The sequence below is a fragment of the Tenrec ecaudatus genome, chromosome 10, assembly GCF_050624435.1.
Source record: "Tenrec ecaudatus isolate mTenEca1 chromosome 10, mTenEca1.hap1, whole genome shotgun sequence".
NCBI classification, from domain to species: Eukaryota; Metazoa; Chordata; class Mammalia; order Afrosoricida; family Tenrecidae; genus Tenrec; species Tenrec ecaudatus.
Genome location: NC_134539.1, coordinates 158,175,205 through 158,307,724, shown reverse-complemented (window position 1 = coordinate 158,307,724; position 132,520 = coordinate 158,175,205). Strand labels below are relative to the sequence as shown.

The 132,520-nt window shown below is 59.9% G+C and overlaps 11 protein-coding genes across 31 annotated transcripts; 7 read left to right on the top strand and 4 right to left on the bottom strand.

The window, feature by feature from the left end:
* The first annotated feature begins 21,380 nt into the window (after positions 1-21,380).
* On the top strand, positions 21,381-36,096 carry FASN (fatty acid synthase). Of its 2 annotated transcripts, none has more exons than XM_075562411.1 (40): positions 21,381-21,622; positions 23,222-23,356; positions 23,779-23,931; positions 24,548-24,721; positions 24,795-24,995; positions 25,093-25,215; positions 25,291-25,406; positions 25,485-25,619; positions 25,870-26,329; positions 26,422-26,609; positions 26,690-26,879; positions 27,025-27,119; positions 27,229-27,363; positions 27,440-27,643; positions 27,732-27,847; positions 27,993-28,165; positions 28,249-28,440; positions 28,586-28,669; positions 28,753-28,932; positions 29,014-29,184; positions 29,265-29,465; positions 29,547-29,830; positions 29,931-30,302; positions 30,377-30,541; positions 30,614-30,732; positions 30,808-30,962; positions 31,043-31,243; positions 31,327-31,477; positions 31,555-31,853; positions 31,941-32,063; positions 32,154-32,564; positions 32,671-32,822; positions 33,162-33,253; positions 33,336-33,487; positions 33,565-33,807; positions 33,896-34,084; positions 34,231-34,458; positions 34,593-34,807; positions 34,893-34,991; positions 35,076-36,096. In XM_075562411.1, exons 2-40 carry the CDS (start codon positions 23,230-23,232, stop codon positions 35,463-35,465), a joined length of 7,458 nt encoding a protein of 2,485 aa, XP_075418526.1. In that variant the 5' UTR covers positions 21,381-21,622; positions 23,222-23,229; the 3' UTR covers positions 35,466-36,096. The 2 variants fall into 2 exon arrangements, with proteins under 2 accessions (XP_075418526.1, XP_075418525.1); XM_075562410.1 differs by having other exon boundaries at positions 29,262-29,465.
* Positions 36,097-57,095: 20,999 nt separating this feature from the next.
* Positions 57,096-61,954, top strand: DUS1L (dihydrouridine synthase 1 like). 5 transcript variants are annotated; one of them, XM_075562405.1, is made up of 15 exons: positions 57,096-57,231; positions 57,455-57,586; positions 58,026-58,239; positions 58,402-58,510; positions 59,003-59,053; positions 59,438-59,550; positions 59,667-59,749; positions 59,893-59,996; positions 60,102-60,246; positions 60,326-60,426; positions 60,502-60,583; positions 60,925-61,079; positions 61,299-61,336; positions 61,473-61,548; positions 61,641-61,954. In XM_075562405.1, exons 3-15 carry the CDS (start codon positions 58,036-58,038, stop codon positions 61,778-61,780), a joined length of 1,401 nt encoding a protein of 466 aa, XP_075418520.1. In that variant the 5' UTR covers positions 57,096-57,231; positions 57,455-57,586; positions 58,026-58,035; the 3' UTR covers positions 61,781-61,954. The 5 variants fall into 5 exon arrangements, with proteins under 5 accessions (XP_075418520.1, XP_075418519.1, XP_075418518.1 ...); XM_075562404.1 differs by having other exon boundaries at positions 58,026-58,272; positions 60,333-60,426; positions 60,498-60,583; XM_075562403.1 differs by having other exon boundaries at positions 58,026-58,272.
* An 88-nt stretch (positions 61,955-62,042) lies between these two features.
* GPS1 (G protein pathway suppressor 1) lies at positions 62,043-66,451 on the bottom strand. 5 transcript variants are annotated; one of them, XM_075562402.1, is made up of 14 exons: positions 66,269-66,451; positions 64,815-64,907; positions 64,427-64,608; positions 64,097-64,261; positions 63,881-64,016; positions 63,732-63,809; positions 63,579-63,639; positions 63,294-63,379; positions 63,098-63,192; positions 62,912-63,017; positions 62,752-62,832; positions 62,525-62,662; positions 62,312-62,446; positions 62,043-62,224 (listed from the first exon to the last, which is right to left on the bottom strand). In XM_075562402.1, exons 2-14 carry the CDS (start codon positions 64,890-64,892, stop codon positions 62,150-62,152), a joined length of 1,416 nt encoding a protein of 471 aa, XP_075418517.1. In that variant the 5' UTR covers positions 64,893-64,907; positions 66,269-66,451; the 3' UTR covers positions 62,043-62,149. The 5 variants fall into 5 exon arrangements, with proteins under 5 accessions (XP_075418517.1, XP_075418515.1, XP_075418516.1 ...); XM_075562400.1 differs by lacking the exon at positions 66,269-66,451 and adding an exon at positions 65,850-65,955; XM_075562401.1 differs by lacking the exon at positions 66,269-66,451 and adding an exon at positions 65,850-65,955 and having other exon boundaries at positions 63,579-63,636.
* On the top strand, positions 65,941-69,123 carry RFNG (RFNG O-fucosylpeptide 3-beta-N-acetylglucosaminyltransferase). The gene is made up of 8 exons (XM_075562408.1): positions 65,941-66,293; positions 66,655-66,703; positions 67,076-67,178; positions 67,424-67,577; positions 67,698-67,786; positions 67,860-68,025; positions 68,478-68,563; positions 68,646-69,123. The coding sequence occupies exons 1-8, from the start codon at positions 66,033-66,035 to the stop codon at positions 68,710-68,712; spliced, it is 975 nt and encodes a 324-aa protein (XP_075418523.1). The 5' UTR covers positions 65,941-66,032; the 3' UTR covers positions 68,713-69,123.
* A 3,903-nt stretch (positions 69,124-73,026) lies between these two features.
* LOC142460142 (carbonyl reductase [NADPH] 2) lies at positions 73,027-75,415 on the top strand. The gene is made up of 8 exons (XM_075562397.1): positions 73,027-73,078; positions 73,531-73,628; positions 73,747-73,901; positions 73,982-74,024; positions 74,093-74,192; positions 74,295-74,359; positions 74,482-74,599; positions 75,312-75,415. The coding sequence occupies exons 1-8, from the start codon at positions 73,027-73,029 to the stop codon at positions 75,413-75,415; spliced, it is 735 nt and encodes a 244-aa protein (XP_075418512.1).
* A 1,270-nt stretch (positions 75,416-76,685) lies between these two features.
* DCXR (dicarbonyl and L-xylulose reductase) lies at positions 76,686-78,881 on the top strand. 4 transcript variants are annotated; one of them, XM_075559486.1, is made up of 8 exons: positions 76,686-76,840; positions 76,924-77,021; positions 77,584-77,618; positions 77,703-77,745; positions 77,817-77,916; positions 78,367-78,431; positions 78,511-78,628; positions 78,736-78,881. In XM_075559486.1, exons 1-8 carry the CDS (start codon positions 76,789-76,791, stop codon positions 78,837-78,839), a joined length of 615 nt encoding a protein of 204 aa, XP_075415601.1. In that variant the 5' UTR covers positions 76,686-76,788; the 3' UTR covers positions 78,840-78,881. The 4 variants fall into 4 exon arrangements, with proteins under 4 accessions (XP_075415601.1, XP_075415598.1, XP_075415600.1 ...); XM_075559483.1 differs by having other exon boundaries at positions 77,464-77,618; XM_075559485.1 differs by having other exon boundaries at positions 77,584-77,745.
* Positions 78,882-80,383: 1,502 nt separating this feature from the next.
* RAC3 (Rac family small GTPase 3) lies at positions 80,384-82,428 on the bottom strand. Of its 3 annotated transcripts, XM_075562396.1 has the most exons (6): positions 82,263-82,428; positions 81,610-81,681; positions 81,401-81,518; positions 81,245-81,307; positions 80,682-80,841; positions 80,384-80,595 (listed from the first exon to the last, which is right to left on the bottom strand). In XM_075562396.1, exons 1-6 carry the CDS (start codon positions 82,295-82,297, stop codon positions 80,465-80,467), a joined length of 579 nt encoding a protein of 192 aa, XP_075418511.1. In that variant the 5' UTR covers positions 82,298-82,428; the 3' UTR covers positions 80,384-80,464. The 3 variants fall into 3 exon arrangements, with proteins under 3 accessions (XP_075418511.1, XP_075418509.1, XP_075418508.1); XM_075562394.1 differs by having other exon boundaries at positions 81,245-81,518; XM_075562393.1 differs by lacking the exon at positions 82,263-82,428 and having other exon boundaries at positions 81,610-82,068.
* A 540-nt stretch (positions 82,429-82,968) lies between these two features.
* Positions 82,969-89,053, bottom strand: LRRC45 (leucine rich repeat containing 45). 2 transcript variants are annotated; one of them, XM_075562391.1, is made up of 17 exons: positions 88,472-89,053; positions 88,194-88,255; positions 87,821-87,891; positions 87,481-87,659; positions 87,255-87,383; positions 86,829-86,941; positions 86,610-86,668; positions 86,294-86,371; positions 85,545-85,680; positions 85,361-85,438; positions 85,167-85,278; positions 85,016-85,086; positions 84,715-84,807; positions 84,393-84,485; positions 83,795-83,968; positions 83,553-83,700; positions 82,969-83,482 (listed from the first exon to the last, which is right to left on the bottom strand). In XM_075562391.1, the coding sequence occupies exons 1-17, from the start codon at positions 88,689-88,691 to the stop codon at positions 83,286-83,288; spliced, it is 2,013 nt and encodes a 670-aa protein (XP_075418506.1). In that variant the 5' UTR covers positions 88,692-89,053; the 3' UTR covers positions 82,969-83,285. The 2 variants fall into 2 exon arrangements, with proteins under 2 accessions (XP_075418506.1, XP_075418507.1); XM_075562392.1 differs by lacking the exon at positions 84,393-84,485.
* Positions 89,054-89,264: 211 nt separating this feature from the next.
* Positions 89,265-92,329, top strand: CENPX (centromere protein X). Of its 4 annotated transcripts, XM_075559481.1 has the most exons (5): positions 89,265-89,341; positions 91,496-91,547; positions 91,732-91,785; positions 91,891-91,979; positions 92,061-92,226. In XM_075559481.1, the coding sequence occupies exons 1-5, from the start codon at positions 89,312-89,314 to the stop codon at positions 92,073-92,075; spliced, it is 240 nt and encodes a 79-aa protein (XP_075415596.1). In that variant the 5' UTR covers positions 89,265-89,311; the 3' UTR covers positions 92,076-92,226. The 4 variants fall into 4 exon arrangements, with proteins under 4 accessions (XP_075415596.1, XP_075415594.1, XP_075415593.1 ...); XM_075559479.1 differs by lacking the exon at positions 91,891-91,979 and having other exon boundaries at positions 92,061-92,329; XM_075559478.1 differs by having other exon boundaries at positions 91,732-91,979.
* Positions 92,330-92,644: 315 nt separating this feature from the next.
* Positions 92,645-109,725, bottom strand: ASPSCR1 (ASPSCR1 tether for SLC2A4, UBX domain containing). Of its 3 annotated transcripts, none has more exons than XM_075562388.1 (16): positions 109,577-109,725; positions 108,639-108,694; positions 106,863-106,977; positions 106,298-106,398; positions 102,438-102,495; positions 101,402-101,475; positions 100,790-101,216; positions 96,114-96,253; positions 95,901-95,982; positions 95,610-95,676; positions 95,414-95,476; positions 95,269-95,321; positions 93,235-93,286; positions 93,066-93,135; positions 92,810-92,991; positions 92,645-92,744 (listed from the first exon to the last, which is right to left on the bottom strand). In XM_075562388.1, exons 1-16 carry the CDS (start codon positions 109,676-109,678, stop codon positions 92,731-92,733), a joined length of 1,656 nt encoding a protein of 551 aa, XP_075418503.1. In that variant the 5' UTR covers positions 109,679-109,725; the 3' UTR covers positions 92,645-92,730. The 3 variants fall into 3 exon arrangements, with proteins under 3 accessions (XP_075418503.1, XP_075418504.1, XP_075418505.1); XM_075562389.1 differs by lacking the exon at positions 109,577-109,725 and adding an exon at positions 109,164-109,301; XM_075562390.1 differs by lacking the exon at positions 108,639-108,694 and having other exon boundaries at positions 109,577-109,696.
* Positions 109,726-122,888: 13,163 nt separating this feature from the next.
* Positions 122,889-128,388, top strand: NOTUM (notum, palmitoleoyl-protein carboxylesterase). The gene is made up of 11 exons (XM_075559477.1): positions 122,889-123,227; positions 124,046-124,098; positions 124,182-124,277; positions 124,707-124,767; positions 125,051-125,109; positions 125,423-125,525; positions 126,051-126,242; positions 126,361-126,461; positions 127,235-127,382; positions 127,623-127,670; positions 127,808-128,388. Exons 1-11 carry the CDS (start codon positions 122,911-122,913, stop codon positions 128,112-128,114), a joined length of 1,485 nt encoding a protein of 494 aa, XP_075415592.1. The 5' UTR covers positions 122,889-122,910; the 3' UTR covers positions 128,115-128,388.
* The last annotated feature ends 4,132 nt before the right edge of the window (positions 128,389-132,520 follow it).

Sequence of the window (132,520 nt, the reverse complement as noted above, 5' to 3'; positions counted from 1 at the left end):
TTTCTGTACCAAGGTATGAGTTGTCTCACAATAGGTAGCTTTGCTTCAGTGGACTTCAAACATCACGGAGGCCCTCTTCTTGCTAACCGTTCCATAAAACTTAAACTACTAAAAGGAACTTGTACACCTTCTTTGTTAACTATTCTTATGCCATTTTCATTGTAAGTCCCTGTATAAGGTAAATCAGGACCAGGAACTCTGTTTCTCTTTGAGTTATTTCCTGGAGGGGGATGCCATATTCTGCCCCCTATGCGGTAACCAAGATAAGGAAAGGGAAAAACCATGGAAGAGGATGATAAATTTTTTTGGAATCTTGCCCCAAAACACTCCAAATAATTATGGCAAGGCCAATCAAACAAGTCCAAATACATGTCGAGAGCGGGTTTGGGGCAGCCAACTCCCACCGTCCAGCTTCTTTGAAGCCGGGCCAGGCATCGTTCGACTCTGTCTTCGGCGTTGCAGCAGGACTGGTCCCCTCACTGGCCCGTGAGAGTCTGAGTGCCTCCCACAGACCCATCAGGAGCAGAGAGAATGCCAGCTGGCAGCGTTGGAAGGGGTTGAGGATGAGGGTTTCCCAGAAGCGTTAGCAAAACATAATTCTAGGGATCCAAACAAACCCCACTATTGACTACTTAAGAGGACACACACACCTGGATGCACTTCAAGGAAACTGAGCAGCACCGAGGGGGTTGGGATGACCCTGAAGGCAGCTGCTCTCCCGGGGCTGGAGCACCCACAGGGACGGAAGCCAGAGACACTGACATGGCCCCTGACGTCTGCTGAGGGAACCCCATCAGGCAATGCAAAGGACCGTGCCGCCAGCTCGCCCTCTCCAAGGATGTCCTGGAGCTGCTGCGGTTGTCTGTGCCCTCGGTCAGGTCACTGCCCAGTCCTGCACCATCCTCTCCATCTGAGCCCTGTGAGGCAGCCAGGGGGTCCACTCAATTCAGTCGAGGGCCCTCTTCTTCCCACTGACCCTCCGCTTTCCAAGCACGGTGTCCTCCTCCAGGGGCAGGTCTCTGCTGACAACAAGTCCAAAGAATGTGGGACCCAAAACTTAGACACGCCAAATAAAACAGGGCACTTTTTAAAAGCAGGCTGGTCAAAAGTTGGGGTCAGACAGGAAGCGTGGCAGGTTCTTTGGGTCATCGCCCCTCCCGCACACCCCACACTCCGGTCCTAGTGTGCACTCGCAGCCACAGACACGGTGCGGATCCGGCGTGGCCGCGTGCTGGTTGTTGGACTAACGGGGACCGGCTTTATTTTTCTTCAAATCGTGCGGCCCCCTGAGGCGGAGCAGGGCTGCCCTGGGGTCCTCACGGTGCAGACCATGTGCACGTGGAGGTTGGACACGGAAGAGGGTGGGTTGGAGAAGTGTCGGTGCACTGGAATGAGGGTACGGAAAGTTCCGTGGGCGGCCAGCAGAAGGCTAGTCCGCCTTGGAGGAAGCAGGGTCAGAAGAGCGCCCCGAGAAGTGGGGGAGGGGTGTGGCGTGGCTCCGTCTCACCTTCAGGAGAGGCCAGTTCCCGGAAAGAGCCACAGTGTTTGGTGAAGTAGAGGGACAGCACCCCAAAGAGGAAGGCCCTCGGTGGGCTCAGACACCACAGAGGCCAGGATGGCACAGGCCCTGGCAGGATCTCGCCCCGCTGTGCACGACGGGGGTGGGTGATGGTGTGTGTCACTGGTCAGAGACGACAACATGGGGTGTTCTAGATACTGCACTCTAGAAGGGAGCCGGCCGAGTGCCTGTCCGGTGGGTGGCCTGCAGCCCCTCCAGTGAGCCCCGTGCGTCTGCACCTGTGTACGCGCTGTGCTTGTGCTTTGCTGGGTCTGATGCTTTCCTGCTCCGGCACTTCGAGGGAGGCAGTGAGGCCTCTGTCTCTGCCCCCGTGCTGGTGGGGAAGGGGGCACAGGGGCGCAGACCTGGGAGAGAGGCCCTGGAGAAGGTGGGGGTGCCACCCCCAGAGAGTGCGCACCTCTATGGCTGGTGACCATGGGACAGGGCAAGCTGGGTGGGTGGTCTTCCCCACCCGGGAGCTGGCAGATAGGAACAACTTGTTGACAGCCCCATGGGCAGCGTGAGCCACACACGGGTCCCCTGGGGTTGGAGTGGCACCTGGACCGTGTCATGTCCATGTGACACCCCAGCACAAGCCTCATACACACAGCTCAGCGGATGTGGCTGTCTCCAGCTGGGACCCCACAAAGCAGCAGTTCCAGCCTCTGGGAGCCCAGCAGTGACACCGAGCCTGGCCGCCCCTGAGCCAGAGAGCGGCCAGGCCAGTCGGGGCACCAGGCACGGCAGCACTGACCTCAGAGTAGGCGTCTGTCCACCCACGTGACAGGGACAGAGGTAACTGTGGCAAGAGTTGGCAGCTGGCTGCATTCCTTCCCCCAGGGGACACCCCTCTCTTCAGACCTCTGGTCTGTGCAGGTCCGTCTTCCCCCTCCCGGGGAGGACACGCACGGTGCTCCAGGGCCACAGCCACTCAGGACCTGTCCTCATGCCCCTGTGTGTGTGCCAGCCTCAGCCCCTGCCCCCCTGGTGCTGCCGGGCTGTGAATGAGACGCCAGGCTGGACCGGGGACATTGTGAGGAGACCAGCGCGTGCCCTTTCCCCACAGCCTCCTTTTGCAGCGGGCTGAGTTTCGGGCTGGAACAGCCAGTGTCCACGGAGCCACCACCTGAAGGAAAGTGCCAAGCACCCTCTTGACCACGTGAGCAGCAGGCAGTCCCCCTGTCACCGCCCTCTGGAGCCCCCCCCTGACGGTGTCACAGTGGGACAGCGGCTGGCACTGTGGGGAAATAACACAGCAAATACTTAAGAAATGCCCCAGCAGGCCACGGTCCTGTCAGGCGTTTGCTCCCAGATTGCCACAGTAAGGGATTGCGCAAGGAAGGGGTCACACAGCCTTCTTGGTGGGTGCCCAGTGCTGGTGGAGACTGAGCTCAGGGTCACAGATCGGCAGCCTGCAGTCACAGGGAGGGACTGTCCGGCAGGGCGGGCAGCCTCCCAGACAAAGGAGACGGAAATTGGTGTATGGGGAGGCAGAGACAGAAAGTTTGGGGGCAGAGTCCAGAAGGAGGAAGGCACGCAGGCGAGGAAAAGGAGTTGCTGAGTCCTGCCGTGGGGGTTCTGCGGCGGGGGGTGGGGGTGGGCGGCACAGCTGTGGAGTCCTCTTAGCTTAACTCCTGGGCTGCTAAGTGCAAGGTCAGCAGATGGACTACCAGCTCCTCTGCGGTAGGAAAATGGGGCTGTCTGCTCTCACAAAGAGCTACCTTCTAAAACCCCCATGGGGCAGCTCAGCGTGGTCCTGTAGGACAGCTCAGCGTGGTGCTGTAGTGCAGCTCAGCGTGGTGCTGTAGTACAGCTCAGCGTGGTCCTGTAGGACAGCTCAGCGTGATCCTGTAGGACAGCTCAGCGTGGTGCTGTAGTGCAGCTCAGCGTGGTCCTGTAGGGCAGCTCAGCGTGGTCCTGTAGGGCAGCTCAGCGTGGTCCTGTAGGGCAGCTCAGCGTGGTCCTATAGGACAGCTCAGCGTGGTCCTGTAGGACAGCTCAGTGTGGTGCTGTAGTGCAGCTCAGCGTGGTCCTGTAGGACAGCTCAGCGTGGTGCTGTAGTGCAGCTCAGCGTGGTCCTGTAGGGCAGCTCAGCGTGGTCCTGTAGGGCAGCTCAGCGTGGTCCTGTAGGACAGCTCAGCATGGTGCTGTAGTGCAGCTCAGCGTGGTCCTGTAGGGCAGCTCAGCGTGGTGCTGTAGTGCAGCTCAGCGTGGTCCTGTAGGGCAGCTCAGCGTGGTCCTGTAGGGCAGCTCAGCGTGGTGCTGTAGTGCAGCTCAGCGTGGTCCTGTAGGACAGCTCAGCGTGGTGCTGTAGTGCAGCTCAGCGTGGTCCTGTAGGGCAGCTCAGTGTGGTGCTGTAGGGCAGCTCAGCGTGGTCCTGTAGGACAGCTCAGCGTGGTGCTGTAGTGCAGCTCAGCGTGGTCCTATAGGACAGCTCAGCGTGGTCCTGTAGGACAGCTCAGCGTGGTCCTGTAGGACAGCTCAGTGTGGTCCGGTAGGACAGCTCAGCGTGGTCTTGTAGGGCAGCTCAGCGTGATCCTGTAAGGCAGCTCAGCGTGGTCCTGTAGGACAGCTCAGCGTGGTCCTATAGGACAGCTCAGCGTGATGCTGTAGGGCAGCTCAGCATGGTGCTGTAGTGCAGCTCAGTGTGGTCCTGTAGGGCAGCTCAGCGTGGTCCTGTAGGACAGCTCAGCGTGATCCTGTAGGGCAGCTCAGCGTGGTCCTGTAGGACAGCTCAGCGTGGTCCTATAGGACAGCTCAGCGTGGTGCTGTAGTGCAGCTCAGCGTGGTCCTGTAGGACAGCTCAGCGTGGTCCTGTAGGACAGTTCAGCGTGGTCCTGTAGGGCAGCTCAGCGTGGTCCTGTAGGGCCGCTCTGCATCGGAATGTACTGGGCGGCAGGGGGTGTTGTTTGCGTATGGTCATGGCCAATGTGAGTCTCAGTCAATTGCTTGAGCGGCAGGTGAGGGGTCAGCCAACCTTGGACACAGCGATAGCTCCAGAACCGGCCTAGGTAAGACAGGGCTGTGAGCTTCCTCCTCCGGAAGCCTACAGCCCTCAGGGGTCAGCAGTGGGGGCCCCAGGGAAGCCCAAGTTGTCCTTGCTGCCCTGTGCTGTTGAGTCCACCTGGACTTACGCGGCCCTGTGTGGATGATGACATGGTGGAGCCGCTTGCCCGTAGGGTTTCTAATTGTAACTTTACAAAAGCAGATTGCCAGCCCTTTCCTCTCGCAGAGCCGCTGGGCGGTTTGAACCGCCAACCTCAGGGCAGTGGTTCTCCACCTCCCTGACGCCGCAACCCTTTAAGAAGGTTCCTTATGTGGTGGTGACCCCAACCATCAAATTGTTTTTTAAAAAATATATATATATTTTTGTTGCTGCTTCATCACTGTAATGAATCGTCATGTCAATATCTGATATGCAGGATATGTTTTCATTGTCACAAATTGAACATAAAGCATAGTGATGAATCACAAAAGTAATACGTAATTATATATTGTGAAATATTTATTTCTAGTGAAATGTTGTCTTGAAGCATGGTGTGGCATGGGTCATAGTCTTCACGCCCGGACTGTGGGTGGCTCTGCATGTGGGCGGGGCCTGGAGACAGAACGGAGCAGTGTCTCCACTCCTAAGACCGTCAGAAATATGTGTTCTTTGATGGTCTGAGGCGACTCCTGTGAAAGGGTCGTTCAACCCCAGAGGGGTCAAGACCCACGGGTTGAGAACCACTGCTTTAAAGGATGACTCCCCACCAAAAATATTGTCACCATATCTCACATCCCATCAAAAAATTTTACCCACACAGACCACTCACCGCCCCCCACATAAAACATATTGTTGAAAACAAATGGGGTAGGAGCGAGGACCCAAAACCCACTCAGAGAAGGTCACAAGGAAGGGATGAGTCAACCAGGGCGCAGTATGGCACCGATGAAACACACAGTAGTCCTCTGGCTCCTTGAGGCTTCCTCACCCCCACCATCATGACCCCAGTCCTGCCTTTCACTGCGGGCTAGACCAGAGCATGTGCCCAGGTACAGATAAGAGCCCAGGACATAGGAATCCAAGTCAGATAATGCCTCTAGAAGAGAAATGGGAATAGCAATACCAGGAGGGTAGGGGGAAGTGGGGGTTGGAGGAAGGGGAAAACGAAATGATCGAAGCATTACATACACAGTGAAGTGTTCTGGAATTCCCAGGCTTCTCGAGGCCAATCAGAGTTTGTTATGACCCCCACACAGTCAAATGGCTGTGCATAGTCCATCAAAACAGAAGTAAGCATCTCTCCGTATGCTCTTTTCAGCCAACATCCATCTGACATCAGCAAACTTAGTCTTTAGTCTACATCCTCTTCCGAATCTGGCTTGAATTTTTGGCAACTGCCTGTCAATGCAGCCATTGTTGAACGACCTTCAGCAAAATTGAACTTGCCTGTGTTATTCAGGACATTACTTGAGTCCTTGGTATCAGCTCCTCTTTTTTCCCTCCCTCCCCCGCTCACACCCTTGTGACCCCTTGATAAATTATAAATTATTATTGTTTTCATATCTTACACCAAGCACTGTCTCCCTTCACCCACATTTCTGGTGTTAGTCCCCCTCAGTGTGGGTGGGTGGAGTGTTATACCTTGATCATTGTAATCAGTTCCCCCTTCCCCCCTAACTTCCCCCTATCCTCATGGTACCACTACTGCCTCTATTGTTCCTGAGAGCTTTATCTCTCCTGGATTCCATGTCTCGAGACCTCTTATCTGTACCAGTGTCTGTGCTCCATTCTAGGTGGATTTGTAAGTAGAACTGGGGTCATGATAGTGGGGGGGGCATTAAAGAACTCGAGGATTCATGCTGTTTCATCAGTGCTGTACTGCACCCTGGGCTGGCTTGTCCCTTCCTTGTGATGCTTCTGTGAGGGGATGTCCAATTGTCTACAGATGGGCTTTGGACCTCTACTTCAACACCCCTTATTCACATCAATATGATTGTTAGTTTGGGGTCTTCTGATGCCTGATATCTGTTCCCATCGACACCTCATGATCACACAGACAGGTGTCTTTATTCCATGAAGGCCTTGTTGTTGGCCTGCTAGATGGCTGCTTGTTTAACTTCGAGCCTTTAAGATCCCAGACGCTATTATTTTTTGATAGCCGGGCACCATCAGTTTTTTTCACCATATTTGCTTATGTACCCATTTGTCCTCAGCGATTGTGTCGGGAAGGTGAGCATCACAGAATGCCAGGTTATTAGAACAAAGTGTTCTTGTGTTGAGGGAGGACTTGAGTAGAGGCCAATGTCCGTCTGCTACCTTAATACTTAACCTATAAGTATATGTACACAGATTTATATCCCTATCGTGATATATTAATATACTTACATATATGCATGCCGGGGTAGTTCCATACTCTGTTGTCGCTGAAGAGTGAAAAGGTGGAGTTTAGCCTGTTAATCAGGTCGCAGCTTGATGACCTCATTTGGAGGCCCTTAAGGAGATAAATAGTTTGCTGGAGGGGGACACTAACTCACTCCCTGGGAGGCATTCCTGATGACAAACCTGATAGAGCTACCCTGATGCAGCCAGAGCCCTGGAGCTGGAGGAGCCACGTGGAGACCCCTGACAGTGCTGAGATGCTTCCACTGCCACTGGATCCACAAGACTTTCTACCCACTGGCCTGTGATCTTCCTGCATTTGGTGTCATTGCATGTTTATCTGAGTCTGAAGAGGACTTTATTGATTGGTACCAAACATATGGGTCAATATCAGTCTTATGAACTTGATCCAGACTGGGCTATTTAATAATGTACAATTGCTCTTGAATATAAAGCTCTTTCTTAGACATGAGTGTCTATGAACTGTTTTTCTAGTCCACCTGGACTAACACCCATGCCTGTATTTATAACTCTATAAATGTCTTTTGCCCTCCTAGCTCTTTCCTTTCTTTCCTCCTGTCCCACTAGCATGTTTGATCTTCATTCACTTCTCAGGAACTCCTCTTAGCTACATTGCACTTGATCCCGCCCCCCCCCCCCCCTGTGTTCCACACCCTCCTCACCATTGATTTTAGGTCTCTTGTTGCCCCTGGTCCCAGGGTTTGTTGGCTCCTCCTCTCCCCTGCCCCCGGGGACCATCAGTTCTGTTGTTTTCTCCTTGGGGTTGTTTGTCTTACCTATCTTAAATAGCTAGACATGGGGGGAAAGGAGGAAAATAAGGGCCTAAGAATAGTTCCAGGTGTGTCTGCTGGCCCTTGGAAATGTTTCCCAATGAGTCTGCCCTCGGAGCCTGTATGGTCAGGATTCCTGGGGGGGTGGGGGTGGGGGTGTGTGACTTGGCTCCAATTGCTGCTCTGCCTGCACCCTTTGTGCTCGCCCCGGGGTGGGGACTCCTCTCCATCTTCTTTTCACGCTTCCTGCGTCATTCAGTATTTTGTCCGTAGAATCTTTCAGTATTGCAGCTTGCAGCTTGAATATTTTTCTTTAGTTCTCTCTCCACAACACAGGCAGAGCATGCCCTTTATGGCGCCAAACTCCTGGTCTTCAACATATTTCATCATCATACCTGCCTTTGTCTTCTTAAGCTGCCCTCTGAAATGTTCTGCTCAGCTCTTTTACTTCATCATCTCTTCCACTTGCTTTAGCAAATTTCAGAGCCTCTTCCAACATCACCTCGATCTTTTCTTTCTGTCTTGTCTTCTTATTGACTTCTTCCTTTTGTTTCTTCACATCACCTCACAGCCCGTCGGGTCTCCTGTCAGGAATGTTCAACACATCAAATCTGTTCTTAAGATGTCCTTGAAATTCAGTGGGATGTGCTTCGAAATACAATTCAAGGTTGTGTTTTGGCTCTTGTGGACTTGTTTAAGGAGGAGCCAGGCGTGGTTTGTTCAGTCAGCCCCTGGACTCACTCCTGAACTTGGCCAGTATCTCTCCCCGTACCTGCAGTCAACTCGACTTCTGTGTATTAATTACCCCTGGCCAGTCTGTGTGTGTACAGTCGCCGTAGATGGTTGAAAGAAGCCATCCTTGGCCACCACCAGCCTTGTTTCTGTCCCCAACGCCTTGTTTTCCAACTACTGTCCCTTCTTTGTCTCCAACTTTCTCATTTCAATTGCCAGTAATTACCAATGCATCTTGATTGCGTGTCTAACTTCAGCCCAAAGAGGTTGGTAGAATTCTTCCATTTCTTCATCACTAGCTCTAGTAGTTGAAATAATAGTTGTATTAACTAGGATTCTTTGTATGTATATAGCTATTTGCCTATCACAGACAGCACTGTACTTCAAGACTTTTTTCTTAATCATTGTATCGGGGCTGTTACAGCTCCTATAACCTTCCACACATCAATTGTATCCAGCGTATTTGCACATAGGTTGCCAGCATCATTTTCTAAACATTTACTTTCTACTTGAGCCTTTGAAATCAGCTTCTCTTTTTCCCCTTCCTCCCCCTCCTCCCACCCTTGTAGCCCTTGATAAATTATTATTATTTTCATATGTTACACCGACTGCTGTCTCCCTTCACCCACATTTCTGTTGTTCATCCTCCTGGAGGCGGGGCGTGTGTGTGGTTATGTTGATTATTGCAATTTGTTCCCCTCCTCTCCCCACTTTGCCCCTACCCACCTGGTATCGCTACTCTCGTTCCTGTTCCTGGATTCCATGTGTTGTGTCGTGTGCCCGTGTACATGTTCTGGTCTAGCCCGCAGTGAAAGGGAGGACTGGGGTCATGATAGTGGGGGGTGAGGAAGCCTCAGGAACCAGAGGACTAGGGTGTGTTTCAACAATGCTACACTGCACCCTGGTTGACTCATCCCTTCCCTGCAACCCCTCCGTGAGGGGATGCCCCATTGTCTACAGATGGACTTTGGGTCTGCTCCAACCCTCCCTTATTCTCAACAATATGTTTTTTGTTTGTTTGTTTCTTCTGATGCCTGTTACCCAGTCCCGACAACATCCCATGATCGCACCGGCTGGTGTGCTTCTTCCGTGTGGGCTTCCTGCGTCTCTACTAGGTGGTGGCTTCTGTAACGTCAAGCCTTTAAGACTTCAGATGCTATGTCTTTTGATAGCCAGGCACCAGCAGCTTTCTTCACATGGACTTATGCACCTGTTTGTCTTCAGTGAGCATGCTGGGAGGGTGAGCATCACAGAATGCCAGGTTGTTAGGCCCCAAATCTGCCCACTTCCTCAATGTATTGCCATATAAATATATGTACATAGGCCAATAACCCCATTTTTCAATACTTCTATTTTAATAAATTAATCTATTGACATAAGTTCACACTTATGTTTATCCCTCTCTCCATAACTTTGCAAAGACCTCTTTCACTAATAAGCAATTTGATCGAGGCATCCACATTTCTTGTAACAAACAATCCATCCATCATTTGTGTCAAACACATTTGTACATGTGCTGCCAGCATCATTTTCAAATCATTTTCTTTCTGCTTGAGCCCTTGGTATCAGCTACACTTTTTCCCCTCCCTCCCTCACCCTCCCATGCTCGTGGACCCCTGATAAATTATTATTATTTTCATATCTTGCACCATCCACTGTCTTCCTTCACCCACATTTCTGTTGTCCGACCCTCAGGGTGTGTGTGTGTGTGTTGTGTATGTTTTATGTTGATCATTGCAGTCGGTTCCCATTTCTCCCTTTTCTCCCCCCACCTTCCCCCTACTTTCGTTACTGTACCTGAGGGGTTTACCTGTCTTGGATTCCATGTGCCAAGATCTCTTATCTATACCAGTATACCTGCTCCAGTCTAGCCGGATTTGTAAGGTAAAACTGGGGACACGATGGGGGGGGGGAGCATTAAAGAACTAGAGAAATGTGTTTCGTCAGTGCTATGTGGCCCCTTTGTGAGAAGATGTGCAAGTGTCTACAGATGGTCTCCACTCTGATACTCATCATTTGCATCGATACATTTGTTTGGTTTTGGTCTTTGATGCCTGATACCTGATCCCTTCAACACCTCGTGATCACTCAGCTGCTGTGCTTCTTCCATGTGGGCTTTGTTGCTTCTCAGCTACATGGCCGCTTGTTTATCTTCAAGCCTTTAAGACCCCAGATACTATCTCTTTTGATAGCCGGGCACCATCAGCCTTCTTCACCACATTTGCTTATGCACCTATTTTGACGTCAGTGATTGTGTCGGGAAGGTGAGCATCACAGAATGCCAGGTTATTAGAACAAAGTATTCTTGTGTTGAGGGAAGACTTGAGTAGAGGCCCAGTGTCCATCTGCTACTTTAATACTTAGCATCTGAATTCATGTGCACAGACGCATGTCCCTATCGTTACACGTCACACACATGTGCATGTCCATTTTCATACCTCTATAAATGTCTTTCCTCCGAGTTCTTCCATCGATTTCTTGCAAAGATGTTTTCTGAAGGGTTCTCGCTCTCTCTTTTAAGTGTTCTTTTTGACGATGCATGTGATGGTACCATCCCTCTTGAGTCTGTCCTTCTGGGATTGGCACCTCAGAATGGGCAATAACATTCCTTTTCAGCTGGCCCCTGTCTAGGACTGACCACAATCAGAGATGTCGGGTTATATGAAAACAAACTCCACATCAGGATTGGAAAAAGACTTTTTAACAACTTCAATAAGCAGGTAGTACAGCCTTGCTTGCTGACAGTGAGGAGGCTGGCAGCACCTGCTGATGGAGACCGTGGCCTGCCGCCTGCAGTGTGGACACAACTCTGTGTGAAGAGGGACACAGTCCTCACTACATGGCCAGCAGGTCACATCAGGATGAACGGAAAGGTGGACAGCGCTAAGGACTTCATCGTCACGCTCGTCCAGCCACGGCGGCAGTGGGCAGACCTGCTGCACAAGGTCTCTTTGGGATATGGGAAGAAAGCATCGATGTTGCTCTGAGGATGGAGGTGTGCCTGGCCACGGCCATCTCTATGGCCACTTCTGCCCATGAAGGCTGGACCATGAACAAGGAAGACAGGAGAAGGACAGGTGCGTTTGGATGCTGCTGCTGCTGCTGCTGCTGAGGACACCAAGAATGCCCCTGAGAGGCCAGAATGCTGACACTTTGTCCCATGTCCCTGGAGAAGGATGTGATGCTCGGTGAAGTGATGATGGACCATGGTGGCAGCCACTATGGCTCAAACACCAGGCTGGGCACGAGGACGGGGTGGACTGGGCCGTGCTCGCTCTCTGGTGCTCAGGTCGCCGTGAGCTAGAACCGACTGACGGCACCCAACAACTGCAGCAGCGGCTCGGGCAGGGACCTTTGTTAGTTCCAGGTCATTTCTGACAGCTTCCAGTGTTCCTAGGGCAGTACTCCGGACATCCCGGGTTTCAGGGGGACCGGTGCTTGCCGCAGCCGCTCTGCAGTTTGAGCTGTGCCCCATCAACCAGCGAGGGCCCAGCGGGTTGTGCTCCCAGTGTTCCGTCTGCTGCTCTGAGGGGTCGCTCCTGCTCCACCGCTCTTTTCTTCCAGTGCCTTCCCGCTGGAAGGACTCGTCTTCGGTGCTGGATCAGACAGGGCCTCTGCTCTACATAAGGTTCTCAGTGGCTAATCCCCCCTCCAAGACCGCCTGTCTGTCTTTGTCATCTCCTCTTGTCTGGAGGCACTCCTGAGACGGCTCACCTTGCACCAGCCGGCTGGAGTTTGAAATACCAGCACCACAGGAATGCTCAAGCCACTGCAGCGTGACAAAGTGGCCGATAAGGTGGATAATACAGAAATATAGGTGCGTTAGTAGATCAGAACAGAGTTCAAGTTCATGGTATTTCAACCAGGACTTTGAACCAGTTCATTCTTGCTTGACCCACTACGGAGAACTTGCCTTTCCACCCTCAGGTCTACTGGTCAGCACCTACATTTTAATAAGTGTCCCCAAGTGATTCTTATAGCCCCCCCCCGTGGTTTCTACACACACACACACACACACACACACACACACACAGGAATCTTGGTGAAATGGGGAGCCTGAGCCAGTACCTCATCAGTTTGAAGTCCTCTTGTAGAAAAGACTTCAGATAATCCCAAGGGAAAGGATAGTTTATCCACTAAATTATTCTGGAAGAATTAGCTATTGAGGAATAAGATGGTAAACATAAAAGCTATTATCAGCTAAGAAAGCTGAAAAACAAGCTTAAAAGTTAACCCCCTCCCCCCAAAAGTTACAACCACAAACCTGTAAGAAAATGCAGTAGGACGTCTTTGCTACCTTAGGGTAGGCAGTGCTCTCTTAGAATGCAAAAAGCTAAAACTGTTTTAAAAAGATGATAGATTGGCTCTTATCATAATTTACAGGGTCTGCTCTTCATTAGAAACATGAAGCCCTGAGCCAAGAGCGGAGTGAGATGACATCTGTCTGATCAAGGGCGTATCTGGAGGGTGGAGGGGATCTGAGTGACATCTTATGAAAGAAGATTCACAAATGGCCAATGAGCTCATAAGAAGGCCCTCGACATCACCCGACACTTGAGAAATGACCAGCGTGATGAGACACTATCACACACTCACTCAAATGACTGAATTGAAGAAAAAAAAAAGATACAGGATGCTGGTGAGGAGATGGAGCAACTGACCGCTCCCATGCGCTGGTGGGACAACACAGTGGCAGCACTGTTTTGGAAAATGGCCCGGCAGTTTCTTAGAAAGCACGCACATGTGGCTGGACCGTGTGATTCCCAAGGTGTTTGTACCAGGGACCGGAGCGGGCGGACGGACGTGCACAGCAGGATCAGTGTGCGCCGTGTCCTTGTTCATCACATCTCCTAGTTAGAAATGACACACAGCTCCCTCAGCACACACACGCACGCACGCCGTAAAATTAAAAGAACTGATAAAGATAATGACAAGGAATCCTAGGAACACACCTACTGTGCAACTCTGTCCCTGGGTCACGCAGGAGGTGAAGGCCGATTTCTCGGGGCTGGTCAGAGGCTGCTGGGTGAAGGGGCACCTCATCCTTGAAGCGTGCACTTTCAAGACTCATGGAAATGTCTGCTTACACAAGCCTCAGCAAAGCTGGCTTTGTCAGAGGAGGGTGGGTGGGAGGGCTCAGACCTGCCTTCGGTCTAAAAGGTCAACCTTCTGCCCAGGATTGGGGATTTCCTCCCCCACCCCCACCAGGGCTACTTCCTGTTGCTCGCCTGCCCCATCCTCGGCCTTCTCTGCCTGTGGCCAGGAGATCTAGGTCTGTGCCTGTGACACAGAAAACCCAGCACCGCCCACTGGGGGGCAGGGCTGCAGTCCCGCCGGAGATCCTAATTACCCGCACTGAGGGACTCTCCGGAAGGCTGTGAGCCCTCCCCAGGGCAAGCCCGGGACTTCTTGGAAGTGCGTGGAGAGGTCCCTGGAGGAGGGGAGGGCCCTCGGGTGTGTGTGTGTGTGGGGGGGCCACACACACACACACACACACACACATACACACACCATCTCGGAAGGCTCACCCATGGGAGGATGGGCAGTTGTTTGAATAAGACACACCTGGGCTCTAAAGCCCCTTCAGGAGCCTGAGCAGTACAGGACCACACCACTTCTGTGTCAGGGGAGGGGGGCATTCAGAGCGCCGCTCCCTCCCCGCCCCCCACCTCTTCTCTCACTCTCTCTCTCTGTGGCCTGGCAGCAGCGCCCACCCAACCCCAGGCCTCCTGGGAGGAAGGAGTAGGCGTGGTATGTGTCCCAATAAAACTTTATCTGCAAGACGTTTATGGCGCTAGCAGAAGGGCTCCGCCTCTGGAATGCTGGGCGGACACCCACCCACCCTCCACGTGCTGCCTGTCCCTCAGGAGCCCTGGTGGCTCTGCTCCTTGGCGGCTGAGCCACTTGGCTGTTCACTGGCAGTTCAGCAGCTTGACACCGCCAGGCGTTCTGAGAGATCAAACTCCCACGATGAATCCACCCGACAGCAGTGCGTCCGGTGTGGGTTGACCCGTCTGCAGTCCACTCCCTATGCCCCTCCTTCCTTTCCTGCATGGCCTCCCAACCCCAGCCTATGTCCACAAGGTGGGGGCCCAGCTCGGTCCCCATCACTCTGTGTCTTCAAGTGCAGGCAGCTTCCCCTCGTTCCTGAGCCCCAGAGCGGCTGTCGCAAACAGGTGTCGGGCCTTCTCTGATGCTGCTCCTGAGGTGCAGGACAGACTCCTGGAAGTTCACGGGGACGGCTTGTCTGACGTCGGACCAATCTTGCAATATTGCCTGGCATGCTGTGTTCTTCCATGCATCTCCGATGTGTGTCTGCAAATGTTTCATCCCCGGTCTCTGCAGCTACCCTCAATTGTAATAAGTGAGTCTGTGGTGTTCTGATACCTAATCTACTCTCTTCCTTATCTGATGTGGGAGTCAGTGGAGACCTTAAAAGACAAGCTGGGCCGCTGTTCCCCTTGGTGGACATTTTCTGGACAGTGTGGCTGATCTGAGGCTTCCCTGGGGACCTGGAGAGCTGGAGCCCAGGCAGGCTCCAGGGAAGGACACAGGAGGTGCAGGCCCTGCCTGTGGACTTTTTTCTGGGTAGATTTCAAAGAGGTGTCTGTCTTGAGAAGCAGTCTCCGCTTCCTCTCCGTTTCCAAACTTACCATTGAGTGGCTCTTCCCAGCGCTTAGTTTTGCCACCTTCCACGAGCTTGCTGTGACCCCGAGGGGAGCCCTGGGTGGCGTGTGCTCAGGCCCCCCGCTGCCAACTAGAGAGGTCAGCGGTTGGAGATGACAGCCGTGGAAACCTCACGGCTGTGCTGCTCAGACCTACTGCCTCTCGAGTCGGAATCAACCGGACAGTGGCAGGTTGGGTGGACTACTCCGGTGCCACCCCCCCCACCTCCCCACCCCCAAGCCTTTGCTGCTGTGCTGCTACCAACCCAAAGCTTGGCGCCGAAGCCACTCTGAACAAAGTCCCCTCTGGTGGGCCCAGCCAACCGCCTGCAGGGAGGCCTGACTGGCTCTGGCCACGGCCTTCTCGGCTTTTGGTCCCAGCCCGCGTTTTCCTAGTTCCTCTCACCCTGAGTGACCCTGTTCCTTCCCCTCCCTGGGGTGCCCAGAGCGCCACACACTGCTCCTACGGCTTGGACAGATTCAGAAGGGCACCTGGCAGTGTGCAGCCTCCTTTAGGATCCCAGCCCTTCCTTCTTGGCTGCGTTGTGCTGTTTCCAAACAAGAAGGGGCCAGGCAGACTGGGGTCTCCTTGCTGATCTTGCTGCATGTCCCCTGGAGTGGAGGCTGATTGCCTGAGGCTCACTCAGACAAAGCGACCCGGCTCCTCCCCATCCATCCCCAGTTGGCTGGTTGGCTCTAGCCAGCCCTGTCTCTGGGCTCCCCAGCCTGCCAACACTGCCTATATGGACAGACGGGCTCTCCCTCCAGCCCTATCGGGTTCTGCCAGATGGGATCGGCAGGCCCACAGGATGCCGGTGTGCTCATGCTTCTTGGCCGCGTAGGACATGACTGGCCTGGCTCTGCAGGCTTCTGTCTCCCCCCTCCACTGTCCCCCCTTACGTAGGTCTTTCAGTTGTGAGTGTGTGCATCTCCGAGCCCAGGGTGAATGGGGACCTCTGTTTCCAGCAGTCAGTTTGGTCACTTACTCGATGGCCGAGAGGCTACCTTGCTGTTCCCTCCCTCCACATTCAGGCCTTCCTTCCACCATGGGAGGCTGTCCCTGGTAGCCCCTCCGCCTTCCGAGCTCACATGTTACATCCCCGACACATGACACTTTTAGTTTGTACACACGCATACATACACACACGTCTGTTCTTCAGTCACGGGCCCAGTCCTAGTGACTCACAGCAGGCAGATCCTTGCACCCAGGGGTGGGATGCTGGAGGCTGGTGTCACAGGTCCACCCCTCTTAGGCCCCCATTCAGAAGCAGGCAGCATGGCCCCCTCATCCACTCTAGACCTTGAGGGGTGTCCAGAGCAATCTCACATGGAGAGACCCAGGAGGCACCTTCTCCCTGCCTGTCTGTCCATCAGGAGGGCTCTGAGGGACACTGGTCTGGCCCCTGGCCTCCTGTGGGCTGAACTGCGGCTGTCTCATCTCAGAGGAGGTACTGCTGAGGGAGGGCTCTGGCCATGGGTTCCTGGGACCTACTCTTGGCACTGTCCTGGCACTGGCCTCTCAGACACATGGGAAGGGTCCTCTTCCTCAGGCCTCAGGTGAGCTCTCAGAGTGCCCCACTGTGACAGCCTGTGGGTGCCTCCCCCAGGACCCCTTGGGAGGCGAGGACAAGGGCAACCTTTCACAGAGGGACTGGCGGGGGTGCACCGTGACTCCCCAGAGACCGGCTGGAGCCGGCCTGACTGGGAGCCTGGCCCACCTCGCTTATCTGCTACTTGGGCTCAGGTGGACAGAAAGCTGATAGCTCCCTGTCCCCTGGCAGTGTCCTCCCCTCAGCCCTCCGCAAGAGGCCGGGGTCAGAGGTGGCCCTGCTCTGACCTCTGGACCTGTCCCCACCCCCCGGCCCTCCCCTCCACTGCAGGACCTGAGTCCATGGACCACATGGGTCACCCCACCCCAGACGTGGCCTTCCAGCCTCCCTGGACCTCTTGCCAGTCCTGGCTGCCTTCAAGTTGCCCCCCAGACCTTAACCCCCCCTTACCAAGCTCCACCCTCCAGTCCTGAATAGTGCAGCCCAGTCTCTACAGAGCCATGGCCAATCTCCCCTGTCCCCCATCAGGGTGGGGTGGCCCCCACCTGAGGCCCTTTCAGCAGTGAAGGAGCCTTCACAGGCTGACCAGAGGATGGTTCTAGAAGGAACAATAGGGATGGGAGTGGCAGTGGGGGTTGTCAGCCCAGAGGCCTCTCCGTGTTTCAGGCTGTCACATGATCACCCCAGGGTCAGAGCCAGCCTCTAAAGCTGCCCCCAGACATCCCAACAGGCTTCCTGTGGCTGGGCTCAGGCCCCCTGGCAGAGTGACCTTTGAGGACAGCCAGCCTAGCCCCCTGCCCAGGTTCATGCACTCAGGCTTGGGGGAGGGGCTTTGTCATGGGGAGGGGGCCCAGGAAGTGCTCTGGGAGCCTGGGAGGGCGGGTAGGTCTGAGGGCTGGCTTCCTGTGGCCTGCAGTGGGCAAGCTGGCTTAGCCCAGGGAATGTGCCCTGAGGGGAGGGAGGGGAGGAGGGGACTGGTCTGACTAGCTGAGACTTTGACTTCAGCCTTGGTCCTCTCAAGCCTCACCCCCTCACCCCCCCCCCCACACACACTTCACCACATAACTAGGAGCACAGATGAGGAAACACACTTCTTTCCTCTGGCCCTCCCCCACCAATGGGCCATGGCCAGGGTTGGGGGGTGTTTGTCCCACAGAAAACAGCAGGGAACCTGGTGGGAGCAGACCGATGGGCAGGGTCTGAGGGTGGGGGTTGGCAGGGTTCCAGCTCCCTGCCCACCTGGGGTGCGTGGGGGTAGGAGTGAGGCAAAGGCCTCTTCCTTCCCAGCATTCCCTGCTGCAGAGCTGCCCTGCTGGAACCTAGGCTACCAGGCTGCATCATCTGCAGGCTGGGGTCCCCAGCACCCCAACCCCAGCTCACATGTCCACCCAGCACCTGGTGGGGTCTCATTAGTGCAGAGCTTCATGTGGGGCTCCCCCAACCCTCCCTCATCCCCAGAGCACCTCTGGGGAAGCAGTGGGCGGGGGTGTGGGGGGTGTGGTGCAGGGGGAGCTCCGGTCTAGGCCAGGGTCTAGGAGGAGGTGCGTGGAGCCCTGGGCCCCTCCCTGCATCTTTCTCCTGGGGCCTCACTCCCCATCCTCACCGGCCACCTCCCAGGTATGTCTGAGGAGAGGAAGAAGGAGCAGGGAGCCAAGGAGGGGACGAGGGCGCCCTGTCCACAGCTGTGGCCTGGCGTTTGGGACGCCTCCCGCTCCAGCACCTGTGACCAGAGGGAGACTGAGGTGACAGTAGGCTGACCTGTCACAGCCAGCCACACGCAGGGTGTGCAACCACTTGGCTGACCGGCCTGGGCCTCAATGTGCCCTCTGCCCTCCGGGGAGCCTCCCTGCCCCTGGCAGCTGTCACCACAAAGAGCCCCCTGTCTTGGGACCCCTCTAGGCTGGCCCAGGCTGTGGGCCCTGCGCCCAGACCGCAAACTCTCATGCAGACCCTCGGGGCTCAAGGGCCTGGCCCAGGTCCCACCAGCCCAGAGGCAAGCTCTGACCACCACTACCCCCACCCTCCAGCCCTGTTCTCTTCTTCACACGTTATCTGCAGATGGCGAGTCCTCCAGAGATGGGGGTGGGGTGGGGAGGAGGAACCTGGTGCAGAGCATGTGGGGGCAGGCACAGGCACCACAGCCACCAAGCTGGACAGATGAGGCGCTCCTGCACCCTCACAGTGGGCAGCAGCCCTCCCTTTGCTGGTCTGCTCACAGGCCCCTATCCTCTTCCCAGCAGAAGGCCCGGCCCCTGAGGCAGCAGGTAGCCCGGGGCATCCACAGAGCAGCCCAGAGGCGGCAGTGGCTGGTACAAGGCAGGGGAAGGTGGCCGTCGAAGGGAAGAAGCTTCAAGCCCAGCCCAAGCCCAAGCCCAGGCGACCGCCCTGCTCTCCTGCAAGACCCAGAGGCCCCAACCGGCCGCCCAGGATTCGAAACTACAGCGTGAGGGACTGACCACGCGCTCCTGAGATCTTCCCCTGCACTAGAAGACTGGCCCACGTCGGTACGGGGGCAGAGCAGGCTGTGGACGCTGTTGGACAGTCTGGTGGGACAAGAGTCATTAAAGTGCCTCCCCAGCACAGGGCCACAGTGTGTGTGTGTTTGTGTGTAAACCCAAACCCTTCTACTCACTGGGCAAGAATGCCATAGGCCATACTCCACGGCCCCGTGTGGGGACCCCTCTGTCCCACCTGAACAGACAGACAGGGCCCCTGGTTGTCTGAAGTCTTTCCAGGTGCAAGTGAGGCTCCTTCGGGGCCTGATGGTCATGGCTGGTGCTGTCAGGTTGGAGGGGTCAGGCAGACACTGCCCCTCACCCCGTGACAGGTGGCAGTGAGCTCCCTGTATGCACTGACACTCTCAGCCCGTCACCCCACATACATGAATACATGCACTCTCTGACCCAGGAACCCCCTGCCCCTCCCCAGCATAGGCGTTCCCTGGCTCTGCCCTCTCTGACCTGGCCTTCCCCGAAGGCCCTTTCTGGGTGACCTGTCCCGGCCTTCCCCGAAGGCCCTTTCTGGGTGACCTGTCCCGGCCTTCCCCGAAGGCCCTTTCTGGGTGACCTGTCCCTCACCTGGTAGATCTGCCCGCCATCCTGTCCTGCAGGCCACGGGCAGACCTTTGGCACAGAGGGCTCACAGGCAACCTGGCAGACTGAGCCCAGTGGCAGGCCTGGTGTGGGAAGGGTCCTCGCTTCCCCAGGTGGGCCATCCACCTTCCTCAGCTCTCCCTGTGCTAAACAGGCCAGGCAGGTGTACTTCAAGTCCCCCCAGCCCCTGCAGCACCCTCCTTGCCAGCCTGGGACCCCTTGACTTCAGCATGGCCCAGTGACTCCCTTTAGCTAAAGAGTCAGTAGGAGTAATCCCTGTCTCTTTCTACACACTTAGAGCCCCAAGGTGGGGTGCAGGGAGAGGCCGGGCAGGAGGGGGCAGGCAGACAAGAAGGCTGGCAGGGAGACAGTCAAGAGCAGTGAGCACAGAACCAAGGAGCTGCCATGCTCTGCTCTGTGCACCTGCACAGCCACCCGACCCTGCCCCCCAACATGAGGTACTTGAAATGAGGGGCGGGAGAAGCCAGTCAGGTTGCGCCACCAAGAACACACAGAAACCTTGCTGTGCCCTCCGGCTGTGCCCACCCACACATTCCATGTGCCTAAGAGTATCCCGATGTGCATGCGCGTATGAGCGCACACTTGCGTTTCCATGTGTCTGTTTTGGGGAAGCATGCACGTGTGGTGTGTATCCCAAGAGCGCACACTGGCAATGTGTGCGCGTGGGGGGTTGTGTGCACATATGTACCCTATGCGTATCCTAGTAAGAGTGTGCCTGTGTGTGTGCACTGCACAGGACATGCATATTCTGCGGGCGGGTGTGGGGAGACAGCGGGGTGCAGCCCCTTCGTCCACTTCACACACTCACCCACTTCCCCTCCACCATCCTCCCACGAGTTAGAGGAACCTTGGGAGAGGCGCAGTGGAGGATTGTCGGGGTGTCTGCTTGTAACTGGAGTTTTGGTGGGTGGGTGTCTTGGAACCCTGTGGAGGCCTCGCCCCCTACCACTCCCACAGCCCCCCACCCCGGCAGCTTCCGGAGAGCTCCTCAGGATGACCGACAATAACCCCGGCTCGGGACACCCTCAGCCGGGTCAACGACCGCGCTAGAGCAGCAGGGCCTGCGCCTACCCCGGCGCTCCCGCCCCCGGCCCATCACCCTATCGCCTAGCAACGCCCCCTCGCGCGCCACCATTGGGCAGGCGCGCACGCCCCCGACGCCCGATTGGCCGCGGCGGGGGCCCTAGACACGCCCCCTGCCCCAAGCGGTCCGCGGCTTGAAGACCGTCGGCGGGCGGTAGTGTGTTTCGGGGGTGGTCCCCGTTCGCCCCCGCGCGACCAACTCCTCCACGGAGCCCCCACAGTGACCCCAGTGCGACCCAAGCATGCCCTGGCCCTCGGGGAGCCCTCGCCGCGGGGCCCGCGCACACATGGCCCCGGTGGACACGCGGGGCTGGTTCGGCGTGGGTTCGGTCCCCACACCGCGCGAGCGCTCCGAGCGGTTGCGCGAGGAGAAATGTGGCCCTCGAGGGCGGGGACGGAAGTCGGGAGGCGGAGGGGACCTGTCGCGTGTCCCCGCCCCCTGAGGCGGCCCCCTGCCCCCAGGGGGCCCGGCCTGGCCCCCGCCCTTGCGCGCGCCCGTGCAGGGTCCCAGCGGCGGCGCGCACGGGGGATCACCCCACTCTCCGCGGCGCGCCGGGCCCCGGGGCGCAGCCCCGACGCTCATTGGCCTGGGCGGCGCAGCCAAGCTGTCAGCCCATGTGGCGTGGCCGCCCCGGGATGGCCGCGGCTTAAATAGAGTCGGCGCCGAGCTAGAGGGAGCCAGAGAGAAAGGCGCCGCGGCCTCTGCTCCGCCCGACTCCGCGCTCCATCCTTCGCCGCCTGCCCGCAGCCCGCGCCCCAGCCCAGGTACGAGCGGCGGGCCGAGCCGGGCGCCTGCGGGCCACGAGGCCGGCGTCTGGGGCTGAGTCGGGGCTTGGTGGTCGGAGATGCGGGCCGAGGTGGGGCCGGCGGACCACGAGGCGGGGGCGCCGTGGACACGGCCAGGGCCCGGGCACCACGAGGCTGGTGGGCCGGGACGGCGACACCGCCGGGGCCGGGGCCGGGGCCTGGGTGAGGAAGGTGGAGCCGGCGCCGCGCTACCTCGTGGCCGGGCGCGGGTGCTCGGATAGAGCTGGGTGCAGGGCCTAGGCTGGGTCCGGGGTGGGGGTGGGAGACGGGCCGCGCGGAGGCGGTGGGGGAGGGGGCGAGCGGCCCCCGCGAGCGGCGAGCTGGTGGAGCGAGGCCGGGCCGAGGAGCCGGGGCCTGCCGAGGCCGTTGCGCCCCGCTTCAGAAGGGCCGCCATCCCTCCGCCGCCGCCCGGCCCCCCAGTGCCGATGCCTGACTCCGCGGGCGCCCCGGGACCAGGCGCCCGCATCCCGGCGCGGGCAGGTGAGCCGGTGCTGGGAAGGGGGGCGCGCGGCCCGCGGACGGAAGGCCTGTGGACAGCCATCTTGGCCTGGGGCCGGCCTGGCGCCGCGGACCCCCGGGGTGGAGGAGACGCCCCCCACCGCTCGCCCAGCCCTGAGCCCCCAAAGGCCCTCGGATCCGGGCCGCCCGGCCCCACCGGCCTTCCTAGGAGGCCGCCCGAGACTGGACCGCCGGAGCTCAGGAGCGGCGGCCTTTCCGAATCCCGGGGGGGAGCGGCGGTGGGCGGGGGGCCGCGGGAGGGTCCCCGTCACGTGGGAGCTGGCCGGGCCGCGCGCGGCCGGAGTCGCAGCCGGGAAAGGCCGGCACCCGGCGCACTCGGGCTGAATAGCAAGTAGACAGAACAGCGGCGCTTTGGGGAGGCGGCGGCCCCTCCCCCACGGGGTGGCTACGGCCCTTTCCTTGGGTGGAGGGGCGGCCTGGCTGCCCCTGGGCTGGAGGTGGGGCTGGGACTGCGTGCGTCTTCCCGCCAGGGGCCCCGGGCCTTCGTGGAAGGGACTGGACCCGCCGGCCTTGCCCCATCCTGAGAGCGTCCTGTCCAGGGTACCCCCGCAGGAGCCACGTGGGAGCCCTGTCCGAGAAGCCAGTAGAGGGTTGTCTTCTTGTGTCAGTGCTAATGCCGCCTTTCCCCCAGAGCTCTGCCAACCCTTGGCACCTCTGACTGCTCAGGCCAGTTCCCCAGGTCCCAGCAGGACACAGGCTTAACGCAGGCTGTGTCAGGGGTCGCACAAAGCCCAGGTATAGCCAGGTCAGCCTCCCAGTCAGGAACTGTGGGCTAGAGAGACCTCCCAGGAGGTCAGCGCAAGGCTGGCGGCTGTAAGGGGGGTAAGTGTTTCTTCCCAGGCCCCAATTCTTCCATCTCCTGGAACTCAACACCCCCAAGCCCTTCTGGGGTGCCCCCACTTCAGGTTACTGTCACTAGGGTGGCAGGAATAGCTCTCCAGGGTCTGGCAGCCTGCAATAGGTGTGTTTCATGGGGCCCCTGTGCAGGGGTGGGGCTAGGGTCCTCCGGACCGCCTGATCTCCCTCCCTCCTTCCCAGACGCAGTCATGGAAGAGGTGGTGATTGCTGGCATGTCCGGGAAGCTGCCCGAGTCAGAGAACTTGCAGGAGTTCTGGGAAAACCTGATTGGTGGTGTGGACATGGTCACGGAGGACGACCGGAGGTGGAAAGCCGGTGAGTCCCCTGACATCTGGGGCTGCTGCCTGGAGCAGGGAGGGCTGGGCAGGTAGGCAGGCAGCAGAGCAGACACGGAAGGTCTCCAGTGAAGAGCCTTGGAGGAGGCAGCTGGCGGGCCAGCCTAGCCCACATGTCCCAACAGTCCGATAAGGCTCCAGACCCACTTTCAGGAAGCTGCCCGACTGGCCCCGCCTCAGCCGAGGTGGCCCTACCTGATCTGCAGGTGTGAGTCAGCAGCAGGCGGGAGTGGCAGACTGGCGGGGGTCTTAGACCAATTCTGGGGATACCTGAGGAGTTTCCCGTCTCCTAACCCCTCCCTTTACTCAAGGTTAGGCGAGTGGGTCTGCCCTGAGCTGGAGCATCCCCCTCACCCGCCCATGCCTGGCCAGGAAGGAACCACCTCTCCCTCCACCCCCCAGGGCTCTACGGCCTGCCCCGGCGGTCAGGGAAGCTGAAGGATCTGTCCAAGTTCGATGCCTCTTTCTTCGGGGTCCACTCCAAGCAGGCCCACACGATGGACCCCCAGCTCCGACTGCTGCTAGAGGTCACCTACGAGGCCATTGTGGATGGAGGTAAGCAGCTGGGGCTCTGCAGGAGTCGGGAGCAGGCAGCCCCGGGACAGAAGCTCAGGCTACTTCAGTGCCATGGCCGGTGCAGCCACGGCCAGTCCTTCATGCCCCTCCCAGCCTAGCACATCTGGGGTCCGTGCCTGCCCTGCAAGGGTTTGTGTCTGGCCTGTGCTGCTGCTGGCCTCTGCCTGGGGTCTCAGCCCCAAGGCTGCCAACTTCCACCACGGAGTCCCCGCCTGGCTGGCCCCGAAGCCCTGTCAGTGTATGGGTGTGCCGCTGGGCACTTGGAGGCTGGCTCCTGAACCTGGGCACTCGGCCTTGGTCTCCTCAGACCCCTTCTTTAGGCCTTCCCAAGGTGGCCGCCCTTGGGAGGAGCAGAGTCCATTGGCCAGCAGGGCTCCTTAGACCTGCTGTGGGGGCGCCAGGTGGGGACAGTGCTGCCCTCTGTCTACTCGGGCCACCTCCACGGCCCCCGTGGTGCCCTGCCTTCCCTCCATACCCATCTATCTACTCCATGGCTTGTCTTGGTTCCCACCTGGGCTGTCCTCCTCCCGGCCAGCACTTAACCTGCGCCTTCCGGGCAGCCGTCTGACCTCTCCCCACCCCCCGCCACTGGCAGGCATCAACCCAGCCGACCTAAGCGGCACCAACACCGGTGTCTGGATCGGTGTGAGCGGCTCCGAGGCCTCGGAGGCCCTGAGCCGGGACCATGAGACGCTCGTGGGCTACAGCATGGTGGGCTGCCAGCGGGCCATGATGGCCAACCGTCTGTCCTTCTTCTTCAACCTGCAAGGTGAGCTCGCCAGGGAAGGGGGCCGCTGGCCTCCCCATCCTGCAGGTACTGTGCTCACGGTGCGTCCCCACAGGGCCCAGCATCGCCATGGACACGGCCTGCTCTTCCAGCCTGAATGCCCTGCAGACCGCCTTCCATGCCATCCGCAGCGGGGAGTGTCCCACGGCCATTGTGGGCGGTGTCAACGTGCTGCTGAAGCCCAACACCTCCGTGCAGTTCATGAAGCTGGGCATGCTCAGCCCGGACGGCACCTGCAAGTCCTTCGACTCTGAAGGTGAGGCTGTAGGCGGGCGACTCGCCAGAGCCAGGGAGGAGCAGGAGGCTGGCTGGCATGCGGGGCCTGGTCCTGAGTGTCCTCCTCGCACCCTCAGGGAACGGGTACTGCCGCTCCGAGGCCGTGGTGGCCATTCTGCTCACCAAGAAGTCCCTGGCCAAGCGGGTGTATGCCACAGTCCTGAGCGCCAACACCAACACGGACGGCTACAAGAAGCAAGGTGGGTTCTGGGCAGTCGGTGCAAGGGGCAGGGTGGGTGCCCAGGGCAGGGTATAAGGACCCCCCTCTTTCCCAGGCGTGACTTTCCCCTCCGGAGACGCTCAGGCACAGCTGCTCCGCTCACTGTACCAGCCGTTTGGGGTGGACCCTGAGTCCCTGGAGTACATCGAAGCCCACGGCACGGGCACCAAGGTGACGACCTGTCCAGCTGCCCTGCGGCTCCCTCACAACTCCTGGCCTGCCTGTCTTTGACCTCTGGCACTTTCTCAGGTTGGCGACCCTCAGGAGGTGCATGGCATCTGCCAAGCCCTGTGCACAACCCGCAAGACTCCACTGCTGATTGGATCCACCAAGTCCAACATGGGCCACCCTGAGCCCGTGTCTGGCCTCGCAGCCCTGACCAAGGTAGGCCGGGCCACGCCTCGGCTGCTTGGCGGCATCCAGAGAGGATGCCCTGGGGAGCGAACGGGAAGGACTGGCAGGTGGGCACGCCTACTTGCCTACCTGTCGGCGCTGCAGCCTCCCCGCACCACCCTCTGCAGGCCCCACCTGGCTGTTTAGAGAGAGGCATGGTGGGCAGTTTGGGAAGCCCTGGGACAGCGGGGCAACATGGAGTGGGGAAGGGGTGCCTGCCCACACGTCCTGCCCTCTTTAGGTGCTGCTGTGCCTGGAGCACGGGCTGTGGGCCCCCAACCTGCACTTCAACACCCCCAACCCCAAGATCCCGGCGCTGCAGGATGGGCGGCTGAAGGTGGTGACCCAGCCCCTCCCTGTCCTCGGCGGCAACGTGGCCATCAACTCCTTTGGCTTTGGTGGCTCCAACGTGCATGTCATCCTCAGGCCCCACACCCAGCAGGCCCCCACACCCCTGGCGCCACCCCTGCCCTGGCTGCTGACGGCCAGTGGGCGAACCCCCGAGGCTGTGCAGGGCCTGCTGGAGCAGGGCCACAAGCACAGCCAGAACGTAGCCTTCCTCAGCATGCTCAACAACATAGCGGCCAGCCCCTCCAGCGCCATGCCCTTCCGCGGCTACACTGTCCTGGGTGGCCAAGGCCAGAGTCAGATGGTGCAGAAGGCCCCCACCGGGAATCGGCAACTCTGGTTCATCTGCTCTGGTGAGCTGCCCCCTCCCCTAGACTGACCTCTGCCTGGCGCCCCACACCCGCCCCACAGGGCCAAGCCGCTGAGCCCACCCTCTTGTCCACAGGCATGGGCACCCAGTGGCGCGGCATGGGGCTGAGCCTCATGCGCCTGGACAGTTTTCGTGCATCCATCCTGCGGTCTGATGAGGTCCTGAAGCAGCACGGGCTGAAGGTGTCAGAGCTGCTGCTCAGCACCGAGGAGAGCACCTTCGACAATATCACCAACGCCTTCGTCAGCCTCACCGCCATCCAGGTGCCCGCTGACTCCATGCCAGGGCGGGTCAGGGCTGGGCTGCAGGGGCAGCCTGGTGAGCACCCTGATCCTGCCCGCAGATCGCGCTCATCGACCTGCTGACCGCCATGGGGCTGCAGCCGGACGGCATCATCGGACACTCGCTGGGTGAGGTGGCCTGTAGCTATGCCGATGGCTGCCTGTCTCAGGAGGAGGCCCTGCTGGCCGCGTACTGGAGGGGCCAGTGCATCAAGGAGACCAACATCCCACCCGGCTCGATGGCAGCCGTGGGTAGGCGGCGGGCCTGGCGTGTCCGGGGAGGTGTGGGGCTGCTGCTGCTGGGGAGGGTGGCAGGCTTTCATTACTGGCCAAGGTCACGGTGGGAGAGTGCTCGTAAACACGGCGGTGGTCATTACGGGTTTCTCTCTGCCCGCAGGCCTGTCTTGGGCCGAGTGCAAGCAGCGCTGCCCGGCTGGCGTGGTTCCTGCCTGCCACAACTCGATAGACACAGTCACCATCTCGGGGCCTCAGGTGAGGGGAACATGGCCTGGGCACCCCCTGCTGGCGGGAGGCTGGGCTGCAGGGTAGGGGCCTGGACCCACCATGCCCTGTCCCTTACCCGCCCTGTCCGGGCCTGCAGGCCGCCGTGGCTGAGTTTGTGGAGCAGCTGAAGCAGGAGGGAGTGTTTGCCAAGGAGGTCCGCACCGGCGGGATGGCGTTCCACTCATACTTCATGGATGGCATCGCACCCACACTGCTCCAGGCGCTGAAGAAGGTGCGTGCCCACACGGCCCGGGCTCCATCCTGGGGAGCTGCTCCCCACTGACCCGGCACCTGTCCACCTGTCACAGGTCATCCGGGAGCCACGACCGCGCTCCCCGCGCTGGCTGAGCACGTCCGTGCCCGAGGCCGAGTGGCAGGGTGACCTGGCGCGTACCTGCTCTGCTGAGTACAACGTTAACAACCTGGTGAGCCCTGTGCTGTTCCAGGAGGCCCTGCAGCACGTGCCCGAGCACGCCGTGGTACTGGAGATCGCACCCCATGCCCTGCTGCAGGTACCCACCGAGGGGCCCCCGTGGGGAAAGGGCCCGTGCCCCGGGAGAGGCCCGAATGACTGACTGCCCGCCTGTGTCTGCCTCCCAGGCCGTCCTGAAGCGAGGCCTCCCGCCCAGCTGCACCATCATCCCGCTGATGAAGAAGGACCACAAGGACAACCTGAGCTTCTTCCTGGACAACGTGGGCAAGCTCCACCTTACGGGGTAGGCCCCTCCCCGTGGCTCTGGGGAAGACACTGGCACCTTACTTTTCCTCTGCGCACCCCCCCCCCCGACTTTGCCAGTCTCCTCTAGGAGTCTGAGGAGATAGAGCCCGGCTATACCCCTGACACCCTTCCCCCTCCACCAGCATCACCGTCAGTCCCAATGGCCTCTTCCCGGCCGTGGAGTTCCCGGCCTCCCGGGGCACCCCACTCATCTCGCCCCTCATCAAGTGGGATCACAGCCAGACCTGGGACGTGCCGGCCGCCGAGGACTTCCCCAGTGGCGCTAGCTCCTCCGCAGCTGCTGTCTACAAGATCGGTGCGGCAGGGAGGGGGTCGGGGAGGCCAGCTGGGGCAGTCGGGGGCTGACTGGGCAGCAACTGAGGCCAGGGTTTGCCACAGATGTCAGCTCCGAGTCTCCCGACCACTACCTGGTGGACCACTGCATCGACGGGCGTGTACTCTTCCCTGCCACTGGCTACCTGTGCTTGGTCTGGAAGACGCTGGCACGGACCCTCAACCTGGCCATGGAGCAGATGCCCGTGGTGTTTGAGGATGTGATCCTGCATCAGGCCACCATCCTACCCAAGACCGGTGAGCCCCCAGCAGCTCCAGCGTAGGCCAGGGGTGGCCCAGGCTGCTGGCTGTTCCCCGGAGCTGAGCGGGGCCACGTGATGGGGCAGCCCCAGACCTGGGTTCTCTGGCTGGGCTCTCTGCTGACCAGCACCTGTGCTCGCAGGGACAGTAGTGCCCTTGGAAGTGCGGCTCCTAGAGGCGTCCTGCACCTTCGAGGTGTCTGACAATGGCAACCTGATCGTGAGTGGTGAGTTGGGGCCGCAGGGGAGTGGGGGCCCAGCCTGCCTTGTGTGCTGCTGGGACCCTAAGACTCTGAGGTGCCCCCCACAGGAAAGGTGTACCAGTGGGAGGACCCGGACCCCAAGATCTTTGACAACCAGGCCGGCCTGTCCCCAGCGGACCCAACGGCCATGATCCGCTTGACACAGGCTGACGTGTACAAGGAGCTGCGACTGCGTGGCTACAACTACGGGCCTCACTTCCAGGGCATTCTGGAGGCCGACCTCGAAGGTGGGTCTCGAAAGCCCAGAGGCTGGTTGAGCCAGGGTACCCCTGACAGTAGTCGGCAGCACGTGGCCTGTGCCTCCACAGGCTCGGCCGGCAAGCTGCTCTGGCAGGACAATTGGGTGACGTTCCTGGACACCATGCTGCAGATATCCATCCTGACCTCCACCCAGCGCAGCCTGCGCCTGCCCACCCGCTTCGGTGCCATCTACATCGACCCCCTCGCTCACCTGCAGAAGCTCCGAGACGATGCCAGAGGTAGCCTTGCCCCAGAGCGTGCCCAGGTGCCCCTGCCTGCCCCCCTTCCACCCTCCCCTCACGCTGTGTCCCTGCAGCAGCCGACGTGGTGGTCAACAACTGCCTGGGCAGCACGTCCGCAGGTGGTGCGGTCATCTTGCGGTTGCACAGCTCGGAGGCTCCGCGGCGGCAGCAGGAGCAGCTGGCCCCCGTGCTGGAGAAGTTCTGCTTCACGCCGTACCTGGAGGCTGAATGCTTGGCCCACAACACAGCCCTGCAGGCAGAGCTGCGACTGTGCACAGGTGAAACCCAGGGACTCCCAGGTGGTACACTCACGCCCTTGCCTCTGGGCCCAGGTCTTAGCGCTGTCTCCCTCTCCCCAGGGCTGGTGAAGGCTCTGCAGTCCAAGACTGCCCAGCAGGGGCTGAAGATGGTGGTGCCTGGGCCAGGCGGGGCCACAGCGCCCCTGGCACGCCTGCTAGCAGCCGCCTGCCAGCTCCAGCTCAATGGGAACCTGCAGCTGGAGCTGGGCCCAGCACTGACCCAGGAGCGCCTCCATCTGGCCAGCGACCCGCTGCTGGCTGGGCTCTTGGACAGCCCGGCCCTGAAGGCCTGTGTGGACATAGCCCTGGAGAACCTGAGCAGCCTGCAGATGAAGGTGGTCGAGGTGAGTGGCAGGCCTGGGGACATGCCCCTACCCCAGGACCAGCCTTAGGCGGGCGCGTGGGCTTCCCACCCGCAGCTGCTCCAGGAGGCTGTTCCCACAGGTGCTGGCAGGCGAGGGCCACCTGTACACCCGCATCCCGGCCCTGCTCAACACCCAGCCCATGCTGCAGCTGGCCTACACAGCCACCGACTGCAGCACCCAGGCCCCGGAAGCCTCACAGCTCCAGCCCACTCCGCCCAATGTGGCCCAGGAGCAGTGGGACCCCTTGGAGCCTGCGCCCAGCACCCTGGGCAACGCTGACCTCCTGGTGTGCAACTGCGCCGTGGCCACCCTGGCCAGCCCTGCCACGGCCCTCAGCAACATGAGGGCGGCCCTCAAGGAGGGCGGCTTCCTGCTTCTGCACGTCCTGCTCAAGGGCCACACGCTCGGGGAGGCCATGGCCTTCGTCACAGGCGACACGCTGCTGAGCCAGGTGTGGGGGCTGGCGGGGCTGGGGGGTGAGGTCACCCACCCGCCTGCAGGTGCTCACACCCCCACCCCACACAGGATGAGTGGGAGGGGCTCTTCACCAGCACCTCGCTGCACCTGGTGGCGAGGAAACGCTCCTTCTACGGCTCCGCGCTGTTCCTGTGCCGCCGGCTGGCCGCCCCACAGAGCCCCATCTTCCTGCCTGTGGAGGACTCCAGCTTCCGATGGGTGGATACCCTGAAGGTGGGCGTCTGCCCCTGCCCCTCCCTCCCCCGCCTTCCTCCGCCGATTCTAACCTTCCCCAAACCCCTGCAGGGCCTCCTGGAGGAGTCCTCCTCGCGGCCAGTGTGGCTCACCGCTGTCAGCTGCGCCTCCTCAGGTGTCGTGGGCCTGGTCAACTGTCTGCGCAAGGAGCCCAGGGGCCACCGTGTGCGGTAAGGCCCCGCCCTTGCCTGCTCCCTTCTCCCCCTGCCCCCACTGCCCCCTCACTGACCAGCTTCCACCCACAGGTGTGTGCTGGTCTCCAACCTCAGCAGCTCGGCCCCTGTGCCCCCGACAGACCTGAGCTCCCCTGAGCTGCAGAAGGTGCTTCAGGGGGACCTGGTGATGAATGTCTGCCGTGACGGTGACTGGGGGTCCTTCCGCCACTTCCCCCTGGAGCATGGTGAGCACCTCCACTGTGCCCACCCCTCCTGGCCATAGTGCCAGCCAGCCCTCCGCAGCCTGACCTCCTGCCTCCCGCAGACAAGCCACAGGAGATGACGGAGCACGCCTTTGTGAACATACTGACCCGTGGGGACCTTTCCACCATCCGCTGGGTGTGTTCACCGATGCGGCATGTCATGCCCAGCCCTGGCAAACAGCTCTGCAGCATCTATTATGCCTCACTCAACTTCCGGGACATCATGCTGGCCACGGGGAAGCTCTCGCCTGATGCCATTCCAGGTGGGCACCACCAGGACCTGGGGCTGCAGGCGGGGCCACACTGCGGAATGGGGTAGCCAAGGCTCACCAGCTGTCTCCTCCAGGCAAGTGGGTCAACCGTGACTGCATGCTGGGCATGGAGTTCTCCGGCCTTGATGCCAGTGGCAAGCGTGTGATGGGAATGGTACCTGCCGAGGGCCTGGCCACCTCCATCCTGATGTCCCCGGACTACCTATGGGACGTACCCTCCAACTGGTGAGTGTTGACACATCGGCATTGAGGGGTGGTGGGGGTCATGTCCCCGGCTGCGCTGACCTGCCACGCACCCACAGGACCCTGGAGGAGGCGGCCTCCGTGCCCGTGGTATACGCCACCGCCTACTACTCCCTGGTGGTGCGAGGGCGCATCCAACGCGGGGAGAGTGTGCTCGTGCACTCGGGCTCCGGCGGCGTGGGACAGGCTGCCATCGCCATCGCCCTCAGCCTGGGCTGCCGCGTCTTCACCACGGTGGGCTCGACCGAGAAGCGCGAGTACCTGCAGACACGCTTCCCGCAGCTGGGCAAGGACAGCTTCGCCAACTCCCGAGACACGTCCTTCGAACAGCATGTGATGCAGCACACGGCGGGCCACGGTGAGTGCACGGGGCCCCTGGGGGTGGAGGTGGGGGCTGTGCAAGGTCCCACCTACACACTGAGGCCCCCGCCCCTCCCCTCCCCAGGCGTCGACCTTGTCCTGAACTCTCTGGCCGAGGAGAAGCTGCAGGCCAGTGTGCGGTGTCTGGCCCAGCATGGCCGCTTCCTAGAGATCGGCAAGTTCGACTTGTCCAACAACCACGCGCTAGGTGAGGCCCGGGGGGGGCAGGCGGGCAGGTGAATGAGCGGGCGGGCCCAGCAAGGTGCCCTGAGTGAGTGCCCCCCTCCCCGGCCTCCAGGCATGGCCATCTTCTTGAAGAACGTCTCCTTCCACGGCATCCTGCTGGACGCGCTCATGGAGACTACCAGTACCGGCTGGCAGGAGGTGGCGGCACTGCTGCGGGCGGGGATCCGAGATGGCGTGGTGCGGCCCCTCAAGTGCACCGTGTTCCCGAAGGACCAGGTGGAGGATGCCTTCCGCTACATGGCGCAGGGCAAGCACATCGGCAAGGTGGTGGTACAGGTGCAGGAGGAGCAGCGGGGTGCCTGCCCAGCGCCCACCATGGCTATCTCCAAGACCTTCTGCCCAGCCCACAAGAGCTACATCATCGCCGGGGGCCTGGGGGGCTTTGGCCTGGAGCTCGCACAGTGGCTCGTGGTGCGGGGGGCCCAGAAGCTGGTGCTGACCTCCCGCTCCGGGATACGGACTGGTAGGCGTGCTGGTGTGGGGGTGGGGAGTTATGAGGGGCCGTGTCCGGGAGCGCTTGGTGGGGGTGGTGTTGTTGTACCGGCCAGTCCAGCACCCGTGTCCTGCAGGCTACCAGGCCAAGCAGGTCCGAGAGTGGAGGCGGCAGGGTGTCCAGGTGCTGGTGTCCACCAGCAACATCGGCTCCCTGGAGGGTGCCAGGGGACTCATCGCTGAGGCTGCACAGCTGGGGCCTGTTGGCGGCGTCTTCAATCTGACCGTGGTAGGTCTAGGTTAGGGGGCTCTCGGCTTAGCTGGTGGGGCTGGTATCAGGGTGGGGAACGGGAGGACCCGCAGTGCTGGGACAGGCCTGGATCAACAGGTGCACAGGGGGGCGGGTCATGCCTCTAACAGGGAGCTGGTAGAGCCAGGACTTGGTCCTACAGCAGGGCATGTGAGGGGTTGGGCATGCCTGTGGTGGTAAATGCGGGTAAATGCATTTATGGACCTGGAGCAAGGGGTGTGTGTGGAGGGGTGAAAACAGAACTGGGACTCAAGTCTGAAGCAGGGACCAGGCATGGCTGGAATTGGAAGAAAGGCACTCAGGGGTCCCCTCTCCCAGGTCCTGCGAGACGCCATGATGGAGAACCAGAGCCCTGAGTTATTCCAGGAAGTGAACAAACCCAAGTACTTTGGCACGCTGAACCTGGACAGGTGGGTGAGCAAGGCAGCCCACCCCACCTTGCCCAGCCCAAGGGGGCCTGTGGGCACACAGGGCTGATGTGGCTCCCTGCAGGGTGACTCGGGAGGCCTGCCCGGAGCTGGACTACTTCGTGGCCTTTTCCTCCGTGAGCTGTGGGCGAGGCAATGGCGGCCAGACCAGTTATGGTTTCGCCAACTCAACCATGGAGCGCATCTGTGAGCAGCGACGACACGACGGCCTCCCAGGTACGCGGTCCAGCCAACACCCCCGCCCCCCAGGCCCACCCCAGCTCTGCCTGACCCCTGCTCACCCCTGCCCACAGCCCTGGCCATTCAGTGGGGAGCCATCGGAGATGTGGGCATCATCCTGGAGAGCATGGGCAACAATGACACAGTCATCGGAGGGACGCTGCCGCAGCGCATCACCTCCTGCATGGAGGTGCTGGACCTCTTCCTGAACCAGCCCCACCCTGTGCTGAGCAGCTTTGTGCTGGCCGAGAAGAAGGCGGCTCCCAGTGACCGGGAAGGCCAGCGCGACCTGGTCAAGGCCGTGGCGAACATCCTGGGTGAGCCAGGCGATCAGGGGCGGCTGGCCCCTGCCTGTGGCCACAGAGCACCTGACCAGCCCTGATGACCTGCCACCTGCCTCCCTAGGGATCCGAGACCTGGCGTCCATCAGCCTAGACAGCTCGCTGGCCGACCTGGGCCTGGACTCGCTCATGGGTGTGGAGGTGCGCCAGACGCTGGAGCGCGAGTATGACCTGGTGCTGTCCATGCGCGAGGTGCGGCAGCTCACCCTGCGCAAGCTGAAGGAGTTGTCCCAGTCGGAGGGCACAGCTGAGGGTGCGTCAGCAGCCTTGGGGTGGGGGGACGGGGCCGTGTTTCCCTCTTCTGGAGAGGCTCCGCCCCAGCACCTGTGTGGCTGCGCCCCTGTTCATGAGTGCTGGGGCCGCCAAATACGCAGTGCTCACCAGCCCTCTCGCCCCCAGAGGTGGCCTTGACCAAGGAGAACGGCCCCATGGTGCAGCAGCAGGCCCAGCTGAACCTGAGCACGCTGCTGGTGAACCCCGAGGCCCCGACCCTGACGCGCCTCAATGCTGTGCAGAGCTCTGAGCGTCCCCTCTTCCTGGTGCACCCGATCGAGGGCTCTACCACTGTGTTCAGCAGCCTGGCTGCCCGGCTGAGCATTCCCACCTACGGCTTGCAGTGCACACGAGGTGTGTGTGGGCGGAGGCTGGTGCTGGGCCCTACCTGGTCACCACACTGAGCCTCCCCACCTACGGTGTTCTAGGCGGGCAAGGCCACAGCTCTGCCTGGATGCCCATCTGGGCTCTACCCTGTACCTTTGCAGCTGCCCCCCTGGATAGCATCCCGAGCCTAGCCGCCTACTACGTGGACTGCATCCGGCAGGTGCAGCCCGAGGGCCCATACCGCATTGCCGGCTACTCGTATGGAGCCTGCGTGGCCTTCGAGATGTGCTCCCAGCTGCAGGCACAGCAGGGCCCCGCCCACCACAGCCTCTTCCTGTTCGACGGCTCCCACACCTACGTGCTGGCTTACACCCAGGTGAGGCGCTGACCCTCCGGATGGCCTGCCCCCTCTGCACTGCTGCAGCACCGACTCACAGCCCCGCCCCCCCACTCCCCTGCAGAGCCACCGCGCCAAGCTGACCCCGGGCTGCGAGGCGGAGGCCGAGACAGAGGCCATGTGCTTCTTCGTGCAGCAGTTCACTGACATGGAGTACAGCCGGGTACGTAGCCGGCATCACCTGGGGCTGCAGGTGCGGGGGTGTTGCCCTGGAGCCCCCTGCTGAGAGCCACCTCCCCCCACCCAGGTGTCCGAGGTGCTGCTGCCGCTGGCGGACCTGGAGCAGCGCGTGGCGGTCACGGTGGACCTCATCACCCAGAGCCACCAGGACATCGACCGCCAGGAGCTGGCCTTCGCGGCCTTCTCTTTCTACCACAAGCTGCGCATGGCAGAAAAGTACGCGCCCAAGGCCAAGTACCGCGGCAGCGTGACGCTGCTGCGGGCCAAGGTGGGCGGCGCCTACAGAGACGACCTGGGCGGCGACTACAACCTCTCGCAAGTGTGTGACGGCAAGGTGTCCGTGCACGTCATCGAGGGCGACCACCGGACCCTGCTAGAGGGCAGCGGCCTGGAGGCCGTCGTGGGCATCATCCACAGCTCCCTGGCCGAGCCCCGGGTCAGCGTGCGCGAGGGCTAAGCGCCCCCGCGCACCGCACACGCCTGCCCCGCCCCCCACCGCCCCCGGGTCGCGCACCCGCAGAGGGTCCTGCTGGTGGGACCCCGCCCCGGGCCCACACCACTGCCCGGTGTGCGCACAGCCACTCGGGCACCACTAGAAGTAGGACTGTTGCCCCAGCCAAGCGGCCGCCGGCGGACCTGGAGGGCTTGCCTGGTCTGTGAAGGGTCCGCCCAGCCCGCAATCGTGCGGGCCCCGCCCTCTTCTTCCTCTGGGGTTCTCGTATTTATTGCTCCCGCCGGGGAGTGGCCCGGCGGGCTCGTCACCCCCAGGAGACGTCCTTGGGCGCCAGGGTCTGTGCCCGGAACCAGCCCCGCACAGCAGGCCCCAAGCTCACGGACCCTGGCACGGTGCGGCTGCACCTATGATGCAGGGTCTGGGCCCAGCCCCTGCGGAGGAGGCACCGGAGCGTCGGTGTGAGTGTGTGAGAGAGTGTTCTCATGTCTCAAGAACACGATTCAAACTGCTGCTTGGGTTTGGAACGTCGTCACTGTCGTGTGACGATGCGTGTTGGGATCCCTCGTTTTTACTGCACCTGCACCTGGAATCTTCCTCCGGACAGCCCGCCCCCATTAAACCTCAATGAGCTCTGCCTGTCTGCCTGTTTCTTCTCCACCAGCACAGATGGCAGGGAATGGATAGGGGGAGGGACACTGGGTCAGGGGTTGAGGTGGACATGTCCCACCAGCTAGCTTAGGAGCCTAGGAGAGGCCAAATGCCAAGAGATGGCCAATTGGTGCCCAGCTGGGTCTAAGCTCACCGCCTAGCACTGGAATGAGCTGCCTGTCCCATCATGTCTTCCCCCCACCCCCTCTCCAGTGCTGATGGAGGTGTCTGAGAAGGCAGGGGGCGGGGGACGTGGCAGCGGTGAGGCACTACAGACACAGGTCCTCATGATCAAAGTGCCACTAAACCAGGAGCCAGGACAGCCCAAACCTGGGTGAGAAGAGAGGCAGGTGTCTGTCAGGAACCACTTGGAAAACACTCCCCCAGCAACGCAGCGAACCTGAAGACCATCTTGGCAAAGAGGAGGGAGCCCAGTGGGAGTTAGTTAAGAAAGGGAAGGGAGTTCCTGAGCACTCCCTGCTGGTGGGGAGCCCTTGGGAGGGCACACTGGTTCTCAAAAAGTGTGTGTTAGTCTGGGTACTTGAGAAACAAATCCATAGAAACTCGTGTAAGTTTTATATAAAGGGTAAGTGCACAGCAAGAAAACATCCCAACCCAGTGCTGCCCAAGCCCACATGTCCAACACCAATCAACAAAGTCCTCCATCTCACAAAACACACAATGACATCGACTGCGGGAGGAAAGCTAAATCAGTGAACAAGTGAGCATCTCAGCACTGGCAGGTCTCCACACGGCTGCTCCAGCACCCAGGGCTGCATCAGGGTAGGTCCATGTGGCTTCTCCTCAGGGATGTCTTGCAGGGAGTGAGCCTTGCCAGCTGAAGCAGGAACTGGCTAAGGCAGCTGCACCCTGGTCCCACCATCACAAAGCAAGAGACCCTAAGAACTGGAAAGGCAAGGCTCACTGAGCCATTTACCCTACCCCTCCACCCTTCAATTAACCCCACATGTGTTTGTTGGCCCAATAAACTACCTCAATAGGTGTGTCGGGGCTGTATCCTTTCCCACACTACATAGGTATGCTGAGCAGATCATCCAGGAGGCAACTTTGAGCAGAAGAATGGATTTAGGTATTAACCTGGGTGAAGAATGAACACGGATACACTGGACAGTAGGAAGGACAAACAGTTGCCTTTGAAGTCAGTACAGCTGGAGTGCTCCTTAGAAGCAAGGATGGCAAGACATCTCACAGACTTTGCACACAGTAGCAGGAGAGACCCATCCCGGGGGAAAGGACACCCCTGCCATCATACTGGCAGGTGCCTCTGAGCTGGTTCCACCCATAGCAACCTTGTGTTCAACAGCAGCTGCCACGCCCCGGCCTGCCCACCCTCACCATGGTCCACTCTCTGTCCATTTTGAAGATCTTTGCTGCTGCCCTCATACTTACCAAGCACGATGTCCTCTTCAGGGGTTCCCTGCTGACAACGTGTGTGAGATGAAGTCTCCCCATGCTCGCTTCTAAGGAGCGTTCTGGTAGTTTTGTTTTAAAGTTTATTTTATTGGAGGCTCAAGCATATTTGTACATAATGTTGCCATCATTTTATGAGCATTTTACTTTCTATTTGAGCCCTTGGTATCAGCTCTTCTTCCCACCCCCTCCCATCCTCTCGACCCATTGATAAATTATTTTCGTATCTCACACCGACCCGTCTCCCTTCACCCACAATTTCTGTTGTTCGTCTCTAGGGGGGTTGTGAGGGTGGTTATGTGTTGATCGTTACGATTGGTTGGCCTCTCCTTCCCACTTTCCCCCTACCCTCCTAGTATCTCTACTCCCATTTCTGTTCCTGAGGGGTTTGTCTGACCTGGATTCCATGTGTCGTGAGCTCTTACCTGTACCTGTGTGCATGCTCTGGTCTAGCCAGAACTGAAAGTCAGCACTGGGGTCTTGATAGTGGGGAGTGAGGAAGCTTCAAGGAACCAGAGGACTATTGTGTGTTTCATCGGTGCTACACTGCACCCTGGTTGACTCATCCCTTCCTTGTGACCCTTCTGTGAGGGGATGTCCCACTGTCTACAGATGGGTTTGGGATCTCTGCTCTGAACCCCCTCATTCTCAACAATTTGTGATCTTCTGGTGCCTGTTACCCAATCCCGTCGACACCTCATGATCACACAGGCTGGTGTGCTTCTTCTGTGTGGGCTTGTTGCTTCTCTGCTGAATGGCCACTTGTTTAACCTCAAGCCTTTAAGGCCCCAGATTGAATTACCTCTCAAAATGGTTGTGTTAGACAGGGTTCTCTAGAGAGACAAAAACAGATTACTAATAATTTATATAGATATAGATCAATAGATATATAACATAAGAAATAAACAGTTAAATTATAAAGCAGTACAAATGACTCAGTGCAACTCCCTCCTGTGAGACACTGGCAGTCCTTCATGTCTGGAGGGCCACCGGGTAGTCCTCTGTAGAGCAAACAGGCTATCCAGGCACAGGCAGCAAACAGCAAGGCAGGTCACCAGATGACAGGGTCTGACAGTCCCCAGCTCAAGAGCTGTAAATTCCAATTGTGTGGCGAAGCAGGTCTTGAAGGAACCTCAGATTACAGCGACACAGTCCACGGGTTAGGTGTCCCACAGGTAGTGTAGCTTGCAAACTGAGGCACAGAACAAGCAAGACAGCCACACCCTGGTCCGATGATCAAAGAGCAAGAGACCAGAAAGGTGAGGCTCGCCAAGCCGTTTATCTCTCCGCCCTTCAATTAACCCCACATGTGTTTATCGGCCAGGTTGGCACAATAAACCAACTACCTCAATGATTGAATGTCAACTAGTCTTTTTAGCACACTGACTGCGTGTTCTTTCCATGCCTCATCCGGGAAACAAGAGAAGGGAAAGAGAAGGAACAAACACTAAGAAAGGTGACCCTCCGGGGGCCTGAGCACCCTATGTGGTCCGGCACCCTCTGCCTGGTAAGGAGCTGGTGGCTTGGTGAGAGGGGGGGGGGCGTGCTGCTGTCGGGTCACGCCACCTCGTCTGGAGGTGGTGACCGCAGCTCACATGCTGACGGTTCAGATGCTCATTTCCAGAAGGAGGTCTTGGAGCCCAGAGGACACCTGGGGGCAGGGCAGCTGGCTGTGGAAGGAGTGACCAGTGTGAGCAGCAGTGTGGTCTGCTGGTCTGACATGGGGATTAAATTCACACACCTCCAAATTGGGGGGAAGGGGTGCACCTGTAGCCTACTCCATGAAGGTTCAGCTGCAGCCTCAGGCAGAGTAGAGAGTGGGTATCACCCAGCCTCTGGGAGAGTGGCAGCAGTGCTAGCCACCCTGCTTGTCACCAAGATGGTGTGTGGAACAAGGAGTCACTCCATCTTTCCCATCTGCAGCCACTGGGGTACTTTCACTGGGGTTCAAGATGGCTGGGCCATGCCAGGGTGACCGGGTCTCACTGTCTGCTTCCTCTCTGGCTGCCGTGGCTCAGTCTTCTCCCAGCTGGTATTCAATCCACAGTTCCCTCGGAAGCCCAGGGCTCCAGGGTTAGCATCTGGATGCCTGAATTGGTCTCCCAGGTCTTTCTTGTAGTGCCGCCTGGGTTCCCAAACTTATTTGGCCCATCACCCTTTTCAGAGAAAATCATGCAGCATCCAGGTGCAACAAAGACTCTTTGTACTGCAGCCCATAGACCAGGAGAGCATCTTGCATTTGCAGCCCCCAGGGCCCTCCAGGGAGGGGCTGTATAGCATGTCTGCCTAGTTGGTCATCTTGGCCGTAAGTCCCCTCGGAGGTTTTCCAGACCGACAAAGGCAGGAAGAGAAGCAGCAAGAAGAAGCAAAGGGCAGGAAGAAGCGAGAGGAGGCAGAGAGAGAGAGAGAGAGAGGACAGAGAGAAAGAGAGAGAGAGAGGAGAGGGAGAGGAGGCAGAGAGAGAGACAGAGAGGAGAGGGAGGAGAGGAGAGGGAGGAGAGGAGAGGGAGGAGGGGGGTAAAGAGAGAGAGAGAAAGAGGAGGCAGAGAGAGGGGAGGTACCTCTAAAGGAGTTTAACATGGGTCACAGGCCACAACTGTGAAGACATCCAGAGGCCCGGAAGGGTCCCAGTGGCAGAGCCAGAGGCGACAGATGGCAAGGTGAAGAGGAGCCTGCCCTTGGGGTGGAGAGGAGGCCCGCACAACTCAGAGGAGCTTAGAGGTGCCCTGCCCGGAAGAACAGAGTCATTGCCTGCATGCTCCCTGATCCTCATCCTGAGTTGTAGCTTGCTGATCCTGATCCCAAATTGTGTTCTGTTTCTCCTCCCACCTCCCCCGCCTTTGTGTCATTTCTTATTGTATGTTGTTGATGTTTTCTTAAAAATAATTTTATTGGGGGTTCTTATAGCTCTTATAACATTCCATATATCCCTTGTATCAAGCATATTTGTACATATGTTGCCATCATCATTTCCAAAACACTTTCCACTTGAGCCCTTGGTATCAGCTCCTCTTTTCTCTTCCCTCCCCCTGTGTTCTGTTTCTTAATAAACCACAGAACTGTAAGCATGGCCTGTGAGCTCTCTGCGGCCATTGAACACAGAGAAGTATAGAGTGCCGTGGCAGGGACAGCTGGTTGCAGAATTGGTGAAAAGTTTGGCAGATGCTTGTCTGTCTGACCCCCACCTCATGCAAACCCTCTCTGGGTCACTCCTGCTCAGTCTTCTCCCTCTAGTCAGAGTAGTTCTGCCGCTTCTACTGCTACCATTTCACCAGGTTGAAAAGAAAGTATTTTTGATATAGTACATCACATAAAATGTATCATTAAAGTTAAGTTAATCTGTGATTTTTTACTTTTTTTTTTTTAATGTTAGTACTCGAAAACTCAATTACATATGTAGGGCGAGACCTCAGGAATGGTAGATAAAGGAGCTCAGCAAATATTCTCCAATTTTTGTTTTAAGAAAGCAAGGTTAAACTGTATAAAATTGGTGCAAGCAACCATTTTAGGAACTTGACCAAAGTCAGCCTTTGAAGAGCATTTATTAAAAAACAATGCACACTGACTTGCGTGCGTGCACACACACACGCACACACATGCTTTTTTTGTTGTTGCTAATTTTTAAACACACACGCGTTTTTGTTCTTACAAAATCCACTGGACCTCAGAAAGAAGTAAAGAACTGCTGCAGCCTATGGGTCAGTCGTGGGGTTGCTTTGACCCTCCCCCCCTGCTTAAATTGGAAGGACAACTTGAGGAGTGAGGGTGAGGGGCTGCCCAGGGGGGGTTTGTGAGAATCAAGAACAACCTCAGCCGCAGACAGTTGGACAAGACCCACACTGCGGCTAAGTGAGACCGCGATGGTAGGTGGGAGTTGGGAACATCATGAGGAAATTCCGTGTCAATAAGACGCGGTGCCCAGGTGTTCGTGGTGGTCTTCAGGGCCCAAGCACAGAGAAGACCCCAGCTAGGTACTCCTCCCTGGCTCACTGTCCGTCAGACTTTGTGTCAACGAAAAGTCAAGCCAAGGCCGGTGTGCAAACTGCCTGAATTGTGAATGCATCCCCCGCCCATGGAAAGAGCTTCCCGTTTACTCATCTGAGGCCACAGCCCTGGTGGAGTAGGGTCATGTGTCAGGCTGTCATCGTAACGTGAGTCCTTCAGAACCACCAGCAGGGAAAGACAGGGCTTCTGCTCCTGGACGTGGTCCAGCTTTGGAAGTCATCAGGGGCGGTTCTAGTCCGTCCCGTGGGGTCACTTTGAGCCAGAGTGGACTGGATAGCGGTGAGTTTAATTTACAGTCAGGTAGCAACTTGACTGGTTCAATACTTGGCTGGCCCGTGAAGAGACCCTGACCGTGGGGAAAGCCCTACGAGGTCAAGACTGAGTCCACAAGAATGAGTGTTTTATCTGTTGAGCAGGGACATCAGTGGCCACGGGATTAATCTGGTCAGTAGGTCAGAAAACCAACGAGAAACAAATGAAACCCCACAGCAGCAGCACCACCACCTGGTGGCAAGGGGAGCGGTGCAGAATCCAGCCTGGCTAACGCCCGTGTACCGAAAACATCCAGGAGCCAAGAAAAAGTTGTGAGACACGCAGAGAACATACAAAGGGCCAGCAGTGCGCAGCGCAAGACAAGGAGGCAGCGCACAGGTCTTGCCTCTGAAGGGAGCCTGATGCCGGTGCTCATTGCCATCGAGGGCCTGACACAGACCCGTGTCAGTTCTTGAGTGCAGAGCTGAGCTGCTCTGCAGATTGTCCCCGATGCACAGGAAAAAGTAAGACTTGTATGAACGGTTCTGCCCATCTGCATAGTCAACGTAGGCATGGCATTGTTAAGGAATTTACTGTATTTTCTTGCATGTAACACATCCATACATGTAACACAACCACACATGCAACACACCTATACCTGAAACACATCCATACATGCAACACATCCACACATGCAACACAGCCATAAATGTAACCCATCCACACATGCAACACAGCCATACATCCATACACAGTCATACATGCAACACAGTCATACATGCAGCACAGCCATGTGTGCAACACAGTCACACATGCGACACAGCCACACATGCGACACAGCCATAAATGTAACCCATCCACACATGCAACACAGCCGTACATTCATACACAGTCATACATGCAACACAGCCATGTGTGCAACACATCATACATGCAACACAGCCACACATGCAACACACAAAGCACCTGTGGGAAACGACCAGGCAAGGGAGTTAAGTGATTTGTGAAAAACTGCATGATGCTTTATTCACATGAAAATAAGGACTTAGACAGATGTTTAGCCTATTTAATTGGATTTTAAAATGAAGCTCTTGTTTTCCTCTTTTACATATATATCTAAATAAATTAAATATTGACCACACACATAAAATAAATAAATGGAAAGTTGGACATTTATCAGATAAAGACTTCAAAGCAGCTACTATAGATCATTTTTTAAATCAAGTTTGCTCAGTGAAGGCTTTAAAATTGTAATAACCATGACCCATCCAATCAAGACAATCAGAATAAAGCAAGGACAAATGTATCCACATCTACCGATGTAGATATCAAAACTGGAAAGCCACACGGAAAGTGAGTAGTTGAGAAACATCATCGCTGAAGTGAAATTGTCCGTGGCGGGATTCAATTCGACGGCAGATGCAAGCTGACAAAGGAAGACTGTGAACTTGGTGCTGTGTCGAGAAAGTTGATTCAGTGTGAAACCCAGAGAGTAAAGGGGCAAGACCTGTGGCGACCCGTGAGACTCCTTCGAAAATGCCAGCAAACACGTCCAGGGAGTCCCAAAGGGAAGGGGGCGGGGGAAGGAACAGAAGAGACCACCAATCAAGAAGCGGTCCACGTGTGGGATGGAGGGCCTCCTCTGCCCGCCTAGCAGGGGGTCCCAGGTTGCATCTGCCTGAGGACAAGTCCTAAAAGGCAGGGGGTCGTGTCACATTCCGCCCCTCCCTCCATTCGCTCTCTTGCCTTTTACCTTTGAAGGTGGTAAGGGCTGCCCCTGAACATTTTTAGTCTAATAAATCATTTTATTGGGGGCTCATACAACTCTTATCACAGTCCATCCATCCATCCATTGTGTCAAGCACATTTGTACATTTGTTGCCATCATCATTCTCAAAACATTTGCCTTCTACTTGAGCCCTTGGTATCAGATCCTCATTTTCCCTTCCCTCCACCACCCTCCCTCTCTCCCTCCCTCCCTCCCTCCCTCATGAATCCTTGATAAATTACAAATTATTATTATTTTCTCATGTCTTACTGACTGCTGTCTCCCTTCACCCACTTTTCTGTTGCCCATCCCCCTGGGAGGGGATTATTGTGATCAGTTCCCCTGGGAGGGGATTGTCATTGTGATCAGTTCCCCCATTCTTCCCCCACCTTACCCTTACCCTCCTGGTATGGCTACTCTCAATATTGGTCTCGAGGGGTTTATCTGCCCTGGATTCCCTGTGTTTCCAGCTCTTATCTGTACCCATGTGTGTGCTCTGGTCTAGCCAGATTTGTAAGGTAGAATTGGGGTCATGATATTGGGCGGAGGAAGCATTTAAGAACTCGAGGAAAGTTGTGTGTTTCATCATTGCTGCACTGCACCCTGACTGGCTTCATCTCCTCCCAATGACCCTTCTCCAAGGGGATGTCCAGTTTCCTACAGATGGACTTTGTGTGTCCACTCTGCACTCCCCCCTCATTCACAGTGACACGATTCTTTGTCCTGGGTCTCTGATGCCTGATACCTGATCCCATTGGCACCTCATGATCACACAGGCTGGAGTGCTTCTTCCATGTGGGCTTTGTTGCTTCTCAGCTAGATGGCTGCTTGTTTATCTTCAAGCCTTTAAGACCCCAGACGCTACATCTTTTGATAGTTGGGCACCATAAGCTTTCTTCACCATATTTTCTTATGCACCCATTTCTTCTTCAGCGATCATGTAGGGAAGGTGAGTCTCACCGAACGCCGTATTATTAGAACAAAGTGCTCTTGCATTGAGGGAGTACTTGAGTGGAGGCCCAGTGTCCATCTGCTACCTTAGTACTAAACCTATAAATATATGCACATAGATCTATTTCCCCATCGTCATAGATAAATATATTTACATATGTACCTGCCTGTATTTAGACCTCTATAAATGCTCTTTGCCTCCTAGCTCTTTCCTCTATTTCCTTTGACTTTCCTCTTGTCCCACTATCATGCTCAGTCTTCATTTGGGCTACAGTCATTCCTCTCGGTTGCTTTACCCCTGATCACGCCCTTCATCATCCTATTCCAGCACCAACCATTCCTTCCACGGTGCTCTGCTCCCTCAAGGGGGGTGATAGCCCATTGCCACGGCCTCATGGAACTCAGACGACACTCACAGTGAGAGACGTTAACAGGTCACCGCAGGCGGGATCAGAAAGCACTGTGAGGATGCAGATCTTTCGGCCTCAGCAGCATCTCTCAGCCAGGCCACTAAGCATGCATATCTCTCTGGTCCCCAGCTTCTCAGCTCTGTGCCCCCTTGGCCTCTGCCCTGATCCAGCAGCCAATCCTGTAGTGCTGGCAATTGCCCAGAGACCTCCTCTAGAAGCCAGCCTCTTCCCCCAGGCAGTCAGCGTTACTTGTTCCGTGGGTTAGCAAGATCGCCTTGGCACCGCAGCCTCCAGCACTTCAGGCAGGAAACACACATGCACGCTGCCAGTGCCATTTCTTTCCGGATGATCCTAGGATTCTCGGTTCCTGTCTCTGAGATGGCCAGCTCTCTTTTTCACCCCAAATATGGGAAGACTGACCGGTCCCTGTGTCAGAGCGCTCCTGCCCTGGACCAGGAGCACCGTCCGGCACTGCACTTGCCCACCTGCTACCCTGAGGGTCTCCTGGCCCCGAGAGAGAGGCATCTCAGAAACCCACAGGGACAGCTGGACCCTGTCCTATCCTGTTGCTAGGGCGTGAACTCCACTTGGTGGCAGTGAGGTTGGTTTTGCTGTTTGGTTTCACCCAGTGACTGGGTGGGAGCTACAAAGCCCAGATCAAGAAGCCATACCGAGCAATGTCGCCGCCCCTCATGGGGGGGGGGGGGCGCTCATTTATAGCAAGAGCTCAACAAACTACAAACTGAATAAGCACAAAGAGGTTGTTGAAGACACAGAATCTTTAAAATAAAATGCTTTTATGGGGGCTCTGACATCTCTCGTCACAATCCAGGACTTCCTCCAGTGCGTCAAGCACATTTTCACATAAGTCACCATCATCATTTTCAATGCATTCTCTTCCCACTGGAGCCCCTGATAGCAGCTCCCATTTCTTCCCCCTCCCTGAACCGTCTGCCCTCCCTCACGCACCTTTGATAAGTTATAGTTTATTTTTGGCATGTCTTACATTGTCCTCCATCACTCCTCACCCACATTTCCATTATTCGACCCCCTAGTGGGTTCTAGGTTGATCCTGAGACACAAAATCTTAAAAGCAGAAGAAAGAAAAAAATAACTCATCAGGTATGTGAGTCTGGGTGGACTAGACAAGCAAATCCAGGACATTCCTTTGTGTGTCAGAGAGAGCTTTATATCAAAAAGTAATCGTATATTCATAAAATATCCCAGCCTAGTCCAGATCAAGTCCGTAAGTCCAATATATGTCCAATACCAGTCTATAAATTCCTCTTCAGACTCACACAACACATGCAATGATGCCAAATACAGGAAGATCACAGGCCAGTGCGTGGATCTTGTAGATCCAGTGGTGGTGGAAGCATCTCAGCGTGGATCTCCGTGTGGCTCCTCCAGCTCCAGGGCTCTGGCTCCATCAGCTTTGCTTCCTGTGGCTTGTCAGAAGGAAGACGAAGCAGAGAGAGAGAGTGTGTGTCCCACCTCCAGGGAGGAAGACAGGAGTTCCCAGAATCCTCAGGAGAAGGCCACGCCCACAAAGAGGCATGATTGGCTGTGACCTGACTGACAGGCTAGACCCCACCCCTATAACATAGCTACCTTACAGTTAGCAGCCTGCTACGTAACCCACAAGGCCACTGAGGCTCACCCTGTAACCTATTTCACAAACTGACCTGAAATTATGTAATTACAGCATCAGGCACAATAAAAAGAAAGCACCCCTATCTCAAGTCTCTTACACAATCAACTCAAAACTCATCACAAACTGAAAATGAGCTGTGAGACAGCAGAGCCTCTAATAAAAGTACCACAAGATCCAGGGATGGATGAATAACTTTTAGACTTGACACCAAAAGTACGATCCGTAAGGGAACAAACGGAGCGCATGGAATGTAAGATGCTGTGGCTTCAATCAATTAAAGAACCAAAATTTGTTTAAAAATCCCATGGCTTGTTTTGTTTTCTGAGGAGGACTCAGAGGAAATGAAAAGAGGTGCTACAGCATAGAAGCGGCTGTTTTCAGACTGCACAGTCCCCTGGAGGCAAGGATGACCAGCCTTGTCCTGCGTGCTCCCAACACCTCCCCAGGAGACGACCCTGCAGAAGGACATCAGGCTTGTCACACAGAGGGTGGGTGACCAGGAGGGAGAGCTGGAGGAGCTGGAGGGACACCGCAGCCACAGTGGCTCAGACTACGAGTAGGAGGCCAGCAGGGGCCAGGCAGGCAGTGCTTCAGTCTCACACACCCAGGGGTCTGCTGGGAGTCAGACGGCACCAAACACAGTAGCCCCCACCTGGCTGGCTGTGTGTTCTGCTGGGGTGGGCTGTGTGTGGCTGGGATGCTGGAAACTCTGTCACTACGAATTCAAATGCCAGTAGGGTCACCCCAGCGAACAGGTTTCCGCAGAGCTTGCAGACTCAGAACAGACAAGGAAGAAGGACTTGACCCCCCACTTTAGAGGAAGAAGCCACCTAAAACCTTCCACGCGGCTTCGAAGTCTCGTCAGGCACCGAGGGCCTACACAAAGGAAGCAGCATATTGTCAGAAATCCGGTGTGAGGACAGCTGTCAGGCCTCGAGGCACTCCGGGGTGACCGAGGAGGAGGTGGTGTCTCAGAGGGCAGTCGGCCGTGGTGACGTGAGTCGGGCGGACCCTTCGGGATCTTCCTTTGCTGATGGGCCACAGCTCAAGGTAAAGACAAAGAGCTGCAAAAATCTGCGAATGATGGGAACCTGGAATGTGCGAAGCACGCACTTGGGAAAATCGGAAGTGGTGCCAATGAGATTGAATGCACGGAGATGGTAGCCTAGGCATTGGTGAGCTGAAGCGGCCAGGGACTGGCCGCTCTGAACCAGAAAATCAAGTGAATTGTGATGCTGAGAGGGGCTGGTCGGCATCCCTGTCGGAGAGGATCTTGGCAAATCCATCCCGAGGTGCCATGCTCTCTGTGACTGGGTCGGGTGGTATCTCTCCACCTTCGAGAAAGTCCAATCAGTACAGTTATTGCTCAAATTCACGCCCCAACCACCAAAGTTAGGGGTGAAGAAATTGAAGGATTCTACCAATGACTTCAGTCGGGAATTGATCAAACAAGCAATCAAGATGCATCGATAGTTATTGGTGATTGAAATGCAAAAGTCAAAAACAAAGAGGCAGGAAGGGTGGTTGGAAAATATGAACTCGGCGATCGGAATGAAGCTAGAGATCTCATGATAAAATTCTGCAAAACCAATGCCTTGTTTGTGGCAAATGCCGTCTTTCAACAACACAAAAGGTGACACATGGAGTCCCCCAGATGGAACACACAGAAGTCAAACGGACTCTGTCTGTGGGGATTCGAGGTGGAGAAGCTACAACCAGACCAGGGCCTGACTGTGCAACAGACCATCAACTGCTCACATGTACGTTCAGGATAAACTGGAAGAAAACCAGACCATCTTGACAACAGACTCCCCACATCAAATGCAAGGACAGGAGGCCTGGCGAGCAGCGAGGGGACATCAGGACCATCGCTCGGGGAGCAAACGGTCATTAAAAAGCCAGAGAAGAGCAGAGTGGGTGTGAGGAGAAACTCTGGAGCTGGCTCGTCATTGCAGTGTGGCTCAGGCAATGGAGAGGACGCAGTCAAGTTGCTGAACAGAGAGATTCAGAGGGCAGCTGGAGAAGACAAAGCCAAGTCTCATAAGGAAACGTGCAAGGCCCTGACATTAGAAAGCCCAAAGGGTAGGCAAAGTGCAGCACATCTGCAACGGAAAAGAACTGGAGAAAAAATTCAAGTCTCGGAAGCACTCCTGAAAGATTCTGCAGGCAAAATACCGGCTGATCCTGGAAATACCTAGAGAAGAGGGGGGAAGAATACGCAGAGTCACGGCACCAAGAACAACTAGTCGACAGTGCACTGTTTCAGGAGGCCGCTCGTGAGCAAGAACCAATGGTGCTGAAGGAAGCTGGACCTGCACCGAAAACATCAGCCAAACACAAGGCTCCAGGAGGGGACGGGACACCAACTGAAACGTTTCAGCAAGCTGCAGAACCTCTGGAAGCACGCATCGATTCCAGGGAATTTGGAAGACAGCTACTTGGTCAACTGACTGGAAGGCGGCCCAGCAGAATGCTCGTTATGGAACACTATCCTAAACATCACACGCAGGTAGGATTTTGCTGAAGGTCACCCAGCAGCGGTCGCAGCATTACACACACTGACAGGGAACTGCCGAAAGTTCAGTCCGGATTCAGAAGAGGACATGGAACAAGGGATCTCATTGCTGACATCAGATGGATCTTGGCTGAAGGCAGAGAATGCCAGAAACTTGGCTACTTGTGTCCCCTGACTATTCAAGCGTGGGGGTCATAGCAAACCACGGAGAGTCTTGAGAAGAATGGGAAGTCCAGCACGCTTCACGGTACCCATTGGGAACTCGTCCGCGGCTCCACGAGCATCAGCTGTGTGAACACGGAGCTGTGTGAGCACTGCGTGGTCAGGGCTGCGTCCTCTCACCGCCCTCTCCAACCTGCATGCAGAGCAAATCCTCCGAGAAGCTGGAGTCCACAGAGGAGACCGGGCCTTCTTGGAGGAAGGCTTATTAACAACCTGCCAGAGGCAGGTGAGAAGAACTTGGAAGCGCTTGCCGAAGAGAAGCTAGCACTGCAGCCTCCAGTGGAGGGCAGCTCGCGGTGTCAGAAAGACCTGGTCCTCACAGGCGGGCTGGCAGGTCGAGCCATCAGGGCCCAGGGAGAAGGGACTGGCGTTGCCAAGGGCGGCGTCTCATTTGGATCTGTCACCAAGCCCAGCAGAGGCAGTGGAGAGACCTGGCACACTGCAGGGGCCCACCTGCTGGGAGAATGGTGCAAGTGACTTGTGGTGCTGACAGAGAAGACTTGGTGGTGGGGGTGCGGGCGGCCTGTCTCACAAGCATTGTAGCCAGAGGGCTCCTTAGAGGCCAGGACGGGAGAGTGGCTCACGTGCTCTGGACAGGCCGTCAGGAGAGACCTGTCCTGGGCAAGGCCGTCATCCTTGGTACAGCAGCGGAAGGTCCTCCACGAGACGGGTGGACACAGTGGCTGCACCCAGGGGCTGGAGCGCAGGCACAGCAGTGAGGCTGCCCGTGCTTCTGCGGGGCGCAGGGTCATGGGCTGGACAGCAACAGCATTGTCTCCGGCAGAGGGGTTGTTGCTTTTGACCAGGTAAACTGGCCTTTCACAGCCAGGCTGTGAATGATTTGATTGATGCTCCCCTCCCATCCTGCCGCCCTGTGAAGAGTATGTAGCTTGCTGGGGTTGGTCAATAGGCTATGCAAATAGAGAGACTATCAAAACAAAAGTACCCCCCAAACCCCACTTTGACCCACAGGGACTTCACTGGACAGAGCGGAGCTGACCCTGTGCGTTTCTAAGGCTGGGGGTTCAAACCGCTGTCCTGGGGGTTGGCGGCCCCGGGAGAAGCGCATGAGACCCCGGGGACTCTGTGGTGACTGCAACTCCCTGCCCTTGAGCTGAGTCTCCGATCAAGTCTCAATGGAAGTGACTGTGGATTGTGGGAATGGAGTCTCCTCTGTGTGCTCCCCAGGGAGCACAGCGCAGACAGGGGCAGAGACTTGTGCCTTTCCGCAGGCAGTCCCTCAGAAGGCTCTCCCGCAGGCCTTGTGCTGTGCCCTGGCTGAGGTTCTCCGAGCAGGTCATGTTTCACACGCAATTATCCCCATTCTCGGAAGTCCCGTTTCCCCTGGGCTTCGGTCTCCACACCTCCTTCTCTAGCCCTCTGAGCCTTGTCCTCGGGCTCAGTGTGGCCCCTGTGATCCTAGACGGTTGTGCGATTCTGAGGTGTGCACCCCTTAGTAAGTGTCTCCTGCTTACTCCCACATCGAGCCACAGGGTGGAGTGCCACCCAGACCCAATGGGTGACCCCGGACCAGAGGCTCTAGCTAACCAACAAGACCAGGCTTCATGAGCCTGGGTTGTGTCCAATATTCCTGCAGTGGTTCTCCACCTTCCTCATGTCGCAGCCCTTGCATACAGCTCCCCCTGTGGTGGGGACCCCCCAACCAAACATCATTTTTATTGCCATTTCATAATGTAATTTTGCTACTGTTATGAGTCGTCATGTCAATATTTGATATTCAGGATGTATTTTCATTGCTACAAACTGAACATAATTAAAGCATAGTGGTGAATCACAAAACAAAATGTAATTATAGATTGTGAAATATTTCTTTGCAATGAAATGTTGCCTTGAAGCATGGTGAAGCCTGGGTAACAGTCTTCACGCCGGGTACTCGTCTGTGGGCAGACCTGCCTGGAGACGGATAGAGGAGCGGTGTCTCCGTTCTTAAGAGCACCGGAAATATGTGTTTTCTGATGGTCTTAGGCGACCCCTGTGAAAGGGTCGTGCAACCCCCAAAGGGGTCTCGACCCGCAGGTTGAGGACCGCTTCTCTCATGGGATCCTTCCAGAACAGTGGCGGCCAGGCGCCTTCGAAGTCTTGCAGTCTCAGATAGGACACTGATGCACATGCGGTCCGTGAGTTCTTTGGACCCATCGTTTCCATGTGTCCCTGGGCTTTGCTCGGCTTCCTCGCCTCGGGGAAGGCGAGTGGCTGCACCTTAGACGGCCCCTCACAAGACGTGAAGATCCCAGTTGCTACTTACCAAAGCAGGGTGCAGACTTTAGGGAGCGTGATGTACCCTGAGACTATAGCCCTGAGTCAACAGGCTCAGCAACTCATCCCCCTAAGGGAAGGTGTCCGAGCAGTCTGAATGACAGTGGTCCCGTCTGTCCATCACGCCCATCGGCAGCAGAGATACACACTCATGTCTGTGGGTCTAGCCTCACAGCCGGGTGGGTCCTAGGGGCGGCTGTGTAATGATTGAAGGGAAGAAATTAGGAGATGGATGAAAGTTTTGGGGTGCTCGCCTCCTCCATGACTTCAGGAGCCGGGTCCCAACATCAGTTTATATACTTGGGGCTGGTGGGGGGGGAGTGTGCAAGCCCCCCTAGTTACAGTCACCACATACATAACAAAGTGGGCTGTACCCTCACCCCACAGGTCCCCGAGCACATTGGAGGAGTCACCTGACACCAGGGTCGGGGCAGGAGAAGGGGCGCAGCTGTCTTCAGAGCTTAGAGAGCCCCTGGAGTGGAAGCTGCCGGCCACCTAGCAGTCAGCCGTGTGCTTCTCCGAGGTAACCTTAAGGCAGCGCTGTGATGGGAGGATGTAGCGGGAACAGTATTAACTATGAGAATGTGACTGGGACTCAGCTACAACTCTCAATGGTGAAGGCCTCCCTCCACCCAGATCCTGGCCTGCAAGCCTTCCTGAAATATGAGAAGAAAGGATTCATCCGCATCCACTCTCTTCGCAGTCCCGTTTCCCACCAATGAGAGACCAGGAGCACCCTGTGTGCAGCGGGCGCTCCCACTCTCCTCCCGCACATGGATCACCACCGGCGCAGGCTGTGCGCACGGCACTGCTGACCGCTCTGCCCACGGCCTCCCTCGCGTCCCACGCTCTCCTCCGACTTCCTTTTATTGCATATGGACATGCCCTGCCTTTCACCCAAGATCTGGAAACCGACTTGACTCCCCCTCCATCAGGAAGTCCTCTAGTGACTCTCTTTCCTCTTTCCTTGGCAACTGTCTTTTGTAATTTCAAATGGCTAGATGAGGTCCCCTGGTTTTCAACCTCGTATGTCTGTTTTACTCTGGCTACTTCTAGATCTGGGTGGACACTTCAGTGGTGGTGTCAGGCATCTTTCAGTCTCATGTTGTCGCCAGCCAAGCTCAGTCCTGTGTCTGAAGAGCTCCTGTTAGACCTTATCAAGTTCCTTTCCCTTTGGTTTGTCTGGAAACCTCCTCGTCTCGGCATCGTGTTTGAGGGGCAGTTTTGCCCTCGGTTGGCTGGATCAGTTCCACTCCTTTGTCTCTGCAAGGTATTACTGTCGCCGTCCAGCTGCAGCAAGGTCTGGGGTCCCTCAAGGTGGGTCACGGCGTCGGCGAGTGGGAGACAGAAACCACACGACTCAAGGGTTGCGGGTGACTGTTCCAATTTTATTCATGCAAAGCTTCAACTTTATTCTTTTTCTTGGCTTAAAGCTTATGGCCTGAGGTCATTCATCAGGAAATTGTCAGGCCACAAGAGCATGACAAGTTACATCAATCACATCATGATTCTTGATTAAAAATTAGTACATTTTGAAACCAAAACTTTCTCAACTACAAGGGCGAGAGACATAAACCTTCTAACAATAACTGAGCACACTTCGTCCAACGAGGGCACATTGTTCTAACTATGAAATCATAAAGCATTAATACATTTCATTATCAAAAATTACTTGACAGGATTTGGCTGTTCTTTCTTAGGCTGTTCTTTAGGGCTTTTGTTTCTTGTTCTTTCTTTTCCACTAAGTTCCCATAAATTAAACTCCCAAAAGTCTTTCTGTACCAAGACATGAGTTGCCTCACAATAGGTAGCTTTGTGTCAGTGGACTTCAAACATCACGGAGGCCCTCCTCTTGCTAACCTTTCCATAAAAGTTAAACTACTAAAAGGAACTTGTACACCTTCTTTGTTAACTATTCTTATGCCATTTTTATTATGAGCCCTCGTATAAGGTAAATCAGGGCCAGGAACTCTATTTCTCTTTGGGAGGGGGATACCATATTCTCCCCCCTATGCAGTAACCAATATCAGGAGGGGGAAAAGAAGATGATGATAAACTTTTTTAGGATCTTGCACAAAAACTTCCTAACGAGCCTCTGAGATTTCCGTGGGTTTCGGTTGCAATAGCTCAGCCTGCTCAAGATCTAACATAAATTCCTTAAGGGGGGTTTCTGGCTTCCAGTTTCTAATTTTATTATACAATACACTTTGCACACAGTCAGGACATGGATCTTTCAAAGCCATAGGAAGGGGAGTAACCTCAACTTCTGGGAAATATTCCTCAGTTGACATCAATTATTTCCTAAAAGGGGAAATGATCAAGATTATCGAGAACCAGAGAGCAGCTACAATTATCAACAATGATATCAGGCCAATAATTCCAAAGAGTTCATGGAAGAGACTTCCTTGCTAGAGCCTTCTTTGAATACTCCCTCCATGCGCTGACTTTGTCAAGGTCCATGGTTGGAAGTGGTCTCAGCATATTACCTGTGTCTGGCATCGTCATGTTAATCTTCCAGTTTTCTCTGTTTCTTCTATATGGTTTGTAGTTTATGTACTTGGTCAGCGTAGGCTTCCTGTGTGACAGCAATTTCTATGCGTGCCACCTCTCATTTCCCTAGATTCACGTTTTACACATTCCACGTTCTGCGCATCAGATTTCACAGCTGTTTCTCCTCATCTTGAGCGGTGCCCCATCAGCAAATGAAAACCCCGAAGCCTCCACTCCCACAGGCTTCCCTCTGTTCAGGTCACCGCGGTGGACTACTTTGAGCAAGCAGCTCCTCCTCAGTCACATTTTGAGTGCCTTCTGACCGGAGGGGCACTGTCTCTGATAACGTCCCGCTTTGTTCATTAGGCCTTGAGCATCTGACAATGTTACCATGCTATTCATAAGGTTTTCAGAGGCTACTTCCTCTGAAGTGGGCAGCCAATTCCTTCTTCGTGTTCTGTTCTTAGTCTGGAAGCTCTGCTGAAGCTGGTTCACTTTGGGTGGCCCTGCTAGCATTGGAAATGCCAGCTGTGCTAGTCTGGGGAGACTAGAAAAACAAATCCAGAGGCATTTATATGTGTGCAATAGAGAACCTTAAATCAAAGAGTCACTGTATATTAAGAAAACATCCCCTCTCTTACAGAAAGGTTGGGGGGAGGAGAGGAGCCAGTCAGGGTGCAGTGTAGCAACAATGACACACACAACTTCCCTCTAATTCTTTTTTTTTTTTTCACAAGAGAAAAGCTTGTAGTTAGTTCAGGGATCGTTTGCTGGCCCTTAGGAGCGTTTTCCAGTCCAGTCTGTTGGGGCACCACGCCCTGGCCCCAAAGTCCACTTTCAGCATTCCCTGGGGACCTTGCCACTCCATTCCCTTGCTGTTCCGCTGCACTCCCCCAGTGATTTGCCTCGGTGTGGTGGGATCAGGTCAGGTGCAATTCCCACACTGTGTCTCCGGTGCAGTCCCCTGTATCGCCCTTAGTCACTGATTGGCATCATTTCTCATAGTGGGGCCAGCCATGTTGTTCTCTCTGTGGACTGGCTGCTCTACTCAGGAACATCATCCTCACGGCCTGGTGGGCTAGGCTGTGCTCCACTCTCTCCTCCTGCCCCTTCATCTGCTCCCGTGTGCTCTGATCAGATATGTTCATCTCCCGGAGCTGCAGAGTCAATGTCGTCCTTTGGAACAAATTCTTTTTGGGGGAGGGGCAGGAATCCACTTAATTTATGGTGCTGGGGCCAGCCTCCCAGACCTCTCCACTGGTCCCCTACTCCACGCCGGGATATTGCATTCACACCTTGCGACACCCTCTAATTCTTAAATGCGTCCTCCCCCCGCTCCTCCCACTACCATGATCCCAATTCTACCTTACAGATCTGACTAGACCAGAGGATATACACTGGTACAGATAGAAACCAGAAACACAGGGAATCCAGGACAGATGATACCTTTAGGACCAGTGGTGAGGGTGGCGATACCGGAGGGTGGGGTAGAAAGGGGGAACTGATTATAAGGATCCACATATAACCTCTTGTCTGGGGTACGGACAACAGAAAAGTGAGTGAATGGAGATATCAGTTTAAGACATGACAAAATAATAATAATTTATAGATTATCAAGAGTTCATGAGGGAGGGGGAAGCAGGAAGGGAGGGAAAAATGAGGAGCTGATGCGAGGGGCTTAGGTAGTCAGCAAATGTTTTGAGAATGATGAGGGCAACGAATGTACAAATGTGCTTGACACAATGGATGGATGGATGGACTGTGATAAGAGTTGTATGAGCCCCCAATAAAATGATTAAAAAAAAACAAACATCCCATCCCACTGTACACTGTAAATTCTTCAGACTCATGCAACACAGGTAATGACGCTGCGAGCAGGCAGATCACAGGCTGGTGGGTGGAAAGTCTTGTGGATCCAGTGTCAGTGGAAGCATCTCAGTGCTGGAATAGGCCAACGCCCCGTGGCTGCTCTGGCTCTATCAGCACAGCTCCAGGAGGCTTGTCGACAGGAATGCCTCACAGGGAGATGAAGCAGAGGGTGTTTGTGTCCCACCACCAGTGAGCTATTTATCTCCTTCGTGTCTCCAAATGAGGTCATCAAGCTGGGACCTGACAGGCTGAACTCCACCCCATTCACTCTTAACCCGTCTCAAGTGACACAAGATTATGTAACTAAGACGCCTGCAACAAACCACCACAATGCGACAGACTGACAAACAAGCAGAGGTTGAGACTTAACAGCACATCCCAAATTGGACCAACCACACTCAAGCATTCAATAGCGACCATACTGGGTGTACACGAATGGTTATTTACACAGAGAAAACTTTTTTTTCTTTCTTTCTGGTGTATGAATCTATTGCTATAAGTGACTCTTACTCAGTGACCCTCTAGGACAAGATAAAACAGGCCCCCTAGTGTTTCCAAGGCGGCAATCCTGGAGGAAGCAGCCTTAGGGATCGCCTGTGGAAACCAGCAGCTGGAGGGTTTGAACACCTGACCTTGCGGTCAGCGGCTGAGTAGTAATCACTGGGCCTCCAGGGGAACACTAGTGTCTGGCTGTCCGTGGCCCTCTCTCCCTATGGAGGGACTCTGTCCTAGAGGGTCCTTATGAGTGGGAACCGCCTTGATAGCAGTGAGGGAGCGAGGTCAGCGTCAGAGTCCATGCCAACTGCAGGGTCTCGGCTCATCCGCGTCCGCGCTCGCCGGGGCGGGCAAGGCTCGGTGGACGATTGCTTTCCCAAACAAACTACCGTCTGCAAGCCTTTGCTGGGTGCGCCTGCTTTGTGTTCGGGCAGGAAAGCCTCGGGCCTCGGCCCCCAGTGTGGCCGCCGGTGCCGAGGGCCCGGCCGCGAGCCAGGCCGCGTCGACCTCCGCCCGTCGCGCGCGCCTGCACCGCAGCCCTGCGCCCCCGGCGCGGTTTCCCGGGGACCTTTTCGCGGCCGCACCGCGCGCTGCCTGCCGGACGCAGCTTCCGGCGTAGCAACTTCCGTCGGGGCAGCTTTCGGCGATGCAACTTCCGGCGGCCCGGCGCCAGCCTTGGTCCCGGCTCTGGCGCGGCGGCGCTCCCGGCGTGACGCGGGCGCTTAGCGGCGGCCGTGCGGACCCAGCGCCTCGCGGAGCCCCGAGCGCGCTCCCGGAGGCAGGTCAGCGCCGCCCCGGGCCGTGGGGGCCATCGGCCGGAGGGTTCCGCGCTTGGACCCCCGAGGCGGAGGCTGGCCGGGAGGGTTTGAGGGAAACGGGGGTGTACACGTTGGGCTCGGGGACTTCGGTGAGCACTTTCCATCGCTCCGGGAAACGCCAGACGAGGAGCGTTGCACCTTGGTGGGCCACTAAGCAGACAGGCAACCCTGCTTCATGTCTCCAAAGGTCGCCCGAGAGCGCCCCTGGCACCTGGGCTGCTTCATGGGGGCCGCCCGTTGTGAGCAGACCTCGGCCACCATCTGATTGTCCTGCGGGGAAAGGGCGCGGCCGGCCGGCTGCCTGGCTGTTCACGGAAAGGTCAGCCTCGCCTGTCCGCGAACCGCCTTCCAGGGAGGAGGTCTGGGCCACACAGCCTCAGAGCATTGGTGGCCTGGGAAATGGCCCCAGACGTCCATGTGTAACCTCCTGATGCCCAGCGAGTGGCGGGGTGTGTGTGCCGGGCAGACTAGTGCCATGGCATGCCAGCTGAGCCACAGACTCCTGGGTGGTCTCCATTGGGGGTCCCAGCTCCCTGCCGAACCCCAGCCAGGCCACTGCACCTGTTATTTCTTTAGCTCAGACTTCAGTCCGCCAGTCATGTTGGACTGTTCACACGTCAGGGACTCCAGCCCCGGGTCCAATGACATACCTGTGTCTCCTTTCCCCCAACACTGGGAGGCTTTACAGAAAGCTGTCTGAACCCAGTGGGCGCTTGGGTGAAGGTATGGCTGAGCCCCTGACAACTCTCCTTCTGCAGGGCAGAGACGATGCCCAAGCTACAGGGCTTCGAGTTCTGGAGCCGCACCCTGGGGGGGGCTCGCCACGTCGTGGCCCCTATGGTGGACCAGAGTGAGCTGGCCTGGAGGCTGCTGAGCCGTCGCCACGGAGCCCAGCTCTGCTACACCCCCATGCTGCACGCCCAGGTCTTCGTGCGAGATGCCAACTACCGGGAGGAGAACCTCTACTGCGAGGTGTGCCCCGAGGACAGGCCTCTCATCGTGCAGGTGGGCCCCGCAGCTGCCGCGGGGGTGGGCGGGGGTGGGGGCGCAGGAGCTGCACCTGGAGCCCTCAGGTGGGAGAGTGGCGCTGCCCCCGGGGACTCAGGTCAAGTGCTGCTTGCCCATCTTTGCTAGTTCTGTGCCAACGACCCTGAGGTGTTTGTGCGGGCTGCTCTACTGGCTCAGGACTACTGCGACGCCATCGACCTCAACCTGGGCTGTCCTCAGATGATTGCCAAGAGGGGTGAGTACAGGCCTGCCCGAGAGCGGGGCTCCTCAGCCAGCGGCCTGTCACCATGGTGTAGCTTGGCAGCAGGGCAGTCAGAGGTGCCTTTGGGATTGGCACTGCCCCCCCCTGGGGGGGGGAGAGGGGACCCAGGCAGGTGGCTCAGGTGACTTCCTGCTGTGTTCCCCCCCACCCCGGGGGTGTCCTGGGGCATAAACCTTTCTCAGTGTGATTAGGGCCCTCACCCCACCCTTGTCCCTAGTGCTGTGAATTCCTCTGATCCTTTGATCCAGAGTGCAGCTGACCCTCCCAAGGGGACCCAGCTGGGTGGCATGGGAGAGGCAGCCTGCCCCTGCAGCCTGGTGCACCGTGCCTTCCGGGGGCCCAGAGAGCCCACTCACCTGAGCAGCCGGATGGAGCAAGCAGGGAGAGGGGGCTCCAGGAGGGCCACTGGGCTGGTGACCTCTGCCAGCCACCTGGTGCCTGGCTAGCATGGCATGTCCTCCACAGGTCACTACGGCGCCTTCTTGCAGGAGGAGTGGGATTTGCTTGAGAGAATGAGTGAGTGACTGAGTGCAGCTTCAGGCCTTGGGCTGCCTGGGGTATGGGGGACAGGGCAGCCTGGGCAGGGGGTCTTCTGTGGGGTAGGATTGCACTGGCCAGGACCCCCTGGCAAGCCTCTCCTCCCAGGGGAGCAGGGCCATGGAAAAGGTCTGAGCCTTGTCAGCTGCCCCCTGGAACTGGGCAGTGAGTGCCAACAGACAGTGCCCCCCAGCTCCCCTGGTTCTCTCCTACCCTGGGACAGAGCTTGAACCCTAGCTGCAGCCAGGAGATGCTGGCTGCCCCCTGCCGGTCCAGGCCTGGTCAGGCAAGAAGAAAGGTTGGCCCTACTAGAAGCCCTGCCCCTGCCCACCACCTTTCAGAGGTGTCCCTCCCTGCCTGCAGTCCTGCTGGCCCACGAGAAGTTGGCGGTTCCTATCACCTGCAAAATCCGAGTCTTCCCGGACATTGACAAGACCGTGCGTTACGCCCAGATGCTGGAGAAAGCTGGCTGCCAGGTGGGCCTGGAGCGGGTTGCCCGCCTGGGGTCCCTGCTTTGGGGGTGGGGATTCTGCCACCTGGGGAAGGCACTGACACACTGAAAGCACTTACCTGGCCCCACATCCCATGCCAGCTGCTGACAGTGCATGGGCGCACCAAAGAGCAGAAGGGACCCTTGCCGGGTCCTGCCTCCTGGGACCATATCCGGGCGGTGCGGTGAGTCTGGGGACGATGTCCAGAGGGGCTGCTGGGTGGGGAGGGGCCCTGAGCCTCCCAGTAGCACATCTGTGTGGTGAGTCTAGGGGGGAGGCTGGTTGGGTGCTGCGGGGAGGGACGGGCCCTGAGCTGCTGGCCCACAGGAAGGCTGTGAGCATCCCCGTGTTTGCCAACGGGAACATCCAGTGCCTGGGGGACGTGGAGCGCTGCCTGCAGGACACAGGGGCCCAGGGAGTCATGAGCGCAGGTGAGAGAGAGCCCAGGGGGGTTGGGGGTGCAGGTAAGGGATGATGGGGGTCGTGAGCACAGGTGGGTGGGAGTGACCCGGGTGGTCTGCGCCTCACCCCCATAGAGGGCAACCTGCACAACCCTGCGCTGTTCGAGGGCCGCAGCCCTGCCGTGTGGGAGCTGGCCGAGGAGTACCTGGAGCTGGTGCGCCAGCACCCCTGCCCCCTCTCCTACGTCCGCGCCCACCTCTTCAAGCTGTGGCACCACACGTGAGTGCCGCCCCACAGAGCCCCCGGTAGGAGGGGAGGGCAGGTCTTGCACGAGGGACCCGACTCGAGTCTGCCCCAGGCTGCAGGTGCACCAGCAGCTCCGAGAGGAGCTGGCCAAGGCGAAGACCCTGGAGGACGCCGCTGCAGTCAGCAGGGCACTTAGGCTGCGGTGCCAGGCAGGTACGGGGTGGGGTGGGGTGGGGCCGTGCTCCTAAGGCTTTCACTGACAAGGGGCCTCTCGGTCCTCGCAGGAAGATATGGCTAAGCTGGAGGGGGAGAAGCCCGCGGACGGCCTGCCTCTCTTCCACTGGGTCTGCCAGCCCTACGTCCGGTCAGGGTGAGCCCTCCTCTGGGGCCCCCGGCTTCTAGGACCAGGTCTCTCAGGACACGTGGCAGGAAGGGTGAAGGGGCTGGGTCCTTGGCTGCCCACCGAGTCCCTGGCTCCAGCATCTGGGACCTGTAGGAAGTTGCCGGCCTGATTTCTAGGCACACTGCATAGGCTCTCCGATGGGGTGGATTGGTCCTTGGGAGTGGGAGGATGGCCCCTGAGTTTCCTTGGGCTCTTGCTGTCTGGCCGGGGCCCTGGCCTTCAGCTTCTGTGGGGGACCCCCCCAGCCCCTCACCCAAGACCTGACTGGGTCCAAGCACCTTGCCAGCAGTCCTGGTTCCTCCCTTCAGGCCCAGGGAGGGGAGCAGGGAGCCCAGTGGGGTATGCAGCAAAAGGGCCCTGGAAGAGGAGGAGGAGGCAGGGGGCCGCCCAGAGCTGCTGTCCAAGAAGCAGCAGAAGAAGAAGTTGAGGAACCCCCACAAGACCTTCGACCCCTCCCTCAAGCGTAGGTGTCCAGGGAAGGGGGTGGGCGAGGTCAACCTCGTGGGGCTGCTTGCCCCAGCTTGGTCACCTATGTGGCCCTCATCATGTGGGACGTAGGACACTGTGGCAGCCCCAAGACCTTCCTGGGCCGTCGCGGCTGTAAATCATGGTCCCTATGGGGAGGGCACCCAGAACAGCTGGGGGAAGGTCTGGTTCCACTCAAGCCCTCTTCTTCCCACAGCAAAGTACGCTACATGTGACCAGTGTGGAAACCCCAAGGTGAGTGGCTCCCTGGCCTGATCCATCACCTCACTCCTGGAGGCAGATGCCCTCTGGGCTGTCCCCCTCCACCCCCTGGGCTGCCCCAGCCCCTCCTGCGATGGGAACCATGGACTTGGGGTCTCTCTGTGTCCAGGGCAACCGGTGCGTGTTCAACCTCTGCCGGGGCTGCTGCAAGAAGAGCGCCTTCAAAGCGCTGGCGGACTGCCCAGGTGAGGAGCCCTGCAGACCGCCGTCCCCTTGGCTGGTGCTAGGCTCCTGAGGCTGGGCCAAGCACACGTGTCCATTTCCCCCCACCCCCAAGGTCACAGGCTGCTGTTCAAGACCAAATTGGAGAAGTCCCTGACCTGGAAGGGTGACCGGCCTAAGTTGCAGGAGCCGCCCCCGCCAGGGCCTGAGGAGTCAGGCAGCTGCCCTGAAGTTGTGGGCAGTGGTGTGGCCTGAGGCCAGCTGGTGCCAGGACACAGCCTCCAAGCACACACCTTTACTCAGGGATCTCCTGCTATTGAACCAGACAAGCTGACCGGATGTCCCTTCTAGTGGGGACTGGGGACACTGGTGGGCAGCCCCGCCTGAGTGTGCTAGACGTGAACAATAAAGACTGCCGGTGCCACACAAGGACAGAAGCAGAGCCTGTTCCTGCCTCTGCCCCTCTCTGAGACCAGCCCCCACCCGAGGGCAGCAGTTAGGGGCGGAGCCAGGTCAGTTCTCTGGCGGGTTCTTTAATGGGCTGAAATGCAACAATGGAGTCACACCGCAGCTGCAGGAGGTGGGGACCCGCGCAGCACCAGGCGCAGGGTCCAGCGGGCGGCTTCACATATTGGAGCTCATCCGGGACTGGCTGTTGGCTGGCGTCAGCTCCCCCTGGCTCCCTTCGCGTGGCGGTGACTGTGGGCAGGTAGCAGGCGTAAGGTCCAGGCTCAGTCCCTGGCCCTGCTCCTGCGCCGGCTCCACCCATGCCCTGCCCCCACCCACCTTGACGTGGATCTGGTTGCGCAGCACGGCCGCGCGCAGGATCATGGCCTTGGCACGGCGCTGGAACTCCTTGCCCATCAGCAAGGACTTCTCGAAGGTGGTGCTGCGCTGGTCCACATCCCGCGCATGCAGGATCTGCGAGAGCACAGGGCTCAGCAGGACAGGGCCCAGGGAGCCGCCCGCCCCCCCACCCCCCTCGGAGCCAGGGCACACCTTGCTATGAGAGTCGATCCGGGCATTGATGAGGCCCTCCAGGATCAGCTGGGTCAGCTCGTCTTCCAGCGCAGCCACTGTGGTGTTGAAGGCAGTGGCCATCTTGCGCATGTCAGCAGATACATAAGGGCTGAAATACTGCGGGGAGGGGGACACACAGCTGTGGTCCCATGTGCACCAAGACCCGTCCACCCACACAGGTTGCTGGCCCCACCCCCTGCGCCTACCTGGATGAGGGCACGGTTCCGAATCTGAGTGTAGAGAGTCCTGACATGGGGGGCCAGGTACATATCCAATAGCAGGTTGTCCTGGGGTACAAGGCTGATCAGGGGTGCCTGCTGCCAGTACCCCTGGGGCAGACCATCCCTCCTCCAGCCGGCCTCTCACCTTCATCTCGTCCAGCATCTTGAGGCACGAGGCGTACTTGGACTCGTAAAACTTGAAGATGATGTCGCGGACCTGGGGCTCCAGCTCCAGGAACAGCTTGAAGGAGCTGCGGGGCCATAGTCCTCAGTGCAGCCCCCCCGCAGTGGCCCCTCACCTGCCCCCCTGCCCAGAGCAGCCCCCCCCAACCTGCTAGCAATGACGTTGCGCTGCAGCTCCTGGCGGTCAAAGGTGGCCAGGGCACACAGTCCCCCATAGACGGCCACATTGCTGGGAGACAGCAGCTGAGGGCGAGAGGGTGGGGCCAGCAGGGATGAGGCCAGGGGTCCAGCTGGGCTTGGTACAGAGCCAGCTCAGCCTCCAGGGCCCGCCCCCAGCTCCTTACCTCGGGGAAGTCGCAGTGGTCGAAGGAGGCCAGCAGGAAGCACTTGGCAGCCTGCTTGTACTTGCGGGCAGCCAGCTCAGCCAGGCCTGAGGGCAGGGGGGGGGGGCAGGCCACTGAGCCAAAGACAACGCACGCTCATGCACCACACACACACACGCAGCCTCGCCTCAACCTTGGGGACAGGAGTGATCACGAGAAATAGCGCCACCATGTGGCTGAGGGCTCTGAGGGACATGTGGGCAGAGTGACCCTGCACCTTGCAAGGACTACCGACTAGCCCCCTACCTGCAGCACACTTGAGCTTGGTAAGGATGGCCTGGGTCTGGCTGTCCCTCTCCCCCCGCTGCTGCAGAGGAAGGTCACACATGAGCGAGGGTGTCCTCACCCTGAGTCCCCACCCCCTCCACACACCTGGACGGGTGGGCAGGCACTCCTTACCTCCGCGATCTCAGGGGTGGACTCAGCCTTGCTGACGTAGCTCAGCACGTGAGACCAGTTCTGCAGGTAGACACTGACCTGCCAGACAGAGGGGCCGGCTGAGCCCTGCCCTGGCGGTGGCCCCTCCCCCCCAGTGGCCGTGGGCCCACCTTAATGACATTGAGGCACATGTTGATGACGTGCTTTGCACTGGTGCAGTAGTCGCGGGCCCGAGAGTAGCACTTGAGGGCGTTGCTGAGGTCCCCGCAGTCCAGGTAGTGGTCACCCAGGTCGTCATGACCACGTCTGCAACCAACACAGTGAGCTGGCAGCCCCAAGCAGCAGCCCGCCCCCCGCCCCAGCAACCCCCAGGCCCGGGCCGGTACCTGATGCTCTCCTTTATGGAGTTTCCCTTGTAGTTCTTCAGGTCCGTGTCCAGCTTCTCCAGCTTCAGCAGCGCTTTCTTACGTGTGGCCTCCACCCAGGCCGTGTCCAGGGGCGGAGGCTCCATCCCACTCTCGGGGATGGTGTCAGGGGTGTGCTGCAGCTCTCTGAGGGCAGAGAGGAGTCCCTAGTCACAGCTACCCCCCACCTGGTGGGCACCCTGACTTCGGCCTCTCCCTGTGCCCCGTTTCTGACTGGGCCACAGACACATGGCACCTCTAGGTGGGGACCAGCAGAGTGGGCTGGAGCCTGTTTCCACACTACCTGCTCACCTGGTGGCCTCAGAGAGCTTGCGGTGGACCTCTTCATACATGTCCACGTTGAAAGTTCTCTGAACGAAGGACAGGGCCATCTTCAGGGCTTCCACCCGCAGTGGGGGGCAGTGGTCGGCGATGAACTGCAGCCGCTCAATGCGCATCAAGCCGCTGTAGCTAGCGGCATACTGCTCTAGGTCCTGGGCAGGCAGGGGTGTGGATTCAGGTTGGGCCAGCAGGTAGGGCCCTGGGCCCACCCTAGTCCTGCAGGACAGTCGAGAAGAGGCTACTGCCCAGGTGCTGAGATGAAAGGGTGTGTGAGGTATGGGCAGGGGTCAGGAAGGGGGTGGGGCACAATGCCAGGGGCTCCCATCTGAGACTCACCCAGGTGTCCAAGGCTGCTTACCAGGGTGGGGTTCTCCACCACATAGCTGACGTCAGAGGCATTCTGTGGGTCTTCCTGGGGGTCCACATCAATTTGCATGGGCTCCACCGCCCCCTGCAACACAGACATCTTGAGACCTCCTCCCACAGGAGAGGCCAAGGAAGGCAGCACAGACCCTTACCCCCCCCACACCCCAGGGCACAGCTGGGCCCAGACTCCACAGCCCGGTCCCCAGAGGCCAGGGTGCTCCAGGGGTGCCCTACACGGTCCCAGACGCTGTCCTGCCTCGGTCGCACAAAGCCATACAGAGCACCTTGCAAGCCCTCGCCCCCAGGAGCAGCCTCTGGCCAGCCCCAGACACCCCAGACCCTGGCCCGGCAGCGGAGCTGCAGTTTGGGCTATAGGCACACAGCAGGACCCCAGGGACCCGCGTGGCTGGGGCACACTGGGTTTCCTGCTCGGCTCAGGCAGGCTGAGCCGGGCTCCAGGGGCGGTCGCGGCCCGGCGCGGGGTCGTCATCGGGCTGGCGGGGCGGCGGGCCCCTCTCCTGGAAGGTACCTCGTAAAGCAGCGTACATGCCGACAGACTGGCGCTCAGGCTGAAGTCCCCGGCCGTGGCCGGCGGGCCCAGGTCGGCCCTACTGTTGGGAGGGGCGCAGTACAGCTCGGTCACTGACGAGGAGGCCGAGCTGGGCGCCGGGCTCTCCCGCATCCCGGCCTGACTCTCTGCACCCCCCGCCCCCGACACAGAGCTGGCTGGCTGCTGGGGGGAGAAAGAGCGTTAGCGCCTGCGGCCGGGCAGGGGCGCCGTCTGGGACCGAGCGCTAACGGCGGGGGCGCGGGGCGCTCGGGCCGCACCCACCGGGGCTCCGCCGGCACCACAGCGGCCGCAGTGCACACCGGGCCCGGGCGGCCGCGAGCGCGCCCCGCACCGCCGGGCGCAGACCGGGCTGGGGGTCGCGCGCAGGCTTCGCCCCGGCTCGGCGCCCCGCCCCCGCTCGGCCCGCGGGGTCGCGGGAGGCGGTGGCGGGGACGCGGCCGGCCTTCGGCGCGTTACCTGCAGGTTGAACACCTGGACCGGCAGCGGCATCTTCCACCCACCCGGCCGCGGCGGCGCCGTCCGCTTCCGGATCATCCAGGCAGTCGCTTCCGGGTCGCCGTCTTAAAGGGGCCACCGCGCGCTCAAAGGTGGCTCGGGCCGGGCCCGCCGCGATCGGCGCCAGGGGTCGCGGGCAGCTGCATGAGCCGGGTGCGGGGTGCGCCATGCAGGGCCTGCCTCGCGCTCTCGGCGGCCCTGGCCGCGCTGCTACTACTGCTGCTGCCGCTGCCGCGCCTGCCTAGCCCGGCCCTGGTCCCGCCGGCCCCCGCCGCGACCCGCGCCCGGCCCACAGCCGACCTGCGGCCCGACGACGTCTTCATCGCGGTCAAGACCACCCTGAAGAACCACGGGCCGCGCCTGGGGCTGCTGCTGCGCACCTGGATCTCCCGGGCCCGTCCGCAGGTCGGCCTCACGCCCGCTGGCAGTCCCGGATCCCGGCCCTGGCCCACTGCTGGTGCCGGCTGGACCTCCGTACTGCCCAGCAACCCCGAACTGAGCACTCCGCCCCTCAGGGTGACTGCTAGACCTCCAGCCCCCAGGGCCTACCTACACCGCGAGCACCGTTCTGGCTGGTACTCTGGGGGCCGGGATCTTAGGAAGTTCACTGTGAAAGTTGGCCCAGGGCCATGCTGCCACTTAAGAGGACAAGGCAGCAGTCAGCAGTGGGCACCAGGCGTCACCCCACCCCACCCGGCAGGCTCTCTCCTCTGGACGCTCTCAGGCCAGGTCCCCAGGCACTCACTCACAGTTGGTCTCCCCACAGACCTTCATCTTCACGGATGGGGACGACCCTGAGCTCCAACTCCAGGCAGGTGAGTGTCTCCCAGTCCTGCCCCAGTGCCCCTGATCCCTGACATCCTTGTGGGAACCTGCCAGGGAGGCAGGTGACCTTCCCAGGGTCACACAGCCGGTGAGGTCAGGCCCCCTGGCCCTGCTCGCGGCCCACTGTGCTGTCTTTGCCTAGCTGCCGCTGGCCAACTTTCAAGGCCTCGGCCCACAGCCTCCCAGACTTGCACCCGATGGACAGCGGGTGAGGGCCCCCATCAATCATGTTTCCAAGTGGCCTTCCATTCATGTGACCCCGCAAGTGACCACCACCTGCTTGGACTGAAGAGGATGCCTAGGGAGCTGGTGCAGGAATGGTTGGGCGGGAGTCCACCCTGCCTTTCCACGGCCCTTTGCAGGCAGCCACATCATCAACACTAACTGCTCGGCCGTGCACACCCGGCAGGCCCTCAGTTGCAAGATGTCCGTGGAGTACGATAAGTTCATCGAGTCAGGCCGCAAGTATGCCGGGCTGATGCTCCTCTGGACCACGGGGTGCTCTAGACCATAGGCGGGACCCTTTCCCATTGGGGTGCCCAGGGTTCAGGGGACGACACTAAGCCTGGGATACTGGGGTGACCCTGGCCTGAAGGGATGACTGTGCCACGCGGGTGTCCTGGACCACAGGGATACCCTAGTCCAGTGGGGAGGGGGTGTCCTGGGTCAGCGATGGACTGGGTGCTCACTGGCCAGCCCCTGCGGACCAGGTGGTTCTGCCACGTGGACGATGACAACTATGTGAACCCTGGCATGCTGCTGCGGCTGCTGTCCTCCTTCTCACCCAGCAGGGACGTCTACCTGGGGCGGCCCAGCCTGGACCACCCAATCGAGGCCACCGAGAGGGCCCCAGGGGGCGGCATTGTGAGTCACTGAGCTAGGGCTGGCACCCTTCACATCACGGTGGGCGGTCTAAGGAGGTCCGGGCTCTGTCCCTCTATGAGACCTCTCTAGGCACCACTGACCCTGGCTTCCCCCCTACAGGTGTCCACGGTCAAGTTCTGGTTTGCTACGGGTGGGGCCGGATTCTGCCTGAGCAGGGGCCTCGCTCTCAAGATGAGCCCGTGGGCGAGGTGAGTGGGGTGTGGGGCCTCAGGCAGGCTGTGTGGGGCTGGGGCGGGCACCGCTGACCAGTCCCCTCTCCAGCCTGGGCAGCTTCATGAGCACGGCCGAGAGGGTGCGGCTGCCGGATGACTGTACCGTGGGCTATATCGTCGAGGGGCTGCTGGGCGCGCGCCTGTTGCACTGCCCGCTCTTCCACTCGCACCTGGAGAACCTGCCACGGCTGCCACCAGACTCTGTGCTCCAGCAGGTAGGCTGCCTTCCGGGCCCAGGCTTTCCGGTCGGGCCCCTGCCGCTCAACCACGCCCCTCTGCCCCGCCCCTACTATTCTATGGTGTCCCTAAGCATTTCTACCATATCCTTCCATTCGGCCCAGCCGCTGCTCCCTTGCCACGCCACGCCCCCTGTGCCACCACGCCCCCTTGGCTCTACACCCATCGCTCAGCCCCTTCTGCTCCGCCCCACTTTGCCTCTCCGTTTGCCACGCCCCATTCAGTCACGCCCCTACCACGCCGCAGCCGCTTCGCTCCTCTGCCGGTCTTCCATCTGGTTCCACTTCCTCCCGTGCTGGCCACCTCTCCCTTCCACACTGTCCCCGTAGCCTGGCACACATGGGTCCCTCTCCAGCAGGGTACTGGAAATCTAGCAGCTACCTCTTCTAGCTGGGCTCTGACCTCACCCTTCCTCCCTGTCCTACCTCAGGTCACGTTGAGTTATGGGGGTCCGGAGAACCCTAATAACGTGGTGAACGTAGCCGGAGGCTTCAGCCCGCAGCAGGACCCCACACGGTGAGCAGGTCTCAGGGTGCAGGCCAGCAGGAGCTCAGAGCAGCCCCTCTCCACAACTGACCCCCACTTCTTGTCTTCCCAGGTTCCAGTCCCTGCACTGTCTCCTCTACCCAGACACAGCCTGGTGCCCCCCACCGAAGCAGAACTGAGCACCGCCTGACGGGGCCTGCCTGCCCATTGACAGACTGGTGACGCCCCAGCGGGCCAGAGCTCAGTGGACCGGCTGACAAGAAGGCATCACGCATGCCTAGAGTGAGCGGAGTCACTCCTGGAGTGACATCACCTGCCCCAGCCCCAGCCCATCCTGCCACCAGGGGGCTCAGCACCTGGCTCATCTGTGGTCTTCAGGCATCCGCAGACAGCAGGGATGGGAGCAGGCTGAGGCCTGGGGCATCCTCGCACGGCTCCCACCCCTGTCCTATCTCCCCAGCTTCAGGGAGACCACCTGCCCTGTGGCTGGCTGCTATGGGACAGGGGCAGCCCACACCACCCTGGCTGCCAGGCTGCCCACTCCACCCCTGCTGCCTGGATTCCTACCCAATAAACTCTCTTTGAGCTCAGCAGTGACTGATTCCCCCACTCGACAGCACCCCCACCCCAGCTATGGCAGGAGTACAGGGGCTGAGAGCTGAGGGGTTCTGGTGTCCAGCCTGGGATAGGTGTGTGCCCTGAAATCTTCGGTCCAGGCCCCTCTTTCCACTCCCTGCCTCCTCAGTTGACTTCAGGCTCCCCAGGCAGGAAGGCCCAGCCCAGGATCAAAAGCCCAGCTGGCTGGGGCTGGCAAGGGGGTGGGACTGAGGAAATGCCACACAACACAGGCCGGGGGTCTGGGTGAGTTTCTAACCAGGATGTTTAGACACCCAGCTCTCACATGCAGGCTGCTGCCCTCATCAACTGTGATCGCGGAGTGGCTGCCCGGGGGCTGAACCAGTCTGAGGCAGGGTGCCGCCCCCATTGAGATGCAGACCTTGTTGGGGGGTTACAGCTGTGACCACTGATTGGCAGGACCCTGCAGCAGTGGACATCTCCCTTGGGTGCCTGGGACCCTGTACCTCACAGCAGAGCCCCCCTGCTCCAAGCAGCAGAAAGTGAGGAATCCCAAAACGGGGTGGGGGTGGGAGCGGTGGACATACAGCAGGGACCCAAAGAAAGCACAGGGTTTCTCCTCAGTGCCCCTCGAAGCTCGGAGAGACGCACACCCTGTCAGCCTGGGGTTCTGCACCCATGCGCCCAGCCAGTGGGTCTCCCAAGGGCGCTCTCAGACAGACAGACGAGCAGTCTCTCATCGTAGACCCATGGTGCCACAAAGGGCTGTGGAGAGTCCCTCCGGCAGGGGGGAGGTCTGCGGGAGGTAATGCTGGGTGGTGGTTCTCGTAAGGGATTGCTGCTGCCCCATGAACAAAAGCACACCCCCATCCCCACTTGTGCATATGGGCCAAGAGGGAGACAAGCATCGGCAGCTGTGACAAAGGCCAGGGGAGCAATGGGAGGCACCGGAGCAAGGACCCAGCAGGGCACAGCAGTGGGGACTGTGCTGAGTTCAAGCATTTGAGAAGCCTTCAAAGAACCCAGAATACTGGGGTCACGTGAACGAGCAGCCGCAAGAGTAGATAGGACCCTTTTGCTGTGGGAGGACATGCAGGCCTGGTCAGCTGGCTGGGACCAGGCAGTCTGTTTTAACACGGTCACATTTTAAAACCAATGCAGATAAACCCACAGCAAATAGAACATCATAACTGATGCTGGGACGGGGTCTGTGGCTGCTCTTGTCACCTGGAGCCCCGCCCACCTGTGACAAGGCGGGGTCCCGGGAAAGCATGGCTGACTAGTAGGAGGCACTCACCTTTCTAACTTGTGGACTGTGAGGTGCCAGAAGGCAGGTTCAGAGGCAACGATGCTCCATTTGCTTCAGGGTGTGGTGCTGCAGAAGGCCCCTGAAATCCTACCCCCACCCCCACCCCCTGTGGGTGCCTGGCTGGGGACAGGAACCCTGCACACAGGGTCTGTCCTCCCACCTCACACTCTGACCCAAGCCCCACCGCTCAGCATCTCTGCTCTCTGGGCCGGCCCGGCAGGCAGCTGCTGGGAATGTGTTTGAAACTAGGAGTTCTTGGGGGGGAGGTTGCGTCCAGCTGCAGACCTGGGCAGGCATGGACCACCAGCCGCTCCACTCCTAGAAAGGTGACCATGGGGGACAGCTGGACCCCATGGCAGGGACTGTGTCCATGACCACCACCACCATGGCTGTCCAAAGAGACTCAGTTCTCTGCTAGCCCTTCCTACTTCTGCCCCGCGGTCGGGACTGGGGGCCCAGTAGCAGCAGGCCCTCGGCCATTCCAGTGGAGGACACACTGGGGCAGCTGGCAGAGCCTCCTCAGGAAGCAAGGCTCACGCTGCCCCTCACCCCCTACCCCCGCCCCAAGACAGGCCAACCTCTGCTGTGCTGGGGGGAGGAGCCCCAGAGGCCTCCCAGGCAAAGTGGGCTGGAGGGCCAGCCATCCCTGAAGTAGCACACCCGCCCCAGCTGATCTGATCCCGGCATCACCTTTCAGTTCCCACGGGCTTTAGTTCAGGTCTCACGGTCCCCCACCCCGCCCCCCTTCAGTCCACCTGCTCCTGTGGCCTGACCTCAGAGGGAAGGGGCCTCTAGGACCTGGAGCCTCCAGAAGGTGGGGCCCTTGCCCCCTGGCTTGGGTAGGGGACCCATAACCCTTGTCGTGAGAAGAGCACACGCATGTGCCTGTGTAAACACACATGTTGGTGTGCATGTGTGTCTGTGTACACGTTTGTGTTCCTCTGTAAACAGGTGTCCTGTGTCTGTGCACACTGTGTCCTTGTCCCACTTGGTGCCTGCGTGCCACATCCTCGCGTGTCTCTGGGTAAGCACACATGTCCCCTGTGTGCCTAGCATGCCTGTGTCCTTGCAGGGGTGCACACAGCAGAGGGCAGCCCTGGCATCCCCTCTGCCCAGAGTGCCAAGCTGGCCCCCAGGAAAGCCATGGTGTCACACCCCACCCTGTGCTGGCATTTCTGTGAGGCGCTGGGTCCAGTTTCAGGCAGCTCTCTCAGGGACCGCACCCTCAGCAGAAAGCAGATCCAGGGTCTCCTCCCAACAGACAAAGAGAGCCAACATGAGAAAGGGGCCCAGCGGCTTAGCAGGGCCTGTGTCTCTGTGGCCGGGCCTCACTGAGGCCTGCTTTTCCCACCCACACCCACCTGCAGAGACACACACACACGCACACACACAGGCCAGGTCTAAGTCGTCAGCCAGCTGCCAATCCTCACCCCCATCCCCACGGTGTGCAGGATGCTGAGCTCACAGCAGTGTGTGTGTGCACGGGGTCCAGCCGGACCCTCCAGAGGCAAGCCCCAAACAAGAGCCAGCCTGGATCCAGGGTCTAGAGAGGGGAGTTGGTGTAGGAGTAGGGCGAGGAGACCACCATGGCCAAAGGCAACTTCGACAGATAGGAGTGGCCCCAGGAGCCCGTGCAATACCCCCCACCCTTCTCCACCTGGGCTGGAGGGGCTGGGGCGGGCTGAGTGTCAGTTTCTCAGTCAACAGGAACATAGCAGCTGGAGCCACTGCGGGGTGGGAGGAAGTGGGTGAGAGTGGGGTAGGGTATCCGGATTTTGATTAAAGAAGGAAATGGGTCCAGGGGAAGGTGGGTGTGCCGGGTGGCTGCTGGTGGCCAGAGGGACATGCAGGCTCTGGAGATGCTCAGCCGTTGGCCTTCCTGTGAAGGTGGCCACAGTGACCCCAGACCCTGTGGCCAGTGCACAGACTGCCCTGCCGGCCTGACTGGAAGCTCAGCCAGCTCTTCTGGTCAAGGCAGAGCTGCTGGACAGCGACTGTGGGCAGGAGCAGAGACGAGTCCTCACCATTCCATCTCCTGCACCTGCCCGCTGCCCAGTTGACTGACCGTGAACTTGCACAGGAAGGCACTCACATGCATGTACACAAACACACTTACATATACATGCAGCCCCTCCTGCACCTTCCCCACCGCACAGCCGACTGCAGACACTCACACGCACCTCCACAGATCCACCTACACCGGCACGAATATACAAACACATCCACACAAATACATGTATACATAAACATACACACATACACATGCAAATACACATATGTACCCACACACACAAGTACATATGCACACACATGCCGGCACCCACAGAGTGCACAGAGACCACCTGTACACACACCCGCACTTACGCACATGCCCGCTCTCATGTGCACATGGATGCACACACACTGTAACCACAGTATTGATTTCGTTGCCCAAATCTGGACGCAGCCCTGATTGGCACCTCATGGGTCGGTGGAGGAGGCTGCCTCGGGCCTCTCAGCATTCCTGTGAGGGAGTGGAGCTGAAGTGCCCTGCCCACCTCCCATGATCATGCCAACCCAGGAGTATAAAGCCTGCACATCCTCCAGCCCATTCCCACCAAGTCTGAAAATGCAGCTGAACTTCAGTGGCCTGCGGGCCCTGGTGACCGGAGCAGGGAAAGGTGGGTGCACACAGGCAGGGTAGGCAGCAGGCGGGGCTGGCGTGGGAGTGTGAGGCAGACCACCCACCTGGAGTCAGTGACATCCACTCACCCCATTAGGCAGCAGGGCACCCCACCTTTGGGATGCAATCGCAGCCCTTCCCAGTCCACACAGACCCCCTGAGAGGGTGAGCTGGCCTGGGTTCCAGGGAGGCCCATACCCAGCTTTTCCTTAGCCCCTAATCTGCATCCTGCCCTAGACCCCCAATCCTGGGACCCGACCCTGACTCCTGGACCCTCACCCGACCCTGGGCTCCCACCTGTTCCTGAATCTCCACCTCTCCTGGCACCCCACCTCTCCTCCTTGGACCCCAGCTCTACTGGGCCCCACCTTTCCTGGCTCACCTCTTCCGGATGCAGCCCTTCTGCCCCAACCTTGACTTGCATGGGCCCTGTGGCCGAGGTGCCTGCAGGGATTGGCCGGGACACTGTGAAGGCCCTGCACGCTTCTGGAGCCCAAGTGGTGGCCGTGAGCCGGACCAACTCGGACCTGGTCAGCCTAGGCAAGGAGGTGAGCAACTGTGCCGGCAAGCCCCTCAGAGCTCCCCATGTGCCCGCCACCAGCCACTGCCCCCCACAGTGCCCTGGCATCGAGCCATGTGCCCGCCACCAGCCACTGCCCCCCACAGTGCCCTGGCATCGAGCCTGTGTGCGTGGACCTGGGTGACTGGGAGGCCACGGCGCGGGCGCTGGGCGGTGTGGGGCCGGTGGACCTGCTGGTGAACAATGCCGCCGTGGCCGTGTTGCAGCCTTTCCTGGAGGTGACCAAGGAGGCCTTTGACAGGTGGGCATAAGGGATGGCAAGCTGGGGGTCGGTGTCAGGAGGCAGCCTCGTCCTCTGACTGAACCCTGTGCCCTCGCCAGGTCATTCAACGTCAACTTGCGTGCCGTCTTCCAAGTGTCCCAGGTAAGTGAGGAGACGGGGCTGGGGGTGGGGGAGGGGGGGCGAGCCGGCAGTGGCAACCTCTCTTCCAGATCGTGGCCCGGGGTATGATTGCACGTGGCGTGCCTGGCTCCATCGTCAACGTCTCCAGCATGGTGGCCCATGTCACCTTCCCCTCCCTGTCCACCTACAGTGAGTCCCTCTGCTCTCTGGGAGCAGATTCACCAGGCGCCAGGGCTGGGCCACCTGCAGGGGCTGCACCCTGTGGCCTTCAGCATCACCCTCTCTCCTCAGGCTCCACCAAGGGTGCCATGACCATGCTGACCAAGACCATGGCCTTGGAGCTGGGCCCACACAAGGTGGGCACTGGGGCCGGGGGCAAGGGCAGGTGGGAGTGGGGCTGAGTGGAGAAGAGCGAGGGGAGTTGTGGGCTAGAGGTTGCTCCCCTGGCTGAGGCCACACCTCAGACCCCTGGGCCTAGATCAGGGTGAATTCCGTGAACCCCACGGTGGTGCTGACAGCCATGGGCCAGAATGTCTGTGAAGACCCTGAGCTTGCCCGCAGACTGAAAGAGCGCCACCCCTTGAAGAAATTCGCAGGTGAGGGGCCCTCTGCTCCTACCCCACAGGGGCCCTATTCCCACCACCATCGTTCTCCACCCTAGCCCCTCACCCTGCCCCTCCGACTCTAGGACCTGCCCCCCACTCAACTCTTGTCCTGCCCCCACCTATATATCTGCCTCTCATTATCAACCCTAGCCTCTCACCCTGCCCCTCACTAACCCTAGGACCTGCCCCCCACCCAACTCTTGTCCTGCCCCCACCAACGTTTCTGCCTCTCATTCTCAACTCTAGTCCCTCACCCTGTTCCCTCCCTGTCCTAGGCCCTACCCTTCCCTGTCTTCTAGACCCTGCCCCCCACCCAATTCTTGCCCTGACCCTCAACTTCATACCTGCCCCTCATCCTGCGCCCCTCCCTGTCCCCTCCTAGACTGCAGTCTGGGCACCTTGTCCAGCCCTCTCTCCCTGCTCCTCCCAGTTCCCCACGGCTTGCTCCCCAGCCCTGCCCCCTTGTCCTTCCCTGCCTCTCCCTGACCACAACCTGGGCCCCACCTTCATCTTGCCCCTCCCTATCCCTCCCCACCCTTGTACCTCCTGCCCCTCCCTGTCCCCTGCAGCCTGCCCCCCTCCCCCCCGTGCCCTGTCTCATCCTGGGCCCCTTTCCGCCCTGGTCCTGCCCCTCGCCTTGTTCCCTCTGCCCCATTACCCTGCCCTGAACATGGCCTGGCCTCTCCCTGACGATGCCCAGCAGAAGTGGAAGACGTGGTGAACAGCATTCTCTTCCTGCTCAGCGACTGCAGCACGTCCACCAGTGGCTCGGGCATTCTGGTGGATGCTGGCTACCTGGCCTCCTAGGACCCCTGCCGCTCCCCTGCCCCGCCTCAGCTAGCCTGTGCGGCCTGAGGAAGCTGAGCAGAAATCCCTCCCCACTGCCCCCTCCCTCCCACTGCGTCCAGGTGGCTCGGGCATCAAATTTGCCGAAATAAAGATTGTTCACCCAGGACCTGTACATATGGAGCTGGAGGAATGGGGGTTGGGGCAGAATGGGGCATATTTCATCCACCCTAATATGATGAAGACAGCCTGAAGTCACTGGAACCCTGCCTTCTGGTGTCCACCCACCATGTCTGGTCCCTGTCTGACTTCCTGAGGAAGGCGTAGGGGCCTGGGGCCCACTTGCACCTCCTGGCCAGGCCTGGCAGAGCTGTGCCTGTCTGAGAGTGGGGCCTGTGGACTGAGGTGCAGCCATCAGGATATGGGGAGGGGGCACGGGGACCTGCAAGCTAGGCAGCAACTCCAGTAAAGCCATGGACCACAGAGCAGGGCTTCCCAGGAGCCACGCTTGGCCAGGATGAGTAGATGACTAGAGCTTGTTCGAGAAGGTCTCTGACCAGTGGAGGGTTGAGGCTCCTGGCATGAGGGAAAACACATTGAGCCCTACGGAAGAACAGGCAGAGGCCTAAGCGCAGCCAACTCCCAGCATCGGCATTCTTGCCTCCAACCTGATGGCTGGCCCCTGGGTGGGCACAGGCCCTTCCCGCCCGCCCCCCAACATTGCCCAGCTCGGCCACTCGGGGCCCTTGAACATTGACTCCCAGGAGCCTTTCTCCTGGGAGCCCTCTGTGTCCCTTCTGCCCTGCCTGATCTCCCCAAGTGCTGATGGGAGAAAACAGACCGGCCTGCCTCTCCGTTCCAAGGCTAGGTGGTCAGCCGTGGGGAAGGGGGGGACGGGGTGCTGGGGGCGCATGGCCAGATGTTTTACTCGAGGAAAAGCAAACCATGCCAGCTGAGAACGCGCCGTTTCATGTAACACCGGACCACCAAGCTGCTTTCCCTAATAATCTGCCGCGCGATGAGAGGCCCCGCTAAATCCATTCCTGACCCACCTGAGGTCGCCTCCGGGAGTTTGAAAACCTCCGCCCCACCCGGACACGCCTCCTACCTGCGGCCAATCGCACTCGCAGGGGTGACCTCTGTTTGCCTGGCTGCGCGCCCGGGACGCCCGGCGCTTTCCGATTGGCCGTTCCGCCTCTCCTTGAGTGTCGCGGGACCACGCCCCCACCCCTTCCGACCAATCGTACGCGCAGAAAGGACCTATATTCGCGTAGACCCGCCTTCATTCCTCACGTCGCTTTACGATTGGTCTCCGCTCTCCGGCTCGGTCACTACCTCGGTGGTCCACGGGAGCTCGAAGTCCAGTCCGAGTTCGCTGGTCAAGTGGTGCCGTCATGGATCTGGGGCTCGCGGGCCGCCGGGCGCTGGTCACCGGGGCGGGCAAAGGTGGGCCTGGGGAGCGAGCGGGCAGGGCGGGCGGCGACGGGCGGGCGGAAGGGACGAACGCGCACTGAGCCCGCTCTCCGCAGGCATCGGCCGTAGCACGGCGCTGGCGCTACACGCGGCAGGCGCGCGCGTGGTGGCTGTGAGCCGCACCCAGGCCGACCTGGACAGCCTGGTCCACGAGGTAGGCACTGCTGGCCGGGTCATCGGGTCCCCAGTGACTTGGAGAGAGGGAGTGGGGCGGGGCCGGGGCGGCCGCGCGGCTCCACCTCCTGGGCTGGGCGTTGTGCTCTGTATGGGGCCCGCTAGGGACCCTCAGCCTGCCTTCCCCGTGGGTGACGAGGCCCCTGAACATGGAAGGGGCAGGAAGCGCTGCCCGGCAAGCTGGGGTCAGGACCGGGAGGAAGAGGACTGGCCACAGGCGGTCATTAGGCTTAACCAATGGTCATGACAGCTCCCCAATCCCACAGCCTCTTGGTCTACAAGCTGGCTGGCCCCTCTGAAGCCCTGCCCTGTCCCCTGTCCAGCTGAAAGATGGTGCATACCCTGCCCTCCCCCCTCAAAGGTAGAAGCCCAGGTGTGCCTGCCTTGGGCACAGTGCCTCTGTTAAGAGTAACCCCCCACAGTGCCCTGGCATCGAGCCCGTGTGCGTGGACCTGGGTGACTGGGAGGCCACGGAGCGGGCGCTGGGCGGCGTGGGGCCGGTGGACCTGCTGGTGAACAATGCCGCTGTGGCCGTGTTGCAGCCTTTCCTGGAGGTGACCAAGGAGGCCTGTGACAGGTGGGCCGGCTGCAGGAGCCCTGGGTGTGTGGCAGGGGGAGGCCCGAGGCAGGCCCGGACCAACCAGGATCCCACTTGCCACAGGTCCTTCGATGTGAACCTGCGTGCAGTCATCCAGGTGTCCCAGGTGAGCTGTACTGCTGGTGGGAGAAGGGATGCGGGTGCCCCACGTGGGCCTCACCTACTGTACCACTCCAGATCGTGGCCCGGGGCCTGGTTGCCCGGGGAACCCCAGGGGCCATTGTCCACGTCTCCAGCCAAGCCTCCCAGCGTGCCCTGACCAACCACACGGTCTACTGTGAGTGACCCTGGACACCTCCCTGCCCCCCCTCACCCCCAGGGTCTGCCATGAGTGACCCTGGATGCTGTTCCCCTCAGCCCATAGGATCCTCTGTGACACTGGACTCTGGTCTGCCCCCACTGCTGCCGCCGCCCCCCCCCCCCCGCCCCTACCCCCCCCCCAGGTCTGCTGTGAATGACCCTGGATGCTAGTGTCCAGCCCCCGCCCGCCTAGTCTGCAGGGTTTCCTGTGAATAAGCCCTGGGCACTGGTGCCCTGGCCTGTTGTGTTGGGCTCATGACCTCCCCTGCTGGGCCCTGGTTCCCTGGTCCACAGCATTGGGCCCCATGATCTCCCCAGCTGGGCCCTGACTGTCCCCAGCCTGCATTGTTGGGCCCCATGGCCTCCCTGGCTGATACCCCGGTCCCTGAAGCTACAGTACTGGACCTCTTGCCCCTACTCTCCACAGGCTCCACCAAGGGTGCCATAGACATGCTGACCAAGGTGATGGCCCTGGAGCTTGGGCCACATAAGGTGAGCCAGGGCTTTCCCCCAGTGTCCTCTGCAGGGCCACCTGGCACCCCTGACTTGCTGACCCACTTGTTCCAAGCAGATCCGGGTCAATGCAGTGAACCCCACAGTGGTAATGACTCCCATGGGCCAGGTCAACTGGAGTGACCCCCAGAAGGCCAAAGCCATGCTAGACCGCATCCCCCTGGGCCAGTTTGCTGGTAAGAGGGGGGGCGGGGAGGACAGTCCCTTGGCCCTAGGGAGCTGGATGAGAGGAAGGGCCTGGGCCCGGGCCCGGTAGCCCTTCATCTGCCTCTCACTGTCCCAGAGGTGGAGCATGTGGTGGACAGCATCCTCTTCCTGCTGAGTGACCGCAGTGGCATGACCACGGGCTCTACCCTGCCAGTAGATGGGGGCTTCCTGGCCGCCTGAGCCTGTGGCCGCTGGTTCCCCCCAATAAAGACCCTCTGCTCACCGGTCATATGCTACTTCCTAGCGCCTTCAAGAGAATAGGACAGACCTTTACAGGGAGGGAACCTGGCTAAGGGGACGCCTGACTGCACCCCAGCAGAGGCTGGGAGTAAGGGCTTTTCAGAGATTGACCGCTGGCTGTGCGAGGGAGGGGGTTTGGGCAAGCATGACCTTTGCCTTGTCCAGACCTCCACTGGGTGGAGTGCTTCTGAGAGTCCCACAGACACGCCCCGCGAGCCTGGCTCAGATACCTCTAAGTGAAGAATAAGAGAGAGAGTGACTGTGTGTCCGGTTCATGGTCATTTGTCAGTGACCAGACTCACTCTCAGTGATCCATCATGACTTAGGGATGCTGGCAGAGCTTTGGTCAACTTTGTGTGCTATGTACAACGCGATGGCCCCGACCTGACATACCAGGTTTAATCTGAACGAACAATACAGTCATGCCGACACCATGCACAGAACAAGAGACCAAGCCCCGGCTGGTGTGTTTGCCAGTTCCCGGCCGCAAGCCCTGACATTGTGGGCAACTTCACGCCACCATGGCTGTGCCTGAAGGTGGGCTGGGGAGACGTGCAGGAACTACTGTGCAGATAACAGACACGGTAGCCTCCTCGGCCTGCGGTGATGACCACGTGCACAGGAGGGTGTGGGCAGTGCCAGGCTTTGTTATCTCCGTAGGACTGGGTCATCCCGTGAACCGTGGCTGTGGAACCACTGGCTAGCACCACTCCAGACAATTGCCAGGGTAGCGCCTAAGCCAGTACGAGCTGAATCCAGCTTGAACATGATCCGATTACGTGACTGTGTACAGGGATGCCCAGTGACCTCAGGATGAAGAGGAAGCCCCAACCCTATCTCCCTGCCCCCCACCCCCACCCCTCCCAGGTTGACCCCAGAGCACCCCATTCTTCCTGCAGCAAGGCCTGGCTGGCTGTCAACCCTCTGGACTTGGGTTTGAAAGTAGCCACCTTGCCCTGGAGCCCAGCCTAGGAATACAAACACCACTACTCCTGCTAGGAGCTGAGCTGTCCCTGGGGAAGCTGAGGCAGCCCCCAAGGTTTGTTCCTTCCCTTGCCCAGTATATGGGGGCAGGTCAGAGACACCTCTGCAGGGGATTCGAGCCCAAGATGTACACATGGATGCCCAGATCTCTTGTGCCACCTTAGCTTGGGGGTGGGAAGTGAGGGGTGGCAGGGGCAGACAGTGAGGCCAAAGGCAGGTGGTGGTGGTGGAGAGCATTTATTATACAAAATCAGGGCAGCCTCTCCCAAGCAGGATGAGCAAACTCCAAGCCCCAACCTCCCCACGGGGATGGAGCCACCCTGGGGCTGCCCTGGACCCGCCCCTGCAGCCCTGAGGGAGACCCTGCTCCCTCCCTCCCAGCCTGGGGGATGGAAAAGGCTGAACCCTACACCCTCCAAGAGGAGACCTGGAGCCCAGGATCTCTGGGCAGCCTCATCCCCATGCGCCCCCTTCCCCCCACCCCCCACCCAAAAACTCAGGGACACCACACACTTGAACACAACAGCAGACACTGCTGCCCAAGGGGCTGCTCCCCGCTGCCCGGCAGGCCACGCTGGGCTCTAGAAAAGCGTGCACTTCTTGCCCGGCTTCTTTACGGGGGGTGGGCAGAGCACAGCACGAATGGCTTCGTCGAACACTGTCTTCAGGCCCCGCTGGGTCAGCGCTGAACACTCTAGGTACTTGACAGAACCTGGGGTCATGAGGGGCAGAGAGGTTGGGACCATGAACCTCAGCCAGGGGTGTCTCCCTGCCCTGGCCAGCCCCCATGCAGCTCACCAATCTCGCGAGCCATGGCCAGGCCCTGTGGGTAGGTGATGGGTGCCAGTTTCTTGTCCCGCAGCCTCTCAACGGCGTCCTTGTCGTCCCGCAGGTCCAGCTTGGTGCCCACCAGGAGGATGGGGGTGTGGGGGCAGTGGTGCCTCACCTCTGGGTACCACTGTAGGGACAGAATAGACTGCTCACGGCCGCCTCTCCACTGGCCTGAGCCATCATCCCTTCCAGCCTCCATGGTCTGCTGGGGAAGGGGGCAGGGAGGAGATAAGCAGCAGGAAGACCCAGGCTTATCCTGGCCTCACAGTGGGGGCTGTGGGCTGTGGCTGCCAGCCCCCAAAGACCCAGAGGCCCTCCATCCTGAGAGCCCTGCTGGGTGCCCCTCCCTGTCCTGCAGACTCCATACCAAAAGGGTCCACAGGAAAGAGAGCCGTATGCTTTTTACTACACCAGGGCCAGTCTCTGGCTACCTCCTCCTATGGTCCGACACCCTGACTTTCTGCCCTGCCAGGGTATCCCTTTCCCATGAGTGCCACCCCTAACCCCCTGTGAACTCCAGGCCTGCCCACCTTGGCACGGACGTTCTCAAAGGATGCCGGGCTCACCAGGGAGAAGCAGATCAGAAAGACATCCTGGGGGGGGGAGGGGGCCAGGTAAGTGCAGGCAGGGGCATCCCAATGACCCCACCCCCATCTTGGGGGACCCTGGTGGGCAGGGGCACCTACAGTCTGGGGGTAGGAGAGAGGGCGCAGCCTGTCGTAGTCCTCCTGGCCGGCAGTGTCCCACAGCCCCAGGTTGACTGGCTTGCCATCCACCATCACATTGGCCGAGTAGTTGTCGAAGCTGGGGGGCATAGGGAGGTCAGGGCGGGAGTGGCAGGCTACATCACAGCCCCCCACCCTGCTGCCTCCCCCTGCCCGCACGCGGGGCTCACACGGTAGGGATATACTCCCCGGGGAAGGCGTTCGTGGTGTAGCTAATCAGTAGGCAGGTCTTCCCGACGGCGCTGCGGACACACGGACAAGCCATGTGGCTGCCTGTGGGCTCTCCATCAGTATCAGCATCAGCAGCCGGCTCCCAGCCTCCAGAGGCCGGGCTTCGGGGTGGCTGGAGGCCGGGGTTCCGGGCAGTAGACCCGCGGCGACCTAGGGCTGGCGGAGGAGGCCCGGGGCCGGCGGGTCCACAAGGGGCGGGGTGGTGGGTGCGGCACAGACACCGGCACCCCTCGAGGGAGAGTGGGAGCTGTGGGCCAGGAGGGGAGTGGAGCACCGGCGGAGGGTCCGCCCAGGGGAGAGGCCTGGCCGCACCCACGAGGACGATGGGCTGGCGGCTCGGGCGCATAGCCCACCTCGCCCTGCGCACCGGCCCTGGCCGCCCGGCGGGCTAGGGTGGCCTCGGATGGCCGCAGCATCAGGTGGCCCGCCCACCCCCCGCCCACCCCCTCAGCAGCCCGAGCCCGAGCCGGTGGTCTGCTGGACCCCGCCCCTGCCGGATGGCGCGGCGTCCCCTTCGTCCTGGCCGCGCCCTGGAGCCGCGCGCTCGAGCCGGGCGAGGTCCCCGGGGCCGCGGGCCCGGCCCGGCACTCACCCGTCGCCGACCACCACGCACTTGATGGCCTGCATGGGCACCGGGGCCAGGCGGCGGCGGCCGCGGCCGCGAGCCGAGCTGCGGAGAAATGCCCGGCGCCGCAGCGGCCGCGGGACCGAGCCGAGAGCAGAGCCGAACGGCCGGAGACAGCCGAGCGCCGCCGAGCGCTGGGCGCGGAGACAGCCGAGCGCAAGTCGGGCGGGCGGGCAGGGGGCGCACGCCCCGCCCCCAGGACCACGCCGGTGGGCGGGGCCGCGGGGGGTCAGGCGGAGGGGGTGTGGCCCCAGGACCTCCAGGCTGGTTGCCAGTCCCCAGGGTCTGGTTTAGGAGGACTCTGGTGCCCGGGGCTCAGGTCCCTGGTGACCCAGACCCAGGGGACAGGACCACTCAGGCGGCCCTAGGGGGCTCAGTGAAGACAAGCGGTTACAGACAAGCGGTTATCCCGCCACCGTTTGGTCGGTGCAGGCTTGCGGGGGTTGGGGTGGCATGGCATGGGCTGAAACCCATGCAACCCAGCTCTAGCCTGGAGAAAAGTGGTGAGGACTGCAATTTTGGAATTTCCTCACCCACCCCAGTCCTCCGATGGATGGCCAGCAGTAGACCACACCCAGCACCCTTGCACCGGGTCTCGGGGGGCTGCTGGGGGTGGTGGACAGGTGAGTTGGGTGCCGCCGGAGAAAAGCACAGAGCCAGTGTGTACGACAAAGTATGAAAGTCCTGTATTGCCCAGTGATCATGAGGCCAGGATGCGCCCCGGGCTGCTGGCTGGCACGCTGCAGGCACGTAGTTCTAGGGTGGCGGTTGCAGTGGGGCAAGGGCTCTGATCACCAGCCCCGGAGCAGGCAGCACCAGCCAGTCCCCCAGCTCCATGTGGAAAGGAGAGACAGGCTCTTGTCGCTGAAGGCCGTCTGTGGGGGCTCTGCTGAAGGGCAGGGTACAGCAGGGCAGGGTGGGAGGGGCCAAGCCTTCCCCCTGCTTCTCCAGCTCAGGACTCGGGGCCTCTGTTCAGCGGCCCGGTTTCCCTCATTTGTGGGGGCTTAGGGTCCGCAGGGGCGCCCCCTGCACGTAGGAAAGGACTGCGTTTTGCAGGACGCTGGCCCTCTGAGCCTGGTCCTCGTAGATGCGCGTGATTTCAGCCTCCTTGAGTCTCAGCTTCTCGCGCAGGGAGGCGTTCTCACTCTCCTTGTCCAGCAGCGCCTCCCGGTGGTCATTTGAGATCACTGCGGAGAGGAGACGGTGAGGGATGCCGGCCACCCCACCAGGGAGAAGTGGGTGCAAGGGCCCTCTCACCTTTCAGTTGGCGCTCCAGGGCAGCCACCTTCTCCCTCAGTCCTTCCTGGGCCGTCAGCTCGGTCTGCAGGCGTCCCATCTGCTCCTGCAGTTCCACCCGCACCCGATTCACTTCAGCTACCTTCTCCTGGTCCTTGCTGCTCAGTGTCTGGGGGCAGGGGATGGTGACGGGGCATGGGTGGGAATGTGCCAGCAGATTTGGCCGTGCCCCCTCCCCATGACCAGAGAGTGAGACCCTCTACCTGCTGCAGGTCCTCCAGGCGCCGCTGCAAGCTGTCCACCTGCAGGCTGAGCTGACTAGCCCGAGCCTGGGCCTCAGCTACGGCCTGCTTCTGCTGCAGGCAGGCGCTCTGGGCCTCATCCCGGGCCTGTGTCAGCAACCGTAGCTTCTCCTCCAGGTGTACCAGGCGCTGTTGCTGAGACAGAGGGGCTGATGAGCATCCCATGCTTGCCCAAGGGATTAGCAACATGTGAGTGGCGAGAGGCAGCCTTCACCCTGCAGCCTGGCCGCTCACCCCTTGGTCCTGCCTCCCAGAAGTGCCACCCTGCCAGTCTCAGGGGCACTTTGCCTGCCAGTCCCTCCCTTGATCCAGCCACAGGCATGAGAGCCAAGCACGAGACTACCTGCTGGGAGCACTGGCCATGGGCTGGACATTCAGGACTCCACTCCCCACTACCACCCCACCCTGCCCCAAGTTGATAGGGCTGGGACCACAAACGTTAGCTCAGCCTCCTTCAGAAACCAGCAAGGGGACCCCCCCCCCAAGCCCTGGCCCCAGATCTCTCTGTGGAGGTCCCCTCTGTGGAGGGGACTGGCCATATGGAGACATGAGGACTCACCTCCTCCAGACGGAGCTGGGTCCTGGCCTTTAGGAACTCCTCCTCAACCTGCCCTCGCTCACTGAGAGCGGCCGCCTTCACTTGGCTCAGCTCCTGTGGGGTCCCGGCCCCTCCCAGTCACTGCTGGGCCCCATGCCAGCCAGGCCCTGTCTACCTGTACCTCCCCCTGCACCTGAGGCTCCCCATCTGCCCCCCACCTGCTCCCAGCTCTCCCTGCATTCAAGGCTCACTGTTTGGCCCCCACCAGCTCCCTGACTATCACATGCACTGCCTCTGTTCCCAATTCTGGTAGCCTGTCCCATTGGCCCACAGGGATCCGCACCTCTTCCAGGGCCAGCCGAGTGCTCTCCAGCCTCTGTACTCGCTCCTGCAGGGCCCGCTGGCTCTCCTCCAGGTGGCAGGTCATCAGCTCCACCTGCATCAACCCAGGTGTGTCGGGAGGCTGCCTCTCAATGCTGAGCAAGGAGGGCAGTGGGCACAGCTTGGGTCATCCCTGCATCCCTGGACGGCAAGGTCAGAACACAGGTCCTGCATGGGCTCAGGCAGCAGCCAGGGTGGGGGACACTGTCAGAGGGGCCTAGCCACAGGTATTAGGGTTCTAGGAGCGTGGGGAGAGCAGGGACCTCTCTGACGCGCAGCTGCTCCGAGTCTGCCAGGCTCTGCTTGAACCTCTTCCTCTCCAAGTCCAGGCGCTCTGGAGGCCAGGGCGGGGCTAGTCAGATCACCAGGGCCTGCCCTAGGGCCCGCCCCACAGCCCTCAGGCCCAGAGCCCACCCTCTGCCTGGACAGCCCGCAGCTTTAGCTCCGCTGATGTGTTGGTCAGCTCCTGGCGGGCTTCAAACAGTTGCTCCTGCTGGGACTTCACCTTCCGCTCCAGTTCATCCACCTGCAAAGCAGCAGACAGTCCAAGAAGCTGGAAGCCCCAGCCCGCGAGCCACCCACCCCAGGTCCAGGGGGCTGGACTGTACCTGGCTCCGCAGGAGCACTCCCTTCTCATGGGCAGCAGACATGTCCTTAAGGAGCTTGGACTCACGCTCGGCGGCTTCCTGGAGCCAGGAGGAGGAGCAACACGGGTCACAGACCCACCCCTGCCCCTCCACAGCCCCTCGCCACCCCTGCCCCTCCACAGCCCCTCGCCTGAGCAGCACCCACCTGCTGCTCCAGCCTGCGTTCCTTGGCTTGCTTCTGGGACAGACTCAGCCGCTCCTGGTCAGCAGCTGCGAGTCGATCACCCAGGTCCTGGGTCTTCTGTTCCGACAACACCAAGGCGGCCTCTGTCATCTGGAGCCTGGGTGGAGGTGACACCAGGCCCCATGGGCCGTCCACGCCCCACCCCACTGCCTCAGTCCACCCCACTCCCCAGACACCCAGAATGGCTACCATGCCACTCCTCGGGGGGTGGTGGAGCATGCTGGTGCTTACGTATGTACATAGGTATGTAGGTGCATGTGCGTGCCCTGCTTTTATTTTTTTTTTAATCATTTTATTGGGGGGCTCATACAACTCTAATCACAATGCATATATACATCCATTGTGCCAAGCACATTTGTACATTTGTTGCCCTCATCATTCTCAAAACATTTGCTTTGTACTTGAGCCCTTGGTATCAGCTCCTCATTTTTCCCCTCCCTCTCTGCCCAGCTCCCTCAGGAACTCTTGATAACTTAGAAATTATTATTTTGTCATGTCTTACACTGTCTGATGTTTCCCTTCACCGCGTGCCCTGCTTTTAAGCAAAGGGCAACCCTGCTTCCAAGGGGTCTTCCAGGACTGGCGCCCTGCCCACCATTTCCATAGACAAGGTGCTAGCTTAGAACCGAGCACCCTCTCCTGAGCGCCCCTCCTCATCCGGGGCCCCTCAAGAGCTGAAGTGCCCATGCCGTGTTCCCAGGCCTCCTTACTTGGCCTTGAGGGCGTTGATGATTGAGTGTCGTTCATTCAGGGCATCCTGCAGCTGGCCCACGCGGGCGGCGTTATTCCTGTGGGTGGAGCGCAGGGTCACCAGAGCCACCCAGCGCTACAGACATGGAAGGGCCCCTTCACCAGAACGGGGGCAGCTGATTCCTGCAACTCTGCCCCAGCCTCGCCTAGAGCGGGAAGCACCCTGCGGGTACCCTTCTTGAGGAAACACACTGGGCCCCCGCTTGTGGGCGGGCGCAAGAGGGTCCACTCACAGGGCGTCAGAAGTGGGGACCAGACGCCCTGCCTGCAGCCCACCTGCTGCTCCGCGCTATCTCCTCTCGCTGCTTGTCAATGGTCTCCATCAAGTCCATGAACTGTGGGCAGAACCAGCGGGGGCCATAAGGGTGCTAGCCACCTGGCTGGGCCCGAGAGGAGGGTCCCCGGCACCCCTCTGCCCACTCAGAGGGCACACTGTGCCCGGAACAGGGGGGCTTCTAGCGGAGCCCAGAGGAGTCAGGGCATGTGGCGGCGCACCTGCTTGGATTTCTCCTCCTGCAGGCTGCGCACCTCCTTGCTGAGCACGTGAGTGCGGACCTGGCTCTCCCGGAATGCCGCCTGCCGGTCCTGGTTGTGGTCCATGGCCTGCTCTGTAGGAGGGGAGGAAATGCATGTCATCTAGGGAAGGGGACCAGAAGGGCTGCTCGGTGTTGGGACAGCAAGTGGCCGCCCAGCACCAGCAGAGTGTCCAGGGCTATTGGAGCGGTGGGGAGAAGTCCTCCAGGACAGAGTGGGGGGTGGGCCGGGGCCAGACAGGGTCACGCCCCCGTGTGGGCGGAGCCTCTGGCCTAGTGAGATTTTTTCCGGCTCTCTCCCACTGGTCAGGTGATTTGGAGAGTTTTTGCGCTTGAGCCCTGCCCCTCCCCTAGGAGTTGGGTTCATCGCTGGCGCGCGGGTGCGTACCCACGGCTCTGAGGACGTCACCCGGGATATTGTTCCCAGCCAGCTCCAGCCTGCACAGCGTCCTGTTGCTGGGGAGACAGCTCACCAGGGCCCGGCCCCCCAGGAGGCCAAGGTTGTTCCAGCGCAGGTCTGCCGGGAGGCTTGTGGTCAGGAGGTGCGTGGGGCGGGGCCCTCCTCCCCGACCCCGCCCTGCACTTTGGAGAGAGCCAGCGCTGCTGGGCCTCACCCAGCTGCTGAAGGCTGGTGTTACTCTTCAAGGCCAAGGCCAGCTCCTCGGCCCCTCTGTGAGTGACCTGGTTATTGCGGAGGTCCAGCTGCCGCAGGTTGCTGTTGGCCCCCAGGCCCGCGCAGAAGGTGGCGAAGGCCTCCTCCCAGGCGCCCAGGTTGTTCCACTCCAGGGTGAGGCTGCAGGAGGGTGGCCGTGAAGGTGCGGCTCACCCCCCACCCCCCAACCTCCCAGGTCCGAGACTGGAGGAGGGGCCGCTAAGGCATCCTGCGGAGGTGGGCCTAGTGGTCCACAGCACCCTGCGCATGGGAGAGCTGAGGGCACACAGGCCAGTCCTCACCTCTGGATGGACTTGTTCTGCTTCAGCAGTTTCCCCAGCGCCTCTGCCCCCACAGCGCAGAGGTTGTTGCCCTAGGACCGGAGTGGACAGGGAAGTCACCCTGTGGCTCAAACCCCTGGGACCACAGCCTAGAGTGAACCCTGGGGCGGGTGTTTGCTGTGACCACTCCTTCTTGGGGCTGGTGTGTCAGATTGCCTGTGTGAACCCCTAGTCCTCTGATTCCCGCTCATAGCCCTGCAAGGGGGCGCCGGGTGCCAGGGGCACTTACTGACCTGATCTCACCTGGGGGTGTCTGCAGCAGGGCCCCTCACAGGACAGCCCATCCCACTCCCTCAGCCTGGGTGGGGGGCATGTCTGGGGCACGGGCCCTTACCTTGAGGTCCAGGAGCCGGACAACTGAGTTAGAGCAGAGTCCCTGCAGCAACAGCCTGGCCCCTGCATGGGGGACGGGGTGAGGACAGGTCTAGAAGGCTGTGTTTGCCTCAGACTCGTTCCACTGGCAGGGAGATGTCAGGGTTTCTCTGCCGTAAAGCAAGCGCCCTTCTGTGTGCGAACTCGCCACAGGTGGAACAGCCCAGGTGGTGAGCCTAGGTGGTGAGGGGGTGGGTCCGGGGCCCGACCCCACCCAGGGTCCCAGAGCCCACCGCCCACCTTCCTCGCTCAGCATGCAGTCTCTTAGCACCAGCTCCGTGAACAGCGTCTGGCTCTGCAGCAGCTGGCCCAGGGCCTCGCAGGTGTCGGTGGCCAAGGTCTGCGTGGCCAGGTCCAGCTGGCCCCTCCGGGGCTCTTGCAGCTGCCGCAGCACAGCCTCCTGGGGCTCGGCCCCGCGCTCCTGGCACAGCCGGCTGTAGGCACGCCGGAACTCTTCCATGTCGGGGTGTTCGCGGGGCAGAGGGCGGCCGGCCAGGGCACGGGGGGCCCTCTCTCCCCGAGGGTTCTGTCTATGGTCCCCCGCCAGCTCACTTGCAGGAGATGCTGCCTGGGCAGGCACGGAGATTGGTGGAGACAAGTGGAGTCGCTTCTCCAGTCAAGAGAACCGGGTGTCGGGCGCCAGCCGGGTCCTGGTGGGGGTTGCCAGCTGGTACAAGAAAGCGCTCAGGGCCGGGTCTCCCCAGCGCAATCCCTGCTCGCACGCTCCTCTGCGCCCCGCAGCCGCAACCCCTGTCCCAGCACTCGCGCGGCGGACGGTCACCGCCACTCGCTCCCGCCGCGATGTTCTAGTATCCAGGAAGAGCGGGGTGCTCTGGGAAAGGGTGGTAAGGACTACAACTCCCAGCGAGCTTCGCGCAGAAGGAATGCTAACCAATGAAAGGGAAAGGGTGGGCGCCATCTCCTGGTCCATTGGCTATGAGCCTAAGGGGCGGGGCTCCTAGAGGGCGCGCTCATGACTCATTGACTGCGAACCTGGGGCGGGACTTCTGGAGGGCGTGCAGAATGCTCATTGGCTGGAGGCGCGGGACTGTACTCTGAGGCGCGCGCGGTGGGGCGGTCATGGAAGGACAAGGTGCTGGGTTCCGAAAGGTGAGGGGACTCGGGTGGGTGTCGAGCGAAGGGGTGACGCCGAGGAAAGGTCGGGTCCGAACTGCGGAAGTGATACCAACCGGTCCTGAGGCCAGGGGTCGGCAGGGACCCGGGACCCGCCGAGTGCTGGGTGACGCACGTCAGTCGGCGGCCAGCCGCCCCGCTGTGGGAAAACGGAGGCCCCAGAGCAGCGCAGCCACGCCGAAGGCTAGGATCAGCCCTCGCCCTGGCTTCCCAACCTGGGGCTGCGCGCCCCCGTGTACCCCCATGCCACATCGTGCATACGTGCACGCACTTCTGTCGTGAGGGCCTGCACCTGGAGCCGCTGCTCCGGTGTATATGTGTATGAGTGTCACCCGCCCTCCCCAGGCCTCCAATCAGGTGGGGGTGAGGGCACTGAAGGCCTGGGATCAGCCCAAAGAGGCACCAGGGAGCTGGCACTCCGGCCTCAGATGGGCTTTGCCACCACCTCGGGGAGCTATGAAGACTCGTGGGGTGCCACCACCCAGAGAGGGCCACACTGACCCAGCTCCTCAAGCCTCACCTGGGGACGTGCACAGGCCTCTAGAGCTAAGGAAGGGGCTTTTGGCTAGTTACGGGTCCTGAGCAGGGGCTGGCAGCAGAGGGCGCTAAGACCATGGCGCAGGGATCTGTCTGGCTCAGATGGACTGCCCTACCGGCCCCCATGTCCACGCCCTAGTGTTGGGCCATTCTCCAGCTCTGTGCTGCTCTGGGTCGGCAGTAAGGCCTTCTGAGGCCTTCAAAGCGCCCAGCCCTGACCATCACTGCGCTCGATGGAGTTCACCCCTCCACATCTACCCTTCCTGCAAGGGTGCCCACCCCCTCTAGTTACACTGGCCTCTGCCAGGGGCCTTCTTTCTGCCTGCCCGCTGAGGGGCCATCGTCCTGGGGAGGCCTCTTGCTGGGGGGGGGAGGGGGGGAGAAAGTTCTAGACCCTCTCCAGCCCCTCATGTCCCAGGGTGCAGTGAGCAGGCACCCTGGCTGTCCATCTGGTTTTTCATTCTTTTGTTCCCTTTCCTTGCAGGGACCGTCTCCTTGGGGAATTAAAAAATCATTTTACTGGGGACTCATACAACTACCACAATCCACACATTCATCCATTGTGTCAAGCACATTTGTATATTCGTTGCCCTCATCATTCTCAAAACATTTGCTTTCTACTTGAGCCCTTGGTATCAGCTCACTTTTCCCCTCCTTCACAAGCCCTTGATAATTTATAAATTATTTTGTCATATCTTGCCCTGTCCAAGGTTTCCCTTCACCCACTTTTCTGTTGACCGTCCCCCAGGGAGGGGGTTATATGGAGATCCTTGTGATTGGTTCCACCTTTCTACCCCACCTTCCTTCTACCCTCCTGGTATCGCCACTCTCACCACTGGTCCTGAAGGGATCATCTGTCCTGGATTCCCTGTGTTTCCAGTTCCTATCTGTACCAGTGTACATCCTCTGGTCTAGCCAGATTTGTAAGGTAGAATTGGGATCATGATAGTGGGTGGAAGGAAGCATTTAGGAACTAGAGGAAAGTTGTACGTATCATTGCTACACTGTACCCTGACTGGCTCGTCTGCTCCCCACAACCCTTCTGTAAGCGGATGTCCTGTTGGGCTTTGGGTCCCCACTCCGCACTCCCCCTCATTCACGATGACTTTTTTTCTTTGATACCTGATCCAATTGACACCTCATGATCACACACACAGGCTGGTGTGCTTCTTCCATGTGGGCTTTGTTGCTTCTGAGCTATATGGCCGCTTGTTTGCCTTGAAGCCTTTAAGATCCGATGCTTTATCTTTTGATAGGCGGGCACCATCAGCTTTCTTCACATTTGCTTATGCACCTGCTTTGTTACCAGCGGTCTTGTAGGGAAGGTGAGCATCACGGAAAGCCAGTTTTATAGAACAAAGTGTTCTTGCACTGAGGGAGTTCTCGAGTTGAGGTTCCTTGGGGAACTTTTGTCAGACCCCTTAACCTGGCTAGCCAGCCCCTCCCATAACAACCTGCCTGCTCTGCCCATCCTGAGGCCCACCAAGCTGGGAAACAGCCATTTTCTGCCCACCGCCACCACCAACCCTGCCATGTGGCAGCTGCACAGTAAGGTCTGTGTGCCCCATCAAGAACACCGCTTTTCTCCCCCAGGAGCTGGTGAGCAAACTGCTGTGTCTGCATTTCAGAGACAAGAAGACCAGAGGTATCTGGACCATGGGGGGGGAGGGTTGGGGGGAGAAGGGGGGTCCAGCATCCAGGAATAGCTGTCTGGTCTGGGGACAGGCTGGTGCTTCAGCCGAGGGGGGAGGGGACACCCACAGGTGGAGGAGGGGTAAGCACACTCAGTGCCCAGAGGCCCTCAGTGATGTGGCCCACATGACCCCCAGTCAGCACGGATGCTGTGCAGCTGATGGCCGAGATGCTGAGGATCTTCGTTGTGGGTGAGTCCCTGCTGCGTGGCTTCATGGCCCATCAACACGGCCTTACAGGGCTAGGAGCACTGGGGATGGGTGGCCCCCAGACCTCTCAAGTGCACTGTGTGGCAGAGGCGGCTGTGCGTGGGGTGCGGCAGGCCCAGGCCGAGGACCTCCCCTGCGTGGACGTGGACCAGCTGGAGAAGGTGCTCCCTCAGCTGGTACGTGGGTACCCAGTCACCACAGGAGCCTGGAGTTCCTGGGGAAAGGTTCTAAGTACCCTCCCCTCCCTTTCCCCCTAGCTTCTGGACTTCTAGAGAGCTGCCCTGCACACCACACCACCTTTCCATCACCGCCCAGCCACCTGCCACCCAGGTCCTGTGGTCAGCCAGCTGCCAGTCTGGGGAGTGGCAGGTGGCCCCTTTATGGACAAGGTTGCTGAGGGGCTGTGCTTGGGGAACCAGGGTCCTGGGCACAGACGTCCCCATACCCTTAACTAAGCCTCTTCCTATAAAGCAGCTTCTCTGTCTCTGTTGCCATCGCAGTACTGCCCTGCCCCACCCCGATGTGAATGAGGATACAGTCACACCAACGTGTGTGTGTGTGTGTGTGTGTGTGTGCGTGCGTGCGTGTCTTTCTCTACCTGGGTGGCTGGGCAGGGGGGGAGTCAGGCCAGCCTGGGGAAGGACCAGGACACAGGGGAACAGTGACCCAGAGCCCACCATATGGAGCCCATCAGACTGAGGGCGGTAGAGTGGCAGGCCAGGCTGGCTCTCATCCTGGCTGGGGAGGCCCGACCTGGGCTCCCAGGGCTTTACCCTGCTCTGGCCTGGCTTTGGAGTCTCCTCTGTCCCCTCTGCACAAACAGAATGAGAGGACTCTGAGCAGCACACCATCTTTATTGCCATGGGGGGGGGGGGTTTCCTTTGGCTTGTGGGGTCTTGGGGGCAGGGCTTCTCTGGCTGCTGGCTCTCACCTCCTGCTGGCTGCAGACAGACAGGATGAGTATCACCCCAGGCTCCTGGCCCCCCGCCTCCTGCTGCCCAGGTACCTGGCAGTTTCAGCCACTTGGGCACCTTGCCCAGACTCCTCTGGGGGGGCCGGGCTGGCCCTGGGGCAGGCTCAGGGGAACTCAGGGCCTCTTCAGTGCTCAACTTGGCCTCAGACTCGCCAGGCTCAGGGTCCAGGGGTGCTGGTAGGGAAGGCGGGGACCCAGGCGTCCTGGCCATACACCTGGAAGAGGAGCGCCCAGTGCCAGGATCAGCAGCACCTGGCCTTCCACCCCACTGGCCCAGACTGGGCCTCACCTGGCCACCAGCCTGTCAGCCGAGGATGGGGAGACGGTCTGCTCCAGCAGCTGGGGCGCCAGGTAGAGGTCTGCGGGAGACAAATGGCCTCAGGCACTGGCAGGACAGACCATGCCCTGACCCCCCCAGGTAAGGTGAGCAGAGGCCCAGGCAGCAGGCTGGCACTTACCCGATGGCTGGTATGTTCCAAAGTGCACAAGGGCGGCAGGGAAGAGGTCTGCCTGGGGGGAGGGAGGTGTGCATGGGTTGAGCATGCCCACCCCCCAATCTTAAAGAGAGCCATGGCACCCTCTGGGCCCCACCTAGGAGATAAAGCTGCCTGTGAGGTAGGGACAGAGGCTGCATGCAGTGATGGGCCTGAGCAGATGCGGGCTACACATGTGTGACCTCCATGGGGGCCAACCAGCTAGACCAGCTCTCCTGGGCTCCCTCTGTGCCCCAGGCTGTGGCCAGACAGATAGCAAGTTTCCCGGGCCAGGGGTGCTGTGTGAGGCCAGGCTGCATGGGGTCCTGTCATCCGCTCCACTCCCCGCCTGTGGGCAGGCCTGGGGTGCTCCTTCCTTCAGGCAAAAGCGTGAGGGTGGAGCACTGCCCCGAGGCCTAGTGCCAGAGCTGGACAGGGCTGTCCGGGGAGGGTCTAGGCACCCCTCCTCCACCACAGCCTCCCTGGCCCAGAGGAGCAGGATAGAGGATGGGGTGTGGGGGCTTCCTGGCAGCAGCTATGCGGAGGGAGAGCTCTCAGGTGGCCTGCCCAAAGGGACAGCAAAGGCTTGCTGGAACTTCAAAAGTCGCCAAACAGAACCTCTGCCCAGGGACAACCAGGGCTGGGTCGAAGTCTGATGGGGGCTTCAAGGTGGACACGCCACAGAGGTGAAGACAGCTAGTGCGGGGGTCTGCTGGACAGGGCCATGTACACTCACTCCCTGGCCAGGGCCCAGGTGTGTGCTAGGCCTGGGGTCTTGATACAGGGATCCTAGTAGCATCCCCCAGAAACCCAGTTGGGCTAGCTGGACCACAGGATGGCCCCCATTGAGGAACAAGTCTCTTGGGAAGGAAGGTGGGGCATATCCACCACCCCACCCCAGACTTCACAGCCTCGATATTGCCCAAAGCTTCCCCCTACCCCCAAGAAGGGTGACCCTATGCCAAGTTTCTCTACCTTGGCACCAGGAGAAAGGAGGCAGGGAAGGCCCAACTCCTGGGCTGGAACCTCAACTGCCATGGGCCAGGCAGGGTCTAGGGGTGCTACCCTGCCCCTTCCCTGAGCACAAGGAGATAGGGGACTCAGTCTACACCACAGGGGCCCCTAACCAGCCAGCCTCCCAATTGGCCTGACTCCCTAAGGTCCTCTCAGAAGCTCCACCCATGGGCTCCACAGAGCAGTGGAGGGTGGGCAGCACCAACCCTCTGCTCATTCACCAGACTGACACTTGTGCCCCAGCCAAGACCAGCTGGGCAGGGGCTGGGGGTCTTGGGAAAAGGCCCAGGACTGAGGAGAAATGGCAGGCAGTCACCACAGGGCAAGAGGGCCGCCCTTGAGGGAGGATGCCCATTGAGAGGAGAAAGGTGAGCTAAGGCGCCAGACACCCTGCCCCACTCCCCCCACCCCTGGCAAGCAGCAGCACCAGCCGGCTGACCGATGAGAGGAGACGGCTGTGGTCGTAGGCTGAGTCCCCTGGCATCAGCGCCCAGGGCACTGGTCCATGTTTACCCGGAAGGGGGCCCCAAGGGCGAGGGAGGGTACCATCCGGTCCTCCTGCACCCTCGCCCCAGGGCTGTTCCACTCGATGTGGCAGTCCTGCCCAGCACTGCCTGTGGCCCTGGCCCTGCTATTAATTAGAGGCCCAGGGACTGTGGGAGATTGTGTCCAGCTGAAGGCTGGGCTCAGGGCTGTAATCCCTCATGGCCAAGGGCCGGACACACTGTGCTATGGACGGTGCCTACAGGGTCTGCAGACAGGCAGGCCAGCGGGGCCAGCGGCTAGGGCAGCAGCACCAGACTGCCTGCCTCAAGCTGACCCCACAGTGGGGACCAAGGGGAGCCCTTAGAAAGGATGTCACAGTGTCCCCATCTGGCCACCCTGGTGCTATGACAGCTGCCAGGAGCCCCTCCATGGCCCACCCCGCCTGCCTGGCCCCCTGGAGGTGGCACTGATCTCACCCTTCCTGGAGCTGCTGCCACCCTGTCCCTTTGCCCCCAGTACCTCAAAGAGGGTCAGCGTGTTGTCCACCAAGACAGTCTTAGGAGGGGCGATGACTGCAAAGAGAGGCAGGTCCCTGTCAAGACCCCACAGACTGCTAGTCCTGCCCACCCACTGCTGGGCAGGGAAGGAGAACCAGGGAACTCACACAGGTAGAAACTCAGCGCAGGGTTCCCCAGGTGGCTTCTCACGAAGTCATGCAGGTCCCCCACTGGGGGGGGGGGGGGATGGAGAGATGGTCAGATGGCACCACAGCCTCATCCCTACCCGCACCAGGATGTCCCAGCCAGCCCACGCTCAGACCCAATGCAGGCTCCCTGCCGCCCACCTGGCCACACCCTCACCAGTCTCGCTGGGCCGGAAGAAACCCTGCAGGATGTAGCGGTCAGGGAACAGGATCCGCAGAGCCACCTGGCCAGACAGGCAGTGTCACCAGGGTGGCCAAGCCCACTGGGCCACCCCTCTCCCTGGTGTCCTTATGCTGGCCCTGTCCTCAAGATTGGTGGGGACCCCTGTTGTGGCCATGGAGGACTATGCTTTTAGGGAAGTGGACTGCCTGGTCCTTCCGCAGCACAGCCAGGCGGGCCCTCAGGAGGGAGAGACTCAAGAGCCCCTGGCCTTTAGGGGTGCCCGACCTTGGGGTATCGCTCCAGCTTCTCCTTGGTCTGGGCCTCCCGGTAGGACTTGGTCACTAAGGGGGCTTCTTCCAGGCGCTTCCTGGGGATACAGGGAGGGGGTGGGTTGGGGGCAGGGCCAGAGTAGACTCCTCCCACACCTACTCACCACCAGGATTCTGAGGGGTGGGGGCTAGGGACAGGGAGGGAGTAAGAGCTGAGGGAGGGGCCCACCGCTCGCTCCTGAGCTGTGCCAGGCGTCGGCGCACATCATCCACGGTCACCTCGAAGAACTCCTCGGGCAGCTCCTCGGGCCAGGCCTGCAGCAGCCCCTCCAGGTCGGGGTGGCACACCACGGGCTCTCGGGCCACAGGCTGCGCAGAGCAGAGCCAAGCAGGGCAGGTGATAGCAAACCCAAGCTTCTCAGAAGAGGACGGGGAGCCAAGGTCCAGGGAGCTGCCCATGGTCATGGGGCCCCCACCCCCCAAGGCAGGACAGGGTGCCCTGGTCTGGCCACATCAGGGTTCCACATAGGGCAGCTCCGACCCCACCCAGCCTGCTGACCAGCTCTCCCCTTCACAAGCAGGCAAAACTTCCCAAGGGAAAGGCAGGCTTGTCCACACTTGGACCACAACCAAAGCTGGAGGGCTATCTACTGGGGACCCCCAGCTTCTGGGCACCCACCCCACAGTAGTATCACTGTTGACCCATGGTCAGTGGGTCCCTGCACACAGCCAGGTCCCTCTGAGACAGGGCATGGGATGCTCCCAGGTGAGGTTGGCTGAAACAGTCGACCTGTTGTAAAGCCACAAACCTCCCAGCCTCTGCGGGCTGTATGCCATCCCAGCCCCATGTCCCCAAGGCCAGGCAGTTCAATCTGAGGGGGCAGCAGCAGTGACCCCAAGACCAGCCCTGGGGCTTCACCCTCCTATCCATCCTCAAGTGCACAGGGCCTGCCCAAGGGCCACTTCAGCCAGTTCCCAGAGCAGAGGCCAGAAACAATGTGACAAGAGCGGTTCTATGCTAGAACTGCCCCAGACCCCCTTCTTCCCAGGAACCATGTGGCCTGGGGATGAGACCAGCTGTCACTGGACCCCCTGAGGCGCAAGCTCACCATGGACACCCTCCCACCTTTAGTCACAACCGGACCTTGAACAGAGGCAGGGCCCCAGCCCAGGAGACGAGCCAGGTAGCTGTCAGGAGCTTGTGGGCAGACACAAGGACATGCACAGACTCTGACACCCCCATGGTCCCTTTCTTGACCCAGTCTGGTGGGCTGCAACACAGCCCCCACCATGCCAAGAAGACCTCAGAGGGTGGGGCTGCCAGGCCTGTGGGCGCCATCAGTGGCAGCTGAGATCCTCCTCCCGAGAGGAGTGTTCCAGAACCTGATGACACATGGGGGAAATATGTCAGGGACTACTTGGGGTGACCTCAACCCCAGCCTGTCCGTGTCCCCACCCCAGGAGTGCGGGTGTGGGTCCATCTGTGAGTCACCAGAGAGCTGGCCAAACCTCATGCTCCCTCCTAGGGGCGGGTGGCACCCTGTGGACTGGCCAGGCAGTAAACCCATCTCCTACAGCCGACGTCCTGCCCACACCATCAACTCCTGATACCACAAGTGCCCCAGGCGGGCAGAGGATGAGGTGGGTGTCCAGAGGATGGGGGTGGCCAGGTCTGCTGCACCCCTGCCCAGCACTGCAGCCTTTCGGCCCACTGCTGGGGGCCAGCTTGGAGGGGGATGAGTTGGTGGAGGGAGCGTGAGGGATCATCCTGTGGGTGATCAGCTTGGTGGCGCAGAGGGCCACCAGTGATCAAGGGGGTGCTGCAGAGGCAGGCCTCTGGGAAAGTGCTGGAGAGGCTGGCAGAGGAGCGCAGGCGGCTCAGCATGCAGGCTCCCCAAAGTGGGACAGCCTGGCTCCAGGGCCAGTGGACTTGGGGCAGTAGACCAAGATCCCCACAGCCCAGACAGGGGCAGCTGGCAACAGAGACTGCTCTACGGAGACACTCGGGACACAGGCCAGCTCCCCAGCTGCTGTCACACAGCCACTGACACACTGGTCTGGCCACAAGGGGTCACACCATGGAGGAGCCTCACTGGGGAGAGGGGTCAGGCCTTCGCCAGGCAGAGGAGTGGCAGGAAGCCAAGGGCCCTCACCCACAAGACCTAGACTCTGCAGCATCAGTAGCCCCTGGGAAGATGGGACAGCCAGCCAGGCCTGGGCACCACCCTCTCACCCACAGCACACGGTAACCCTGTTGCCTGTGGTGCTCTGGGCCCCCATGCCTGCCCTTGGGAAGGTGGAAGATGACAGGACAGCAGGTCACCCGGTGCCCAGGGAGCCCCAGGCCCCTCGTGGGACAGACACGTTTGACCCACTAGCAGCCTACATGTGCCTGAAAAGCCTCAGAGGCAGCAGCCGTGCCTGCTCGGAAAGGGGGTGTGTGTTTCAGGGACTTCAAAGGCCAGGCCAGGGGGCGCCACTGGCCCAGCCCCCCCCCCCACACACACACACAAGGGAGGACCTTCTAATAATTACTGACATCAAAGGCAGAGCCAGCGGGCCCGCCTGCCTGCCCGCCCCCGCTGCCTTCCGCCCCATTGAAGCAAACCACACACAGAAGGGCCTCTCCTACTAATGGGGAGCCGGGCTGCCTCCCTCCTGATTGCTAACGTGCACCTTTGAAGTCCCCCAAAGCCTGGCTTCCTACTCTCCCAGGGGACCAGAGGGACAGAGCAGATGGCATGTGCTGGCGCCCTGGGGCGAGGCTGGCGGGACTCTTGCACAGCAATCAATCAGCAGCACGCCCAGATCAAAGGGGCAGCACACACTAGGGACCCTCCCTGCTCTGCTCCTCCAGCCTGGGGGGGCCCTGCCAGAGACAGGCCCCCCAAAGAGACAGCCAGGGGTTGGCCAACTGACAAGGCAGCCCCTGGGCCCCAGAGACTGCGGGGGGGGGGGTTGGAAGGGGGGCAAGGTCTCTGCCCACTCAGTACTGACAGGAAGGGAACACGGGCAACAACAGGATGGGGAGGCCCCTCGGGGCAGGGGCCCACAAGGCACAGCGCTGGGGAGAAAGGCTCCTCCTCCTGACCACCACAGGCCGACTGGCCTGCATGCACCCCAAGTCTACACTGCCTACCCTGAGCCCAAGGGCAGAGGCTGAGGCCCCGAAGCTGAGGTGAGGCCAGCAGAAGGCAGGCCGGGGATGGTCAGGAAGGGGCTCTGCGTGGGCCAAGGGGCCAGACCAAGGTAGAGGAGAGCTGCTTCATGCCCACTGTCCCCGAAGCTACAACATGCAGGGTGTGGGGCCCCAGATGGGCAGGCCCAGAGAGCCCAGCCAGTGTACCGGCCCCAGAGCACCACTGCCTCAGAGATGATGTCCATCTGTCTGTCCATCAACCCAAGATATAGGTTGCAGCCACCTCTGTGTTTCAAGGGTCAGGGATGCTGCGAGAGACATGTAGAGAGACCCCGCCGTCCTGGGTCTGCCTACGAGGTTGAGGATGCTCCTAGCCAGTGCCTGTTGACGGCTTATGGGGGACAGGGGCACATGGTCCATCAGGATGTACTCCCCTCGTCAGGGAGCCTGGGAGGGGTGGCAGTGACAGCATCCAGAAAGTTGAATAACAGCCCAGACTCCCCAGTGCACAGCTGTGAACAAGAGGCCCCTGAGAGGCAGTGCTGGTTCTCCAGGGATGAGGGGACGAAGGTCGGATGGGCAGTGCGCACGGCACCTGAGCACAACCACCCCATGCCAGAAACACAGAAAACACACCTGAGACATTCACAGGAAACTCCCAGAAGGTTCTTGGAAAGGAGGCTGCAGAACAGTGCCCTCCTTTTCCTCAGTGGGTCCCTACCTCACACTACCTACCAGGCCCCGTGAAAAAAGACCTTGCAGGAAGACCGAGCCAGAGCTGGCAGAAGAGAACCCCAAGGCACAAGCCGGAGGAACTCTCTGGGGTGGTGGCCACCCAGCATGGGGAGGAGGCCGTAACTGGCTGAGGCCGAGCAGTGTCCTTAAGAGGGAAACAGGTGACTAGGGGCACGGGAAGGTCACGTACAAGAGAAGACCCCCAGGGGGGAGCGGGTATGGAAGGAGCCTGTGTGAAAGGGAGAGGCGAGCATCAGAGGGTGTGAGAACATGTATGGGAGGGTGTGGAAGGGAAAGAGTAGGGAGGGGTAGGAACAGGGGAGGGGGTGCAGGAGGCTGGGCTGTTGTGGCCCGGGGAGGCTCCCACACACACTCCCCATGTGGACCTGCAACGGCAAGCAAGGTAGCGTGTCCCCACAAAGGTTGCAGTGTGGGGCCAAGCCCATCCAGCGCCGCTGAGGGGAAGGAGTGTGCGGGCAGCTCTGTGACTTCAGGCCTGGCCGGGCCAGCTGCCCATACCACCGACCAGTGACAGCCGTGCCCCACACAGCTAGCACATCTCCAGGAGCGTAGGCCTGCAGCAGGGCTGGGCTCCCACATTGGGCACACTGACCACCTGCCTCAGCTTTCAGCCCCCAGCCTCAGACATGGGCTCCCAGGCGCCCAGCTGGATGCCAAGCTGGGCCACAAGGTGGAGAAGGGGCTGCTGCTGGAGGCCCCAAGGGAGGCATGGCTGATGAGGTGAGGCCAGAAGAGGAAACAGCAGGGCAAGACTGTGGGGTTGCAGGCTGGAGCTAGTGAAAGCCCACCTGCCCCCTGGGGCAGCGTGACCCCAACAGCAGCTCTAGGCGGGGGGGAGCCAAGGCTGCTCCTCCAGCAGACTGTTGGTGATGGGAACCCTGCAGGTCACAAGGAGCCAGCACTCACCCAACGATAGCAGCTGGCTTAGTGCCAGCCTGTCCCCACCCCAGACTAAGCCCGCGTGCCCACGCGGATGCAGCAGCAGGACAGGCCCCACCGTCCTTCCTTACCGACTCAAGTCCCGGTGGGGACTCAGGGCCTGGCTTCGACCTCTTTGGCTCAGATGGACCTCCAGGGCAGAAGACTTTGGGTGATTTGGTGGACAGTGACATCAGGGTACAAGCAGAGCCAGAAGGGCCGCCCAGACGCTGGCCCCCTCCAGAGAAGGGAACGAAGGGAGGTGGCGAGGGTGCCTTGGCATCTAGCTGTGGTGGGCAGTCTGCTGGTGTTGGGCTCTGGCTGTCCTCGCAGCCAGGCCTGGAGGGTCCGGCATCCTCTAGGTGGCTCAGATCACCCCCACTGAGTCCCCTTGCTACCAGGGGAAGCATAGGGTGGCTGGCAGCCTGATCGGTAGCAATGGACAATGCAGGACTGCCAGGGGCCCTGGCCCCCATGGGCTCTGGTTGACAGGATGAGCTGCTCGCCTTCGTGCCGAACCTGTGGGGAGAAGCCAGAGTGTGAGGGCGCAGGCACATCCCCACTACTCTGACACCAGTGGGGGCCTGCCCGTGCCACCATGGCAGCCCCACACAGGGGCACTGAGGGCTAGGGTCTCCGCACACAAGGCTGAGAGAGGGTTTTCCTTCCCAGGCTCGGGAGCTAGCTGTGCTTCCTCCCCTGACCTGATGGTGGCGCTGCCTCCTGTGAGTCCCAGCGACTGTAGTGTCGTCCTCTGCAAGGCTTCTTGGCCAGTCACCTGAGGGAGGGTGAGGGAGGTGGCACAGGTGAGCCAGGGTAGGTGGGCCACACGCCAAGACCCCAGACCTCAAGGAAGCAGACCTTGGAAAACCACAGGAAGCCCTCAAACCTCCCCCTCCTTCAAAACCCTCCCAATGTAGGACTGGGTAGGGGTGGGGTGGGGTGACCTCCCAGGCCTCAGTGCCCCCCAAGCCCTTGGGGCCCAGCAGCAAGGCCTGAGCCTGCTCCTCCTAAACCCCAAGGCTCCCCCATGCCAGCTTGCCTCAGCTCCCATCACCCACCTGCAAGTCCTGACTTGTCACCCCCATTCCCAGGGGTATCCTCAGAAGGGCCCCCCAGTCCCTCCTGCTGGGCATCACCAGCTGCCTTTTGCCCTTGGGACAGGCTACAAAGGACACAGAGGGACTGCCCCCTCGGGGGAACACTGGTGCTGAGTGGGTCCTCTAGGAAGGAGTGCCAAAGTACACCCCCCAACCTCAGCACTCCCCACCCCCACCTCCTCCTCCTATCCTTTGAGGCTCCAGAGGCCACGTGGGTCTGATGGGGGCCCAGTGGGATACACAGCCATCTGCTCGGGGTCCACTGGGCCCACCCTGGCTGGGAGGGGCACCCTGCCAGAGCGGGAACAGACAGCCACTGTGAGGCGGGGGCGCCGTGTAGGGCAGGGCGCGGGTGCCAGGGCCGAGCCCGCCCCACACTGCTCTCAGGTTTGGGAAAGATCAAAACATGAGCAAAGCAAATATTTATTAAAACGAAACCACTTTTGTGACTCGGCTTCGAGCAGCGCTGCGAAAACAAACAGCTGAGGGCGGCGGCGGGGCTCCAGGCTGCTCGGCAGCAGCAGCGGCTTTTTCCATGAAACACACCACGCTTTCAGAAGCTGCCGCTGCAGTGCTGCCAGGCCCGCCTGGGGAGAGGGGCTGGGATGGGTGGAGGGGTGGGCGGTGGGCCCTGACCTACCTCGTCCCTCATGTACACGCACACAGGCACTGCCTCATGGAGCTGCTCCAAGCACCCCCTAGAAGGAGACGGAGTATCATGTGGGCCACTGAGGCTGAGGCCAGGACACCCAGGGACCACCTGACCCTTCAGCATATGGTCTCCGGCCCCAGGCTGGCATGCTGGGCGGGGCAGCCAGGAGGGTGCAGAGCCGGGGATGTGGCCCACAGCAACCATGGGGCCCCTGTTGGGCTGAACTCAGCAGGGTGACTTACAAGCTGCCACGCAGTTTTCACCCATGATTCGCTAAGGCCACCCTGGAGGTGCAGCAGGCTCAGGGGTTCTAAACCACCACCCCGGGCCTGGCAGGCCCAGGACAGGACACAGTGGGACAGCCACGCTTGTACGACAGCTGTGAACACTGAGCCACAGTGACTGCCGTCCCTAGCCCCCCTTGAGTACCCCAAGTGGCATTAGGAAGGGAGGCTGGGAGCCGCAAGCACACACGCTGAAGCTCCCAGCCGGCAGACCAGGAGCCCACACACTCCTGCTGCGGGGCACAGGCAAACTGCTGCCCAGGCCATGCTCCCTGCTCCCCCTGGGTTGAAAGACAGACAGAAAGGCAGACAACTTCCAGAGGCACCAAGTGCCATGCCCTGTGGCACAGGCAGGGGTGGGGTGGTGGTGGTGTAAGGGGCAAAGCTGCAGCCTGACAGTGTCACGAGAGGCCCTGGCCAGCCAGCAGCTGCCCTAGGTCAGCCGAGAGTGACTCAAGACAGAAGGTGTCCACCAAGAGACGTGGATAAACACTCCGAGGATCGTCCGACAAAGGGCCATTGCTGAGCAAGTCCACCGACAGATGGCAGGCAAGCAGGATACAGTCCAATGGAATATTTCTGGCGGTATCCAGGAACAGACGACGGACACACACAGCTCCGTCCGTCCGTCCGTCCACACCACGGAATACAGCCACAGCAGGCTATCACCTGCCGAAGCGCGTGTCTGGCCACAGAGAATGACGTGCTGGCTGGCGTGGGCCCCGGCTCATCTTGCCCACTAAGGGCCGTGACTGAAGAAACCAGACACCACAGGCGAGACTGCGTGCTCCACATACAGGACAGGCGGTGAGACGGGGGGGGGGGCATGTGAGTGTGAGCATCCTCCAGTGGGTGAGAGGGTCCTCAGGTGACCAAAATGCTCATCACTGTACACCGAGCCACACCGCCAGGGAGCTGGCCTGCGTTCTAACCAGTTACAGCCATCCGCTCCATTCTGCACACTGCACACAGCTGCGACGACACTTCATTACACAGGAGCGTGTGCCGAGGCCTGGGGCCCACACTATGAGCACTGACCCCAGGCTAGAAGGACACCCCCATCTCAGCCCCCCATGGGGCTGACACAAAGGCAAAGTCTCAGGCTGTGCGGACACGCACCCCTCTCCCCCTTCATTGCGGGGACAATGTTCCCAGAGGTTCCAGCCCCACCGCCCGTCCCGTGATATGCTGGCACCCCTCCCCGCCTGGGTGGCACACTGGGCCCAGGGGCCTCCGCCTGGGACAAACCTGGCTCCCATGGACGGGAAGAGCTGAAGACATCCCAGCCAGGGAAGGGGCCTTCCAAGAGGCAAGGCGCATGGGGGGCTGGGGCAGCCCACTTTTTCCCAGACCAGCAGATGAACAGACGCTGGAAGAGGCCTGGGGCCACTGCACCCTTGTCCCCCTCCCAGCCCTTTCTGGACACTATGTCCAGGCAAGGCGGCCCCCAGCCGGTGCCAGTGCCCAGCCCCTCTGTAATGGCCGGCAGGCCCCTGGAGGCCGCCACCAGGCTGCGGCACATCAAAGGGCCGATGTCTTTGAAGTGTGGCTCCGTGGGGGCGGCAGAGGCCCGGCCAGCTGGGGGGCTGTAAACATGTCTTGAGCGGCTGAGCTCCGCACACAAGGGGAGGGGCTGCAGCAATAGCTTCCAGGCCTCCCCTGGGCAGCAAGGACACTCCCCCCACACTCTCTTACACTCAGGAGAGCAGGGCTGCCCACCCCCCCCCCACCTTGCCACCCATCTGCTTGCTGGACCCTACTCCCTGGAACTAGGGATCCGCTTACCCAGGGTCCCCTCCACAGACCTGCAAATCTAGGCTCTGAGCACTGTGTGTTGTTGCTGTGCTGACCATATGGCCAGCACAACCATGGGCCGGGATGCCCTGGGACTGACCCACGCCAGAGCACGATGACCAGCAGGTGGGACCCCAGCACCAGGCTGGGCCAGGTGTCTGGCCCCGGAAAGCTGAGAGTAGCCCAAGATGTCTGAGTTTAGTTCAAGTAGAGGGGATGGCTGGGGGGGGGAGGAGGGGAAGGGAGAGGAGTAAAAGGGGCCTCGGGCAAGGACGATGTGGTCACGCAGCAGGGCGGAGGCTGGACACACATCTGCTGTGCACACTCTAGGAAGTCGGCCGGGTCACACAAACACGGCAGCGGGCTCTGGGTCCTGCTGCCCCTGGATCCCCACAGGTGTCCGGGAGCCCAGCTGTCTGCCCAGCGGCCCACCAAGGGTTGGACTGGTGTTGACACAGGACAAGATGTACAAGTGCCAGGGGCTTCTGAGACGCACCACAGCGCAGCCCATGAACACAGGTACGACATCTGCTGTTGGGCAAGTGCCCTGTGGACACCAGCTGACTCCACTCCAACAGAAGCCCTGTTGCTGATTGACCACAGTCTGGGCTAGTTGTGTAAGGGAGAAGGCAGGGTAACCCGCAGCCTTGCCCCCCACACTCACCATCTGGCACTGGGTGGGGCCTGAGGTCTTAGGGAAAAGTGCAGAGCTGACCAGCAGGGACCCAAGCCCACCCCTCTACCCCACCAGTCTGACCTCGGCCTCGATCCCAAGCAGCCACAACACGTGAAGCCCTGCGCCTCTGCCGCTGCAGGCTGCACGGTCAGAATGCACTGAGGGGAGATGGCACTGTGTGGAAAGCCTGGGCTGCTGCCCACACACTCAGTGGGTTCCAGCCCATCAGCCGCCTGAGAAAGACCAGGACAGTGAGGCAAAATTGGGCAGTCCCTGAAAGGACAGGTGACTGAAGTGACCCCCACCTCAGTCTTTGGCTCTTAGGTATGCCAGGAGAGAACTCAGAATTGCCGCATGGTCCACAAGACAGCCCTCAGCGCTGGGTCCCCCACCCCCCATGCCACCACACTGTGCGGACAAGCCACCCCCACAGCAAACCCCAGCTCTGTCCACTCAGCAGCCTGCACAAGCTTTCTGTGACCAGCACATCTGATGCAAACAGGCGGCCTCATCTTTACCTCAAGCAACAGATGGCTGTGTAGTTAGCAGCCTGGAGGTCACCCCAACCTGACCATGCCCTGGGGCGTGTGCCTGCACCCCTCTGGGGCATCTAATTTGCCAAGCAGAGCACCAGTCCCGCCATCCTGGATTCGCACTCTCCTGAGAGGTGGCCGGGGCGAGGCCAGCTGACTACGTGTCAGACACTGCCAGGCTGGGCACTCCCAAAGCCACCTCCTCGGCCTGCAGCCAGCCCAGCCACCCACCCGATACAGGCATGGAGCCACAGCCCTCCCCTCCCCCCAGGACAAATTCCAGGGCATCCCTGTGGGCACCAAGGCTGCTGCCACACGGCCCACTGGAGCCTGGCTCCTGTTGCCATCCACAGAGAAACCACCAACAGCTCAATGCTGGTACATGAACCAGGCCACACACATCGCAGACCAGGGAACCACCCAAACAACACGGAGTTTCCGCAAGCACACCCCCACGAGCTGTTCCCCGCAGGACCCCAGGGAGGGTGTGGAGAGCCCTTAGTGGCAGCCAGGCTCACAGGCCCTCCATGCTAGCTGGCTGACCAGGCCACGGTCACTCACCTGGTCCTTGGGAAGTGGTTCAGGAGCTCCCAGAGGGTGCAGCCAGCACAGAAGGTGTCCTGTAGCCGAATGCCATCATCCACCTGCAGTGCAATGCGGACCTGCGGGCATGCACGGGCACATTGCTGGTATGAAAGTGGCAGTTGGGCCGAGGCCAGGAGTGGCCACCAGGGGAAGAGGCTAGAGGCTGGAGGCTGTGTCCCTCCCCAGGATGCACTGAAGACTGTGTGTCCCCGTGTGTGTAGGTGATGTGGGCTCTGCAGGGCTTTCAGGAATCGGTTTTGCAGCAGTAGCTTGCCAGGCCTTTCTTGCAAGGTACCACAGGGTAGAGGCAAACCTCTCTCACCTCAGTGGCAGCTGAGCTTACTCACTGCCTCCAGGAGGCAGCCCTTCCCTTGTGGCGCCCCGATGCCATTTCCCCAGCAGAAACAGCAGCTCAGCTCGGCGGGGCCACTGAGGCTGTGACTGAGCAAGGCCAGCCCAGCCCAGTCAAGGCATGGTGCCCCCACTAGCTCCCCCAACGAAGGACCCCCTGCACAAGGGGTACTGGGAGCTGAGCCCCTACCATGTTCTCGGGCCCCTCTCGGCTCCGGGCAGCAGGCACCATCTCTAGCTTGGCGTTGTTGGGCAGGTTGGAAAACCTCCACTGCAGGGAGAGATCAAGCACACTCCTCTGAAACCTGTAAAAGACCGCGGCATTGGTCATGCCGCACACGGCCCGTGAGCCCCCGCCACACCATGTCCTCCTCGTGCTGTCCCCACCCTCACACAGCCCTCCAGGTCCCCAGGAGCCTTCCAGCATGAAAAGTCTCTACAGGGCCTCAAACATGAAGGGTGGGAAAGGCAGGTGGGCCAAGACACATCAGCCTCCAAACCCCAACACTTGAGCGAACTCAGCGGCCGGCACTGTTCAGAGCGTTCTAGAATGCTGCTGCTGAGGCTTAGCCAAAGTTGCAGGCACTTGCACTGGCAAAGCCAGCCCCCAGCCAAAATGACCAACTGCCCACATGCAAACTTCCTGCTGTCCCTTCCTTAGGGGCTAGGCCCAAAGAGGAGCAGCAGGCAAGCAGGTGCCAGGAGAGTCGTTGGGGGTGCCCGCTGGACAACCTCCTCCTCCAGGAGCCCACCTCAGCATCGCCATCACCAACAAGGACTGAGGGTAGGGCCAGCATGGTGACTACAGAGCTTGGCCCGAGGGCTCTGAAGCCATGAAGCCATACGAGGTGATTTGAGAAAGGGCAGAGCCCCGAGAGGCTTCGAAGCCAGGCTTTGCCCCCAGGAACCTCCACCAAGATGCAGGCCTGCCCGTAAGCAACGTCCCCAAAGGAGGGCTTCCTGACCGGTGTGGCCACACCCAGGCCAGAGACCTGCTCCTCGGACCCAGCTCAGTTTCGTCCAGACAAGGAAAAATGGGTAGAGGGAGCAGGCCGAACAAGGAGACCCAGAGCTGCTTTGCTGTAGACCCTTTGGTGCGTGCAGAGGGGAACAGCAGGTGGTCACAGAGCCCCCTGACTTGGTGCCTCTCTGGTCTCACTGACCCAAACCGTGCCCAGGTACTCCAAAGCCACACAGTAAGGCCCACTGTTGCTGACCTCAAGAAAACCTGCCACTGGGCAGTCTCAGTTCTAAGGGAGGAGGGTGGCAGCTGGCACCCCTTACCAACCCTGCCTCCGAGATGGGACAAAACCTCACTCATGCCCACAAATGTAAATGTGTACTTTTAACGAAAGCTGAAAACTGGGGTTGCTGGGCAGAAAAGCCTGAGTGAAACGGACAGCACATCTAGGGCTTGGCCCATGAGGAGGGAGGGCGCCACGAGGTGGCAGGAAGCCCCGATGTTCGGCCTCGGCCTGCAGAGATCCAGTAGCCTAACAGGGGCTGGGAGCAGAGACACCCCCCCACCCCCCGCCAGCCCCAGATACGATGGTGATTCTGCAAATTACAATGGCAGCAAAATGGGGCAGAAGACCCACGGGCGCCCGCGAGCTGGGACTGGTCAGGGATACATCGTATGTGCTGACGGGCTGCTCTTGTACATCCACCCTTTCCAAACAGAGCACACAGCTGGTGGGTGAAATAGTGACCCCTCGCCTGAAGCCTTCAACCTCAGGGTGGCCACACTGCCAGGCCGGCGTCACAGTAGGAGGCTGGACATGCATGTGACCCAGGGACCAAAAGGGACCAAAAGGCCACCGGGCGCTCTTCTATGTGATGGACCCTCAAGGGCAGAAACAGCCAGAGGCCTGCAATGCTCCTGCACTCAGGTTAACGGTTCCCCACATCCCATACACTCTGCGGTGACCCATACAGCCTCCTCCCGGAGGGGCCAGGCCGCACTCACTTCAGGTCATAGTCACAGGGGTTGAAGTCCTGCCGCTGGCATGTGTCCTCCAAGACCTGGAGGGAGAGGAGAGGGCACTGAGGCAGAGCCAGGAGGCCAGCAAAGGGCAGAGGCCACTTCCTTGCAAGCCAACTCACACCACCCACGGGAACATTCCAACACAGCACGCTGGGCACCACCTGCAGGTGTCCCCTTCCCCCACCCCATCCAAGATCTGCAGACACACAGCATGGGGCCCTCCACCTAAAACTCCACAAAGCTCCGTGGATGACAGGCAGAGAATACATGACAGACTCCAGGGAGCGGACCACACACGCTGCTGGCTCAGCCTGTCCCTGCACACCTGCCCTCACCGCCCCCTAAGTCTCAATCTGTTTCACCCAAGTGTCCTACCTCCAGCTCAAAGCCTGTCACCCTGGACCCGAAAAAGGGGGTGCCCCAACCCAGCAGGTACTCATCTGGTTTTGGTAAAAGCGTGGGAGGTGACTCCTCAAAACTAATTGCCAAGTACAAAGGCCTGCGCACCTGGCCCCAGACCTGTGGGACTCCGAGAAAAGTGGGTGCCCTGGATGAGGGCACGGGTGGGTCTGAGGACTCCACCCTCCCCGGCGGCCTCAGGAGGCTGAGGTGCGCCTTGTCTTCCGGTATGAGGGAGCGCCAGGGTACGCTGCCTCCACCAACCTCTGCAGTGTGGCGCAGCCCACCCGCCCTAAGGCCCCGCCCCAAGGGACCCACGCGGAAGCCCCGGGCCGCAGCCGTGGGGTGGGCGGGGCCTCCCGGCCAAGAGCCCGCCCATTGGCCGCCGCAGGCCCCGCCCCGCGGCCCCTGCTCCTTCCAGGAGGCCTCTCAGCGCCAACCGCAAGGGGCGGGCCCGGCGCCGGCGAAAGCTCCCGGCGGCCCGCTGCCCAGCCACCCGTCCACCCCGGCCGGCGGCGCACCTGCAGCAGCACGGTGCTTGGCGTCACCTTCACCGTATGGCGCCGCCCGTTCGGGGCCAGCACCGACACCGCGGAGCCCCCGCTGCCTGCCGGGGCCGCCATCTTCCGCTCACGTGTCCCGTCGCCGGACGCGCGTTCGAGAGGCGGGACGTCGGGCACTTCCGCCCGGCGCTGGCCCCGCCCCGACGCTCCGCCCACGACGCAGCTACCGGAGCCTCGGGGCCGCCAGCCGGCCAACCTGGGGCCGCAGCCCGGCCAAAGGCCAGACACCCTTTCCCCTCCCCCCCACCCCCCCCACCCCCGGTCTCCTAGCCGCGATGATCGGTCCCCGCCTGCCCGCCGGCGCCCACCACTCTCTTCGCTCGCCTCCCCCAAACAGACCTCCGTCCTCTGCTGTAGATGCTGCCCTCCGCAGCGTGGTCCACTGACGTCCATGCCCGCTGCCCTCTCTGGCCACCAGTGCCCACCTGCACCGCCGTGATGGACCCTGGCCAGGCCTCCTGCCGCTTAACGACCGCATGGGGACAGATGCACCCCGAACTGTCACTGTCCTCCAGAGGGGTTCAGCCTGCCCACTCTCCCAGCCTACCCCCTCTCTGTCCACCTTAGTCATCCCCAGTTCATTCTCAAAATGAGGTTCTTCTGTCCCTGCCCTTCAACGAAGATCTCTGGTGCACCTGGTCCCCTGACTCCTGGCTCCTCACTTCTCTCCCTGCCTTTGCCCTATTCTCGGAGTCCTGGCTGCCTCTCACTTCCATGAGGCCCACCCCTGTACCTGCCTCCTATGCTAGCATCCAGATTGGGCCAGGGACATCATCAAAGCCAGGGACCTATCACCCTCCTGGAGTACCCAGCCCCTGCACACTGCATCCCCTTCCAGCCCTGCTCTCCCTGTGTATGGCCTCACCCCTCCCAAAGGACACACCTCACACCTGTACCTCAAAGTTCCCCAGCACTAAAGACAGTATCCGAGTCCTCACCCCTTTGCTGCTGTCCCCACCCCAAGGTGCCCTTCCTGGCTCTGGCTGCACCTGCATCTCCCGCTCAGGAGGCCCAGACCTGGCTGCTTGTGGGGCCTACCCCACTGACCCTGATCAGGAACCCTGTTTAGCCTCAGACCGGTGGTCCTCCCATCACCCCCATGACTATGCCTGCTGGCCCACTTGTCTCCCCAGATACCGCCCCCCCGGCCTGGGTTACCTTCGACCTTTGTTATAGCTGTTGTGAGGTGCCATTGAGCCCCTTCTCATCGCGACCACAGAATGAAGCACCCTGGGGCCCTGTGCCATCCTCACAATTGTTCTGTGGGAGCCCACTGTGGCAGCCACTGTGTCCACCTTGTCCAGGGCCTCCTCTCCGTGCCGCCCCTCCACTTCACCAAGGATGACATCCTTCTCCAGGGACTGGTCCCTCCTGACAACACGTCCAAAGCCAGTGAGGCAGAGTCTCACCATCCTTGCCTCTAAAGAACATTCTCGCTGCCCTTCCAAGACTTGCTCCAGCAGTTTTGCATATAATTCACATATCACACAATCCAATAATTCAGCGTGGAGAAGAGTTGTACTTCTCACCACAATCAGTTTTAGAACATCTGTTTGCACTTTTGGCAGATATTCTGCACTAATACCACGGTTCAACCCTCAGTGTTTCCTTAGGAGTCACTGCATGGGAACCCGTCAGGCTGAACACCGGTGAGCAAGGTAAGCACTCTTCTGTAGTACATCCTTCAGACCTGGGTTCCAAGGTGCTCCCTGCTGACTGCACCACACCTGCCTCCTTTGTCAGACCTTTGTACAGGTGATGCACACACACACACACCCCTATAAATGCACAGACACAGGCACCTGCTCCTCTATGTAGGAAAAACCGGGAAGCCTGAGTGTGCCCTTGGCACATGGATGGCCTCCTGCCCCACCCGTCACTCTCGCGGCCTCTGGAAGCCTTGTTTGAGGGGTACTGCATGATCCTGGGTCTCTTGAGTCTTCCCCGCCACAAATGTCACAGCCCACCACCAGGGCATCCTTGCTGGGGTCCAGGAGAGTCACACCTCCCGGAGCTAGGAAAGCTCAGGGCTCTTGCCAAGAGGCTTGCTAGGAGATGGGGGAGGAGGGGCTACAAGCTGTTACTTGGGGTGGGAGGGAGTAAGTTTGCTGACTCAAGGAGCTCAAGTTGAGCATCTTCTGGCTGAAGCCGGCTAGGGTGGGGTGGGGTGCCCTCTGGGCATTTATTGGCAGCCCTAAAAGAGCTTTCTAAAACTACAGAGGAGGGAAGAGGCTGACTTCAGGTTGTGCAGAGGCCATAAACCAGATACTGTCCCTGCTGTGAGCCTTGCTGAGAGAGGCTTTCCTGTTACATAATTGCAGGCTGAGCTTTTGTCACCTGCTGAAGTCCTCAGTAAACCCTCTAATATGGAGTCTTGCCTGTGGGCTTGGGTGGCCTCTAATCCATCTGAGAAGTAGAGAAAGCATCATGGGGATTTTAGTTGGTGGCAGGATGGGTGGGAAGATTGAAGCTGGGGGGCGGGGATGGGGCGGGCCAGAAGGTCTGATGTCAGCCTCTGAACAGCCAGCCTTGGGCCAGACTAACGTGGAATCTGATTTCCCTTCCTTTGGCTTAAGTCAAACGCTGCAGCAGGTAAAGTAGAAGGTCCAGGAAAAGAGGAAGACGCTCCCGGAGAGGGACTGATGACACTGCTGACGTGACTGCAATGGCCTCCAACGTGACCACTGTGAGGACGCCTCAGGCCCAGGCTCAGGATGCGTTTTGTTCTGCTGCACACACGGTTCCTGTGAGACCATAACCCGGTGTCACAGTGGAATGACCTGGAAACCGGAGAGAGATTGGAGACCAGAAACCAGGCTGTCCACAGGGCTGTGGCCCCAGGGCAGAGCCGTCTGGATCGCTCAGGCTCTGGCGGCTCCTGGGAGCATTCCCAGCCTTGTGGCCCCGTCACTCCCGACCCTCTCAGGCTAGTCTCTTGCTCGAAGGATACCACTCATCAGATCAGGGCCTGCTCTAATTCAACCTGCCTCTTAACGACAGCTGCTAAGACCCTATTTCCAAGCAGGGTCACAGTCTGAGGTTCCTGGAAGACATGGATTTGGGGATTCACTAAGCCTGTCCCATACACACACCAGCTTGCCCCCTCTGAACGATCTCCCACTCCTGTCACCTCAGACCTGCTCTGGTGGGCCTGGTGCACAGCAGCGTTCAGAGCAGACCCCTTGGGGACATTCCAAGGTCCGTCAAGGCCCTGCACAGACGTGGGTATAAACAGACCCCTGGTTTGGCTGACAGGGATGCTGTCACTACTGCTCTGACGGGTTGGGCCATGTGTGTTAAAATCCACACTCTTTTTTTAAAGCCCCTGGCTTTGGCCCACCTCCCTAGGTCACCAGGCTCCTTCTCCCCGTATACCCCCACCCAGCCTCTCCCAAGTCCCCCTGGAATTCCTAAGCACCTCCCTCATACTGACCGAGACCCCCTTTTGTGTCCAGCACACATTGGCCAGCTGTCCCCTCCCTGAGAGCAGTCTGGAGAAAGGTTCTCTCTGCTTCTCTTCCGCTTTGATTTGATGTGGGTCTTTGTTGCTGTTGAGTGCCGCACGGAGCCCCACACGCCCCACACCCACTGTCTCTCCACGGGCAGTTCAGCGACCTTCAAGCGGTATACCATCATCCTCACCGCTTTCCAACTCGCTCCACCCCCGTGAACATAAACTCACTGCCCTCTAAGCTCAGACCAAATCTTTCGAGTTGCGTAGCCTTCTCACCCCCCTTATTCCAACTTACTCTCTCTGCCCCCCGCCCCATGGACATAAACTCACTGCCCCCTAAGCTTCTGATCGGATCTTTCGAGCTGTGGTCGGCGAGCGCCTAAATTGAGCATGGCGCTCATGGCAGACATTCCTGACTGGTTAAGCTAAACGATGGTTTGGTTTAAGGAAGCCTCCAGGGGATGTTTTTGGTTTAAGACTTGAAGATCATCTCGGGGCAATCATGCCGGGCATTCATCCAGCCTCCGTGGCTCCACTGCATCTGGAGTCCACGAGGCCCTGTGTTCTACAGGTGTCCCCCTCCTTGTTAACGTTCACCCAGTACCACTTTGCATTTACAGAAAGACCCACCTTTGTACCCATTTTCATGGACTGAAAGCACTCCCAAGAGGATCCGGCAGTTCTCCCTCCAGTCCCTCCATTTCCAGCCAAAGAACACCACCACCACCCAGCTCACTGCCGACTCCCGGCGACTGTGGGACAGGGTCCAACTGCCCCTGGGTTTCCGAGACCATCCCTGCTGACAGGAATAGAAAGCCCCACCTGTCTCCTGGAGCCGAAGAACAGACAGATCAATGGAAAGAGGGGCTTTCTATCCTGTCAAGAGTGGCAGCCCTGGAAACCACAGGGCTGTATTCTGATGTTTGGGGTTGGAAGGGGATTTGAGGGTGGGCAGATTAACCACCTTGCTGCCCTCAGCTGAGGATGCCCTCGGAAGCTGGCTCTGCTCGGTGCCCACGGCCAGGAGAAGACAAGAGCTCTGCCCCTGAGTCTCCGGCCTGCTCGGGATCTCCAGCAAGGAGCCACATTGCCTCGATTTCCTGATGTTCGTCTCCACGCTGTCCACCCTCTTCTGTCCCTCAGCACAGAGCACTGGCCTCACCTCCATACGTTGTTCTTATGTGGATAGAAAACAGATCCTGAAAAACAAACAAACAAACAAAAAGAAACACGGATCCTGCTTGTTTCAGGGCGCCCAGGGGAGAGGTCACCCAGGCCCGGCCCCATAGCAATGCTTTGAAAAGCAGAAAATGCGGGGAGGGAGGGGGAAAAAATAAGAGGACCTGATGCAAAGGGCTTAAGTGGAGAGCAAATGCTTTGAGAATGATTGGGGCAGGGAATGTGCGGATGTGCTTTATACAATTGATGTATGTATATGTGTGGATTGTGATGAGAGTTGTATGAGCCCCTAATAAAATGTTTAAAAGAAAAGCAGAAAACAACAAATGTTGGAGGGGATGCGGCGAGATCGGAACCCTCTTACACAGCCGCTGGTGGGACTGTGAAAACCTGCAACCTCTGGGGAGAGTGGCATGGCTGGAGATAGAAACACTGTAGGATCCGGCGATTGTGCTGCGTGGCACGTGCCCTCCAGAAATGAGGGACACGGCAGGGATCTCAGTACCCCATGTTCAGTACTCCACTTGTGCATGGAGAGGGAAACAACCTAGCACCCAGCGTGGGAGGAGGGGTAAAGGAACCCTGGTCCGTGAGCGCTCACAGTGGCCCATAGAGAGTGACGATGGAACTGCCAAACACCTGGGTGGCTGTCGGAGGAACCAGCCTCCAACCGCGGAAGAGCCCAAAGACACGGACGGCGACGACACAGGAAGATGACAGTAACGTCATGGAGGACGAGAAAGATAGGAATAAAGGCGTCAACCTCATTTTATGGTGGCACACTCAACTCAGCACCTCTTGGTGGGCCCCGCGGAGCTGGGAGAGGACAGCGAGAGCCGGCACTGTCTTGGGACATCTACAGGGAGCCATGAGACGTGCATACTCAGTTACGTGCAGCCGGGGTCGGGGGTGTCTACATCAAGGTCCCTGAGCTCACAGGTGGGCAGACCTAATACCTGCCTTGGGGGAAGGTAAGAGGGGGGTTGGGAAGAGAGACAAAGATGTCTGCTTCTACAGGGGGAGAGAATCCACCATGTGCTCACTTTAAGGCAGCACAGCTGTTAGGGGAGAATCCAGGGAATGATCTTTAAAGCAGGATCATGTACTTGGACTTTACATCTAACTTACCAAAGTGGAGGCTTTCCTACTGTGGAATCCCAGCTTTCCAGATTCCCTCTGTTCTAAGTCAGGGAATACAGTCCTCCGCGTCCTGCCCTCAGTGTGAGCTTCACACACGTGAGGTTATGCTGCGTGACCTTAGTCTCTCACAAAAGGGCAAATGTTGACTGAGATCATGTATCTGGGGGGAAAAAATAAGAAAAGGTTTTCATACCAGAAGAAACAAAATGTGATTGCTAGCAGGGGTGGGAGAGTAAGTGGGGTGGGGTGGGGAAGTAATAGACTGGAACAGGGGTCCTCAAACTTTTTAAACAAGGGGCCAGTTCAGACAGTTGGAGGGCCAGACTATAGTTTTAAAAAATTATGAACAAATTCCTATGCACACTGCACATCTCTTATTTTGAAGTAAAAAAACAAACGGAGCAAAATCACCCGGCAGGCCAGATAAATGTTCTCGGCGGGCCGCAAGTGGCCCGCGGGCCGTAATTTGAGGACGCCTGGACTAGAGGGTTGATAGGTGTTAACTTGGGTGAAGACTAACACACTATCTTAAAAAAAAGAAATGGAAAAAAAGGCCATTGCCCTGATGCAATTAAATGAAGCTTCCTGAGGGGTGTGGTCTACATCCTATATAAGGACTCGGTGGAAAAGCTGGCTTTTGCTTGCTCTGGATCCTGCACTTGGCTCATCGGCCTCTGGTACTTTAGACTTCACCCACCAGCCTGCAGATCCCAGGGGCTATCATCAGTCTGCCCTCTGACTTGGTGACTGGGCTTCATCTGCAGCTTCTAGCCAGTGGAGACTCACAGCACGTGCCTGCTCCTACAACAGTGTAAGTAAGCCATTTTCTTGATATAAAATATCTATCATCTATCAATCTACACGCACACACGCACATCACTGGTTTTGCTTCTCTGGAGAACCCACCCTAACACATCTGGTACCAGACCTGCGATGATGATTCTCGAGAAACACAATTGTAAGAATAAGCTTTCTAAATTGACCGTTAAGTATGATTGAGCCTCAAGTCTTTGAGAACCGCTAAGTCTGCCTGCCGCTATTAGTCAAGAGGGCTGGTTAATGAGGTGGCAATGAGGTGGCAATGTTAATGAACAAAATACCACCGTGAGCAGGCAGATACTGCTGTGCTCCCAGGGAGCAGCCTCCCCTCCCACCGTTGCTTCCAGACCTATAACTAGACTCCAGTCTCAGCAAGGTCCAAAAGGTGCAGTGGGAATGGTGGCCTGGGAAGAGGTACGCTGCCCTCCTATAAACCTGCTGAGCTTTCCTCCTGTGGAGGAACAGAAACCTGGCAGGCAGGTGTGGAATGGGTGTGGTGATGTGGGAGACACAGGGGGCTGGGCCGGCTGTGTCTGTGGTTCTTCACTCCCCATCTCAGCTGGAGAGGCGAGGAGAAGACGTGAGTGACCCTTAGTTGGGGGGTTGCTGAAGCTTGGGTTTCACGACAGCCCACAATCAGCCTAGTGGACGCACCAGGTCTACCTCGTACCCCACAAAAGGCGGTCCCTGGAGGGTGAGGGAACTTGTCCTGCTAGGGTGGAGTGATCAGGATGTCTGTGGAGACAGCTGTGATGGTGGTGGGAGTCCAGGTCACCAGGGTCGCCATGGGCTGGGTGGCTGTGAGTGGTCCCTATTTTATAGACGTCAGATTGGACAGTGGGAACTGCCCTCATTGAGATAGCTGAAAGAAAACAAAACGAAGATGTTGGATTGGAATGGGGTGGGGTGGGCCCCTGGGGGGAAGGGCCAAGTCGCATGCAGCATTCATTGGACAGAGGCCGGGGGTCGTGGTTACCGTGATGGTCAGCAGAGTCCTGGTCATGAGACAGTCTGACTCATCTGGACTGAGTGTGTTGGCGACTTTGGCAGGTAGCTTCCTAGGGGTGAGGAGGCTCCCAGACACTTTGATCTGTCTCTGAGCTGCCGGAAAGAGCACAGCACTGAGTTCAGACTGACAGAGGGCTGTCAGTCTGTAAGCCCAGAGCTCTCAGCCCCACAGAGGCATGCATCATGTCATAGGACCAGCCCATCCACAAAACTCTTCCGGAAAGTACCAAGTGTCACTGGTCAGGGGACTTCTCTCAGCAGGGTGTGTGGGAAGCAGGGTCCTTGGTGGCTCACAGAAACACATTGTGCTACACGCCGCCTTCTGGTGCTGCCACAGCCCTCAGCCCTGGACCTCAAACACCCCTGCCTCCCACGGGCCCAGCTGGAAGCCAGGAGTCCAATCAACTGGATGACAACTAGTTTGGGTTTGTTTTGTGCTCCTGCTTTCCTCCCCAACACACATATACATCCCTGGCACACATATAGATACCAGGATGACAGGTAGCCCACAGTAGGAGCTTTATATACTTGGCGAATCAGTGTTTGTTGTCCCCTCAGGAACACCCCTCCCCCTCCCCCCCACACACCAGTCTGGTACATGTCTGCACCAGGCCTCCCTGCTCCCACACAGGTTAGAGAAATCATGTCCCTTATCCCGTTAAATCAGTGTTTCCCAAAGTGGGTGGTACTCCCCCCACCCCACCCCACCCCAGGAGGGGGCGCGGTGCTGGACAATAGAATTAAAAAGGAAACAAAACTCACAGCAACCGTAGGCTAGAACAGCCCTGTGGGTCTCGGAGGTCCAGAGCTCTCTCTGGGAGCAGAGGGGTGGGGCACGGGCTGCACAGGGAGACCCCAGACTGTCCTGGGGCCGGGCTAGGACATACAGATCCCAGTGCCAGGGCGGCACTGTGTTGATGTTTTGTTTTTTTTCTGAAGTGTGCAGTAGGCCAAAAAAGCCTGGGGACCTGTTTGTTAAAAAGACCGGAGTTTTAGGTCAGCCCCACACACACCCGGTAACCAGGGCCCTGGCTGTGTCCAGTCTCAGTCTTCCCTGTGTCCAGTAACCAGTACGGTTACTCACTCCACAGTCCAATCCAGCGAGCTGGCCAGAGGGCCACACAGCAAGTCCTGGTTCTGCTGTCTCACCTGCCCTTGTGTCTCCAGGGTCCAAGAGGAGCAAAGCCTGGTGGGGGCCATGTGGTCCCGGCCCCCCAGCAGCCGCCTGACAGCTGTCCCAGTCTCTGCTTTGAATTAGAGGTGGTGTGGCCCTTTAAGAACTCCCCCCCAAAGCACACACTCCTTGCGGCCCCTTTGAAGTCTTGGGGCTAGAGGCGTCCCAGTGGCAGATCTGAGGGATGGCAGCCACCTCCCCCAGCCACGTGCAGATCACAGGGTGGAGGGGGGGAAAGCAAGCTTGGGTCACATGGCCTCAGGCCCTCGCCAGTGGCAGTCAGAGCAGAGGGGTGGGACTGGCAGGCTGTGAGAGATGGGGACCAGCCGGACCGTGGCCTGCAGCTCATTAGGACTTAGGGAGCTGAGAGGAGCCCATGACCCTTCAGCTGAGCAGGAGCTCCCCTCACCCCTCAGTCAAGCCGGTCACTCATATGAGCCTGTTAGGCTAGGCTAGGCCAGGCCAGTCGGGGGGCCACTGGCAATGGTATCCTGCCCTGGGAGGCTGAGCTGGCGGGCTGGGCTGCCGAATAACTGCTGGGGTCCCAGGCCCCTGGGGTCAGGGGCTGGAGTAGGAGGTCCACCACATGGGGAGACAAGGGGACACCCAGATGCAGGCCTCTGGACTTGGGGCACTCAGCACCCTGAGCTTGGAGACCTAGGATAGGGGGCCTTTTCCTCCAGGCCAGGAAGATAGGTGTCCTGAGAGCTGCAGGCTGAGTCCCAGTTATCCTCACAAGAGTGCTGGAGTCCCCGGATGAGAGAGTGGGGCCAGGACCCACACTCTGCACTGACCCACAGCCCATAGCCCCCCTAAGCTGGAGTCAGGGAAAAAGAGCACTCCCGGAGGCTCCCGCATAGGGAATAAGCCACTGGAGGGAGGGGTGGCTGCCAACTTACTGCCTGTTTGGACCCCAGAGGCCAGCAGCAGGGTATGGGACCAACCGCCCAGGTGGCTGTGTGGGGCGGGCTGCTGAGGTCAGCTGGCTGCAGCTGGGCCCCAGACAGCCCAGCCGGCTGCAGCTGGAGCAGAGCAGCCCTGGCTGATGCTGGGTAGTACTGGGCTGAGGGTCTTCGGGGGGGGGGGGGGGGTGTCCCAGAAGGCAGTTTGTATGCAGAGAGGGACAGCCAATCCTGCCAAGTTCTGTGACCAGGTCACCAGCCAGATGCCCACCCCCACCGTGTCTTCCTCCCCCTCCTCCAGGTCCACCCCCAGGGCCAGAACCTGGCTAGATACGGACTCAACTCTAATGTCCATGCACCTCCTCTGAGTCTCATTCCCAGGGGAGCAGGTTGTTTCCTCCATGGGGGGGGGACAATGGGCTGGCCTTGGGGCTGGGATACCCCTCTTGGAAGGCAAGCTGGCTCCACATCTGTGCTTTCCCTGGCTCCCTTGCAGCTAGGCTCAGCCAGGAGCACCTGCCACTGACATGGGTGGGGGGCAAGGAAAGCTGAGGGCACTCACCCTGGCTACAAGCACAGCAGCAGTTGCAGCTCTGGGGACCCGTGGACTGTAATGGTCCAGGGGTCAGTGCTGTAGAGAGGGGGACAAGATCCAACAAGATCCGTGCATCTGCCATTCGGTCAGATAAAAGCCGGGAAACTTCAGGGATTGGACTATGCACGAGGTGCCTGCCTCTGACCAGTCCACACAGGGCCGTGAGTTGACCATTGACAGAGGGACAGCAGGCTAGGTTCCCTGGGCACAGCTGGACACCAACCCTGTGTCTCTGCTGATGTCTCCTGTCTGCTGAGCTGGGCCTGCTGTGAGAATCAGGGTTCTGCCTGCCGCCCCCTTGGCTGAGGTTCCCAGCCAGGGATTGGGACTGCACACCCCAACTCCCATCTTTCCTAGAAATCCCCCAGACTCCCTGAGTTGGGGTTAGGAGGGTCATGAGGGAGCAGGGAGCAGTGACAGCCTGTCGGGGCCAAGTGGACACACTGATGAGAAAGCTCAGGATCCTCGGGGACCCTGTTCCCCTGCTTGGGGCCCACAGCGCCATGCAGGGGAACTGAGAAGATCTGGGGAACAGGGAAGTTCAGAGAAAGGACTGCAGCCTCACGTGTCGAATAAACCCAAACAGGTACTCCTCTGGGTTCAGCATGCAGGTCAAGCGCCTGCCCGGAAAGGGTGCCCTCCTTCTGCCCTGGAATTCCGCTGGCCGCGGGCTACCTATAGCGCCGCACTGTGCTGAGTACTCTCATGCGCAGGGCGCCCCGCTAATGGGACCTCTAGAAACAAGACGTAATGGGGAGGTCAGGGGCTGGCCCAGATCGCCCGCCAGGAAGTGGCTCCGAGCCAGCCTGCTCGAAGCTCCACCCAGTGGCGCCTGCCCAGAGCAGCGGTCCCTGAGCCTGCGGCAGCCCTGTCCCTGGAGTAGGGTGGAGTGTTGGAGATCAGAGTTTCCCAGGGCACTTCGGAAGAAAGGCCTGGCGAATTGTTCCCAGACAGCCCTCGGAGCACAGTGCAGTCCCTACACACGCAGGGTGGCCGAGTGGAATGTACCCCAGGGCAAGGTGCGGGAACCAGTGGAAGTTTCACTCAATGTCAAGTTGCCCTAGAACATTCTAACAGGTGGTCCGCTTGCATGTGGGAGCCAAGACCACAGGGTGAGGGGTGGAGGTGGGTGGCAGTGGTGGTGGTGGGCATGAGGGAACGGACTATGCCCCTGGTGCCTGCCTCTGGCCAGCACCAAGCAGGGTTTTGAGCTGACCAACAATGGAGGGCTAGCAAGGCGGTTCTTAGAGCTCACGTCCACTGTCAGCAGAGCAGTCCTGCCGTCTGAGGCTCCCAGGTCAGACCCACTCTGGACACCTGACCTGGTGAGGGGAGTCCTCCCCAGGACACCCTCAGAGCTGCTGGGTCTCTCCCAGGTGCTGTCAGGGCCTGGGCAGAGTGGCCTGGTGCTTGTGGGGAAGGGAATGTGAGGACCCCCTCCCTTGGGCTCATTCCGTTTCCAGCCTCAGGGCTGGGGAGAAGGGTAGCCCAGGTCACTGCCTACGTGGGGAGACCAGGTAGAGCTCCTGACTGCTGTAGCCTTGCAACCCGCGGTGTTGCAGGTGTGGGTGGAGCCAGTCCACAGAAGACAGCCTGCTCACCGCTGCTGCTCCCCCCCCTGCTCCCCCCACCCCTGCTCCAAAGGCAAGGCCAGTTCTTGCCCCTACAATGGGGGGAATGCCTACCCCCTCTAAGTGAAGGCACGTAAATTAGGGAAGATCCCATGCGGTGGAGTAGAGCATCTTGCCATCCAGAGCAGAGGAATGCAGCGCTTCTTTCCTGCCCCCTCCCCCCTCCCCCAAGATGGGGTATAAGTTCCCTGATCGCACAACTGCGTCCCCCACGTGGGTTTCCAGGAAGAATCCACGCTGTCCCCAGTGACCCCAGCCTAGGTTGGGGACAGGAGGCGCCCGGAGGCTAGGTGATGGGGCAGAAAGCTCGGCGGTCCTCAGACGTGACACAGCCCAAACCAAGCGGTTCTTGGGGGTCTGACGCAACATACAAGCCAGTGGCCGGAGGAATTCGGTAAGTTGTGGCTCCCTCCTCCTCTGCCCACCCCGGAGCGGACCAAGGAGACACCACCGCGGCGCCAGCCCCGTCGCCCGGTCTCTGCCGCAGGTCGCCAAGGGCGCTGGGGCTCGCGCCGCACCTGTCCGCTCCTCCGGAGGCCCAGGCGCCACTGCTGCGGGCCCCTCGGCGGGCGCGGAGCCCTGTGTCCGCCGCCGCTTTGATCCCGGGCCCCCGCTGGATAAAACTCCCGGGCGGCTCCGCGCCAGCGCCAGAGGGGGAACGCAGCAGAGCCAGCAGGACGCACCAGCGGGGTGGCGCAGGAGGAGCTCCGCGGAGACGGTGCGGGTCCGCCGCGGTGAGCGCGGGCTCCGGGGCCTTGCGGGGCAGAGGGGGCCGCCCAGGGGTGACTGGGTTCCAGGACTCCCCGCAGGCGGCTGGGGGGAGGGCGGTGGCGACCCCGCGGCTCCAGGTGAGCGCGGCCGCCTTGCGCTCTCGGCCGTCGGGCCCGGTCCGCTGCGGGCTCTCGGGGCGGAAAAGCCCTCGGGGCTGCCGGAGTGGGCGCGGGGGCGGCGGCGCCGGCTGGCCGCGGGCGCGGAGCCGCCGGGCCGCGCTGCCCCCCACGGAGCCGGCCGGGAGCGCCTCCGGCGGCCGCGACGGGGTAGTCCAGGCCCCTCAGGCAGCCTGCGGTTTGGGAAGAAAAGGCGACGCCGCCGCCAAGAAAGCAGTGAGCGCGGCCCCCTCCCCCTCGCCGCGCCGGGCGGCGGCGGCACTTCTAAGGCGCGGGCACCCGGGCCGCCGCGGCCCCGAACCGCCCAGCCCGGCCCCCGGCGCTCATTGGCGCGGCCAGAGCCGGCGCGCCCAGAGCCTGCGCTGCCCTCCCGCCGCGCCAAGCCAGCTGCCCCGGCCGAGCGGCGCCGGCCCGAGGAGCCTCGACGCCCCGTGCGCCCGGCCCGGCGGGGGCGCCCGGCCCGCCGCCCTCACGCCACCGATTCTCCGCAGGTGGCCGCGGCAATGGCCCGAGGGCTGCGCGTGCTGCTGCTGCTGAGCCTCCTGCACTGGGGAGGCGGCGAAGGCAGGAAGGCCTGGCGGCGCCGTGGACAGCAGCCGTCCCCGCCGCGAGCTGAGTCGGCGCCCGGGGCCGGGCAGCCGGTGGAGAGCTTCCCGCTGGACTTCACGGCCGTGGAGGGCAACACGGACAGCTTCATGGCGCAGGTCAAGAGCTTGGCGCAGTCGCTATACCCCTGCTCAGCGCAGCGACTCAACGAGGAACTTCGCCTGCATCTCCTGCTCAACACGTCGGTGACCTGCAACGACGGCACCCCAGCGGGGTAAGACCCCCGCCCGCCGGCCCAACCTCCCTAAGGGCTCCCTCCTCCAGCGCCCCGCGATGCTAGCCTCGGGAGTGCATCTGGCTGACCCCAGCTCTGGTCGCCCGCACACTGACACCTCTGCCACCGTGCCAGCCTTTCTGCGCAGATTGCTCGTGACCTGTGGCCCTGGGGCGGGGAAATACCTGTGTCCACAGGGGGCGGGGAAGCTGGGCTGTCCCCACTGACCCGGGACTGCCCTGGGAGAAGGGCAGGACCACCAGGGATCCCAGCTGCAAGGTCAGGACAGGGAGGGGACTCAGCACGGCGGGAGGAGCCAGGGTGCACAAGCCCACCCCCCTCCCCGCCCCCAGCCCCGAGGTAGATGCGGAGGAGCGTGCGAGACAGAGAGGTGGGTGAGGCCAGGCGTCCAGGACACGGAGCTAGCCATTAGGTAGACGTCCTCGACGCAGGGCTGCTATGCCCCTCTGCGCCTGCGGGGCACGCCAAATGTCCCCCACGCCTCCAGCGAGGTGTCCAGAACGCCCCTCAGGCCGCCTGCGCGCTCGGTTCCGGTGGGTCCCGCCCCCGTTGAGCCCGGGGGTTTCCCACCGACCGCAGCCTCTCGCTGCCCGTTCCAGCCCCGCGCGCGCCACCTCCCGGGACCGCGTATGGCCGCGCCGCCTCCTCCGGCCGGCCGCGGTCGCCCTCGTGTGGCCGCGCCGCCTGCCAGCTTGCCGGCGACAGGTGGCGGGCACCCTCCTCCCCGAGCGGGCTGGGGACGCGGCGACCCCACCCCTGCCATCTGGCCTGACCGCGCGCCTCTCCCTCCTCCCCAGCTATTACCTGAAGGAGTCCAAGGGAAGTCGCCGGTGGCTGCTCTTCCTGGAAGGTGGGTCCGGGCGCGGGGGCCGGTGCGCGGGGCCTTGGCCGGGTCCTCAAGGGCGGCCTCTGAGCAGGAGGTTCTGCCTGCAGGCGGCTGGTACTGCTTCAACCGGGAGAACTGCGACTCCCGCTACAACACCATGCGGCGCCTCATGAGTTCCAAGGATTGGCCGCGCACTCGCACAGGTGGGCCGGGCACCCAGGTGAGCGGGGCGCAGTGGGCGCAGACACCCGGCGCCACCGCCTGGGAGGGTCCTCCGGGATGGAAGCCAGCAGCTGCAGCCTGGGACCACCTTAAGGAGCGCTCCTCTCTCATTGTAGCCCCCAAATTCCAGAACCCTGAATGCCCCTGCCAGCCTTGTCCCTTCTCAGAACTTACTGAGTTTGCCCCACTCACCTGGGGAGCCCTCCCCGGGACAGCGCGACCAGTGGGGGGGTCACCAAAGCCAACTCAGGTGTGCCCACCAGTGACTAAGCCTGTCTGTGCCCCCATCTCTCACCTTCTGGCCACCTGGTTCATGCTGGCACCATGGTCCACCTTCTGCTGGGCCCAGGCCAGGGTCTGCCTCCCCAGTCCTCACTCTGCACATCCCTTCCCCTTCCGGCCTCCCCCAGGCACAGGGATCCTGTCTTCCCAGCCAGAGGAGAATCCCCACTGGTGGAATGCGAACATGGTGTAAGAGGGGTGAGGAGCTCCTGGGTGGGGGTCCAGCTGGGGAGGGTTCTTTCTGGAGGGCGGCTTCTGGGCGGCAGTCCTCCTGAGGTTGGCTTAGTTGAAGCCCTTCCTACCTTGTATGTGATCCTTCCTGGGGAGCAGGTCCTAGGGGGTCCAGACCTCCCTGGAGGTGGCCTTGCCTGGGGGTGGCGCCCTTAGGGGGGCTGGCCCTTCCTTGGGGGAAAGTCCTTCTCGAGGGATGCCCGGGTAGAGGAGGATCTGGGCTCCTTTCTGTCTGTGGCAGCTTTATTCCCTACTGCTCCAGTGACGTGTGGAGCGGGGCGTCCTCCAAGTCTGATAAGAGTGAGTCAGTCCTGGCATTGCTGTCCCTTCTCCCTCTCACCTTGGCTTCAGGAAAGACATGGCAGGGGGGGGTCCCTGTCCCTTCCTCCATAACTTGTTCAAACTCTGGGGGTGGGGTGGGGCAAAGAACGGGAAGTCTGCTCACCTGACCCTGCAGACCTCCTTCCCCCGGGGTGTACCCATGCACCTGACCAACCTTCCTTTAGTCTACTTGGGCCCCAGCTGGAGCCAGACCTGCTCCTCACAGCATCCTGGGTTGGGAGACCCTGCTCTCTGTCCTCCCTGTGTCCCACTAGCCCCACTTTCTCTGCAGACGAATATGCTTTTATGGGTGCCCTCATCATCCGGGAAGTGGTGCGAGAGCTGGTTGGCAAAGGGCTGAGCGGGGCGCGGGTGCTGCTGCTGGCCGGGAGCAGGTAAGCCTGGGATTTCGGTCAGGGCTGGGGAGAGTAGGGCATGGCCTGGGGCAATGAGGGGTTCCTGGCTTGCCAAACCTGGTTAGAGAGCTGGGGAGGCGGGGGCGGGCAGGGAGCTGAGCTGACTTCCAGAGGGGCCGGATGGGGAGCACATGGACTGCCCACTCCTTGGTGGGGGAGAGGGGCAGTCATTGATGAACTGTGGATAGAGGGAGGTACTTTCTCCTGAGCCTGGGAGCCTGGTAAAACCAGAACCACACTAGCCAGCACCACTCTCCACCCACCCCAGCACTGGGAGTTGTCTGGGAGTGGACAAAGTGGCCTTAAGCCACAGAGTTCACACTCAGATAAGGAAACTGAAGCGGGGAAGGGAGATGGACAGAGCCCCTTTATGCCCACCCCCACCGGTGTGCAGAGACCCTGGAGGGCCCGGAACAGGATCTCTGCCCCAGTGGGGACTTGGCCTAGGGGCCCGGGGACTTGGAACTCACTCTGCCACTTGACCTTCCCTGGGCTTCCACACAGTGCTGGGGGCACAGGCGTGCTGCTGAACGTAGACCGCGTGGCCGAGCAGCTGGAGGAGCTGGGCTACTCCGCCATCCAGGTGCGCGGCCTAGCCGACTCAGGCTGGTTCCTGGACAACAAGCAGTACCGGCGCACCGACTGTGTGGACACCATCACCTGCGCGCCCACCGAGGCCATCCGCCGAGGGTTCAGGTGCCCACCCCACCTGTGGGGCTGAGGGACCTCCGGGGACCCTGCCGGGGGTCTGTTCTCCTGTGCAGTGCCCAGGTGGTGAGGGCCAGCACAGACTGACACCAAAGTGTGGTCCCAGGTACTGGCAGGGTGTGGTCCCCGAGCGCTGCAGGCACCAGTTCAAGGAGGGCGAGGAGTGGCACTGCTTCTTCGGATACAAGGTTTACCCCACACTGCGCAGTGAGTGCGGCCGGGGGGGCGGGCAGGGTTGACCCCATACTGTGTCGCGACTGTGGTTGGGGGCTGGTGGGAGGGGCTCTCAGGACACGGATAGGGGGCTGGCGAGGGGGCCTGGGAGGAATTAGGACAGGGGTAGGTGCTGTGAGTGTGGCCCCAGGGGCCTGGGGAGTCAGGGCAGCAGTTCTACTTGCCCCTGCACATTGAGTAAGGGGTGACACAGACCATAAGAGCATCCACCCACCTTATTTTACACTGTAACTTGGGGTTGGAGAAGGCATGGTGCTGCAGCAGGTGTCCCCACTCTGCTCCCCGTGCCTCCCTGAATGCCCAAAAGCCAAGCTTAGAGGTCACTGCTTGGACCTGGACTGGAGGCAGCTGGGCCCCGTACCAGGAAGGGGCACCAGGACGGATGTTCTCAGCTTGAATCTCATGGGAGACCCCTTGGTCCTCAGGGACCAGGCCTGCTAGGCACCCTGTGGTCAGGATGACCTTAGAGCAGGTGGGTCTGTCCCGTCCTGAATCTTAAGCATCAGGTGGTTCTGTCCCAGGCTTCCGCATGGCCCTCCCTGGTCACAGGGAGTTGGGAGGGCCCACGTGGTGATGGTCCAGGGGCCAAGGCTCAGGAAATGGATGTCATCACTACCTTTGGTCACAACTGGGTTAAGGCTGGGAGAAGGTGGGGATCCCCCCAGGGGTGGAAAAGGGCATTGGCCAAGGCAAGCTTTAGGGGGAAGCCCCCCATTGGCGGAGCTAGCTGAGCGCTGCCCCTGCAGGCCCAGTGTTCGTGGTACAGTGGCTATTTGACGAAGCTCAGCTCACAGTGGACAACGTGCACCTCACTGGGCAGCCGGTACAAGAGGGTCAGTGGCTGTACATCCAGAACCTGGGCCGCCAGCTGCGGGACACCCTCAAGGATGTGGCGTGAGTTCTGGGACCCCAGTGCACACCTCAGTGTGCTAGTGAGGGGGGCCCAGGTCCTCCAACCCATTGGGGTCCAATGACATTCCTCCTGAGGGGCAGGCACTGGGACCCTACCCCACTGCCTGGACCCCAGTGGGCTGTGGGAACAGGTGGTGTGGGGTGTGGTGTGGTGGAGTGGGGTGGGGGTTGGGGAAAGGCTGGGGGCTTGGCACTCACACCACACAACGCTTCTCTCACCAGGGCCAGCTTTGCTCCCGCCTGCCTCTCCCACGAGATCATCCTCCGCAGGTCTGGGACCTTTCTGTACTGTACCCATAACACCTCACCCTGCCCAGAACCCTCACCCGCCTGTAGGCCCCCTCCACTTGCCCCCAGTGCTGTGCGCCTCATCTGGCTGCCCCTTGACCCTGGGTCTCCGCCTACAGCCACTGGACGGATGTCCAGGTGAAGGGCATCTCGCTGCCCCGCGCACTGCACTGCTGGGACCGGAGCTTCCAGGACAGCCATAAGGCCAATCGAGCACCCCTGAAGGGCTGCCCCTTCCACCTGGTGGACAGCTGCCCCTGGCCCCACTGCAACCCATCGTGCCCCACCATCCGGGACCAGCTGACCGGCCAGGAGATGACCGTGACGCAGTTCCTCATGCACATGGGCTTTGACGTGCAGAGCGTGGCCCAGCAGCAGGGTCTGGAGCCCAGCAAGCTTCTGGGCATGCTGAGCAGTGGGAGCTAAGGGCCCTGCCCCCGGCCATCCACTCCTGCCCTGCCCTGCTGACCGACTGCCTCCCCCAGCCTCTAGCCCACCGAGGGGGGGCCAGAAGCACTGGATTCCTCAGCCCAGAGGCCCCTCCCAGCTGCCCCAGCCTCTCCTTGCCTTCTTGTATTATTTTATAAAGTAACTTTTTTATTACTGTAATTTTAAAAAGGAAAATAAGCAAGAAATATATGATGAATGACATTGTTTTGTAAAATATATTTTTTAAATAATGAAAAAAAAGAAAACCAAAGAGTCTCGCCCCTCGACGTGTTTATTTGAAGGGTGTTCTGTCCACCTCCCCCCTGAGGCTCCACCCCCAGGGCATTAGGGAGAAGGGAGTGCCCAGGGGAGCCCGGATCCTCCCGAGCAGGTACCCGCAGTCCAGGAAGGCAGAAAATCCTGCCCTTGACCCCACAGCCCCCTCCTCACCCTCACCCACCCCCACCCCAGGTGGTTCAGCTGACTTTTCCCTCCAAGTTTCATGGTGAACTGGTGAAGGCTTAAAGCAGGGTGTTCACAAAGTGGATGATGCCGCCTCCTGGGCGCGCTGGAAGGAACCAGCAGAGCTGCAAAAGGGCAAACCCGCATTTGTCCTGGATTGGGGGGCGGGGTTTGAGAGCCCATTCCATAATTCATACACGTTTTGTTTCATCTCAGTTCACACCGATTTAGGTGAGATTCACAGGACATGTGATTACCATTCACTACTCGCAGCCCCTGAGTTGCAGCGACTCAATGTGAATACCCCATGGGTTTCTGGGACTGGCACTCTTTCCAGGAGCAGTCTCCTGCTAAAGGGCTGGTGGTTGCGAACCGCTGACCTTTCGGTTAGCAGCCTGACGCATGCATGACCCACTGCGCCACCAGGGCTCCTCGTTAAGCAATGAGAAGTGAACGATCCAGTGGTGTTTGAGCTGATGGGCACTGCAGTAACAGAAGGTTTGAACCACATGTGGGGTCTTTAAGGGGCAGGCGTTTATGCGCTCAAGGGAGGTTGTTGCTAAATTGCCCTCCAATTAGTTCCAGCTCCTAGAGACCTCACCCAGTACGCAGCAGCGTGAACCCCCACCCCATCTGACGTCACCCTCACACCTGTTCCTCTGCTGGGGCCCATTGTTACAGCCGCTGTGCCCGCCCGCCCTCCCTCTGGAGGGTCTTGCTCTTTTTCTCTGGCACCAGGTCGGTCCTTCTCCAGGGACTGGCCTCTCCTCCGGACAACATGTTTCAAGTACTGAGTGAGACGAAGTCTCAGCGTCCTGGCCTCTCAGGAGCATTCGGACGGTGCTTGTTCCTTTGGCAGTCCATGGTACTTAAAAGATTCTTGGTCAACAATCGAATGCATTGATTCTCCTCCAGTCTTCCTTAATCAGTGTCCAATTGTCACGTGCCCATGAAGCCAATGGAAACAGCACGACTCGGGTCGGGCGTCTCTTAGACCCTAAGTTACATCTCTGCTTCTCCATGCTTGGAAGAGCCCTCGTGCAGCAAATGTACCCAATTCAGTCGGCCTTTGACCTTTCGACTGCTGCTTCCACGAGCATTGATTGTGGATTTGAGCGAGGTGAGAGCCTCGCAAAAGTCCCTCTTTTCTCCGTGTACCAGATGTCACCTACTGGTCAGCGGTGAACCCTGGGGGAAGGCTTTCTGTGTGCAGGCTCTGGGGAAGGCCTCGTTCCTGGGCCATCTCCCCGCAGGTACCTGCCCCCTCGCTTCCTTCCTCACTTAGGATCTTTGCTGTCTCTAAGAAGATTGACTCAAAACACACCCTTGGCCCACAGGAGTGAGTCCTGCCTGGCTCATCGAGGTAACAAAGGTCACTCTCCCCACCAGAGAGATCACAGACCTGGGGCTGGGCCAGGACTCTTGGCAAGCCTGAGGAGATACACTCCATCTGCCTGTGGTGAGTGGTGTCTGATGGTCACGATCGTGTCCCACCACCAAGTGTGAGGGAGACTGGCCTGAGATGGAAGGGATGGGCACACTGACTTCAGCTAGGGTTCAACGGACCAGTGTGGGGACGGGCAGGACCAGGCAGTGTTCTGTTGCACATGGGTTGCTATGGGGTGGGACAGAGTGGACAGCTAACCAGTGAACAGTCTCCCTCATCATCCCAGAAAGCCACCACAGACTGGGCCAACAATGCTCCTAAGACGTACCTGTGCACAAAACTCAAAGGCGGGAAAGAGTAGGAGACCCCCCTCCCCCATCTCATCCAGCTCTACGCCAGCCAGCTCCGCTCCCAGAGCAGTCGGCAGCCACATCTCAGAGATCTTTGCAGCACATCCAAGCTCACCCAAGAGCCACAGTACCTGATGCCAATGCTCACCCCGTGAACAGGCCCATAGGCAGCTTCCCTCCCTGTTGCCCACTGCCCTCCTCACGTATTGCCTGCCCTGTGTTCAGGAGCTGCCAGGGGCATGCATTCTGGTCAAGCGGATGAACTGAGTGGCTTGCACAATACCGGCGTCATCACTGGGAGAGGAGAACAAATGAGTGCTGTGGGCCAGAAATCCAGCTGGCCTGGGTTTCCACCACAAGTGGGTCAGCCACAGGAGGGCCTCCAGGGAGGGGTGCCATAGGCTGGTCCCCAGGGAGCAGGGAGAAGGGGGAGGGACCCAGGGGACCCCTTGAAATCCAGTAGGACTGGAGATGGGACCATGGACCCTGGGCTTGAAGTGGGAGAGGGGGCTGCAGTCTGGACCGAGCAGGGAACAAGAGGAGGGAGAGATGGCACCTTCTGAGTGCTGGTGACAGTGATGTCAGCTCACAACTGAGAGCTGCTTCTCCGCCTGGAGTGAGCCCGCTGGCTCCAACGTGGCGCGGTGCGCCTGATGCTTTCGGAGCCCATGAACATGACACTTGTGGGCCAGGCCCCTGGGGTTCCACCCAGTGAATGCGGCCTTCTGTTAGTCTGTTCTCAGGCATGGTCAGCAGGCAGGCAGAGAGGCCAGCTTGGCATGGCCTGGCATCTCACTCTGGGGGCAGGTGACAGGGAGACAAAGGAGGAAACTAGGACACATTACCACCTTCCAGACCAAGGTCAGACAGGAACCAGGTTAATGGTTTCTCAGGGGTGTGGCCTGGGAGGTTGAGGGGTTATTAGACAACTAATAACAAGGAGTACAAGAAAGAAGCATTCTGAAGTCCGTTTTGGTGACGATTGTACACGTCTTCCTGCTGTGACTGAACAACCGAGTCTTATGGCATGTGGATTATGTGCCAGGAAAATTAAGAAACTTAAACAAAAACCCCAGGGGCCTTGGAGAAACATCAACGCCCAGGGGGGAAGGAGGTGTCATTTGAAGAAGGCTCATCAGAGAGTCTCACATTCAGCTCAAGAAAAGTAACAAGGAAAAAAAAAAAAAAGAAAGGTAACAAGGGCCACCTTGCTGAGGCTGGGCCCCTCCCGCTGGACAGCGAATAGAGGAAGGCCCCCCAGCAAGATGGATTGGATTACAGGGAGGCTGCAAGGCCAGCCAGCGGAACTGATTAGGGAACGTGTGGGCAACGCAGAACTGGGCGGGGTCCTTCTGTTGCAGGTAGTGGGGCCAAGACATGGGGGTGGCGTGGCCATGAGTGTGCTAAGGGCCCGGGACAAGCAGCTCTGGTGATACAGCAAGCTAGGCACTGAACTGCTAACCACAAGGTCAGCATTTCAAACCCCCCAGCCGCTCGGGATGTGAGGCCATCTGCTCCTGTAGGACCCAGAGCCCCTGAAACCCTCTAGAGGGTGCCTATGACTCAGAACCGGCTCCAGGCAGGAGTCTGGCTAAGGCCCTGCTTCAGAGTGGGGGCACAGCACGTCTTTCGTCTCATCCAGGAGTGAACACCTACCCCACAGAATGCTCTGGCGGCCACGTCTCCTCCGGTCTGTTAGCATCTCACTGTGACCAGGTATTGCCGATCCTGCCAGGAAACGCCGGGGGAGCGAGCCTGGCTGGGTCTAAGTTCCTTCCAAGGGAATTCATCCTAATCAGCATGCTCTCTACTCCTTTTCATCTCACACCTGGAGAGAAAGGGTTAACCTGGAGATGGCCCAGGTGTCTGTGGGGAGAAGCTGACACAAGCTGGAAAACAGAGGCCAGGGGGCACTGCGGTCAAGGTCAAGAGCTGGCTCTCAGGGACCTGGAGGCCATCCTACATCTGGTTGTTACCCTCAGTTCCCAGAAGAGCCCACCCCACAGAGCATCCGCATAGCGGGAGTCTGGTCTTGGGGAGCTGGCAGACCTGGGTAGTGAGGACAGCTTAGGCAGCAGAGGGGTCACAGAGCCACAGCGGAACCGCAGAGAAAGGTGGCTTTGTGTGGATCTGTTCTCAGACCGAGCATCCAAGGCCTCCCCAGCAGTAACTTGTTTGCAAGGATGGACAGACCCCCAGGCTGT

Coding starts and splice junctions, on each gene's coding strand:
- CENPX (XM_075559478.1), top strand. CDS start 89,312: ATGGAAGGACAAGGTGCTGGGTTCCGAAAG. Junction 89,342..91,495: donor AAGGTGCTGGGTTCCGAAAG/GTGAGGGGACTC, acceptor TTTCTCCCCCAG/GAGCTGGTGAGCAAACTGCT. Junction 91,548..91,731: donor CAGAGACAAGAAGACCAGAG/GTATCTGGACCA, acceptor CATGACCCCCAG/TCAGCACGGATGCTGTGCAG.
- LRRC45 (XM_075562391.1), bottom strand. CDS start 88,691: ATGGAAGAGTTCCGGCGTGCCTACAGCCGGCTGTGCCAGGAGCGCGGG. Junction 86,942..87,254: donor TGACGTCCTCAGAGCCGTGG/GTACGCACCCGC, acceptor CCCCTCCTACAG/AGCAGGCCATGGACCACAAC. Junction 83,483..83,552: donor CCTGGAGCGCCAACTGAAAG/GTGAGAGGGCCC, acceptor TCCTCTCCGCAG/TGATCTCAAATGACCACCGG.
- GPS1 (XM_075562398.1), bottom strand. CDS start 65,504: ATGCGGGAGAGCCCGGCGCCCAGCTCGGCCTCCTCGTCAGTGACCGAG. Junction 64,017..64,096: donor TCCATAAAGGAGAGCATCAG/GTACCGGCCCGG, acceptor TGTTGGTTGCAG/ACGTGGTCATGACGACCTGG. Junction 62,225..62,311: donor GCAACCAGATCCACGTCAAG/GTGGGTGGGGGC, acceptor ACCTGCCCACAG/TCACCGCCACGCGAAGGGAG.
- ASPSCR1 (XM_075562388.1), bottom strand. CDS start 109,678: ATGGCGGCCCCGGCAGGCAGCGGGGGCTCCGCGGTGTCGGTGCTGGCC. Junction 106,978..108,638: donor CCCTGTGACTATGACCTGAA/GTGAGTGCGGCC, acceptor GGTCTTTTACAG/GTTTCAGAGGAGTGTGCTTG. Junction 95,677..95,900: donor AGCTGGAGCGATACCCCAAG/GTCGGGCACCCC, acceptor CTGTCTGGCCAG/GTGGCTCTGCGGATCCTGTT.
- NOTUM (XM_075559477.1), top strand. CDS start 122,911: ATGGCCCGAGGGCTGCGCGTGCTGCTGCTGCTGAGCCTCCTGCACTGG. Junction 123,228..124,045: donor AACGACGGCACCCCAGCGGG/GTAAGACCCCCG, acceptor CCTCCTCCCCAG/CTATTACCTGAAGGAGTCCA. Junction 127,383..127,622: donor GACACCCTCAAGGATGTGGC/GTGAGTTCTGGG, acceptor TTCTCTCACCAG/GGCCAGCTTTGCTCCCGCCT.
- FASN (XM_075562410.1), top strand. CDS start 23,230: ATGGAAGAGGTGGTGATTGCTGGCATGTCCGGGAAGCTGCCCGAGTCA. Junction 28,933..29,013: donor TCTGGAGGCCGACCTCGAAG/GTGGGTCTCGAA, acceptor GTGCCTCCACAG/GCTCGGCCGGCAAGCTGCTC. Junction 29,831..29,930: donor TGCAGATGAAGGTGGTCGAG/GTGAGTGGCAGG, acceptor CTGTTCCCACAG/GTGCTGGCAGGCGAGGGCCA.
- DCXR (XM_075559482.1), top strand. CDS start 76,789: ATGGATCTGGGGCTCGCGGGCCGCCGGGCGCTGGTCACCGGGGCGGGC. Junction 77,022..77,463: donor TGGACAGCCTGGTCCACGAG/GTAGGCACTGCT, acceptor AACCCCCCACAG/TGCCCTGGCATCGAGCCCGT. Junction 78,629..78,735: donor CCCCCTGGGCCAGTTTGCTG/GTAAGAGGGGGG, acceptor TCACTGTCCCAG/AGGTGGAGCATGTGGTGGAC.
- RAC3 (XM_075562393.1), bottom strand. CDS start 82,016: ATGCGCCCGAGCCGCCAGCCCATCGTCCTCGTGGGTGCGGCCAGGCCT. Junction 81,519..81,609: donor GGGGAGTATATCCCTACCGT/GTGAGCCCCGCG, acceptor TATGCCCCCCAG/CTTCGACAACTACTCGGCCA. Junction 80,596..80,681: donor GGCCATGGCTCGCGAGATTG/GTGAGCTGCATG, acceptor TCATGACCCCAG/GTTCTGTCAAGTACCTAGAG.
- RFNG (XM_075562408.1), top strand. CDS start 66,033: ATGAGCCGGGTGCGGGGTGCGCCATGCAGGGCCTGCCTCGCGCTCTCG. Junction 67,787..67,859: donor AAGATGAGCCCGTGGGCGAG/GTGAGTGGGGTG, acceptor TCCCCTCTCCAG/CCTGGGCAGCTTCATGAGCA. Junction 68,026..68,477: donor CAGACTCTGTGCTCCAGCAG/GTAGGCTGCCTT, acceptor GTCCTACCTCAG/GTCACGTTGAGTTATGGGGG.
- LOC142460142 (XM_075562397.1), top strand. CDS start 73,027: ATGCAGCTGAACTTCAGTGGCCTGCGGGCCCTGGTGACCGGAGCAGGG. Junction 73,629..73,746: donor TGGTCAGCCTAGGCAAGGAG/GTGAGCAACTGT, acceptor TGCCCCCCACAG/TGCCCTGGCATCGAGCCTGT. Junction 74,600..75,311: donor CCCCTTGAAGAAATTCGCAG/GTGAGGGGCCCT, acceptor GATGCCCAGCAG/AAGTGGAAGACGTGGTGAAC.
- DUS1L (XM_075562403.1), top strand. CDS start 58,036: ATGCCCAAGCTACAGGGCTTCGAGTTCTGGAGCCGCACCCTGGGGGGG. Junction 59,054..59,437: donor GGATTTGCTTGAGAGAATGA/GTGAGTGACTGA, acceptor CCCTGCCTGCAG/TCCTGCTGGCCCACGAGAAG. Junction 61,080..61,298: donor CTTCGACCCCTCCCTCAAGC/GTAGGTGTCCAG, acceptor TTCTTCCCACAG/CAAAGTACGCTACATGTGAC.